At 40.0% G+C, this 136,283-nt stretch overlaps 2 protein-coding genes and 1 long non-coding RNA gene across 5 annotated transcripts in view; 2 read left to right on the forward strand and 1 right to left on the reverse strand.

Moving 5' to 3' along the window:
• LOC124882649 (plexin-C1-like) overlaps window positions 1–8,710 on the forward strand; it is a 21,522-nt gene extending 12,812 nt beyond the window's left edge. The window contains exons 11-17 of the mRNA XM_047389090.1: window positions 368–547; window positions 3,181–3,289; window positions 3,461–3,637; window positions 3,716–3,883; window positions 6,935–7,031; window positions 7,133–7,238; window positions 8,090–8,710. Coding sequence (XP_047245046.1) covers window positions 368–547; window positions 3,181–3,289; window positions 3,461–3,637; window positions 3,716–3,883; window positions 6,935–7,031; window positions 7,133–7,182 — 781 coding nt within the window. The 3' untranslated portion in view covers window positions 7,183–7,238; window positions 8,090–8,710. The remainder of the gene's footprint in view (window positions 1–367; window positions 548–3,180; window positions 3,290–3,460; window positions 3,638–3,715; window positions 3,884–6,934; window positions 7,032–7,132; window positions 7,239–8,089) is intronic.
• A 19,684-nt stretch (window positions 8,711–28,394) lies between these two features.
• Window positions 28,395–29,350, reverse strand: LOC124882846. Its single transcript, XR_007042017.1, has 3 exons — window positions 29,213–29,350; window positions 28,876–28,975; window positions 28,395–28,670 (listed from the first exon to the last, which is right to left on the reverse strand). It is a non-coding gene; the product is annotated as an uncharacterized LOC124882846 (long non-coding RNA).
• Window positions 29,351–50,651: 21,301 nt separating this feature from the next.
• Window positions 50,652–120,271, forward strand: rerg (RAS-like, estrogen-regulated, growth inhibitor). Of its 3 annotated transcripts, XM_047390292.1 has the most exons (6): window positions 51,761–51,896; window positions 56,985–57,076; window positions 62,560–62,713; window positions 96,985–97,041; window positions 109,828–109,901; window positions 118,095–120,271. In XM_047390292.1, exons 3-6 carry the CDS (start codon window positions 62,653–62,655, stop codon window positions 118,503–118,505), a joined length of 603 nt encoding a protein of 200 aa, XP_047246248.1. In that variant the 5' UTR covers window positions 51,761–51,896; window positions 56,985–57,076; window positions 62,560–62,652; the 3' UTR covers window positions 118,506–120,271. The 3 variants fall into 3 exon arrangements, with proteins under 3 accessions (XP_047246247.1, XP_047246249.1, XP_047246248.1); XM_047390293.1 differs by lacking the exon at window positions 56,985–57,076 and having other exon boundaries at window positions 51,758–51,896; XM_047390291.1 differs by lacking the exons at window positions 56,985–57,076; window positions 62,560–62,713 and having other exon boundaries at window positions 50,652–51,896.
• The last annotated feature ends 16,012 nt before the right edge of the window (window positions 120,272–136,283 follow it).

The raw sequence follows: 136,283 nt of genomic DNA on the forward strand, positions 1-136,283 counted from the left end.
TTTTCATTCAAGTCTCATTTGTACATTTTATCCAACTGTATGTAATTGATGTGATTTCTTGGCTTTCTTGTCATCCATCAGTTTGAGTTTCAGTTGTTTAATCTTTTTATGCACAATTGCTTTCCTGTTCATTCTTGTTTTATCTCTTAAAGATGTTCCTTTTAGATGTTCAGTTCCTCATTTAAATGCAAAAATCTCCCTAAATGTTTATAAATGATTGTAAATACATATTTCCAGTTTTATTTGACAGTACTGAGAAACATGATGCTACTTGGTCAGTTTTATGGGTTTTTTGGTTGATGCATGAAATACTTGTTTATGGTATTCACAGTTTTTCTCTCTGTGTTTTCCTGTGTTCTCTGCTCAGATCTCCTGTGTGGAACAACATCGGGACCAGTCTGACGTTCCATATTCCAGATAGACAAACAAAGGGCGTAGTCAAAGTTTGCGTTCTCCTTACAGACGGAAGCTGCCACAGCAACTTTGCAATCATGTATCAGTCATCCCCAATCTGCACTGATATTGTACCAAGCAGCAGCTGGAGAAGGTATTTAAACCTTTTTTTTGCCAGAAATATACATTCACCATTTCCAGTAGCTGCAGAGCACCAGGCCCTGAGATTAGAGATATTGTGAAATGTGATAATAAAATATTAACATTTGCCCAAAACCAAAGGTCGACCTGTCGGCCAATTAAAATGTCACTCATCCTAATATTCTGTTGGACCTCCTTAAACCTGATAAAGCACACATACAGTACCCTCTACCATCACTTTCATTAAACAAATTTATACTTGTTTATTTGTTATTAATGGAGCTTGTGTTGTAGAAATTGAAAGCAGTGTCAGGTCTACTACATCATTTTACACCTGAAAAACCTGATGTGTGTTATATTAATTTCTCAGCTGATCTCATGTTTGGGCAGGAAATGTTACTGACTCTGATCTAACAAACTGAATGAATCCCAGGCCTGCCTCTACAGACATGTACCTGAGGCTCTAGGGGTGGTGCTTCAGTTCATTTACTGTTAGCTGTAGACATTAGCCAGAGACTATTAATTATGCTCTCTGTTTTTTAGGCTGAATATAAATAAGTGGGTTTCTAAAATTGAGTCAGGAGTTTGAAATGTTTTCCTTTTGTGTGGAAATACATTTTATTATGGAAAAATATGGTTGAATTTTGTTAATGTTGACTTTTTATATTTTACCAAACATTTAACTGATCCACAGCCACAAAATGGATTGAAGGTTTTATATATAGAGAGAGAAGCCTGCACACTTGATTGTTTCCAGCCAACATGGATCTTACATTTACCTCATGGTGTGGCTTGTCACATCTGTGCACCTGAAACCTCTCTCTGCACCTATACAGTATATCTATAAATGTGTTTGCCTCATTGCTGTTTAGATGTTTGACCTAATAAACATTAAAGTATTGACATGATGAAAAGATTCTAAGTAATGGCTGTGAAGATCAAGTCTGTGGGCTTCTCTCTATTCATATTGCAAACTCTTCAACCCTGCTTCTTGATCTGAAATTAAATGAGCGTAACTGTTTTCCTTGATTCAGGGTTTTTAGGCCACAGTTTTTCCTTTAAGACAATAGCTCACACCTATCCTGTTTGATTTTATTAACGCATTGTCCACTTCTCAAACCTTTGCTATTTTGCAATCTTACATAATAATGTAATTTTTCATAAAAAATGTAAACCCACTTTTTGGTTGGACCCCAACTAACGGCATAATTATACAAAAATGTGTTCAGGCAAACAGCTCAGTAACCATTACATGTAAAAACAGAGTGATCTGCTGAGGAAGGGCAAACACTTCCTGAACAACCCATTTTCACTGTGACACGACTTCCCTTTTAAATGCAATGACTTTGAATGTTTTACTATTACTGTGCTGTTTCAGGAACATAATGAGGTGCTTTAGTTTAAATACAGACAAAATACTAATACTAGAATCAGCAGTGGTACTTTTCTTCTCAATAGACAAGACAGTTATGACTGTTTCTCTCATCCTGGTTACTGTCATTCAATATCTAGTAATATAATCCACTACAGATTTTATAAACCTGAAAGGTGAAAAACTTTTTCTCAGCTATTTATTGTTTGAAATGTTAATCAAGAAGAGGAAACTTTTTTTTTGCTGAATGTGTGGCACCATTTGCCTTTATTTGACAGTTGTCAGGCAGGAAACAGGGACAAGAGAAGAAGAGGAAGACATGCAATAAATTGCCTAGTCTAATAGGGCTGCTGCATTTAGAACTGGCTATTTGTTGCCTCAGCTCTTCTGTTTCTAAGTAGAAGTTTTACAAGCCACATGCAGAGCTAAATACTGCCTTAGGTGCGGCATTATAAAAAAATAAATAGAACCCATCCGACAACATAAAACTGACTAAAAGAGCTAAACAAAAACAGCACATTGTGTCCTGATCACAGCTTTTCAGTAAAAAAAAAAAAATCATAGATAATCAAACTTGGTGTGATGGTTTGGGGCTTGCCTTGCTGCTTTAGAACCTGGCGAGTTCTGCCTCCTACCAGACAATCCTGAAGGAGAATGCAAGGGCAGTAGGTTATACAACAGGGCAGTGAAGGACACAAGCAAGGCCACACCTGAAGGGCTCAAAAAATGAACCAAAACGTTTCTGTAGTGGCCTATTCAAAGTCTGGACCTAAATCTGACTAAGATACAGTGGTTTGGCTTTAAACATGCTGTTCATGCTCAGAAATCCTCCAATGCAGCTGAATTAAAAAAATTGAGCAAAGAGCCGAAGGGAAGGATTTCTCGCTGGCGATGTGAAAGACTAATTTTTAGTTATAAACGCTTGACTTTAGTTGTTTCTCAACCAGTTATTAGGTTTAGATTGTAGTTACTGGTTCACATATGAACGGGTTGGATTGGATAGTTTTTCTTCCCTTTATAAATAAATTCATTATCCATAAAATGCATTTTGATTTCACTCAGGTCATCTTTGATGTTATGAAAATTAGTTTAAAAACCTTAAAACACTTAGATGTGAAAAAAGCAGGAAGAGAACACATTTGTAAGGGGACAAATACTTTCACAGCACTATAGACTACATTAGGAAGAACCATATTTGGTATGATTTCAAAAAACAAGTTAGGAAAAGTCTCTCTCTTTGTCGTCTCCTCCTACTGCTCCTCTGTGTCCTGTAGTGGGAAGAGGAAGGTCACTCTTATTGGGACACACCTGGATTTGGTGGACAGTGTCACACACATCAACGCCCCACAGGAAGTCATACTTCCCAGGAACCGCAGCTCTCAGGTAACTCTGCAGACAGCAACATATTAGCATACAGTGAACGTCACCATGCTACCTAAAGGACAACAATGTTTGGTGGCGATAGATACAGTGATACAGAAAGCTCATAGAGTGTCACAATAACTGCAGTAAATCTTTGCTGCTTAACATGGCATATGTTTTTATTTGTTGCAGAATCTCATCTATGAAACACCTGCAGCCAAAAACACAGATTTTTCCAGCAGCGTCGTGTTTCTAAAAGTAGCCAATCAAACGTTAACCTGCCGTACAGAAATAGCTTACTATCCTGACCCAGAGTTTACCAGCTTCACAGCCGTGAGGGAAGGAGAGGATGTCCACATCGTTGTTCAAGTAAGGCTGTTTCTGTTGTTCACACAAACATGTAGATATCAGGTTATTAAAAGGTGAAACTGTTTTTTGTTATTTCAGAAAAAGGTAGATAACCTGGAGATGAAAACAGCTGAGTTGAAAGTTGTTGGCATTCAGAATGAAAAGGAATATCCCTGCATCATAAAATCCAAAGAAATCAGCAACAAGACAGAAACGTTTATCTGTGAGATCGAGGGATTGCATAACGCGGACTTTGAAGAAGTTAAGGTACATCCTAAAGTCATACTACACCAAAGTTAACAACCTGAAGTTCAATAATTATGCCCCCACTATCAGTTTTTCACATTACTTGGTTAAGAAGAACCCAAACACATGACTGAACAGGTAGATGGAAGCACATAAAGAAACTAAATTAACTTTTATTTTGTATGAAACAAAACCTACATCAGACAATCAGACAGATAACCTGAGGAAATACAACATGATGTTTTAAAACTGGGTGAAAAAGACCTCTCCCCAACCCCTGTCCATCTTTGTTAAATCATGAATTAAAGGGGATATATCACAGAGTGCAGTTTTACTAACCCCACCCATACTAACTGATCTGTATAATCAAGGATTAGAGATCATAAAAGGCAGCACATCAATCTGTCAGTCAGGAGGTCACAGTAGAACCCAGAACAACATCTAAAGCTCTGCAGACCTCAGCTAAGGTCAGTTTTCATGATTCAAAAATAAGAAGAGACTAGACATCCCAGGGAGGGTTCTAAGTCCAAAGCCACTGCTGACCAAAAAGAACAAGACTAAAAATATTCTGTGGACTGATGCGACAAAAGTTGAACTCGTACTCGTCGTCTTCCGCTTATCCGGGACCGGGTCGCGGGGGCAGCAGACTCAGCAGAGAAACCCAGACGTCCCTCTCTCCAGACACCTCCTCCAGCTCCTCCAGGGGGAGCCCAAGGCGTTCCCAGGCCAGCCGAGAGACATAGTCCCTCCAGCGTGTCCTGGGCCTCCTCTCGGTTGGACGTGCCTGGAACACCTCCCGAGGAAGGCGTCCAGGAGGCATCCGGTATAGATGCCCGAGCCACCTCAACTGGCTCCTCTCGATGTGGAGGAGCAGCGGCTCTACTCCGAGCCCCACCCGGATGGCCGAGCTCCTCAACCTATCTCTAAGGGATTGCCCGGCCACCCCACGGAGGAAGCTCATTTCAACCTCTTGTATCCGTGATCTCGTTCTTTTGGTCATGACCCAAAGTTCATGGCCATAGGTGAAGGTAGGAACGTAGACCGACCGGTAAATTGAGAGCTTTGCTTTTCGGCTCAGCTCTCTCTTCACCACAACGGACCGGCACAGCGCCCCCATTACTGTGGCAGCCGCACCGATCCGTCTGTCGATCTCCCGCTCCATTCTTCCCTCACTCGTTAACAAGACCCCGAGATACTTAAACTCCTCCACTTGAGGCAGGAACTCCCCTCCAACCTGAAGAGGACAAGCCACCCTTTTCCGGTCGAGTACCATGGCCTCGGACCTGGAGGAGCTGATCTTCATCCCAGCCACTTCACACTCGGCTGCGAACCGCCCCAGCGCATGCTGTAGGTCTTGGCTAGAGGGGGCCAGCAGGACCACGTCATCCGCAAAAAGAAGAGACGAAATCCACTGGTCCCCAAACCAGACCACCTCCAGCCCCTGGCTGCGCCTAAAAATCATAAAAGTTATGAACAGGACCGGTGACAAAGGACAGCCCTGCCGGAGTCCAAAATGCACTGGGAACGGGTCCGACTTAGTGCCGGCAATGCGGACCAAACACCTGCTCCGCTCGTACAGGGACCGGATGGCCCCTAATAAAGGGCCCCCAATTCCATACTCCTGGAGCACCCCCCACAGGGCATCACGAGGGACACAGTCAAATGCCTTCTCCAAGTCCACAAAACACATGTGGACCGGTTGGGCAAACTCCCATGAATCCTCGAGTACCCTATAGAGGGTATAGAGCTGGTCCAATGTTCCACGGCCGGGACGAAAACCACACTGCTCCTCCTGAAGCCGAGGTTCGAATATCGGTCGGACTCTCCTCTCCAATACCCTGGCGTAGGCCTTACCAGGGAGGCTGAGGAGTGTGATCCCCCTGTAGTTGGAACACACCTCCAGTCCCCCTTCTTATGTAGGGGGACCACCACTCCAGTCTGCCAGTCCAGAGGCACTGTCCCCGACCGCCACGCAATGTTGAAGAGGTGTGTCAACCATGACAGCCCTACAACATCCAGAGACTTGAGGTACTCAGGGCGGATCTCATCCACCCCCGAAGCCCTGCCACCGTGGAGCTTTTTAACCACCTCGGTGACTTCAGCCTGGGTGATGAAAGAGTCCAACCCCGAGTCCCCAGCCTCTGTTTCCACCACGGAATGCGTGATGGCAGGATTGAGGAGATCCTCGAAGTACTCCTTCCACCGCCCGATAATGTCCTCAGTCGAGGTCAGCAGCTCCCCACCCCCACTGTAAACAGTGTTGGTGAAGCACTGCTTCCCCCTCCTGAGGCGCCGGACGGTTTGCCAGAATTGCTTCGAGGCCAACCGGTAGTCCTTCTCCATGTTGAACTTTTCCAGATATCTACTTCCCATTACATCTGACAAACGAAGCTTTCTAGAAAAAGAACACCCTACCTGGAGTCAAACATGTTGGTTGTAGACTGATGGTCTGGATCAGGTTTGCTACATCAGGACCTGAAAACATGATTGAACTATGAATTTTACTCTCTAGCAGGAAATCCCAAAGGAGAAAGTCTGTCAATCATTTTGTGATAATGAGCTCATGTGCATCTGGGTTACACAGCAGGACAATGATCCAGAGCTCACCAGCACGTCCTCCTCTAATGGTCTCAGAAAAAACAATATGAAAGATTTTGAGTAGCGTAGTCAAAGTTTGCACTTAAAGCTGAATTAAGTATGCTAAGTTGGTCAAGGCAGATGGTTGCTCACATTGAGCCAGATGGTTCTGCTGGAGCTTTCTTCCTGTTAAAGGGGAGCTTTTTTTTCTTGGATAAAATTGTCATTTGAAACCTACAAAAACACCAGATCAGATTCTCCCAGAACCAAACCCAAAACCATTATGTTGTAAGTATATCTCTGTAGTATTCATACAACATGTTTCCCATATCTGTCTTATAGCTCAAGACAGCTCTTTATGTTTTATGTGAAGGATGTTTTAGAAAGAGTTTTGGTTTGATGACATTGTGTTTTAAATTAGTGGCAGCATCAAACCCATCTAAAGATGTAGCACCTTTTTGTCCTACTCACTATTGTGGTTACTGTCTGTTACAGGTCAGTTACGGAGGTACGTCTGTAACACTGAACAAGTCATCTTCACTATCCGTTTTAATTCTACTTGTCATTCTCCTGATTCCCATCATCATTATTGGTAAGTGCACCATGTTGTAGGTCTCTACCTGCACCAATAATAAAAGCAGGACACATTTCTACAAATGGATCGTTTCTGATGATATGTTCATTTCTTTTCAGCGGTGCTTGTTTTCTACAGAAGATGGAAGACAGAAGCAGCTCACTATTAAGATGAACAGGTTAATGGAAGACCTGGAGCTCGACATTAGGAATGACATTAGACAAGGTGGGTCCCACCTTCTCATAATCTATCATTAGGCTGTTCCAAGGATGGATAAAACTAAGAGCAAATCCCCAATAAACTGTGTTATTACAACGTGTACAAATCAGCTTTTTATTCTCTAATACCTGCTGCATACCGCAGGGCTTAATATAAATGAATCTGGTCCTTAATACATCCTAAACCCAGGTACATGAAATTAAAATTATTCATACGCCAGACGGATTTAGGTTGAAAATAATCTTTTGATTTAACCAACATGTTTGAAGAGGCCTTATTAGAGTACTGAATTGTGTCTGATTGAGAATCTGGAGAAGGAGCTGAAGACTGAAGCGTTTGAAGGCTTTAGTTCCACTAAAGATTGTTCCACTGAATGTGGAGAAGGCTTGAACAATTTTTGACACAGTTTGTAATAAAATGTACATGAAAACAGATCAGATTCAGAATTGTTGATTACTTTTGATATCTTTTGAGCAATGCCCATCTCATTTCCTATCAGAAACAAACTTCTTGGTAGCAAGGCTGAATTCCTCAAACTGGAAATGTTTTGTAATTGGCTTAAATCTTCTTTTTCAAAATGGAATTTCAGCTGGATTCTGTAACCTTCCCTCTTCCTTGTGAAAGTCAAGCTGTCATTACAAAGACATTTTAAACAATGTCAACTTTGCATTAAAGTGTCATAATTTACCGAATGACACTTAATAAAACAGTCATAAACGTTCATAAAGATTCCTTCATGTTCATGACAGGTGTTATGTCAGTCTTATGCACACCCCTTTAAATAAAGTGTTACCGTTTTATCTTTTCCTCTGATTACAGCTCAAGTCTTATTAATTAGTTCTGTCATTCCCTTCCAGATCGGTTATGGAAAAGCAACAAAACATCTGCAGACTTTGTCTTTATTACATAAAGTGCTTCTGATTCTATGGCTCTTGCTAATACACTGCGTTATTGCCGGCAAGTATTCTGAATGAGCATGGCTGATGTTGTGATGCACTGGTTGCTTTGCACCAATACTCAATAACTTTTTGTTTGCATTTCTGCAAGGATGGTAACATAATGAAGTCAATATACTTTTCTCCTAGTCATTGTGATAGAAATAATAATTAGTACATTTTTATTTGCTCCATCATATAAATCAAAGTCAATATTTCTACTTGTCCTTAAGTGCTGATGATTGTCTGTGGAAAAAAAGAGACTCAGGACTGAGACCAGCTATGATCATCTGACAGTTTCTGGAAGTAGAATTTCAATCAACAGTGGAATTTTCTTTTTTGTTTAAATGCAGATTTGTGTTTGAAAATGCCTGATGCTGAATGACGTTTCCATGGTTCTGTACCAAATTGAACTTAAATGTCATGATGAACTTCTCAAAACTCTCTCCGACCAGTACATACCTTTATATTAGTGTTTTTTTTTTCATAATGGTGGAATTTCCAAACTGTAAACTGAAAGTATTAAACTAGATTTGTACCTTTGCTGTTTACACCATTTTGTTGTTTTACTTTTTATATGTTCATCATTAACTGTACCAAACAACAATTTGCCAATCCTGGTGTTCTCTGGTAAATGTCAAGCGTCCTGCACGGTGTTGGGCTGTGAGCACCACCCTCATTTGTGAACGTTGGGCCCTCATACCATCCTCATGGAGTCGGTTTCTAACTGTTTGTGCAGACACATGCACATTTGTGGCCTGCTGGAGGTCATTTTGCTGGGCTCTGGCAGTGCTCCTCCTGTTCCTCCTTACACAAAGGCGGAGGTTGTGGTCCTGCTGCTGGGTTGTTGCCCTCCTACGACCTCCTCCACGTCTCCTGGTGTACTGGCCTGTCTCCTGGTAGCGCCTCCAGGTTCTGGACACTACACTGACAGACACAGCAAACCTTCTTGCCACAGCTGGCATTGATGTGCCATCCTGGATGAGCTGCACTACCTGAGCCACTTGTGTGGGTTGTAGAGTCCGTCTCATGCTACCACGAGTGTGAAAGCACCACCAACATTCAAAAGTGACCAAAACATCATCCAGAAAGCATAGGTACTGAGAAGTGGTCTGTGGTCCCCACCTGCAGAACCACTCCTTTATTGAGTGTCTTGATAATCACCAAAGATTTCCTCCTGTTGTCTTTTCCATTTGAACAACAAGATGTGAAATTAATTGTCAATCAGTGTTGCTTCCTAAGTGGACAGTTTGATTTCACAGAAGTTTGATTTACTTGGAGTTATATTGTGTTGTTTAAGTGTTCCCTTTATTTTACTTTGTGTGATATAAACACCATGAAGACTTAATTCTCAGATTCTTCAAGGTAATCCTTTTTGATTGAAATATGTTTGACTTTGAGTTGACTTATTTTTGTTAATAAATTCTTGTATTTTAAGAAATTGTGTGAATTCATTCCATGTGTGTGCAGAGTTTTGCGGTTCAGTAATGTCAGACCTCGATTCACCCTTTTCACAGTTTTTGCTATCCTAATACCACCGCCTTATCGGGCTGGTATTCACAGGACACTAAAACATCTAACAAGGGAAGTAACAAACACCTAAACAACAGAAGGAATCTAATAAACCTGAATGAACTGAATTAAAGCAAAAGAAAAACAGAACAGTGAAGAGAAAGAAAACAGAACTCAAAACACAGGCAGATTGTGACACAGAGAGTTCATTTTGACAGCATCAAGGAGCTGGTGGATACCTTTCTAGGCGGTGAAGAGAAGGACACACTGGAAACTCCCCAGCATACAATCAGGTCAAATATGGGAGGGTTTCAGTTAAAAAATCCAACATTCATGAAGAAGTCTAGGGTGGTGTATGACAACAGTTCCCTGACAGAAGAACAGTCCCATCCAGATGTTAGAACAAAAAGAAAAAAATTTAAAAATGTCATACTCTACAGATCTAGAGAAGGTTGATTTTGACCTGAGACTCAAGACACTCTTTTTTTTTGTTTAATTGAAGGCCCTAGTGGATGTAGAAAATACTTTTTTGTAAAATGTGTCTTGGAAAACTGTTCTCATGTGATGGACTGTGTGCCTGAAAATCTTGTGTTGATTTATACTTGTTTTCATTGTTTGTATGCTCAAGTGCAGAAGAAAAGTAAAAGTATAAAACTTGTAAAAGGATTGCCTTCTTCTTTTGAAGACAAATATTTGTTTCCTCCTGATCAAAGACATCTAGAGATGCAGGAGAACATCCTGATGAAGTCAAAAACCTGAGAGATAAACCACAGCTGAATATACTAGTCTGTCAAACCTTCCAGTCCGAGAAAAGGATCTCCTGCTGGAGAATTTTGAAGAGGCAACCATGGCTACTGAATCCTTGATTTGACACCTACCTGCTCAGACTGATTTAACACTCATTAAATAATTAGATGATCATACCAGAGGAGGCAAAACTGATTCTTTTTTCTTTTATTTGTATTTTGTATTCAAACGTACATTCAAGAAACGTGAATACAAGGAAAAAAGGTTTTTAATAATTCACATTCATACATAAATTAATAAATGCATAAAATGATAAAAACAATACTTGTAAAAACAAAGCAAGTTAATTGTCCTTAAGAGTAAAAAAACTGACATTCAGTAAAAGAAATGATGCGATGATAATAATAATGTTCAAAATCAAATAAATTAAATTGCAAAGAAAATGAAATAAAAAAATCTGTTTAAACGGCACTTTCAAAAAGAAAAGAAAAAATATATGAGAGATCACTTCTCTGTTGGACTGTAGCACTCTAAAACAGAGCAGAGTTGTTTGAGATGATAATTACCCTTCATGCTATATGTGTCTTGAATTGTGGTGTAAATCCTTTTGGCTGATTTCAGTTCATATAAAAGTGTTCCTGCTATAGTTTTCACACAGAGATTCTTTGCTCGTATGTAGTGTTGTGCCTGCAGGTTCTGAATAGCTGGAATGAGGTGCAGATTTGAGTCACTGCATGATGTGATTAAAGTGGAGTTACTTATATTCTTCCTCCAGTACCTCCAGGCAGATGTTGTCGAGGCTGGGGTGCCCTGTTTCAAACCCGTAGCAGATTTCTTTGAAGAATTTTTAACCGGTTATGTTGAATAAATGGAGTATTGCAGTTTTCACTGTATAGATGAGTGTGGATAAAATCCAGCTGTCGCTTTCATCTTCTTCCCATGACATTGGAAAACCTAAAGGAGTTTGTGATGGCTGGGAGTTGCTGCTAGTCTGCTAACCTTTCCGACCTCCTCCTCTGGTGCCTAAGGGATAGACTGAAATGGCCTTTTATCCCTCTATTCTTCAGCCGGGGTAGCTTTCGGAGGTCTCAGGAGAGAAGAGGCTTTTGATGAGCTTCTATCTCGGTACGATGTCAATTTTGTCTGCTCACTCTCTCTTTTCATGCTCAAGGTTTGACGTCCACTTTTCTCTCAAAACAAAAAGAACATTGCATCTGTTAGGGACCCTGCAGCCACTCATTATATTTGTGGTACGGGTTTTAGAGGTGGGACTGAAAATAAAATTTCTTTTTCTACTGACAAAATATAAAGCCAACAGCGACAGCTTAAACATTTGATCCACGATTTCCTCCATTTTCTGAGACCAAGCATCAAAACGGTAGAGCCAGCATTGCCCTGAATACACCAGCATCTAAAGTGAAAGCCTCCAACACAAACAGGTCTGCTGAAGTCCATTGATGTTTGTTGCCCGTAAAGACCAGCAATCATATGCAGCAGTTTTTGATTCCCATGCTGGACTAACGAGAATCTTTTCCTTAGCAATTTCAGCATCGGATGGAAAAGACTGCATTCTGGTATGCTTTGCAGGTTAAGGGGAGGTGTTGGAGGCTGATTCACTCTTATCACTGATAAGAGGAATTGCGAGCCTTAACAAAGCCCAGTTGTTAAAGGTGAGGCTGGATAGAGCTGATGACACTGTGAGTTTCTCATCTTTATTCAACCGGTACAGGATGAGCTCTCCTGTTTTTTGATTGGATTTTCATCTGCCACTTCTCAATCTTGGCTAGCAAATTCTTTATCTCTGGTCTGATCTTTAACTCTCTTCATTCTTGGCGTTGTTATTGTACTGACTGTTGCTGAATAAGCCTTCTTCTATGAATGTTATTCAAATTCAAAAAAAGAAAAAAAAAAACACTATTAATCCCAAAGGGAAATTAATTGTTGTTGTAGCTCATTATGAAGTTTTCTTCTAAGAGCCGTTGTAGATGCTGATGGCTGTGGGCAGGAAGGATCTCCTGTAGCGTCCGTCTTACAGCAGATCTGAAGAAGCCTCTGACTGAAGACACTCTGTTGCTGTAGGACAGTCTCATGAAGAGGATGCTCAGGGTTCTCCATAATGTTCTTCATTTTATGAAGAATCCTTCTTTGCACAATGATCTCCAGAGGTTCCAGAGGAGTCCCCAGAACAGAGCCAGCCTTCTTTATTAGCTTGTTGAGGTTTTGTAAGTCCCTGGCTCTGATGATGCTACCCCAGCAGATGATGGCAGAAGAGATCACACTCTCCACAACAGACTTATACAAGATATGGAGCATCTTGCTGCAAACACTGAATGTCCTTAACTTCCTCAAGAAGTACAGTTTGCTCTCTCTTCTTGTAGACGGCTTCACAGTTGCATCTCCACTCCAGTCTGTTGTCCAGTTGAACACCGAGGTATTTATACTCCTCCACCACCCCACTTCTTCTCCCTTGATGGAAATAGTGTCTGACCTATTCCTGTTTCTCTTAAAATGTACAGTCATCTATTTTGTTTTAAGATGAGATGATTGTTTCTACACCATTTCACAAAGCGATCCACCAGCACCCTGTACTTTGTTACGAGTAGAGTACCAAAGTGCAAACAGGAGCCTGGGAGCTGCAAGATGAGAAGTTCCAGTGAAGAATAATGAAAACCAAACAGCGTACAGAGGTTGGACAACGAAACTGAAACACCTGGTTGTAGACTAAAATAATTTATTAGTATGGTGTAGGGACTCCTTTTGCGGCCAATACAGCGTCAATTCATCTTGGGATTGACATATACAAGTCCTGCACAGTGGTCAGAGGGATTTTATGCCATTCTTGCAGGATAGTGGCCAGGTCACTACGTGATACTGGTGGAGGAAAACGTTTCCTGACTCGCTCCTCCAAAACACCCCAAAGTGGCTCAATAATATTTAGATCTGGTGACTGTGCAGGCCATGGGAGATGTTCAACTTCACTTTCATGTTCATTAAACCAATCTTTCACCAGTCTTGCTGTGTGTATTGGTGCATTGTCATCCTGATACACAGCACCGCCTTCAGGATACAATGTTTGAACCATTGGATGAACATGGTCATCAAGAATGGTTCGGTAGTCCTTGGCAGTGATGCGCCCATCTAGCACAAGTATTGGGCCAAGGGAATGCCATGATATGGCAGCCCAAACCATCACTGATCCACCCCCATGCTTCACTCTGGGCATGCAACAGTCTGGGTGGTACGCTTCTTTGGGGCTTCTCCACACTGTAACTCTCCCGGATGTGGGGAAAACAGTAAAGGTGGACTCATCAGAGAACAATACATGTTTCACATTGTCCACAGCCCAAGATTTGTGCTCCTTGCACCATTAAAACCGATGTTTGGCATTGGCATGAGTGACCAAAGGTTTGGCTATAGCAGCCCGGCCCTGTGTATTGACCCTGTGGAGCTCCCGATGGACAGTTCTGGTGGAAACAGGAGAGTTGAGGTGCACATTTAATTCTGCTGTGATTTGGGCCACCGTGGTTTTATGTTTTTTGGATACAATCCAGGTTAGCACCCGAACATCCCTTTCAGACAGCTTCCTCTTGCGTCCACAGTTAATCCTGTTGGATGTGGTTCGTCCTTCTTGGTGGTATGCTGACATTACCCTGGATACCGTGGCTCTTGATACATCACAAAGACTTGCTGTCTTGGTCACAGATGCGCCAGCAAGATGTGCACCAACAATCTGTCCTCTTTTGAACTCTGCTCTTACTGGTGCAATCAATGAAGACTGGCTACCAGGCTGGTCCAATTTAGCCATGAAACCTCCCACACTAAAATGACAGTTGTGTCAGTTTCATTGTCCAACCCCTGTATATACCAGTGGCGATTGCTCTAAGACTGCAAGGGAAGCTCAGCTTCCCCTGAAATGTAAAAAAATAAGTGATCAAATATATACTGTTGTGTGTTCATGTCATTGACTAAATATGCGCTACAACGCGCTCAACTTTTCTTCAGAATCAGCTTCTTATCACTGGTAAACGACTCGGCTTTCCTGTCACTCATTCCCGCAGCTTCACAGTGCTTTAAACAGTGAGTTCAATAGCGAAGCAAAAATGCTGGGCTTTGTCCCGCCCATCGGCTGCTTGGAGTCTCTGGAGATCTATGTGGCAGTGGGCTGGCCTCGGCTGGCCCGGACGCTCAGCTTCTGCATGATGATTGGAATATCTGTCTGAGGCTGAATCCCTTTTTGATTGACAGAGAAATCAGCGAATCAGCGATCTTGAAATTGAGCTTCCCCTCCTTGAAAGACCAGTATCCGCCACTGGTATATACAGAAGCAGAGTTACAGCTAATTAGATAAAATGTGGAGCAAATGTGGCAGAGAGATTGCAGAGCAACTGCAGGAAGGAGGCTAATTAACACAGATAAGCAGGAACACAAAGAAGTAAATATCTAAACACAAGATTGAACCAAGAAGTTAATCAACAATAAAATAACAGCATCTAGAGAACATAAATAGGGAAGGGAAGAGAAACAGACACGGAGGAATCTCACCTAACACATGTAAATCATGACATTGCCGGCATGTCGTTTATTTATCAACCCTGACACTATTTGATCTGTTTTGTGATAATTCTTTTCTTCTTAAAATAATCAATTTCTTTGTTACCTTTTTAAATGTAAGAAAGACCTCTGAATAGTGCAAAACATATTTTTAACTACACTGTTTGTTGTATTTATATTTTAGCATATCATCTTTACAAAGCCTTGTTATAGTACAGAAATATATGAAGAAGAAACATGCTTTATTCCAAATATAAAAATATAGTAGGTAAAATTATGTAAACTTTGGTTTTACACCTGCTTTTTCTGCTCTCGGTGGAGGAGGACGCTTTTTCTCTGTCTTCCGCAGCCCTCCCATATCTGCCCTGCTTCAGCTCTGTGTCTTGTCTTTTTTGGAGCCTCTTTTTGCATATCTTCCAAATTCTTCCTAAATATGGATTTGTTCAGCTGGTCTCTCAATGCAATTGATAAAATTTTCTCGACGAGAAGACAGGGGTCGGGAGAGCCCACTTGCCCGGACGGGAAATTTTTCTCCGGATACACAATGGACTCCTGGCAGAAGTGGAGGATTGTGTGTTTGTCGATAATCTCAGTCGAGGATGTGGAAGATATGTATATAATTGGATGTTTGATATCAGGATTTCTGCTTTTTGGAGTCAGCGGTTACCTGGCATATCGAGAAATTCGGAGAATGTCAGCAGCTGTTCTGGCCATTGTAAGGCTGCCTGGCATGTGTGATGGGATCTTCAGAGCAATCAACACTCAGACTGAGATGTTACGTGAGCTGAATCGCAGACTGGATGTGATCCTTACACAGGATCGCAGGAAGGTTGCGGTTCCTGGACTCAGGGGTGAAATGGGATAAATCTTGGAGAAAGTTGTTCGCTTGGATCTGGCAGAAAGACCAGGAATTGGCTGTTTGGATTCGCCTTTGAGAAGAACCAGTGAGACTCTCAAGGCTGACGGAAAATTAAGAGTCAGCCTAACCCAAATAATTATTGTTTTTCTGAATCTGGCTCCCCTGCACGGCCTTGATGGCTGGTTATCTTCAACTTCTCCTGGAAGTTATGTAAACATGAAGCTCTGCTCCCTCTGACCCCCTCCCTTCCCTGAGGACATCTGTGGACCTGCTCAGAACTTTGTGGCCAGTTGATGAACATTCCAACGTACCATCAAGGACAATGGCCTCTGGGACAGTGCTTCATGGACTTACTTACACACACACATGCTCAAGATAAACATATGCACCCCTCACACCACCTTCACCGATCCCGACATGATGTTGTTTTGTAAACTTGTTGCTTCTTTGTTCTGAGGTTTTTTGCAATCTCAAACTGTATCCTGCTAAGGATAAAGTGTGAAATATGTTTTTTTCCCTCTACTTACCTAATATGGCCTTTTTTCTCATGTAGCAAGGGCAGCGCCTGTGAGTGGGCAGCAAAGCCTCGGTGACCTGTCCCCCCATTGTCTTGTGTCATGATGTATGTTTGGATGGGTTGTACTGGAATTATAATTTCCCCTCGGGGATCAATAAAGTATCTTTGATTTGATTTGATTGATTTGAAATGCCTCCTATTGATTTAACAGTAAACTGCTGATTCAGTCAGAACATTGAAGTGGCTAAACAACTGGTCACACATAAGTCTGAAAAAGGTCTGGGTCTGTATTGAAACTGTGAGAAGGAGTTGTCAAGTCTAAAAAAAAATTAAAAGACATTTTTGAAAGACCTGTAGGGGATCTGGCGAAATATTGAACAAGACTGTTTCAAAAAATTACAGTTATGTTTAGCTATTTAAAACGAAAATATAAAGAAAAAATAAAAGAATAAAAGCCACTTCACAGTATATTTTGTGCAGATGAAATACACATGCACAATGCATTGTTAACCTGCTCAGTTCAGAGCATTTTATGATTTATTTAAATCTAATTTTACAAAACTTTTGAAGCCTCTAATTTAAACCAACTACTTAAATTTATTAGTAAAACATTTATCTGTTTTCAGCACACTGATAACACAGCCAACTAATACTTGTACTCGTACTCGTCGTCTTCCGCTTATCCGGGACCAGGTCGCGGGGGCAGCACACTCAGCAGAGACGCCCAGACGTCCCTCTCCCCAGACACCTCCTCCAGCTCCTCCGGGGGGAGCCCAAGGCGTTCCCAGGCCAGCCGAGAGACATAGTCCCTCCAGCGTGTCCTGGGCCTCCTCTCGGTGGGACGTGCCTGGAACACCTCCCGAGGAAGGCGTCCAGGAGGCATCCGGTATAGATGCCCGAGCCACCTCAACTGGCTCCTCTCGATGTGGAGGAGCAGCGGCTCTACTCCGAGCCCCTCCCGGATGGCCGAGCTCCTCACCCTATCTCTAAGGGAGTGCCCGGCCACCCTACGGAGGAAGCTCATTTCAGCCGCATGTATCCCTGATCTCGTTCTTTCGGTCATGATCCAAAGTTCATGGCCATAGGTGAGGGTAGGAACGTAGACCGACCGGTAAATCGAGAGCTTCGCTTTTCGGCTCAGCTCTCTCTTCACCACAACGGACCGGCACAGCGCCCCCATTACTGTGGCAGCCGCACCGATCCGTCTGTCGATCTCCCGCTCCATTTTTCCCCCACTCGTTAACAAGACCCCGAGATACTTAAACTCCTCCACTTAAGGCAGGAACTCCCCTCCAACCTGAAGAGGACAAGCCACCCTTTTCTGGTCGAGTACCATGGCCTCGGACTTGGAGGAGCTGATCCTCATCCCAGCCACTTCACACTCGGCTGCGAACCGCCACAGCGCATGCTGTAGGTCTTGGCTAGAGGGGGCCAGCAGGACCACGTCATCTGCAAAAAGAAGAGACAAAATCCACTGGTCCCCAAACCAGACCCCCTCCGGCCCTTGGCTGCGTCTAGAAATCCTGTCCATAAAAGTTATGAACAGGACCGGTGACAAAGGGCAGCCCTGCTGGAGTCCAACAGGCACCAGGAACAGGTTCGACTTAGTGCCGGCAATGTGGACCAAACCTCTGCTCCGCTCGTACAGGGACCGGATGGCCCCTTATAAAGGGCCCTCGATTCCATATTCCTGGAGCACCCCCCATCACGAGGGACAAGTTGAATGCTTTCTCCAGGTTCACAAAACACATGTTTTGTGTAAATCCTTTTGGCTGATGGGTTCATGGGTTCATGAACCCTCGAGTACCCTGCAGAGGGTATATAGATTTCAGGTACTCAGCGCGGATCTCATCCACCCCCGAAGCCTTGCCACCACGGAGCTTTTTAACCACCTCAGTGACAGCATCCCTTACTGCCAGTGTCCACAACCAGGTTCTGGGATTGCCACCATGACAGGCACCGCAGACCTTATGGCCGCAGCTACAGGCAGCAGCATTGACAATAGATGCGGAGAACATGGTCCACTCAGACTCTATGTCTCCAACATCCCCCGGAATCTGGTCAAAGCTCTCCAGGAGGTGGGAGTTTAATACATCCCGGGCCGAGGGCTCCGCCAGGCATTCCCAGCAGACCCTCACTATGCACTAGGGCCTGCCAAGTCTGTCCGGCTTTCTCCTCCTCAAGCGAATCCAACTCACCACCAGGTGGTGATCAGTGGACAGCTCAGCCCCTCTCTTCACCCGAGTGTCCAAAACATGCGGCCGACGGTCTGATGATACGATAACAAAGTCGATCATTGACCTCCTGCCTAGGGTGTCCTGGTGCCAAGTGCACTGATGGACACCCTTATGTTTGAACATGGTGTTCATTATGGACAATCTGTGACTAGCAAAGAAGTCCAATAACAAAATACCACTTGGATTCAGATCAGGGAGGCCATTCTTCCTGATAACGCCTCTCCAGGTGTCACTGTCATTTCTCACGTTGTTGTTGAAGTCCCCCAGCAGAATAATGGAGTCCCTGGGAGGGGCACTATCCAGCACCCCCGACAGGGACACCAAGAAGGCCAGGTACTCCGCATTACTGCTCGGCTCGTAGGCCGAATCCCCAACCCGAAGGCGCAGTGATGCGACCCTCTCATCCACTGGGGTAAACCCCAACACGAGATGGCTGAGCTGGGGGGCAACAAGCAAACCCACACCAGCCCGCCGCCTCTCCCCGTGGGCCACTCCAGAGTAGGAGAGAGACCAACCCCTATCCAGGAGTTTGGTTCCAGAGCCCACACTGTGGGTGGAGGTGAGCCCAACTATATCTAGTTGGTACCTCTCAACCTCCTGCACAAGCTCAGGCTCCTTCCCCCCCAGCGAGGCGACATTCCACGTCCCTAGAGCCAGCCTAAGCATCCGGGGATTGGGCCACTGAGGTCTCCACCTTTGTCCGCCAACCAATCCTCTTTGCACCGGTCCCTCACGGTTCCCCCTGGAGGTAGTGGGCCCACTGGGGATGGCCTTGTGTCTCTCGTCCGGGCTTGGCCTGGCCGGGTCCCGCGTGGAGCAACCTGGCCACCAGGCGTTCTCCGGTGAGTCCCGACCTCAGGCCCGGCTCCAGGATGGGACCGTACTGGGCGACGTCACATGCCTCAATATATTAGTCCTCATGAAGGATCCTTGAACCGCTCTTTCTTTGACCCATCACCTAGAGCCTGTTTGCCATGGGAGAACCTACCAGGGACATTTAAGCCCCAGACAACATAGCCTTTAGGATCATTCCGGCACTCAAACCCCTCCACCACGTTAAGGTGGCGGTTCAAGGAGGGGATTCACTTCAGTCTCTCTTCTCTACTGTTTCCTCAATCATAGGCTCTTCAACCACGCTGTGTGTCCCACTCCTGTTTTACATTCTGGTAGATTATATACTCCCATGCTTCCAATATCTCACTTAGGCTCCTCTCCAAAATCCTGGGGCATCTCATTAATTTGGTTTTAACATCTCCCGAGGTTGACCACTGTGTCGCTTCCCCTGATGGCTTTACTGGTGTGTTTAAATTATCTGATCCCCGCCTTACTAAGAATCTCCCTTTTGGTGAGCTTGCGGCTGCCTTTAAGCATTTCAGACACGTCTTCTGCTCAGTTAACCCGAGCATAGAATAAGCTCAATATCTATCCGTCCGTCATCGACAACCTACATTTCAAACATGGCTTCTTGATTTCTATCAATATCAAAATCCTTCTCCGCCAAAGCTGCATCCACCCTCGCTCAATCAGGAGTCTGCCTAGACTGGTCTATTCTCGCCACTGAAATTTTATCATGACATAAGCCACCTCCTGATTCCTGCGGCTCAGTTGGCCATCAGGGCTCTCTTTGTTCTTCTCTTCCTTTCTTCCAACACTCCTGAATCGCCAAACTAAAACTGCTCGCTCCCCCGTCCAGTCTCCTTACGAACTGGAACGGTATCTCCTTCTTTTACGGCAACGTCGTTTCAGTTTTTATGCCCTGTATGCCCGGTTACAAAGATGGTCTCTCAAACGGATGGTTCACAAGCCTTTGTTGACAGAGCCTTGCATGTGAACACATCATAAGAGCTAAAAAATATATAGAACATAAATACCTTTAGTAACTCAAACAATATGCTGCTTTAAACTTTTTTGCCTTATTATTTACCATAAAATAAATTATTTACCTTAAATTATTACATTCCCTTTTATCCTTGTCGATCTTTCCTTTGAGTGGTTTTGCCCTGTTTTACCACGTACGTTATTAAACCTGGAACCATCACCTTCTTTATATACCCTGTGCCACTAATTAAAAATAAAATGCATAATATTTCAACTGTCTGTGAGTTTATATAGCTTATATATTGAAACTAGTAAACCTTAGTATCGCGCTTAAGTGTGACTAACTTACCAAGGAGTATTAGCACCCTCTACTGTGGAAAAAAAAGACTGCTACATTTAACAGCAACCTGTTTGCTCCATAGATATCTAAATACTCATCTACGCATTCGAACATTTATACCAATCTTGTTCCCTTATCAACCACGTGCTAAGGAACCATTTACTGTTTCAACATACTTCTTAACCATTTCTTTTCCCGTCATATTGTGGAGCACAGTTTCTCTCTGCACACTGGGTCGGCGCTCCTCTGTTCAGTTTGCGACAATAAATTTACAGCACCTTCTCGGACTAAGTGTTTTCAAAATATAAGCATTAACTGCATTACTGCCACGGCATAATAACAAACTCTTATGAGCAATTTATGAACAGTCTATATTAGTAGGATCATTTTCACAGATGTAGCTCCATCCGTGGGTTTTGGGGACTTTTTCAGGGCAAATGGTTCATGTGGCCCTCTCCCCTTCCTTAGTCACAATCTTTAGGATTCTATGAAATCATTCCCATCGCCTTAGCCTGGGGCCTTGAAGTAACAAATGCATGGACTAGTTTTTCAGCGTCACTCCTGGACACGATATTTCTAATTTTGGCAATGTTCTGGAGGTGAAAGAAGGAAATCCTAGAAACCTGTTTAATATGGGATTTAAATGACATGTCCTGGTCAATAATAACACCAAGGTTTTTTACTTTATTACCGGAGGTCAATTCAATGCCATCCAGGTTAAGTGATTGACTAAGCAGTTTCTTTTTTAAAGACTCCGGTCCAAAGACGACAACTTCTGTCTTGTCTGAATTTAGAAGCAAAAACTTTTAAGTCATCCAAGTTTTTATATCTTCAAGATATGCTTGTAGTCTATCTAACTGGTTGGGTTCATCAGGATTTATGGATAGGTAAAGCTGAGTATCATCAGCGTAACAGTGAAAATGTATCCCATGCTGCCTGATAATTTGACCTATTGGAAGCATATATATAGTAAAGAGAATTGGCCCAAGTACTGAACCCTGTGGTACTCCACAATTAACCCTGGAGTTTAAAGATGATTTATCATTTACATGAACAAACTGGAATCTGTCAGACAAATAAGATTTAAACCAGCCTAGCGCTGTTCCCCTGATCCCTACAGCATATTCCAGCCTTTCTAAGAGAATATTATGGTCGACTGGATCAAATGCAGCACTGAGATCTAACAGAACCAGAACAGACACAAGTCCATTATCTGAGGCCATAAGAATATCATTAGTGACTTTCAGCAGAGCTGTTTCAGTGCTATGATGAGCTCTGAAACCTGACTGAAACTCTTCAAAATGGTCATTGCTGTATAAATGTTCACACATTTGATTAGCAACTATTTTCTCAAGAATTTTAGATAAGAATGGAAGATTGGATATAGGTCTGTAATTTATTAACTCATCTCGATCAAGCGAAAGTTTCTTAAGTAAAGGTTTAATTACAGCTACCTTAAAAGCCTGTGGTTCTGATCCATTTACTAAAGATAAATTAATCATATCTAAAATGAGGCTGGTAATCAGAGGGAACACTTCCTTAAATAATTTGGTTGGGATTGGGTCTAACATACAAGTTGAAGGTTTAGATGAAGCTAATATTTCTGATAACTCAGGAAGCTCCACAGGATCAAAACAGTCCAAACACAGGTCAGGTTCTACAGTTATTTCCAATGTTGTCTCACTTGCTGAGGATGAAGTAATCATCTTTGGGAGTATGTCAAAGATTTTATTTTTAATAGAATCAATTTTATTTAAGAAGAATCCCATAAAGTCATGGCTGCTAAGAGCTAAGAGAATGGATGGCTCAACAGAGCTCTGACTCTGTGTAAGTTTAGCAACTGTACTAAAGAGAAACCTAGGATTATTCTTGTTCTCTTCTATTAATGATGAGAAATAAGCTGTTCTAGCTTGACGAAGTGTCTTTTTATACAACAGTAGGCTATTTTTACAGATTAAGTAGGAATCCTCTAGGTGTGTAGAGCGCCATTTTCTCTCCAATTTTGCAGTGAACAATGACAAAAATATCCAGTGGGTCAGAGGGGATTCTTCTGTCGATTTCTTTTATCAAGGATCCAACGTGCCTGCTCTTCATGTCATCAAAGGCTGGTTTTTGAGTGTGACAGTCAAAAACATTGTCTCCTTTAAGGACCCTGAATATGGAAGCAAATCGTTACCGTATTTCAAATGAAAATACATTTTCAGAAATGCTTTTTCATTTTAAGAATGTGGCTGCATTGTTTGACTTGTAAATGAAATTAGTAATCAATCATCCTATTTGCATTTTAATTTTCTTCTTCAAGACTGCTCATTCTTTCATTTAATTAAAATGAAAAAGACATTTGAGATTTATTTTTTAAAAATGTACCCCAGCAAATAGATACCAAAACTCAATTTGACATGTAAAATTTTAAAATGAAAAAGCATGTTCAGAAATGCTTTTTCATTTTAAGAATGTGGCTGCATTATTTGACCCATAAATAAAATTCAAATTGAATTTTGGTATCTATTTGCTGGGGTATATTTTGAAAAATAAATCTCAAATGACTTTTTCTTTTTCATTTTAATTAAGTGAAAGAATGAGCAGTCTTGAAGAAGAAAATTAAAATGCAAATAGGTTTATTGATTACTAATTTCATTTATGAGTCAAACAATGCAGCCACATTCTTAAAATGAAAAAGCATTTCTGAAAATGCTTTTTCATTTGAAATATGGTAACAATTTGCTTCCATACCTGAAGGGCCAGGGTAGACTATTAGTTAGTGCTTCTTTGGTACTTTCAACCATTGGCTGGGCTGTGGAGAAGTCCAGATCCTCTCTTTGAAAATGTTTTGAGGGAAGGACCACATGCATCAGTATTTCCTTTATCATGCGACAGAGGGCCTCAAAATTAAATTGTCTGACAGCTTTCCTTTCAATGATCTGCACACAACTGAAACAGCACTGTGAATTGACAACCACCTCACTGTATGTGACTGAGTGAACTTCAGATGGGGTTCATCAAGCTGTTTCTGCAATTCATGCAGCTTGTTGCTTCTGAAAGCAAAGTTAATGAAGAACACAAAAACTGATCTCAAATCCTGCTGAAACTTCTTCACCTGTGGCACAGAGCTGGCTGCATCAGTAGCAGCAAGTGCAAGACTATGAGCTGTACAGGGCACGCCCACCAAATCTGAGTTATATGATCTTCACCCTGTCATAACAGCTGCTCCATCAGTGCAAACTGCTGGAAGTTGTTTTCCATCCAGATTTTTCTCTGTCAACAGTTGTTTCACATCATCAACAATAGTATCTGCTCTTTTGTCAACTATGTCAAAATTCCTGAACAGTTCTGTTTGAATCTCGTTGTCTTTGATGGACCTGACATAGGTAATTAGTCGTTTTGTATTGCTAATGTCAGTAGATTCATCCTGTACTAATGAGAACACAGGACTTCTTACAGCATTGGCAACATTTTCTCCAAGTGTACTTGTAAAAAATACAAACAGCAAAATATTCATAACCATTGCTGGTTCCCTGAGTTGTTGTACACAAGACGGATTGTGTGAGCCGCTCTTTAACAGGTTGACCTGAGGCCCCCACAGAATACACATAATATTCACTTGAACGGGGGAATGAAGGGAAACTGGAGGACCTAATTACAGATCTTGTAGCTCCGGAGTCTACTAAAACAATAATAACTTCCCCTAAAACATTTAATTTCAGCTTTGGAAATTTCTCTGTTGCATTTTCATACTGAACATATGTGAGAGAAAAAACAAAGTTTCTAACCTATGAATAGACTGATACAAATGTTGACATGTGAAGCCTACACCAATAGGAAGCATTTTTTCTGTGCTATGAGCATGTGTGTGTGTCACCTTCTTCCCTCTGAGCGTCAACCTCCTGCTCTTCTCTGTCACTAGAACTCCAACCCTGTCAGTCATTTTGATGAGAAGGTTCATCAGGATCTCTGGCTTGAATGCAGTCCTTCCTCTAATGTCCATCCTGTGTGGGAAGGCTTTCTGGATTTTCCTAAAATAGTCCCCTGGTGTTCTCACCATGTTAGTGTAGGGATTGTTATCCCCATGGCCCCAATTGACATTTTTCAGTCTGAGTTCAGGTAAAGGTTGGAACTTGTGAAATTTTGTGAGATCAGCTGCCTTGAGTTTCTTGGCTAGGAGACGCCTGATTTAAGCTCCTGTTGGACGAAACTCTTGACAGAAACTGTGAGTGGTTCAGCAAAGCATTCTCCCGACTGAACTGGATCAGGGAGTCCATTCAGCTGCATCTTCCACATCATTCGCAGTCCAGGGGTGATGAAGTAAAATTGGGTCAGTTGGCCCCCTTTCTTCCACGACCAGAAAGTGGTGTGCACTCTGTGGCCTTGTTTTTGTGGCAACCTAACATTCTGGATAGGTGCTGGAGGCCAGTTCACATTGACTGGGTGACGCTGATGCTCAGGATAGTCAAGGTCACAGAAGTCAGCTGGAGCTGCTGTAGAGCCTTCTTGAATTTGGGGTTTTCATTAGTTGTCAGTTATAGTCATCAAAATTAAAAGACATAAACATTTGAAATACACTCACCGACTACTTTATTTATTTGTAGCATATCTATAAATCTACAGTGCTTTGCAAGAGTAATCATAGTTCTTGAAGTTCAGATTTTGTCATTGTACAACACAACCTAGAATGTACTATATTGGCATTGTATTTGATAGATCAACACAAATCTGTGCATAATTGTTAAGTAAAATAAAATGATGCATGTTTTTCATAAATACAAAGTTTTAACATCTGAGGCGTCGCATTAATAAAAAAGCTTCAAAGTTACACAGTACTTAAAAGAATTTAATTGAACAAAGGTATCAGATAGGAAAAAAGCACAAACAAAATTCCACAGCATTTTTTACTTTTTGTTTTCAAATAAAAAAAACACTAATAACGCAAATGGGGGAATTAGACATAGGAGCACTCATTATCCAGAATTCTCAAAAGTTCTTGTAGATGCTGATGGCTGTGGGCAGGAAGGAGCTCCTGCAGTTGTCTGTGTCACACCTGATATGGCAACTATCTGTGGAGCAGAATTCTTTCTTAAAGAAAACATCCAGGCCCAGCTAAGATCTCCCAAATTGTTGTGGACAACAGTTTTTTATTTTATTTCAATGAAATCAGCCTTCTTCGGTTTACTCCACAATTCCAAATATTGGTGCCTTCAGCTGATTCAAAATGCTGCAGCAAGAGTTCTGATGAAAATTAAAAAGATAGATCATATTTCTCCTATTTTAGCTTCCCTTCATTGGCTCCCTGTTAAATCCAGAATAGAATTTAAAATTCTCCTCCTCACATATAAAGCCCTTAATGATCTAGCTCCATCATACATCAGAGATCTGATTGGTCCATATGTTCCTAACAGAGCACTTTGTTCTCAGACTGCAGGTTTACTGGTGGTTCCTAGAGTCTCTAGAAGTAGAATGGGAGGCAGATCCTTTAGTTATCAGGCTCCTCTCCTGTGGAACCAGCTCCCAGTTTTAGTCCGTGAGGCAGACACCCTGTCTACTTTTAAGGCTAGGCTTAAAACTTTCCTTTTTGATAAAGCTTATAGTTAGAGTGGCTTAGTTTATCAGGGAGGGAGCCTTCTTCCCTCCCTGTTGGTTGGAGTAAGGGGGAGTCAGGTTTAGCCTAAATCGGCTCAGTTATGGTTGAGGTGCAAACACACCCTCCATTTCTGCTACCTGTGTGACCCCTTCTCTTTTCCAATTGTTATAATCAGTCTGACAGAGAGAGGTATCCCAATCCTTGTGGTTTTTAGTATAACAATGACCATCAGTGGGACCCTTTGTGAGGTTCCTTGAGACGACATTGTTGTAAATAAGTGCCGTTTAACTACATAATCTGACCTGAAACTATCTCTGTAGTTATGCTGCTATAGGCTTAGGCTGCTGGAGGACATAATGACCACTTTCACCCTCTTCACTACATTCTCACACTACTCTCCAATTTAGCATTATTTGCTGTTATTTCAGCTTTTAAATTTATGTTCTCTCTCTTTTCTCTTCCTAGAAGCTACACCTGGCCTGGCTCTGTGTCTACCTGTGACACCTTTCTGGAGAGGGGCATCGTCCGAGCTTCTGTTGGCAACAACTTAATGCTCACCTTCTACAGATGATCCACATAGCCCTGTCTTTTAGTGTTTAACCCTTTCTCTCTCCTAGACATGGCGATTGACTGAGCTTCCACTGTAACTAACTCTATGTGCTCTTTTTCAGACTCTAACTTTGAAAACTGGCTCAGAGTTTATCTGTTCTTTCTTTCTAGATGAAACGACTAAAGGAGCTACATCCATTAACATTTACTTTTCCTTCCCATAGAAAGGACTCCTGGATCAGTGCTTCTTTGTTCTCTTTGTGTCTCTGTTCTGTTCTCTCAAACCCCCAGTCGGTCGTGGCAGATGGCCGCTCACACTGAGCCTGGTTCTGGTTCTGCTGGAGGTTTCTTCCTGTTAAAAGGGAGTTTTTCCTCTCCACTGTCGCTACATGCATGCTCAGTATGAGGGATTGCTACAAAGTCAACACCAGTGACTGTCCACTGTCTCTACATGCTCATCCAGGAGGAGTGAATGCTGCAAGTCACTGACTGGATGCAATCTGCTGGGTTTCCTTAGATAGAAAAACTTTTTATCCAATTTGAATAAATAACTAACTTTGACTGCACTGTTCAATGATTAGGATTCATTGGAATGTATGATCCTGACTTTTGTGAAGTACCTTGAGACGACATGTGTTGTGAATTGGCGCTATATAAATAAAACTGAATTGAATTGAATTGGTGATTAGCACGAACAACACTGGGCATCACCAAAATAACACTATACCCACAGTGAAACATGGGGGTGGCACCATCGTGTTTTGGGGTAACATTTTTTCAGATGAAACTTGTACGTAAAGGTGCATGAAATTATGAAAAGTTCCAAATACCAATCAACTTACACCCACAGCCTTGAGGAGTGGTTTTGTTTTTCAGCATCACACTGAGTCCAAGCATATAAAGAAATCAATAGAAGAATTGTTTTACAAAAGCAAATTAAAGTTCTGGCCTAAACAGAATATCTGTGAGGGCTGAAGACAAGAGATGCCCTCAAAATCTAGATCTGGAGATTTGGAGAACTTTTAAAAATAAAAGAGCGATTAAATATTAATAAGGCAAGCTGCAGAAGTGTGGCAGCTGACTCTTTCTTGCATTCATTGCACAAACATGGTGTATTTCTGGATAATGTCCACAGGAACTACTGCCCACACATTACAACACCAAGACCTAAACTTACTTGAACGACTTTCCAAATATCGACAATCGAACACAAAATTAGATGCCAGTATAAAACAAAGAGCAACAATGTTTTTCAGAGGATCTAAGAAATACATTTTAATTCAGGAATGTTTTTAGTCAGGTAATGTTGATTGTTTACAAGCAAAATCAATAGGATTAGCATTTATGTCCTTGTTCAAATTTCAGATTTCACAATTCTTTTGTGTAAACTGTACAAACATACACAGGAGCAAGTTGCTAAATGCTGGCATGTTTTATACTGACAGATTGTTTTGCTTCTCAACTACCTGTAATTTGCACCATTATATTTAACACACTCGATACAATAGGACGACTGCTTGTATCATAATGGAAGTCATTTAGATGCTTGTAGATTTTCTATCCCACAAATTGTAAATAATATGCAAAAATGGAAACATGGAAAGGAGAAAAGAAAACAGTTTTCCACTTACAAATTAAAAACTTACAAAAGCATTGTAGCAAGTCATTGCACGAAGCTGTATTATGTCAAATATCGATGATCTGGAAGTTTAACAAATTATGTATTTCCAGGGAGTCTCAGTTGTCAATGATCAGGGCTTCTTTTTCATAACAAGGCACTGACAGATAATCACCAACACTGAAAGACAAGCAGTAATTCATTGGACACATTGATCTTTCTCTATAAAAATAGAACAAATCGGTTTTTCAGTCACTATTTGCATCACATTGACTGCAGACAGAGAGTTTAAACATGAATCGTAAAGCCACAATATATGTAACATGGAATACATGTTTGAATCTATTTGATATTAATCTATTAAGCAAAATAACAGCAGATTTACCGGCAGTAACACAGGGAACCAACAGGAGGCGCCACATCAGAAGGAACTGATCACATAAAGGTGGATTCCACACTTGCACTGTCAATTGTCCATATTTAATCTGAAAAAAAGACAATGCTATGTCAAAAAATATTTTTCAATAAAAGATGGGATATGTACATTATTACTTCAGATCTGGGAGCTATTCAGAGGTAAGAATCACAATTTAACAGAAGCTTAACAGAGATTACATTTTCTCACCTAAACTGTGACACAAACAGCACTGCTGAACACCAGCACTGTTTAATGTATCAGAACAAAAGGCATAAGACTGTATATTTTAGTTTTTAAATATTACCGTTAGCTGATTAAATTTGACATTTGCATTTTGAATGTCACAGATGAAATAGTCAGCCGCAGTAGTTGAGTTATTTTTGCCCTTCATGACGCAGGGATATTGCTTCCCATCCTTAACACCCCAAACAGACAATTCCTCTCTTGTCATCTCAAGGTTCCAGTCTTCATACTGAAAAGGAAACAGAAACCGGTCAGAACATAATTATTTATTACATGTAATTACCAAAAATAAAAATAAAAACCATCACCTGTATCATCACTTGCACTTTGTCTCCTGTCCTTGTTGCTATAAATGTGAAAAACTGGGGGTCTGATTTGTAGTGTATATCTGTGTAGCATTCCAGTGTTTCATTGGCTACTTTCAAATACACATGATTACTATTCCACCAAGGGTTTTCGTCTGCAGGTGTTTCATAGGTGAGAGTCTGTAGAGAATTTAAAAACATTAACTGTGATAAATAATTAAACACCTGAGGATAACAAGGTGAATGTGCTGACCTGAAGTGTTGGTGATTAAAGTGAACCACTATAATACAGATTAACGTAAGAAAATATTAACCGCATAAGCCAACCATCACACTAAGGCATGAATGTAATGTCACAAATTGTTAAATTGTGTTATAATAAGAAGTAAAGCATGCAATCAGAGACAGACATGAGTTTTTTTAATGCTGATACCAATACAGATTTTTTTATTCACAATGGTTGGTAATATTTTAGCCCAATGATTTTATTTTATATTAAAATATAAATACAAATATTATGTTTTATAATTTTGCACCTGTAATCTGAATTTTGCTATTTTCTTTCATATAAAACCCGTGCAGTGTTAGGCTGAGATGAGCGGGTTGAATTTGTCGCTTACCTTTCCTTCTCTAATTTGAATCATCTAGTGGCAAATAAAGGTGGCTTCAATTATTGTTTTTGTTCTTTACTGCTCATCCTTCAAAGACCCACTGTCACAACCAGAGCTCTTGAGCACCCAGACGAAATGTGCTAAATTTTCAGTCAAAGAATATTACATCTAAATTTGACATTTCCTCTGGTATTATTTTTTTTTCCTGTAAAGCTACAGTAAATATCTTGCACATATTTTAGCTCATATTTGCTCTACACAAGCAATAATGAGATAATCATGGAAGATAGGGCATTATCTTCTGAAGTTATGAAGAGTGCTCCTCAGTGCACAGAGCTCAGGTCACCTATTTGGCAACACAACAGCAGTGTGTGTAGGGCAGAGCTCACAGTGGCTGCCTTCCAACACAGGAGTAATGATTCCTGCTTAGTACAGTGCCTTGGAAAAGTATTCTCCCCTACTGCATTCATGTCCGTGAAGTCCACTTGTTATGATTCTGGAACGTCTGCTCTACCCTGTCTCCCTGGCTGCAATCAGCAGATTAGATGCACCTGGTGGCTGCTGCAGTGTAGTGCAATCTGTGGAATGCCAAGCACCTGTGTCTTCCCTGATATATACTGACTCTGACAAGCAGACAGTGCCAGATTTTTAGTGAGTAGATATCCAGCGTTCCTTCCTGTCTGATCATTGTTCTTGACCTTGCCTTGCCTTTTGGATTTATGCCTCTGCCTGCTCCCTGTCAGACTATTTGGATTTTGGTTGTCGACCTTGTTTCCTGCATCTGGTTTATGTCTATGCTTGCCCCTTGCCTGACGCCTCTTGTTCCGATCGTTGACCCTGTTTCTGTCCTTGGATTATTGAGCCACCCTAGCCCTCGGATTATTCAGCCTGGAGTCACTTCTTACCTGTGCTGTGGAGATCACCGCCTGCCGCCCACTGAGGTTTCCCCTCTGGGTTTCAAGTTCCACTCAAGACAAAAGCAGGTTAGTGGCTTTTCTGATTCCTGCAAAATCTGGAGAGACTACAAGTCACTAATCCTTCTTTCTGCCTCAGTGATTCCTGGAAGCTGTGAGGAGTGTTACCTGTGTGACATTTTCCTGTGGCTGAATACATCTTTTAAACTTTCAGTACTGTGTCTGGCTGAATCTTGGGTCCGCCTTTTTCTGATTCATAGCAGAAAAATCTGGCCAAAAATGGACCCATCGCCAGCACAACAGTGGCGTACCCATGTTGATAAGACCCTTTCCTGGTTGGGTTCCGGCAAGGAGGAAATAATTTCCACATTACGTTCTGGCAATCTTGTCTTCGAGCCGCCACCGTCACAAAGAAACCACACCCAAGTAACACGGACAACAGCAGAGGTAAGGGAGCCACGCCTCTCTCCGCCTGAGATGTTCAGGGGAGACTCAGACCAATGTGGAGCTTTTCTAACTCAGTGTGAAATTCCGTTTGAGCTTCAGCCGTCATCCTTTCCCACTGAACTTTCCAAGGTGGCGTTTGTCATATCTCTGCTGGCAGGAAAGGCAAAACAGTGGGGAACTGCTGAATGGCATAACGGGTCTGCATCTTGTGATCTTTATGAAACTTTTTCCAAGGAACTCATTCAAGTTTTTGACCCAGTCATTCCAAGTCGTGAGGCCGCAAGAGGATTATTGTCCTCAAACAGGGTGATCAGTCTGTCTCGTCTTATATAATTGACTTTCATTTGTTGGCTGCAGAGAGCCGTTGGAATGAGGCAGCACAAATGGATGCATTCATGAAAGGATTAAACGAAGACATCAAGGATGAGCTAGCGACCCGTGACTATCATTCTTCCCTGAAACAACTCAAGGATTTGGCTGCTCGAATTGATATTCGGCTGACAGAGAGAAGGAAGGAGAAGCGCCATGAGAAGGTTCGCTCATCATTTACTCAGGTTTTTGCACACCGGTATGAGAGAAGGAGTCGGTCACCTCTCACTGAGGAAAATTATAATTGTGAGCCCATGCAATTGTGCAGAACCAAGATTACCCCTGAGGAGAAAGATCGTCGGAGAAGATTCAAGCTCTGTTTTTATTGTGGAGAGAAAGCACATTTAGCACTCAGGTGTCCACTAAAAGGACAGGCTCAGCAGAGGAAGGGAGGTCTCTACTGAGCCAAAGTCAACTATCTGCCTCCTCCTTCTTGTTTCCTGCACATTTTCAAACCTCTTCTTTGTCTCTCCCGGGGCCCGTGTTTATTGATTCAGGAGCAGATACTGAATTCATGGACGAAACATTCGCAAATAAGAACGGCATAAAACTTATTCCGTCAGCTGACACAAGAAACGTGCTAGCTTTGGATGGTCACAGCATGAACAATTCACATCTCGGGACAGAGGAGATTACATTAACAGTTGGAGGTAATCATCAAGAAAAAGTAACTTTCATGATCATTAATTCACCTGAACTTCCTGTAGTCCTAGGGGCCTCCTGGTTGCAGAAACACAACCTGATTCTGATCATCGATCTCCTGGCCTTTCTCCATATTCTTTGGCACCTTATGGCAGCTGCTTGGGAGGACGGAACATTAGCTTCTCTCTCCAGAACTGAAAACATGGGTGGCTGGAAACCAAACACAACATGAAAAGGGGACAAACCAGTGGCACTTGATTGCATAGAGTTCATGGCGTATTCAACCCAGGGCAATTTTTGTGACCACTTGGCCAGGACAGACTCACATAAGATACGAAGTTTAGTTTCAGCTTCTTGGTTGGCTCTCTCAGTTTGGCCATCAGACTGAGGATGAAACCCTGAGGAAAGACTAACAGAAATTCCCAACAACAAACAAAACTCCTTCCAGAAACGTGACACAAATTGGGGTCCTCTATCGGAAACAATGTCATTAGGGATTCCATGGAGCCTGAAAACTTCTCGGGTCAATATCTCACCCATCTCCTTTGCAGATGGAAGCTTCTCCGAGGGCACCAGATGAACCATCTTAAAAAATCTGTCAATTATGGTTAGTAGTACAGAGTGACCATTAGAAACCGGTAGACCTGTCACAAAATCTATCGCAATGTGCGACCATGGGCGAGGGGGAATGGTCAATGGGTGCAAAAACCCCGCAGGGGGGCGACGAGAAGGCTTGGCTCGACAACATTGAGTGCATTCAGAAACAAAGTCTTTGACATCCGTGACCAGCGATGGCCACCAAAACCGAGTTCGAACTGTCTGAATGGTTCTGCTGATTCCTGGATGAGAAACTAAACGAGAGCAATGACAAGACTCCACTACCTTAGGCACAAGGCATTCAGGGACAAAACAGCGGTCAGGTGGACATGATGGTGGGATAGGTAGATCTCTAATGGCTTCCTGGACCTCCCTTTCCACCTCCACTCGGGACACAGACAACCTGACGGTTTCAGGAAGGATAAACTCCTCTTCACCCGCAGACTGAGATTCTTCAGGCTCTTGAATCCGGGATAGGGCGTCAGGTTTGCCATTTTTACTCCCTGGCCTGTAAGATAGGGAGAAATGAAAACGACCAAAAAACAAAGCCCACCTAGCCTGTCTGGGGTTTAGCCGTTTTGCTGATTTCAGGTACTCCAAGTTAGTCCACACCATAAACAGCTCCTTAGTCCCCTCCAGCCAATGTCTCCACTGTGTCAACGCCAACTTGACAGCCAATAACTCTCTGTCTCCCACGTCGTAATTCCGCTCAGCCTGTGACAGAGTCCTTGAAAAGAAGGCACATGGGTGAATTCAAATTCAATTCAAAAAATACTTTATTAATCCCAAAGGGAAATTAAATGTTGTTGTAGCTCATATTATGAAGGTTTCCTCAAAGAGCCGTTGTAGATGCTGATGGCTGTGAGCAGGAAGGATCTCCTGTAGCACTCCGTCTTACAGCAGATCTGAAGAAGCCTCTGACTGAAGACACTGTTGTTGTAGGACAGTCTCATGAAGAGGATCACGAACACGATCATCCTCACCTCTTTGGCTTAATACAGCTCCGACCCCAGTGCTTGAGGCATCCACCTCCACGATAAACTGTTTCTCTGGGTCAGGAGACCGTAACACTGGAGCTAACGTGAAGAGTTCCTTTAACCTATTGAAGGCCTTCTCTGCATCCTTATTCCACACAAATTTCACCTTGGAAGAGGTAAGAGCGTTTAGGGGAGTAGCAACCAGGCTGTAATTTCTAATAAACCTCCTATAGAAGTTTGCGAAGCCCAGAAACCTTTGAAGCTGCTTGCGATCAGTTGGAACAGGCCATTCCAACATGGCCTTAACCTTGGAGGGGTAGACAAGCACTTGATCTGGGGAAATGATGAAGCCCAAAAAGGAAGTGGTAGTTATGTGGAACTCACATTTCTCTGCCTTGACGAACAACTGGTTTTGGAGAAGACGCAGGAGACCAGCTCTGACATGTTTTCTGTGGGTTTCCAGATCTTGAGAATATTTCAGTATGTCATCAAGATAAACAAATACGAATTGACCCACCATGTCTCTTAGAACGTCATTGACAAATGACTGAAAAACTGCAGGAGCGTTAGTAAGTCCAAATGCCATGACCTTGTATTCATAATGGCCCGTAGGCGTGTTGAAAGCCGTTTTCCACTCATCTCCTTCTCTAATTCAGAGCAGATGATATGCATTCCTTAGATCCAGCTTAGAAAATATCTTGGCTCCCTGGATCTGATCAAAAGTTGTGTTCATGAGTGGTAAGGGATATCTATTTTTAACTGTTATCTCATTAAGGCCTCTATAATCAATGCATGGTCTCAATGAACCATCCTTCTTCCCAATAAAAACGAAACCAGCACCTGCAGGAGAGGAAGAGGGTTGAATGTGCCCTGCCTTTAATGCCTCATCAACATAACTCTTCATGGCCCTGTGCTCTGGACCAGACAATGAATAGGTTCTGCCTTTAGGGGGTGATGTGCCAGGAAGCAAATCAATAGCACAATCATAAGGTCTGTGGGGTGGCAGAGCTGTGGCTTTGATCTTATTAAATACTTCCTTTAAATCATGGTATTCTTGCGGTACCTTGGATAAATCCAGATAAGTCTCCTCAACCTCATTCTCCACACTGACCTCCGTAGCAGCAGACAAAAGACAGTCAGCGGAACATGACTCAGACCAACCCAAAACTTCTTTTTTCTTCCAGTCGATGTGAGGGTTGTGTTTCTGCAACCAGGATGTCCAAAGACATGACTGTTAGGTTAATTGGGCACTCTAAATTGCCCTTAGGAGTGTGTGTGGTTGTTTGTGTGTTGCCCTGCGATGGACTGGCGACCTGTCCAGGGTGTACCCTGCCTCTCGCCCATAGACTGCTGGAGATAGGCACCAGCTCCCCCGTGACCCACTATGGAATAAGCGGTAGAAAATGACTGACTGACTGATGCATAATTTTCCTTCTTTGGCACAATTATTCAGCACTTTCCGATGCCCTGTCACAAAAAATCACAACAACATTTACTGAATGTGGCAAAATTAACAAGGGTTCAAGGGGTATTAATCCTTCTGGAATGCACACTTTAACTGGTGTAAAACCCATGTATACCTTCTCCAGCTTTCTAATGGTGATATCCTGCTACAAGTTGGTGATGACTGGTAGTTGATTTCAGCTTTGCCATGGCAACTCCCATCAGAGAGGACAGCACACACTTTGGCCGCAGCTTCATTGGCTCTTTTGGGAATGTGGAACGTCAGACTCACACCGGTGTTGTTCCATAATGGAGATCTAATCGGAGTGAATTATGGTGACACAGAGGGAGAGAAAAATCTGAACTGAGATCACATCATATAACAAGAATGAAACCCTGGCTGACAAATGCAAGCAAGAAATTCTTCCTCAATCATTTGACTCCTGAGCCCAACAGATCTAAAATATTTTTACTTTCAGCAGATGATATTTAAACCTGACAACTGTGACAAAAACCAGGTAGTACATCACAGGGGAAGCGGTTAAGATAGTTATAAAGGTAGAAAACTGTCTTGGAGAACACAAATTACCAAAGCACAAAGAATCAGAAAATAGAGTAAAACATAGATAATAACTCACAATTTGCAATAATAGGGAAATACCTCAAGTGGAAACAATAAAAATGGTAACTCATGCATTTTACTACTGAGACTTGAGGAATATACAGAATCAACTGGCAAAATATAAAATTGAAGTTGGACTATGCAGAAGCATAATTGTGACAACTGGTTTATACCTACACTATACTATACAATACATGTCCTGTAATTTCACAGTCAATCTTTGGAGAAAATCCAGTTGCTGCTAGGTATGGCACTGTAGTGTGTATTTAGAAGCCTGGTGAAGTGAAACTGCTGTACTGAATTTATTTTGGTTTTAAAAAGAATCCACCTGCCCTGCTGGTTGCAAAAACACATTGTCCATGTGTGCTGTTTCCAATGCACAACACAACACAGAATCTATGACAAGATAAGTTAGAAAAGGCAGGCTTCTGGCATTTTATTACCTGGTATATACTTGCAAAAGTTGAACGTATCATGACATGCCAGATGTCTTTATAGCTTATATTGTGCCAAATGTCTTTAATGTGTATTTGAAATTGTAGACATAGATTGGAGAGTTACTTACTCTTGTAAAGAACAGTCCATTTCTGCCTGGACCTTCACTCCAATTACATCTCTGAGGTTATGGCCTTTCAACAAAGCATGGTTTCTGCCATGGTAAGACACAGTACTGGGAGTGATGGAAGTAATCACAGGCCTCTGTCAGAAAACACCCAAAATAAACTTCTACAGTACAGTAGTTTGTGTTATTCTGAATATGTTTAATGTTGAGAGTCAGAAAAAACTGTGTGGATAACAACTGAGGCTCAGACTAACCACAGTGTTTGGCTGAGAGGTGATCTTCTGGTAAATACTGTCCTGAAAGATGAAACATGGGCATAAATTTAGTTGGTACATGTCAGTCATTTGATCTGTTGTAGCTATGTTACATTCAGCTTCCTAGTTTCTAAGATTTTCTTAGCTGGTATTTGTATTATCCTTCATTACTTACCCTGAGTGTTTTGGCTGGCTAATGTCTTGCTAAACTAAATATTTTAGGGTTGATGTTGGTTTAGATTCACATAATGTAACTGATAAATAAGTCAAAGGTTTACAAAAGCTGCTTTTGGTAAATTGGTAAATTAGGCCTCGTTATGACATCCTGCACTCCTTCACCAGCCCAGGAACAGCTGTTCTGTCTCCATCCACACCCAGCTCTGATACACTGCTGACACCTGCAGATAAAACAACACATGATCTTGAACTCAGTCACAATGATATATAAAATGCACAATAATCCTGCTAGATATAAAATGCTGCAAGGTACAAAACAAATAATTCAGTTATCTGTTATATCTGTTTGAGGAACATTATTTCTGTTCATTTACAGCAATCAGTAGCTAAGAGGCTGGGTACATGTTGAACTGGTCACAAGTCCATCACAGGACAAAACAGAAACACACTGGGCAAAGAACCTTGCAGACACACCACTGGACCTAATGGCAATTTAGAGTGTCCAATTAACCTAATACACATGTTTTGAGATGGTGAGAGGAAGCCAAAGTACCTGGAGAAAAACCTAGTCATCCATTGGGATGTCCTAAACTTTTTGATGCAACAAAACAGTGTAAAAAAGTGCTCCACTGTGCATTTAAACAGTATATTCCGCATAATATGTGCTTCTTCCATTTTTTTGCATCAGACCATAAATAATTGCATCTTTTCAACCAAACTGTTTCCCCTATTGGGGTTTCTACAGGTAAACATAATTAGTGAATGTCTTAAAACATGTATTTTTAAACACAAATGAACTCACGATAGGGAACTGGTAGAACAGTCAATCAGCTTAAGATGCTTTGTGAATGTTGTCTTCCAAAATGTGATTGTGACAGTGACATCAAATTCTATAAATTAGAAATCATCTTGGTTATTTTAATTAAATAATGAACAGTTAAACACAATGCTATCAGGATTCCTGCATTTACTACGGTAAGATCCTATCATACATTTGTAAATATGATAACGGATAAGTGGCCTCTGAGATATTTCAACAATCGTTATGGAGCATTCAAGTTGCATTTAACATGTTTGAACCAGAGTTTGACCCCTGTGATGTATTTGAAGTGTGTGCCCTATAAGTACCCATAGTTGTTAAAATATGGAAATGACAAGAGTGGGGTTGCAGAGCTTGAAGAACAACCTGTTACCTGTCGAAACCTAGCGGAAAATGGGAGAAACTAGAGTCAGTTTGTCAAACTCTTCAGTACTGCTAGTGGCATTGCGGCGAAATCCAAGAAGGTTTAATGTGCAACGTGTTTACATGTTGCAGAAGAAGCGGAAAAAGTATATAATACTTTTGAATTTGGGGACGACGAACTTGATAAAATTTAAGTGCTGAACATGAAGTTTAAGGACTACAAAAACATAACGTACATATGGCACATGTTCCTCACAAGAGAGCTGAAACAGGCAGAAGCAATTGATGCATATGTCAGATTTAAAGCACAAAATCCAAGGACTGCAAGTTTAATGATCTACACAAAAACAACTTGGGACAGTAAAAGTGGAACACAAGAATGTTGCGCTTATGGAGTCTGCAGAGACTGAAAACCTGAAGATAAACAATGAACTTGTGACATGTAAGCTGGACACGGGTAAACTGCAATTTCATGGCTATAAAAGCACTGACTGCATTTGAAGTTTCCGGCAAATTGAAGGCAAGTAAAACAAAACTTGTTTTCTTCTTTGGTCACAAGGTGGCACATTAGTCAAGAAAATCCTGACCTATGAGGCAAAAAGCACAAGATTGACTTTGAATTCACTCCAGAAGATGAACACTAATTGGAGGGGCTGCATGCTTGAAACTAAAATTAGTGCAAAGACTATATGAAGTTGAAGGAGAACAAGACATTCTCAAGGACTGTAATGATCTGTTTGATGGTCTTGGTTGTTTGCCAGGTCAGCACCACATCCAAACAGACCACACAGTCACACCAGTTTTACATGTCCCCAGGAGGATTGCTGTAGCCCTAAGAGACAGAGTAGTAAAGAACTACAGCAAATGAAAAATAAAATGGAGTCATTACAAGGCAGACAGAGCCAATAGAATGGGTTAATAGTAGATTTACTGTAGTTACACAAAAGAAAATGTGCATCTGCATGGACTCAAAAGACCTAAATAAAGCAATAAGAAGGAACAACTATCCATTGCTCACAGTGGAAAAAGTTTGATCTTCATGCCAAATGCTAAATATTTATCTGTGTTAGATGCTAATCAGTGATTTTGGCAGATCAAACTTATTGTGAAAAGCTCAAAGCTTCATTATTTTAATACACCCATTGGACAACATTTCCCACATTTACCCTTTGGCATTTGGTCAGCCCCCAAGGTGTTCCAGAGATCCATTGCACAAATGATCAAGGATCTGGATGGTGTCGTGAACACATTGCTGGGATGAGGAGACTAAAGTGGAGCATGGCCACAGGCTGAGAAAGCTGGACAGAGTATGGCAATAAAATCTGAAACTGAATTAAAAAAAGTACTTCATCAGGACAAAAGAGATCAAATACATTGGACACCAAGTCACGGACAGTGGTTTGAAACCAGATGAGGGAAAAGCAGAGCAGTGACACAGCTACCCGTACCTCAGGACAAACACGAGCTGCTGAGATTCTTAGGAATGATTCAGTATCTTGCAAAATTCATACCGAAGCTGTTAGACACAAGTGGACTGTTAAGGAAGCTGCCTGAAGGAGACGTACAGTGGCCCTGGGAGGACGCTCCGAAAATAAGATTTAAAAAACCTCAAACAACTTGTCACTTGGCAAGGAGCTTCATACTGCAAATACTCTGAGCCAAGCATTCTTACGAGAGAAAAGACGCTCCGCTTGAAAAAGAGCTGGAGATAAACATGGTTACACCTCAACTGCCCATGTCATAAGAAAAGTTCAAAAAAGCTACAGCAAAGGACACTGAACTGCAGCTACTGAAAGAAATAGCGCAAAGAGGATGGCCTGAATGTGCTGTTCCAAAAGACTATCAGCCCTATAGGACCTTAAGGGACGAGATAATCTACACATCTGAACTGTTGTTCAAGAGAGCAAACCTCAGAGTTCCACAACAGTCGAGACAAGAATGGGTCCATGAATCACACCCAGGACTGGTTAGGTGCAAAGAAAGAGCCAGGGACATTTTATACTGGCCAAACATTTCAACACACATTGAAGAAACAACATCAAAGTGTGCAGTTTGTAATACGAACAGGACAAAGACAGAGAAATAATGGACAGCAATCACAAGACTCAAGAAAACAAGAAACTACTTCATACTGTCGTTTACCATACATGGTAAAGCTGAAGCAAAAAGCAACAATGACCATGACTTTCTTCAGAATTTTAACTGGAATAAATTTAAGATTTGTTTAAGGATTTTTTCAGATTATTGGTTTCTGTGGATATTTGCCGCTCATGAAATGAGGAAATGCACCCAAAAAGAACAGAGATCCTTCTTTTAGGGAAACTGCAGAGGGCTACGCAATTATGGTTGTCATGTTCATACCAAGCAAATATGTTAATAAATGTTATTAAAAATCAGGGTTTGCTTTCACTTTGTTGCCAGTTCTTCATACTGTTTTGAATAATCTTCCTTAATGCAATATTTCTCAAACAATTGTTACATTCTGACTAGTGGCAAGAATTCGTGTATAGGGAAAATATATGAATATTAAAGTCAGCAACCTATTTTTGTTATTTGCTTTGATATTTTACATTTTTAAACTAGATCATAATTAACACATGTCCAGGAGTCTTGTAGTGATCTGGGGTCAATAATTACAAATGATTTCTTTTACTGGATAATTTACCAAACATTACTGACCAGTAGTAGTAAGAGCGTCAGCAAGAATGCAGGTGCATTGTGGGTACTGCGGTTGTGGCCTATTTGGCCTACAAAGCTGGCCAAAGGTTGTAGTAATCTGACAGCTGAAGTTAGACTGAACCTTCTGTGTCACAGTCAGGTGTACTTGGACAACTACTTTGACCTGGGAAAGTAGCAAACATAAGAATTAAATAACTGGTAGTTCCAACTGAATAAAGTACATTTATTCAGTTGGAGCATGGTATTATATGTTATTGCCCCACCTTTCCTGTATTATCATTCACAGATCTGTGGGAAACCACTTCCTGATGGGATTCATCAGGGATGGACAACCACTCTGTGCCTTTGCAGTCGTCTTTAAAGGTACATCTTAAAAAATTAAGGCATGTCATCATAAATTTCACAACTGTCAGAAGAATTCAGCTGCATATGTTATAAATTTGTCTCACCTTCGTTCAGAATAACACCAGACAGAGTATGGATCCTGTGCAGTGCAACAGTCCTTCACATTTTTATATACATTGCACTTTGACACTGGTATATGAATAATCTGTAACAAAACCCAAAGATTTAGAGACCATGTGACATGCAGCCTTGTACATATAACATGAAAAAAAGAAAAAGGTTACCTGGTTTTTAGACTGCAGATACACGTATTTACAATCCACTGGGTCCAGATGGATTTTTGGTAACTCTTTCTGACTACGACTGGCCCTATAGAGCTCTTCTGGACATGCTGGAACATTGTTCTTATCCACAGCAAGCTGAGAACAGTATAGATGGTTACTACATGTAATATATTTAAAAACACTTTGCTCGCCCTTTTCACTTGAACAGTTCCACTTCAAGCTCAAGATCTGTGAGCTAAAGGGACTGCACTCTTCTGGACAGAGATCTCAGAGGTATAATTGTGGTCCTTAAACTGGGTACCATAATCAAAACTGCTCTGATTACCATTGGCACCACTGAGGTCTTGACTTTCCTTAACTGCTCTTTTTCTTCTATAAGCCCTTGATAATTCTTGTCTGTTAGTCTTGCCTAGATTAGTACCTCTGTACTTTTCTTCAGTTTCAGCCTTTTCTAGCTATGGATATAACTTCTCCTTATTGGCACCTGTTTGTACAGGAGGTTCTACATATGAAGTGTGGGCTTTTTTATTTATGTTCCTGATTACTGGATGAGTAGAAATTTTCTTATCTTGAACCTTTGCTGGTTCTTTCAAACATGCCTTACTCTCCATAGTCGCGTGCTGGTTACACAAGGCCAGCTTGGCTTATTTAAGTTGCATCATCATAGGTGAAAACCTTAAATATTGTGTTGGTTGGAGAGGGGCCTATAGGTTTATCACATAACCATGTTCTGAAAGGGGCTTGTGTCTCCTCGTGCTACATAAGTAAGCATCTCTGTTTCTATGGTTGGCACCAACTTCCTGATCTTAGTGACAGATTTTGTACACAGTGCTGAATTTGCATCTAGTAGAAGACATTTAGAATGTACTTAACTCTTAAGGACTGTAGCACCAAATTGCACAACCCCATTTGGGATGATCTTCAGTGTGCTTATCGTAAGCTCATTAAATGGGGCTTGGAAGGAATTTAAAGCAATTTTGGTCATGTCAGTACAAAGTATGCTTATAGCTGGCAGCAGGCTGGTTCTTCTTTTCACCTCATCTTTAACATGTACACACCAGCTTAATAATGAACCAAAACAGTTCCAGTTGAGATATAATATCTGTTTCTGAAACCCAACCACTCACCTTAATGAGCACCCCATTGGTTGTTCCAATGAAGAAAACCATCCAGCTGTCCTGCCTCACCACCAACACAGAGCTCATGTATTTCTTCTTGAAAAGAACCTCCTTTGGTTTCAGGATCTCAGGTTCTGACTCAAAAACAGAGACATGTTATTTGATCTGATGACTATTAAATATATATTTTTTTAAAACATATTTTTTGTTGAGATAATATACAAATATAAAATACCCTCATTAGGCTTAATTTGTTGATCATGTTAAATGTAGGTTAAGTAATTAAGTTTAATCGGTTGCTATTTATGTTGTTCAGAAACAAATTGAAACATTTATGACCTTGTTGAACACACATGTCTGCACTTAATGAACAATATATATAAAAATAGGATTCGAAGGAAAAAGAGCAAAACAATTCACACATTAGCCTGAGGTTTTTGCTGTATGAATTGAAACAAAGTGTTTGATCAATAAAAAAGAGTAACGATTCAAACTAGACTGGTATTATCTCACTAAATTTACTGTAAAGTTCTATTAATAATTACTAATTAATGTCATTTAACACTTATGTCATTTTGTCATCCAGGGATGGTTGTTTTATTCAAAAATGGCGCTGAGCTTCCTGCAATGTCAGTGGTTTGACCACATTTAAGTCATGTTAAATAACAGGAAAAGATAATTTACTTGGAACTACATCATATACTCCCTGAAATATAATAAAATATCTTCTCCAAAACCCCAGTTAAACTTCCAAATTTTTATAAATATTTCCTGGCACATAGGTTACAATATATTTTAAAATAGAATTGAAACCATCAATTTATCAGCCCTTTAACAAAGCAGCAGAGCTGTGTTAAAAGCATCAATATCAGCACATCTCTGACAGCCTAGTGAGAATATCTCAAAATGAATCTGTTATTAATTCTCCCATGCAGATAAACACCATTTTGAAACAACCCAGACATCCGGCAACATAAAATGGCTCTTAACCTTTCAACATGGGACAGTGAATGAATTAATCATAATTTATTCAAATGAAATCTTTTCCATCAAATAAATCATATTTAATGGAAAGAATTTACATTTCAGAGTGGACTTTTGCTGTGGCCAGCCTAAGGCACTTCTGTGCAATAATCATGCTGTCTAATCAGCATCTTGATATGCCACACCTGGGAGGTGGGATGGATTATACAGGGGTTGGACAATGAAACTGAAACTCCTGTCATTTTAGTGTGGGAGGTTTCATGGCTAAATTGGACCAGCCTGGTAGCCAGTCTTCATTGATTGCACATTGCACCAGTAAGAGCAGAGTGTGAAGGTTCAATTAGCAGGGTAAGAGCACAGTTTTGCTCAAAATATTGAAATGCACACAACATTATGGGTGACATACCAGAGTTCAAAAGAGGACAAATTGTTGGTGCACGTCTTGCTGGCGCATCTGTGACCAAGACAGCAAGTCTTTGTGATGTATCAAGAGCCACGATATCCAGGGTAATGTCAGCATACCACCAAGAAGGACCAACCACATCCAACAGGATTAACTGTGGACACAAGAGGAAGCTGTCTGAAAGGGATGTTCGGGTGCTAACCCGAATTATATCCAAAAAACATAAAACCACGGCTGCCCAAATTACAGCAGAATTAAATGTGCACCTCAACTCTCCTGTTTCCACCAGAACTGTCCGTCGGGAGCTCCACAGGGTCAATATACACGGCCGGGCTGCTATAGCCAAACCTTTGGTCACTCATGCCAATGCCAAACGTCGGTTTCAATGGTGCACGGAGCACAAATCTTGGGCTGTGGACAATGTGAAACATGTATTGTTCTCTGATGAGTCCACCTTTACTGTTTTCCCCACATTCGGGAGAGTTACGGTGTGGAGAAGCCCCAAAGAAGCGTACCACCCAGACTGTTGCATGCCCAGAGTGAAGCATGGGGGTGGATCAGTGATGGTTTGGGCTGCCATATCATGGCATTCCCTTGGCCCAATACTTGTGCTAGATGGGCGCGTCACTGCCAAGGACTACCGAACCATTCTTGAGGACCATGTGCATCCAATGGTTCAAACATTGTATTGTAAACACCAGTATCACGTAGTGACCTGGCCACTATCCTGCAAGAAGAATGGCTTAAAATCCCTCTGACCACTGTGCAGGACTTGTAAATGTCATTCCCAAGACGAATTGACGCTGTATTGGCCGCAAAAGGAGGCCCTACACCATACTAATAAATTATTGTGGTCTAAAACCAGGTGTTTCAGTTTCATTGTCCAACCCCTGTATGTGTGGTTGTGTGTACCCACCTAAGACAGTAAGAAGAATTGGAACATTACACCCCCTCAACAGCAGGTGGCACTGTGCCTCACAGAGTAGGAGTGTGGAGAGAAAGTGTGGAGATATGAGCTGTATGTTCATGCTACTAGTGTGTATTTAACTGTAACTACTCGGTTCTTCCTTGACATCACTACACAACCTGTTGCAGCTCCCCTAGAAGAAACATTAGTTAAAAATTGTCTCAATGCTTAGTACTTAGAATCTGTTTGTGGGGTGCACATTTTCTCTGAAAGAAAAGAAAAACTCTTAATTTAATTAAAAACAACTTTTAAAATAATAAATCCGTAACAATACAATTCTTGGGCCATCAGAAATGATAATTGACATCTCATTATATGCTAGTTACCACAGGTTTATGTGGGGTTATTGCCAATAATAATAATAAACTGTTTACTTAATCATTTAATAAATAGCAAAAATGCATTTTTATTCAGCACTTTTTATTTCTGTCCTGCAGTTTTTCCTTCTCTCTTGCACATATGCACCACTACCATTCAAACACAGAAAGGCAGCAAGGCAGCCTTGAAGTTCAGAGATACTTTACCGATCTTCAGAAAAGTAATCAGAACAAGCTTGTCCAAAAAGTCACCAGAGAAAAAAATCATTGCCTTTCAGTTCCTGAAAAGGATCCATTCACTGTTGAGCATGATGCGTCCACAAAAAGCCCCACCAGCTTTCAATCGGCTGATTGTGATGGCTGGATCCAGAAATAAAGCAATTACTGGCTGGGCGATCAGCACCCTATCATAGAAATATCTGCATTTCGAACATCGTGACATTTTCAGTTCCAAAATCAGCGTGGATCAGGGCTGTTGTCCCCATGTTTAACGCGATAATATGGGGATATTATCGCGTTTGTACCATATACTTATTATGTTATAACTTGATAGTGTTCAAATTCATTATTTTCTTTTTGTTACAGCAATACGCTTCCGTACGAATCAAATCTTACCTGACTCTTACCTGTGAAATAATTTTCACAATGCTACTGCTTTGAGTTGGCATAGAAAAATAATACATTATGAAAACCCTAATGAAAATCTGCAAACAAAAGAAGTACAACCAGTTAAAAGCTAAATTAGAAAATCATGTCAGCTCTCAAATCTATGTTGTTTTACTGGGCAATGAGCTGTTATGATTCTTTCCTGACATGTGTCTGATTTCAAACAGTTCTGGGCTCATATTCTCAAATATTCTCAGAGTCATCTCAGAGAGCTCCTAACTTAACCTAAAAATTATTGGGTAAGAGTCCTTGCTTAAGACTGCTTCACTTCGCTGCTGAGCACGACTCTAAGCAAGGAAGCGAGAGAAATTTCCATCTAACTGAGGAGGTGTGGTTGACCCCGTTGCTAGGTGTGATGCTGTCTTCTAAGAGCTGTGATTGTTTGTTGCAAAAAAATAAAAAATAAATTCAGAAATGTGTAAATCATGATGGTGAAACACAGCATCACATTGTTTATTTACATGCTCATCATTATTTTGATATGCTCATTAGGGCACTTTGTTCTCAGACTGCAGGTTTACTGGTGGTTCCTAGAGTCTCTAGAAGTAGAATGGGAGGCAGATTCTTTAGTTATCAGGCTCCTCTCCTGTGGAACCAGCTCCCAGTTTTAGTCCGTGAGGCAGACACCCTGTCTACTTTTAAGGCTAGGCTTAAAACTTTCCTTTTTGATAAAGCTTATAGTTGGAGTGGCTTAGTTTATCCTGAGCTATCTTCCTTATTTTTTTACCTCCGTCTTCTTCCCTCCCTGTTGGTTGGAGTAAGGGGGAGTCAGGTTTAGCCTAAACCGGCTCAGTTATGGTTGAGGTGCAAACACACCCTCCATTTCTGCTACCTGTGTGACCCCTTCTCTTTTCCAATGGTTATAATCAGTCTGACAGAGGGAGGTATCCCAATCCTTGTGGTTTTTAGTATAACAATGACCATCAGTCGGACCCTTTGTGAGGTTCCTTGAGACGACATTGTTGTAAATAAGCGCCGTTTAACTAAATAATCTGAACTGAAACTATCTGTGTAGTTATGCTGCTATAGGCTTAGGCTGCTGGAGGACATAACAACCACTTTCACCCTCTTCACTACATTCTCACACTATTCTCCAATTTTACATTATTTGCTGTTATTTCAGCTTTTAACTTTGTTCTCTCTATTCTCTTCCTAGAAGCTACACCTGGCCTGGCTCTGTGTCTGCCTGGGACACCTTTCTGGAGAGGGGAATTACCTGAGCTTTTGCTGGCAATAACTTAATGCTCACCCTCTACCGATTATCCACATAGCCCTGTCTTTTAGTGTTTAACCCTTTCTCTCTCCTAGACATGGCGATTGACTGAGCTTCTATTGTAACTAATTATATGTGCTCTTTTTCAGACTCTAACCTTGAAAACTGGATCAGAGTTTATCTGTTCTTTCTTTCTAGGTGAAACGACTAAAGGAGCTACATCCATTAACATTTACTTTTCCTTCCCATAGAAAGTACTCCTGGATCAGTGCTTCTTTGTTCTCTTTGTGTCTCTGCTCTGTTCTCTCAAACCCCCAGTCGGTCGTGGCAGATGGCCGCTCACACTGAGCCTGGTTCTGGTTCTGCTGGAGGTTTCTTCCTGTTAAAAGGGAGTTTTTCCTCTCCACTGTCGCTACATGCATGCTCAGTATGAGGGATTGCTGCAAAGTCAACGCCAGTGACTGTCCACTGTCTCTACATGCTCATCCAGGAGGAGTGAATGCTGCAAGTCACTGACTGGATGCAATCTGCTGGGTTTCCTTAGATGGAAAAACTTTTTATCCAATTTGAATAAATAACTAACTCTGACTGCACTGATCAATGGTTAGGATGAATTGGAATGTATGAAGCTGACTGTTGTGAAGAGCCTTGAAACGACATGTGTTGTGAATTGGCGCTATATAAATAAAACTGAATTGAATTGTGTTGGACCACTTGTTTGCTGAATATTGGACCATTTGCACGTTGCTGGACGCCACTATGCCTTTCCAATGTCATCGGTCATTTTGTACCGCAGGATAGTCTGTCCTACAAAACCCAGCAGCCACTGCGACTGATATGATGGGGCCGTCCTAGGTCTGACGTCACAGGAGGCAACATAGGAAGGCGAACATTTGAAAGAAGCTGCCTTCAGCTGGAGACCTTGACACAGTTACCACGCAACTGAAGCATCTCTCTCTGGAGAAGAAGAGGTCTTCATTTATTCTCCTTCGTTGGCCAACGAAAAATTCATGAAAGAAGTTTCTGGAATGAGAAGGCCAGAAATTTCACTTTGCCGATCGAAGACGTGAGTTTAACATGTAGCCAAAACCACGGAGGTTCAAGGAGACGCAACTTTCCCTCCTTGCTTGGTTCTAGTCGACTGCTGATGGACGAAGATGGACCGCTCTTCCCGAAGTTAACTGTGGACGCACATTAACTTCCAACTTTCCCCTTCCTCCTCTCTCCCTCTGCTCAGAAAGAAGACTTCAACAAAGTAAAACCCATCCTTTAATTTTATTTCTCTCTTAGAAATAATCTGGGCAGGGTAGAGGAAATTTTAGTGCGATTAGATTCGCCATTTAATCTAATGTGTTCTGAATTATATGTGCATGCAACCTTTTATTGAAACTTTGATGTGCTGTGTTGGATGTCTTGAAGCCGCTGTGCTACCCATCTTTGTGTGTGTTTTGCGGGGTTGTTAACACCTGAGAGCAAGCGCAGGCGCGCTGTGGAACTGAACTGTTATAATAACCTCATGGGGAAATTCACCGTTTTCTGTGGTTTCAACTTTACTGCCAACTAGCTTGCCGCCAAAAGTGTTATAACTCTTTGTGTGCTCACCCCCGCCCAGAGTTGGGGGATGTTTTATGACTTAGTATAACTGAGTTACAGTTTGAGCTTTGCTCCCAACCTCCGCTCACCACCACACCCCTTTTGTCATATTATCCCTTTTTGCCATAACTGCTGGTTTGATTCCACTGCTGTTTGCTTTATTTTGTTTAGTTAGATATTTTACTCCTTTTATGTAGAACTTTGCATGTTTGAGTTGGTGAAGATTATTAAATCGGAAGAGCGGATTGTATCAGGCTGTGATTTAATAAATATTCACGTAGATAAATAGAAGTCGTTTGTGTTTATTTTGTGCAAGAGTGATTCGTCAGTCAAGATAAGGTTAAAAGTTCCACACGTTTTGGCAGAAACAGTCGATTAAACAGTGACATCTCTGGTAATAGTTATCAATTATTACTGAGTATTTAACGGTTGTAATCATCAGAGGCGTTGAGCCACAATTATAACACCAGAAGACATCTCTGGTCTGGATTCATAAATGAGGATTTTTGGTTAAGAAATGAATGTTCTCAAATTATGATTTTTAATTATAATTATTGATAAATATTAATTAATCAATAATCATAATTCCAACAATTGAATTGAATTGAATATTATTATGTTTCTTTGCCATACAGGTCGTTTTCATACAGCATCTACTGTATTTTGTATTAATTAATTTAATATTAACATTAAATTTCAGCATTTTACTGTGATCTGCTTTTTGTATAAAGAGGTTTAGTTTGGTAAAATGTCCAAAACAAAATGGAGAAAACCAAACTGAACAGAGGAGCAGTGCCTGCTGGTGAGGGAGAAGAGAGGAGTGTTGAAAGGTAGATTTGGTCCTGGGATCACAGTGAGGACAAACAGCCATTCCCAAGCAGAGCAAGATATTTCTCTCTGCTTTCAAACTTCTCTATCCCTCCCCCATCAGCTCTCCATCAGTGCTGTGCACTTGTTCCTCTGGTACATGCAGCCTGCTGATTTGTTTGAGCACTGCTTCTACCTAGTGACTGGAGGCTTGTTTAGTGTGAATAGTATGAATAAAGACAGTTGAATCCACCTTGCCTCTCACGGCCCCCGGTCTGATAATCCTGATCTTTTAAAAAGGAGTGTATGAAGTATATTGCAATGCAAAAGTATTAATACTTTACATACTTTTTCACATTCTATCATGATTCAATCTGAAAACATTCCTGCCCACTGTCAGACTTGCAAAATTTACTGTGCAACTTTTCGATGAAAAGACTTTAATCAGGAAAACAATAATAATAACAATACAATAATACAGTGAGTTTATCTTCATTCACCGTTTAGAGCCTGAGTTGGATCTAAACATACCAAATGTTCATTTACTCTGCCAAACAAGCACTGGCATATCTTTCAGTGGCGGATGCTGGTCTTTCAAGGAGGGGAAGCTCAATTTCAAGATCGCTGATTCGCTCATTTCACTGTCAATCAAAAAGGGATTCAGCCTTCATGCAGAAACTGAGCGTCCGGGCCAGCCGAGTTCATCCCACTGCCACATAGACCCCCAGAGACGCTGAGCGTCCGATGGGCGGGACAAAGCCCAGCATTTTTACTTCACTATTGAACTCAGTGTTTAAAGCACTGTGAAGCTGCAGGAATGAGTGAGAGGAAAGCTGCGCTGTTACCAGTGATAAGAAGCTGATTCTGAACAAAAGTTCAGCGCGTTGTAGTGCATATTTAGTCAATGACATGAACACACAACAGTATATATTTAATTACTTATTTTTTGACATTTTAGGGGAAGCTGAGCTTCCCTTGCAGTCTTAGAGCAATCGCCACTGCTTAAAATTTGATTCAGGACTATCATTTATTCATTAATAGAAAAGAAAAAGCATCAAAGATAATTTTGTGTGAGCAAATTTTCTATGTAAAATGAAATCCAAAATACACGCTTGTCTGCGTGTAACAATATCAAGGAAAAATGTCTTCCATTTTCATACAGGCTTTAAAAGTGTTATCACTTGTACGTCGAAACATTTATTATGAATTATTTCCCCAGTTTGATGTGGTGTCTCTTTTTCAGCGTCTCCATACAGCTAGTCAGCAGAAGAAAGCATGAAGTGCTCTAAAATTTCCTGGTTAATGGCTGCGTTGACTGTAGACCTCAGAAAACACAGTGGACCAACACCAGCAGATGACATGGTATCCCAAATCATCACTGACTGTGGAAACGTCATACTGGACCTCAAGCAACGTCGACTCTGTGCCTCTCCACTCTTCCTCCAGACTTTGAGACCTTGATCTCCAAATTAATTGGAATATTTGCTCTCATTTGAGAAGTGAACATTTTTGATCACTGGTCCAGGAGTGTCAGATTTTGATGCTCTGACTCCCCCCACAGTCCACGCTTTGCGAATCTCCTCTAAATTCCTGAATGGACTTTACTTCACAATCCTCCAAAGGCTCCGAAGTCTCCATACTTTGTCCTTCAACCCAGCGTGGACACAGCAGTCGATGTACAGCCCTCTTCTTACCAATTATTTTGTGGATGTCCAGTTACAGTCTGGTAGACAACTATCAATTCTTCCCTATGATTGTGTCGTCCATAGCTTAATATTACTGTATTTGATGTTTTTTTTTTATCTGTCTCATGCAATTTTCAGATTGATCAAATTAAGAGAAACACATGTTTGCATATCCGATATTAAAATGTGTGGAAATTCCCCTTTTCAGCCAGGAGCTTGTGTTATCACGTCCTGCCACTAGATGTCACTGTCCTCCCTCATTGCCTACATGCGGCGGCATGCAGAAGCCGCCCGGTCAGGGACTCCTGCGGCTCTCCCTCTGTATATTTGCGCCGATCCGGTGTTTCCAAGATTCATTCATCTCTGCCAGAGCTGCAGCTCGGTCTGCTCTGACAGCATCTTACCATTCATTAACCCAGCTGTATTCATCCCTCCCTCTAATCTAGTTGCGCGTCGTATTTGTATCTCCGTCTCAGAAGGTCAAACATCCTTTTCATCCACGGACCGAACTTTTTCTTCCCGTTCCACCACACCTGATCCATTTTCCCGTCGGGGATTATATCTCCAATCAGCGGGAGCTGGTGAGTCTTCCTGTCGCTGTTATTTCGGTAAGGTGCATAGAGATATGTATAGGTGACAGCACCGCATTATTAAGGTGTGGAACAGAGCAGACCTGAGGAGGTTTAACATCTTCAGGGATCCCCCTTCAGGAAGGTCACGACATGTTCTCTGTGTCCTTTGAGATCAAACATTGCCTCAAAGCAAGACGGAATACATCTGTTTCTATGGCGAAGCTTAATATTTAATGATAAAAGGCTCAAAACGGGCTACAATGTCAATAAGAATATTGTCATTTTCTTAAAACCAGAAGACTGCGAAAGAAAGTCATAACTTTGCTTAAATAAAATTAAAGGAGAAAATAAACTGCATTGAGAACAGAGAAATAAATTGTTATAGAGAAAAACTGAGTTATATTCCAACTCAAAATTGTGCAGCAAGTTACCTTTTCTGGCAAAAAAAAGCTTTAGAAGACAAATGTATTAAAATACATCTGAAGGCAATTAGTGGTGGGCTACTGGATTTTATTTAGATGTAACAGAGTAAGAGGGACTGTGCCACACTATTCAGATTTTCATTTGCAAAGATCTATCCTTTTCCTTGCATGCAGTTGTACACATTTTTAAGTTGGCCTATTAATGAAAACAGATTGCTGCAAAAAACAAATATACAAAAGTCACTAGTTGGTCATGTTGAGAAGTGAATCATTTTTTATTGGCTACAAATCTTTGTTTTTTTTATTTCACTCTCTGGGCTCATGCTGCTCAGTTTAAACTTGATTTCATGCCTATTTTGTTGCTCCCACTTCAGGATCCAGGGTGTACTCAATGGGATTCAGGAGCATCCCCTACTGTTACATAACAGGCCAGATCTTAATAGGATTAGAGGTCAGCCTTACTGCACAGGTGTCTGCCAACCAGGGGACAGGGGAACTCTGACAAGTCCTAAGGAAGGATTTTGATTTGGATTCAGAAAGGATATGGTTTGATCTGAATTGGGTTTACTGGTTGATCTTGTGAGTCACAACAAGAAAAAAAAAAAAAAAAAAAAAATTAAGGAAAAAGAAAACAATAGGAATTTTAAAGGCTATAACTGCTTTAAAAAAATGAATTAGCATTAGGGATGAGTACCTTTCACATTTGAACCAATACGGTACCGTTGTCCTGTACCTGGGAATCTGTATCAGGTACTCAGCGGAACCAGTTTTCGGTACTTTTGTTTGTGTTTTTGTGGTAATAATTGTTAATTTGTTTATGAATAAAATCTAAATTCTTTTCAGTTTAACATATGCATTTCTCAATGTATAAACCTTAATGAATATATCAAATCAACATCCAGCTGTTTGTATTGTAACATCTCCGTTGTTTCAAACATCCCTTCAACATGAAAACCGTTAACTGACTACTACGACGAGTTCAAAAGGCAAAAATGCGTATGGTGATTTATAGTCAGGAGAAATCTGCGAGCAGTAACTTGGAAACCAAACAAACTGTCACCCTACCCAGGCATTTAAAAGAGCCTCATCGAGAGCCCAGGTTGCCTGTAATTAACCCCAGCAGTAAACAAATTTCTTTTGTTGCTTTGATTTTTGAAACATGCACCAAATCAGAATATAAAATAAACCACTGCTACATTTATTGGGAGTTTTCAAGCATTAATTGTGCAGAATATTATACTTTTTGCTGTTCTCCCCTTTATGGAGACAAGAAGTTTATCTGAGCTCATAAATTAGTCAGACAATCTACTAAGATAGCAAGCCTGTTGTTGGGCACAAGCTCCATACACAGCCCTGCTCAGAGCACCCCTGCTGCATCCTGCCCCCCACCACACAGCACGTCACGATGGCAAATCAAGGACCCCACGCAATACCACCCCAGTCTCCACCCACAGGTGCAATGGGGCAGTGGGGCAATTCTATGTTAGGCTCTATCCCTCTAAATAACTTGGCGTTTTCAGGCACTTTGTCTGACTTCTTTTTAAAGCGACATTTAATTATAGCAACAGTATTTTGGCAGTTTTGAAGCAATAACTTTTTAGACCTTGTTTTATACTGACACTAGGTTTAGGCCCTCAGCAAAGACTAAATGTAATATTTTTTTTCAACTTACAATAAGTAGTAACTCATTTCTCAAAATTTCACAAAAAACTTTTAAATACTTAAACTTTTTTAAGATGTAGAAAGGCTATCTCTACTCACTTTCCTCCCGCTATAGTGCATTTGCCTGTGTGTATTTTGGTGACAAGCGTGTGGTTTGCCGTCTTTCTTTAGCTAGTGGTGCAGGAGATCTCCTCCCATGGTTTGGAGCTCTACAGTCTGTAATCTCTGAAAGCCACTGCACCACCACCCAGTTTCATTTCTCAAAGTAAAAATTAGCCAGAACCCAGCTGGGCAAACAGTGGAAAAAAAAAAGAAAACACACACAAACGTGTGTCCTATTTGCCAGTTTCGATGGAGTGTGTGTGGTGTTCATTGTAGAGCAAAAACAAGCAAACTTGTACATCCTTGATAAAGTATTATGGTTTATATATTTCTAAAGTCATAGTTTTAAAGTTTTCTCTCTCCCAAAGTGTTTGGGAATATTTTTAGTCAAATGACTCTGACTACGCTGGCTATGAAGATGATTTTAAAGCAGATGATTATAACATAAAATCTAATGATTTGATTTAAATTTCATTAGCTTGATACTAAAACCATTAAATTTGATTAATCTCACAGTATGCTCCTTTTAACTGAACATATTTGATAGAAACCGTTAGGTAAACCATGTTTTTTCCAAACAGATACGTTTAACTTAATAAGAAAAGTTTGCCTCTACTTTATTAACATGTTTTTGCTCTGATTTAAGTAAACTAGGTCCACTACATTAGCTCACGATAGCTTAAGAAAAAAGGTTAAAAGAGTGGCAAAGCATAACTAGCTAACTGCATAGACTTCAAATGAAAAAAACATGCAGAAAGACTGTTTTATTTTGTTGTTATTGGCTGTGAGAAAAGAAATTTAGGATAATAAAATTACATGTGACATCTTGTTTTCCCACGCTATAAAACCACTACAAGAATATTTTAGCATATAGGCTGAAAGTAAAAACAGCCTAGCATGACTAAATGCTTTAAACAAAAAGTTACGTTAAGTCTGTTTTTTTACAACCAGAAAACCTTAGCTTATCAAAACCACTCGGAGTAAAAACAGAGGCCTAGCATAACTAAAAAAACTGCAGAGACTTGAAAAAGAAATGGATAACTTGCTGGTTCTTTCTTGTCTAAACTTTTTCAACTGGACCTAACTGTCTGGACAACATCTATTGGTTTAGGATAGTAGGCCTTTGCAATTAATTAACTTTATGATCTAATTTAAATTTTGTCTCACAAATATCACAAAAACATTATAATTGCAAAGTATGTATTTTTACCTTTTTTGAACATATTCTTCTTTGCAAGCATTCTCTTGCTTTTTGCTGCTACTGAAGGCATTTAGAGACCCATAAATGCATATTTAGTTCTTCGACAGCAAAAGATAACCCCCAGAGCTTGTGTCGCTGCTTATGGCCATGGCTGTACGCAATATTTATGTGTTGTTTTGTGAAAAACAAACAAATGGATTCACATGCTGTGTCATGTTGGCCTGATACCCTACACCTTTGATTCCACTGTCCCAACAGTTTTCTCCTGATTCCATGTGTAGAGCTAAGTTCAACAAAGCCTGTCCTGGCGTGCCCATCTCTGGTCTGGATAGAGCTGTGATAAAGTGCATAATGATCACCCTGTTTGACACATAGAGAGAGGCAAACAAGCACAACATTCTTTCTGAAGAAATGCTTCTTCAAGGACATGGTTGTTTTTGTCTCTATTTTGATTTTATAACACTATATTTAAACCAGTCTGAAACAATGTCCCTTTTACATTTTGTTCTTCTCAGCAGAAATTGGACTCTACGCCTAAAGTCGAAAGATCCTGGCGTATATTTGCGTGTGTGTCTTTGTGTGTGTGTGAGAGAGAGAGAGAGAGAGAGAGAGAGAGAGATGGAGTGGGTGGAGGCCATAAATGGCAGCCAAGGAAGAATGATGGAATAGGGAGACACTGCTGTGTGTTCCTCTTGTTTTCCTCAAAGGTGATTCCTTGCTGCAGAATGGGAGAACCAACAATCACAGTGGTGGTTTCACTTCCTCTGTCACGTTGCAGCCATGTGCAGGAGATCTAATGCAGAAAGAAAGCAAAGATAACAGTGTAACAGGATATTAGAACAAAATATTAAAATGGTTTTGGTTACATTCTTACTTGGCTCTGGTCCACAGGGTGATCATTTAAAGATCTCAGTTGCTGCCGTGATAAACCCTGTTGAGACATACATGCAGGCATGCAAAAAAGTTAGGACACAGCATTAAATACAGTATTCAGTTCTCAACAGAAAAGTTCTCAGATTGATGTCTTTTTTTTTGGTATATATCTCTAAAGAAGAAAGTAATTAAATTGCATGTATACAGCAAAAATTAACCTCGCTTTACAGAAAACACACTGTATCAACAAAATGTATTTTCTGTCTGAGAAAAATGTGAGGATGCCCTACCCCCTAGTGTTACCCCCCAAAGGGTAACACTGGAGGGTAGTCTTTGACATTGGTCTGAGTTTCTGATAAAAGCTACCTTCAGCTGTTCAAGTTATCCCACGGCATCTCTATGAGATCCAGATCTAGGTGACTAGGCCAGGACTTTCCATTTCTTGCCAGCCAGTCCTTGGTGGATTTTACTGGTACGTTGTGGATCAATGTCATGTTACAGGGTCTAATTCAACTTTCATTTTTTTTTACATGTGATCTCACATTTTCCTCAAACACTCTCTAATAATGTATTGACGGTGGTGGAATTCAGGGTGGATTCTATGATGGTGAATTGGCCAGGTCCTGCTGCCCCAAACCATGACACATATTCCTGCATGCCTCACAGATGGTTAAAGGTTCTCTTCCTGGAATAATGTTTTGGTTTTTTGCCACACATGTCCTCTGTTTTGGTTTCAAAACAATTCCATTTTAGATTAATTTGTCTGAAGAATATTCATTCCATAGTCCTGGTCATTATGTCTGGCAAACTTCAGTCTGGGTTTAATTTTTTTTTCAGAGCACAGAGGTTTCCTCCTACCTCACCTTTTGAGAAAGTTCAACTTTACAGTCTCTTTGACTTCCTTCAGCATCTTGCTGCCTGCTCTCAAGGTAAACTTGCTTGGATGGCTAGACCTTGACATGTTGCCAGTTGTTTTGAATGTCCTCCACTTGTAGACTGTTTCATGTATTCATGTACAGTGAATGGCTGATTGCTGATTGAATGGTACATTAATTTGAGACCTCTTTAAATCGTTCACCAGACTCTTAAGCTGCTACAATGTTTTTTCAAAGGCCCCAGACAGCTCTTTTGGATCTCACCATGGTGCTCACTCTCATATCAACAGTCAGGAGCAGCAACCTAAATGTCGGAGGTTTATAAAGGACGTACCTCTTGCAAAATGCTGAGTAACAATGTTCTAATCTGTGTTTGATTTTAGCCATTTTAACTGTGAATAAATGTGGGGGGTGTCCTAATTTAGTCCTCACCAGAAACTGTATTTTTATTAGATTAAAAAAATGTTTTTAAAGATCTTTAGCTTTTATTGTTTATTGATATTGCTTGAATTTCTCAATATTGGTTAAAATTATGTAACATATTCACATGTCTGAATATGTGAAAAAAAATTAGTTTAACAGGATGTCCTAACTTTTTCACATATTTGTATATAGAATATAGTGGGTAGTTTGAGATGTCACATCCACGTTCAGCTGCTTTCATATGGTCTCGTCATGTTTTCACACAACTGTAAATGATAGACCTTCACCTGGGCTACAACAAATGACACACCATATCAAGAAATATGGAGGCTGATGTTCTGTGTGTGTTTGTGTGTAAGGATTGAGGCAGCAGAAAACTGGAAGCTTGCCACTTCATAACTTCAGCCAGTTTGAAGAACAGATTTCTGGCACTGACATTTACCCAGACATATTTCAAAGGTTTTATTTTCCTGGGCAGAGATGCTGAGATTTGTTTGAAGTTTTCTCTCATTAATTTACTCCATCTCCTTCAGCCAAGACTATAATGAGTAAAAACATGTTTTTCTTTTCTCAACAGCAACTGACATGATGAGATTTTTGTTAGTTGGAAAATCCTTTGCCTCCATGCTTATCATGTTTTACTGTTGCATGCAACAACTCTATTACACTTCAAACTGCTCACACGTTGATGCCTAGTGTCAATATTTGATTCAGAATCAGAATTCAAAATTACGCATTTTGCTGCTTGAGTTATGCTTTGATGTGTAGAAACCAAAAGCAACACAGAGATGTATGGTTGACTGTTCAAAAATGCTTTTTTATTTAGGTCTGTATGATTTGGTTAGACTGTGCCTTGCAAAATAATTTTTGCCCTATGAAGAAGTTTCATAGTCTTTGGATACACTGGTAATCAGCCTGTGATCTAAATAGTTCAGTTTTCCCTTAATTGGCTCTGATACTAAACTCAAATACTAAAATATCTTTTTTCCAATCCATTAAAATTATTAAATCTTAGAACTTCCGCTATTTTCGGTCTATAAACACAGCAGGTCCTTTTTAAATTTTTGAGTTTAATAAATAGCAGATAAAGGTTAGGCACACATGCATTGATTCATAAATAAAGATAATATTGGATTCCTTCATTTTCTGTGGAGTCCAAACTACCACCTCTAGCATAAAATTTGTCATAAGCTACTGTCACACCCTCTCCTATCTTGGCAAGTACAGTACAGACCAAAAGTTTGGACACACCTTCTCATTCAAAGAGTTTTCTCTCACCCCAAACCATCTCAATTGGGTTCAGGTCCGGTGACTGTGGAGGCCAGATCATCTGGCGCAGCACCCCATCACTCTCCTTCTTGGTCAAATAGCCCTTACACAGCCTGGAGGTGTGTTTGGGGTCATTGTCCTGTTGAAAAATAAATGATGGTCCAACTAAACGTAAACCGGATGGAATAGCATGCCGCTGCAAGATGCTGTGGTAGCCATGCTGGTTCAGTATGCCTTCAATTCTGAATAAATCCCCAACAGTGTCACCAGCAAAGCACCCCCACACCATCACACCTCCTCCTCCATGCTTCATGGTGGGAACCAGGCATGTAGAGTCCATCCGTTCACCTCTTCTGCGCCTCACAAAGACACGGTGGTTGGAACCAAAAATCTAAACTTTGATTCATCAGACCAAAGCACAGATTTCCACTGGTCTAATGTCCATTCCTTGTGTTCTTTAGCCCAAACAAGTCTCTTCTGCTTGTTGCCTGTCCTCAGCAGTGGTTTCCTAGCAGCTATTTTACCATGAAGGCCTGATTCACAGAGTCTCCTCTTAACAGTTGTTCTAGAGATGTGTCTGCTGCTAGAACTCTGTGTGGCATTGACCTGTTCTCTAATCTGAGCTGCTGTTAACCTGCGATTTCTGAGGCTGGTGACTCGGATGAACTTATCGTCCGCAGCAGAGGTGACTCTTGGTCTTCCTTTCCTGGGGCGGTCCTCATGTGAGCCAGTTTCTTTGTAGTGCTTGATGGTTTTTGCGACTGCACTTGGGGACACTTTCAAAGTTTTCCCAAATGTTCGGACTGACTGACCTTCAAGTAATGATGGCCACTCGTTTTTCTTTACTTAGCTGCTTTTTTCTTGCCATAATACAAATTCTAACAGTCTATTCAGTAGGACTATAAGCTGTGAACTGTATTCACCTCCTTCATAACACAACTGATGATCCCAACCCCATTTATAGGGCTTGAAATCCCACTTATTAAACCTTACAGGGCACACCTGTGAAGTGAAAACCATTTCAGGTGACTACCTCTTGAAGCTCATCAACAGAATGCCAAGAGTGTGTGGAGCAGTAATCAAAGCAAAAGGTGGCTACTTTGAAGAACCTAGAATATAAGACATATTTTCAGTTGTTTCACACTTTTTTGTTCAGTATATAATTACACATGTGTTAATTCATAGTTTTGATGCCTTCAGTGTGAAGCTACAATATTCATAGTCATGAAAATAAAGAAAACTCTTTGAATGAGAAGGTGTGTCCAAACTTTTGGTCTGTACTGTATGTTATCATTTTAAAAATGTTATATGGGTCTAACTGTAAGAATTTGAAAGTAACAGGATTTTGTGTACCAATCAAGTCCTTTAGCATCTTTGATCATCATTTGTCATGCTCTCCTTTTCTGAATAATGCATGTGTATTGGGATCAAGGCTGTGGAATTCAAAGTGATGAACTGTATAATGACACGCTGCATTACCATCTTTTCACTGTGTATTGTTATTCATATTAATGAATCAACGAACAATCTAGGAAATACATTTCAGTGCTCTATGCCCACAAGTGGTTGGATAATTATTTGCCAAATTATTCAGAAAGAAGGACATGCCATCAGTGTTGTTTTAAGCATCCAGTGTGCCAAGGTGAGTGAATTGTCTATACTAGATACATAATAGTGTCAGGGGGGCAAATGAAATTATGTAATAATTGGCAAGTCAGACCTTAAAGTTAACCAAAGATTGGTATGGGCCCAGCTTGATTGAATCATCTCTAATTCATTACCATTACTCATTGAAGTTTGTTTGTGATGTGACAGTGGAAAAGTTCAAGAGATTTGAACACATTTGCAAGATACTGCATTTACAGTAGTCACATTCTTTAGGAATTTAGCTCAACTGTGTGTTTAATAAAAATGTAAAGTGCCAGTGTTTATACTGTATGTTATGGTACCAATACCAGAGAATATCTTGTCTGTATGTCAGAGAACAGCAGGGATACTCTTGGTTTGTGGTTTTTATGTGAGAGCCATGTGTATTTAGCAGTGACTGATGTCACTGGTTTAATGTTTTTTGAAAAAGCACAGAGTATATAGGTCTGTTTTGAAATGGAACCAGGTCAGTGTCTCAGTGTGACGTGGTTAGTTTTAACAGAGAAATCAGTGTTCTGCAAATGTTACACTATTTATAGAGTTAAACAAATGTTCTAGTCTGCAACAACAGATGAAATGAAATTTGCTTGTTTCATTTCCCAGTTGCAGACATTTAAAGGTTGTCTCCATCTGCAAACAGCTATTTAATATGAAAATTGTCAATCTGTGTTTCTTTTATTCCTCCCATATTCACTTAGCAATCAAAAACGCAAACAATGAAACATTATTATTTATTTTATTGTTTGTTTTTTAATCTGATACCAAAAAGCCATGTTTTGGCAACTGAAGATGATGAGAATGAATGTTGAACATATTTTAGTTTACCTTTGTTACCAATGGGATTCACTTCATTTTAAACTACAACAGCAACTCCTAAACTTGTCTTATATTGTGTGTTAGAGTGACCTTTAACTGGAAGGTTGTGTTTTTCAGGATGACAAGTTTTGCTCTGGAGTCATCTCTATATCGAGTTTTAATCAGACTGCCATCAGTTTTTGTTTTCTTGTAAAAAGCTGAAGAAGAACAGCTTAAGTTCAGGATAGAGGTTCTGATTTAATCATCTGGTGAGCAAACTTCACAGCAGCTTGTTTTTTCACCAAACAGACTTGTGCTTAGCTGTCTGATTCAATATGGACGTCCCTAAAAAGAAACTTGATGAATATAGTTATAAAATAGTTGTCTGTGTGTGTGGAAATTAAAGTTTTATACAACATACAGTTTTGATTATTGATAAAAAATGGGCAAGGTTTTAGGTAGTGACCAGGAAAAAAAAACAAAAAAAAAGGGAAGTAATTACTAGCAATCGCAAGATAAAAGACACCAAAACTGAGATGGTGGACAATCTTTGCAGGGTCTTGGTGTATGAAGGATACAGTGGGCTCCCCATTATACTCAATAGAGCACAGCAGTTCGTCAACTCTTTCAAGCAGGCCCACAAAAAGCATGCTTGAAAAAAAGCATACCCAAAACCTCTGTTGCAAGGTTGTCGTAGTTCCTTATTTGTCTGCATAAATATGGAAAAGAATAAAATATTTGTATTTTTCCTAAAGCACCATTATAAACGGCATATCCAGTTGGGCTTTATGCTGGTTTAGAATAAAAGCTGACCTAAAAATGCAGACTCCATCCATTTAAGTTGATTTGCAGATGTCCACATTAGTTCCCCCAATAAAAGAGAACATGATTTACTCAACTGGCTGTGATAGAAGCTTGCTTCACTCTGCTCATTGTTCAGCTTACTCTTTACCACACATAGTGGGTCAGGACTGAAACTTTTTATTACCTAAATGACAAAAAGTGATTTCACCCTAATGTTTTTGCCTAGCATCAGAATAAAACGGAACAATCATCTCCTAGCTGGAACGTCGCTTTGTTCAGACAGCTCAAAGTTGGCTTGAATGATCAAGGATTTGGTCAAAAATGAACAAAGCATGATGTACATTATCCTTTCTAACCTAATTACAAAATACTATGTTTATATGTTGACTTCGGTTTAATCAGGCATCCTATAATTTAAGTCTGCTCACAAATATTGCTAAAAGTTAAATCTAAATTATTTTCCAGGTTAAAATGTGAGGGGGAAAGTAAACAGTAAATTTCTTGCTGAAAGGAGTTGTTGGTATTACAATTGAACTGGTCAGTTCTGCTGTGTCCGAGAATTAAAATTGCACTTCTATTTCATCGACTTGTCTCCTCAGTCACTGTTTCCTCCTGCACGGATTAGAGGATGGCTGGCTGAACTTTGAGCTCACTGTTTGGCTGGCTGAGCTCTGCTGGTCACAGCTGCTGTCATGGCCAAAAGCTCCGAGGTGAAGCTGGCTGTCTTCGGTAAAGCGGGGGTTGGCAAGTCAGGTAAGCTCCTGTCTGTGTTTGTCAGTGTAGGCTGATGGCTTGTGGGAAAACATTCCTGTTGCATTTTCTCTACATTTATAGATGTAAACATGCAGGTTTTAAGCATTTTAATGCTTTAGAGAGACATATTAAGCTCCCTGTTTATAAGCTGACATAATGTGGACACGATAAAGGATATGTTTGATATGTTTTGCACAAAACAGCTTCATGTCAATTAGTGCCTTTGGCAATTTTTAATCTACATGTTGCTGTTTCATAGCAGAAAGCAAACTCCGGCCTTTCGTAGCCTATTGTTTAAAAATACTAAAGCCTCAAATAAATTAAAATGTTTTTCCAAAAACCTTGTACTTCACCCCATTTTCATTTATTTTGGTTCTGATCCTCATTTGGGTCAGTTGATTGTAATAAAATAGGAATGACTATAAACTCTTAGCGAACCATAATTGTGGCACATATTTTTATTGCCGTCATATAACCACATTTAGAAATGACTTAAAATCATCAAAATGGGTATTAAGGGGCCCCTGGCAGGTATAAACTGATGTATGGACCCTTCATTATATACAGCATTAATGCCTTCTTATACTCACTGATTTTGGCGTCTGTAGCCATAAATTTGGCTTCACTCATGCCTGATCTTCTATTGTTGTAAATCTTTTAAGACGGTTAAATGAATACTATTGTTAAACTAAAAACAATCAAGCATATTATTATTAGATGACTGAATAGCTTCCATGGAGGGAGCAATAAATGACATGGTATTAATGTATACCAAGATTCTACGAAATGTTCTGGTTTAAGAAAGACAAAACCTTTTCATTGTACCGTTCCTATGGTTTCGATTCTTTTTGTTCAGATAGAAGACAAAGTGCAGGGGCAAAATGACTTTTCTATATCTCTATGGAACAGCACTCCCCTTTCCCCGACCTGTTGCTATGCACTGCCAGTTGGGTCAACGGCGGCGACAGTGGTAGGGGTTCATCCTGTAACCGGTGGGTTGCCGGTTCAAACGTCTACTCTGCCTAAGTCATTGTGGCCCTGGCGCAAGACATTTCACCTGCCTTGCCTGCTGATGGTGGACAGAGAACTCGGTGGCGCCGATTGTATGGGAGCCTCTCTTGTGGTAGACACGATGTTGTCTACCGCTGTCAGTGTGTGAATGGGTGTACGAATGGGTGGACGACTGATTGTAGGGTAAAGCGCTTTGGGGTCTCTGGGGACTTAATAAATCGCTATATAAGTGCAGGCCATTTATCATTTATATAAAATTAAAACTATAAAAATAATATATAAAAAACATAATATTTCCAAAAGGGTCACTTATCCAATCTTTGCTGATACCCAGAACATTCAATGTATTATGTTTTGAGCTTCAGGTTGGTGGTAGGTAAAGATCCAAAACATAATTTTTTTCTTGCTTTGGACTAGAAAACTGATATCCTTTTCTCTTGCAAATTTGGATCACTTACATAAAAAATAAGAGTCCAGTAAAACGTTTCAGGACTGAGGGTTGATTAAGAACTCATTATGTATTTTTGTCTGCCTCATTTATGTTACCAATGTTGTTGTACCTTTACCATCAGCTCAGCTATGGTTCCGTCATACCCACTCTGTTTATGTAGACATTATTACAGTAGGTGGTTGTTTACAGTACCCCTGTAAATGCTTTCACTCCCACAGGTCACTTTAGCATTCCTCCATAAGTTGAGGCAGCTCAGCCTCAGCTGGCGTTCTGTACATTTTGTGTTATTCCTGGCAGCTACAAAAACAGATTGCTTCTGCTTAGAAATTGGATGACACAAAACATGCATCTGAATTCCCCGCATGTTGAAGGAGGCTATTAAAATTGCAGAGGAGGTAAATTCAAGTGCGGTAATAAAAAATAAGCTTATTGAGCAGAGAGACTGTAACACACTGCCATTGTAGCTGACACAGTCAAATATTAAAGGCAGAATTCTCCAAGATCTCCAAGAACAGCTTATTTTCCTTCAAAAGAGAACACCCCAGTGAACATTATTGAATTTGACACCCTGGTAAATCATTCTAATTTCTTATCTAATTTCACAACTCAAACATAGAAAGAAAAAGAAAAACACACTACTGTTTGTTTTCATGGGCTGAAATATCCCCTTCTTTCCTTCACCATCTATTATCCCAGAGGTATTTCATGATCTACCAGTAATCAATCAAATGAAGAAGAAAGAAATATAGCAGATGCATCAAATCCATTAGATCTGCAGTCAGTCTGACTGGACCAGATCACAAATATCTGTCATTAAGGAAATGTCCCTTGTAGTCATGTGTCAAAAGCTGTAATACAGTGGTGCCGAAAAACAACATCATGCTAACATGTTAATTAGTACCATGTTCCTTCTCTTATTTATTAGTGCAAATAGCCATCTACATGTTTTCATTTTGACTTGCGATCAGTGATAAGCTCTAAACCTGGGGGGGTTGAATTCGACCCTCCAATATTGCGCCGTTGACCATCCTGGGAACTAGTCATAAAGCTGTAACCACTGTGAACTGTAAAGCCTCCTTTATGTCTTCACTTAGCAGTTGATGCGAGAAAATCCGGCCACACCAAATGTCCTCTTAGCATTTGCACCTTTGTTTGAGGTGCATTTGAAGTGCTGAAGTTCTTTTTTTGAAGACTAGACAGCACTGTAGAAAATCTCTGCCTGTATTTAACAAGTGATAGCAAAAGCTGAGTCCAACGAGAAAGTCCATTCCCAATACAATTATAAAGCTTGGCCTCATAATTGTAACTTTTTAACAGTTTTATAAGTCAATCAAAAATCTAGCTGGAATTATTCCTTCTGTGTTTAATTTGAACCATGCATATGCTTGTAAAAACGGACGTGCTTTTTTTTTTTGCTCATGTCCCGTCCGGCAGAGTAGCACTCAGAATTGTTGTCTGAGTGCCAAGTGGAGCATTACGGCTTTCGCTGTAATGCTCCACTTGATATATATAAAAACATTATTAGAAATAGCTTCGGAATTATTTCAAATGCAATGGACATAGATGGAAACGAAAGGGATAAAAAGAAGAAAGAAAGGGATAGGTGGGGCAAAAAGTTAAAAAGGAGAGGATAAAAGAATAGAGAAAAATAGGAGGATAAAGAGAATCAGAGATAACACCATAGCAGTCTGCTTTTACACCTGCAGAAAGAGAGAAACAAAGAAGATATACTGCATCTGTGTATCTGAAAAATCCTGGGCCCACATTCACAAGGAATCCTAAGACTAAAAGTAGCTCCTAGTGATGTCATTTTTCCCTCGGTAAGATAAAAGTGAAGAATATCTTAAGCAGAGAAGAAGGCAGAAAGACAGAGAGAAAGGAGAGATATTCTCCTGACAATGAATAACAGTGAATTAATAAAACGCTACCTCACAGGGATCCACCCCCTAAACAGTTGAATTAATGAGCACATAAACTTCTATAGCAATCAAACAGTTATTAATATAGAGATGAGATTAACTTTATCATCCCCCTAGGGGGAAATTAAATAGTGTCAGCTCCAGGACAGATTAAAGGTGCAACTAAAGTAAGGTAATATTAGGAAGGACAAATAAATAATAGAAACAATAATAAATACCCATGGAAAAAAGTCAACAAAATTACGAACAATATAGTACAAAATTATTTACATATTTACTGTTTGTTTTCACTGTGATCTTTCAACACTCCTCTCTTCTCCTCCACCAGCAGCCTCTGCTCCTCTGTTCAGTTCAGCATTCTCCACCTTTTTTTTTCCCGTTTTGTTTTGGTCATTTTACCAAACTAAACCTCATTACACAAGAAGGCAATGACAGTAAAATGCTAAATTTTAATATTAAAATGAAATTAATTAATATGAAATAGATACAGTATGAAAATGGCCAACATGACGAGTAAACATAATAATAAGCAAATTTAAAATAATGATGAGCATACAAATAGGCTACATAAGATTTTGATGCTGCGTGACAATTCATTTAATTTTGCTACGCCATCATCATGATTTACACATTTCTGAATCCAGTCTAAATTCTATCATCGGTTAATTTCTGTCCATTTATTACTAGAAGCGCATTTGTTAGTATTTTTTGTTGTTGTTTCTTTTAACAACCAACAGCTTTTAAAAAACAGCTTCACACCTAGCAACGGGGTCAACCACTTCTCACTAAGATAGGAAAATCTGTTCTAGTTCAGAGTCGCTCTCAGCGGCGAAGTGAATCACTCTTAAGCTAGTAGTCCTTTTCAATAATTTTTAGGCTAAGATAGGAGCTCTCTGAGAGGACCCTGAGAATCTTTGTGAATATGAGCCCTGAATCCAAACAACTGTGGATGTATGTGAGCGTGCTTGTACATAAGGTTTCTCCATAAGAATATACAATAGCGGGTTTGAGGAGCCACAGATCTGCCCTCCAGGACCCAAGACAGACATGAGGGAGATTGGAGCCACAGAATTACAAAGGCCTCCTAGAGCCCAGTAGTCCCAGGAGGACCACTCTTTAAAGAACAGGAGAGGAGAGCCTCCAGGAAACCACCCAGCAGCCACATTGCAGAAGTTTGGAATTTGTGTTTTTGCCGCGAAGAAAACGCCATGATATCAGAGCAGCAACACCTATTTCTCTTTAAAGCTAATGCTGTTTTGAAACAAACACCAACACTCCACTGTAGTACATATTCTGTGGATAAAGAAAAGTATTTAAGCAGCACATGCAGCTCTGCTGTCGCCTAATCCTTTTCTATCCCTCACATTGCCTTTTCTCTTTTTCACGTAGAAAGCGAAACCCAGCAGAATGATAGCAACAGTTTCTCACATTTGATGCTACATGTAGCCCAGGTGGTCCCTTCAACAAAAAGCTGCTCTCTTCTATCTTTGATGGAACCCATCGATTTTGTCCTTAGTCTGCAAACATGTGGATTCAGGCAGTAAATTACACTCCCATTTCATGAACAATGTAGCAGGGAGGAAAAACAAAACCCTCATATTAGACAGAATTAAATGTTGTTTGCTCTTATGTTGGAGGGAGAACATTGTTTTCTAGTTTATTAAACTTTAGTAACCACAGTGTTATTTTAATTAATTATGTAAACAAACAGTAGGGTTTGCTCTGCTTTACTGGAAGGTTATTATACTGTTTAGTATTAAACAGCCCTCATGAATTAACCCTTTACCATACAGACTTTGGACAGTGATACCACTGTGGCGCCAGTGGTTCCGGTTTTATTTGGACTCAGAGGTGTTCGTACTTTCACAAGATCATCCCTAATCATCAGCTTCATACCTGCAGGGCTTTTTAGTCTTGCTGGGGGTTTTACAGGCCAACTGTGATGATCTGACCTGGACTCTTGCCGAGCTCCAGTGCACTAATAGTGAGCAGAGTGCATTAGCTCTGGCTTGGCTGTGCTGGCACTTTGCTGATTTTCAGCTTATTGACTCAGCAGTGGAAACTGAGCAAAAGAAAGTAGAAACATTTAACCAATTAGGATCCTTCCAACTGAGAAGAGTGTCATGAAGACGTTTCTGCCCTCTTACAGATTCCTTCTGTCTTTGCTTTTATTTTGTCACACTTAAATGTTTCAGAGTATTAAACAAATTTCAATATTAGACAGCAATATTTTTGAATAAAAAATTATTGTATTAAGGGGAAACAAGCTGAACAAACCAACCTGGCCTGATGTGAAAGTGTAATTAGCCCTGAACCTAATAACTAGTAAAACCTTAACTGGCAGTGAGCCCTTTATGTTGCTGTGGATGAATTTTGGCCCACTCATCATTACAAGTCATTTTCACGGCAGCCACATTAGAGAAGTTTTAAGCAAAAATTGCATGTTTAAGTTCACGACACAGCATTTCAGATGCATTTAGACTTACACTAAGCCAGTCCAACACCTTCATTTTGTGTTTTGAGCCAAAGCTTAACCTTAAGCTGTCGGTCAGTTTAAGCGTAAGGTCACAAACGTATGGCCGGACATTCCGCTTATTCAGGTCCAGAAGCAGCAAAACAGCCCCAAACTATCACACTACCACCATCATGTTTGACTGTTGACTGGTATTTTTTGTGAGATGCTGTTGTCCTGGGACGCACACTTTCCAAAAAGGTCAACTTTTGTCTTGTCAGTCCACAGAATATTTTTTCAAATGTCTTGGAGATCATACGAATGTTTTTGGATACCATTTTTGTCCAGTCTTTTTGTTATGGCAAAATCATGAACACTGAACTTAACTGAGCCAAGTTAGTCCAGCAGTGCTTTAGATGTTGTTCTGAGTTCTTTTGGAACCTCCTGGATGAGTGGTTAATGTGCTCTCTGAGTAACTTTGGTAGGCCTGGCACTTCTGGGAAGGTTTAACAATGTTCCATATCTTGTAGTACATTGTGTAGAATGCCTCTTATATTTTTATGGGATTTGATACATTGCTTAATTAGATCTTTTAACGTATTCCATGTTGTCAGACAAGTTCTGTTTAATAAATTTCTTTATTCTACAGGTCTGGAAATAATCCAGCCTGGTGCTACTGAGACTGAAAGTGGCCTTCTAAAAGTTTAACCCAGTTACTGATTTAACAAAGAGGCAAATATATTTTCCAAAGAGCTATGATGATTTGGATATCATTCTTCCACTCATAAATAAAATTATCATTTGGAAACTGCTTTTTATTTTTGTTGTGGTTATCGTTGTCTGATATTCAAATTCATGTAATAATCTAAAACATTTAAATGCAGCAACATTAGTGAAAAATATAAGTGTTTGGAGGCAAATGCTTTTATGGATTAAAATGTGTTCTTTCGATAGTATCTTACAGGATGACTGCAGCTTCTTTTACAAAATCAGCTAATTAATTTACAAAATACCTGCTCATTAAAAAAATTATCTTACACATGTTACCTCCCCTCATTCCGTTAATGGATATGAAAGCCAAAAAAGAGAACAATAACAATGGAATAACAATGGAATAAGCCAGCATGTGTCTGCCCATGAAATACCAGTGTTTGTCTCCTCCAGTGCCAGGAGAGAACTATGAATCAGCTGGATATACAATGTAAACTGTAATTATAGGGCAGACAAGGGAAACAAAGCAACAAAAACAAGTCGCGACAGATGGCTTTTGGGTTATTTTTGTAACCATTTTTACATTTAAAGTAAGACAAAAAATATCCCAAATAAGACACAAGGTATATTACAAATCGAATATGCAGCACTGGCTTATACGCCTCAAATTGAGATAAAAGACAGTGTTTGTGCCATTACATTCTGAAACCATCTCAGCAGGTCTGAAACTGGCCTCCTGCTCAAAGCTGCCACTGCCAAGCCAATCCTCTCAGATCACTGTTGAAGTGATCTGTCAATTTTCACAATCGTATAAATTAAGAAACGCTTTGAATTCACATCCATTAGTGGTTTTGAGTGGGGCTTCTTGCTTGGTATTGTCAAGCAATCAAATTGTTTCTGGGCAGATCTGGCAGTCATTTTGAGTAAGGGAGTACCTGGGAATTAGGCCAACTCTTGAAATCCAGGTTAGGGTTAGGGTTGGCAACTTGTATGTTGTTGACTGTGACTTTCTTAACAAATGCGTCACTATGTTAAATTTAATCTAGAGAAACCTGTTCTAACAGTAGCATTTGGACATAGTCATGATATCTCAGGATAACAGCGCTGTGGTTTCAATTTAATGTCAATAAAACTGAATTCCTTCTATATTTTTTTTACCCATCCTCCCACACTTTCTTTTCTTCTACTTACTGATCTGCTGCCTGCTGCTTCCCTTTCTCCTCAGAAAAACAGTGCCTCTGACATCATGTTTCTGTTTATCTGGCATACACACAGAGTGTGCTAAAACTGGGTTCTGCCAGATATAAGATGTACACCCTGGAGTGAAGGCTAACCAGGGCGTCTTGCCGCAACCATGTCCAAATAGCACCTTAATAATCAGTCTTCCCTTGACACATAGTTAAATGTGAGCCCATCAATGGAAGAGATTGCATCACAAGTAGGCGGCTGTCGTGTGGTTGTACATCTTTCATCCACTGAACTATTTTTAGAGTCCACTTCTGACTCTCCTCAAATACAGCTTATTGTCCATTTTTCATTCATGCACTCTGAAGGCTGCCTGTTCCTGGCCGATGTGTGAATCATTACAGGTTATTTTTTTTCTACTTAAAAAACTAATAATTTGAACATAATCACAGCTTTTCAAATGTCAAAATAGCCTTATTAAGTATATGTTTTTGGCTCAAAAAGGATGTAATCGAAGGTTACAATAAATGCTTAACATCAAGGAGCACTTTTGGTAATAGCTTATTCATGACTGATTCCTGTTACCTTTTTTATAAAACAACTTAAAAAACAATTAATTGATAGTTATTAATTAAGAATAAAACCCAGAATGTCTTCTCCCAAGTGACACAAATAGGAAGCCCCTACAATGGAGTTCTGGGTCGGCCCTGGAAGACGACTGTGGAGCAGACTGAAAAACCTCCTTGGAGAAACAACATTAACTAGCTTGTACTCGGAGCTTCCTGGCTGACACAGCTCTATGTCCCTTGCCTACTGATAAACCTGACAACCAGACAAAGGAAAGCAGTTTCAGTTGCTTGTTTCTTTTAGTCATAATTCATATCTCATGGTAACAAGTGAGAGGTGGAACATAGATGGGCTAGCCAATTGAGAGCTTTACTGTTTGGCTATTTCCCCTCTTGAACAGAACTGGATTGTCATTGTCATGCCAGCAGAAGAACGTTGTCTGCAGAAAGATCTTTTTGTGGTCATACAATCCCTTTGGGATTTGAAGACTTAAGCTTTTAGAAATGTGATATCTTTGTAATTTGTGAAATCATTCCTTAAGGCACATGTAGAGCAACGCAGCGACTACCTTCACTGAAAGGTTTCTGCCATTAAAACAAAAAATAATGCGGTATTGGAAGGTATCTTGGACAAAGGGGAGGGAAACTCCAATGAACTTCTTAGCAGCTCTAGCTATCCTCTGCAGGGCCGTTTCATCTGACATACTGCATCTGGAATCCAACATGATAAACAGTGTGTTATAATGCTCTTAACCATCCCTCTGTAGAAAGTTCTAAAGATGTTGGTGGAGATAGAGCCTGGTTTAGTACGTCAAACTGGACACTGCAGTACTAACAACAAACTTTTTTTTGACCTTTAGTAAACTCATTCGGGCATAAATTATGTGGCTGGAATGTCTGGAGTTGGTATTACTCATACAACTTTTACTCTCGCTTGTCCATGGAAGGGCAGCTGTGTCCATGGCAGTGGAATTACTGAAGTTCTCAGAATACTGAAAGGACATCCAGAAGTTTGAAGAATTTAAAGACTGGAAGAATGGGTCAAAATCACACCTGAGCAATGCATATAATTAGTTTTTCCATCCTGGAGACGTTTTGAAATCGCGGTTACCTAAAAACACTTTCTATGAAGTATTTAATACATTTCTCTAAGTGTGTTCAATACTTATTCACTGTCATTCCAGTTTTCTATTACCCATAATTTAATTTGTGGACTAATTTACTTAAATTTTATTGCGTCTGTGGGTTAATTGGGCTGTTGTCAACATCAGGTTTAAATTTAATATCAATAGAAACACAGAAAACATATTTACTGAGGAAAACATTGAAATGTTTAATACTTTTTTTACCTGCTCTACACTCGTTGCAGCAAGTTCTGGTTCTGCCTTGGGTCTTAGTCCAGTGGAACACACCAGGACAACCTCCAAACTGAGTTGCCCAGGAGTCTTCCTGATCAGATTCCAACATCATCTCAGCTGACATATTTTGATGTGGAGGAACAACAGTTCTACTCCGAATTCGTCCTTGATGAGGGGGCTCCTTACCCTATCTGTAAGGCTCAACCCAGCCACCCTACAGAGGAATCTCATTTCAGCCGCTTGTATCCAGACTGTTGTTGTTTCAGTCATGATCCGTATCTCATAGTGAGGGTCGGAACGTAGGCTAAGTCGAGAGCTTCGGTTTTCAGTTCAGAGCTTTGATTATCAGTTCAGCATAAAAGACCGGAGCAACTTTGTTGCTGAACTGGAGATGAGGCTGCATCATACCATCACCTGTGAACAAGATACCAAGATACTTAAATTCCTCTGTTTGAGGCAGAGAATGCTCCCTAGCTGAAGGGAACACTCTATCTCTTGTTGCGCCTCTCGCTTAAAATGTATTAACAGTACTGCTAATTAAGTGATAATTTAGATACACAGAAGCCAACTATTCTATTTATCTATATCTATGTTTGCTTTCCCTATAAATAGCCTGTTTCTAAATCTTAAAAAGCATAAATTAAACAGATTCACTCAATCTTAATGCAGTTGGATTCTTTTAGGACCTACATCTGCTATTTCCTTCATAACTGTATAGTTTTTCTTACCTTATATTTTTATCACAACGGAAATTTTTTTTTTCCCTTGGTTTTTATTATTGTTGCTGATTTATAGTGTGTATATTTGTGCTTTCGTCAGTTTGCTGCTGATACACTGGAATTCCCCACCTAGGTACATATAAAGGATTATTCTATTCTATTCTATTCTATTCTATTCTATTCTATACTGTTCTATTCTATTCAGTAGGGTTCTATTTAGTTTTGCTCAAATGGACATTACATAAACCCTATAGTATTACAAAAGATCTTGCCCAGCTCATTTGAACTTTTAAGCAGTCATGCTATGACTTTCTGTTTAGGTTCTGCAGTGCCGGAGATTTCTGCAGTTGGAAAAGTGTAATGAATGTTTATCCTTAGTGACAGCACCTTTGCTCATAAAAGGTCCTTATTCTGAGCTGCTCGTTGTACAGAAAACCCCACCTCTATGTCTGTAATCAGAGAAAAGATCATTCTCCAAGGTGTGGTTTCAACATTTCAGCCCTAATCTAGCCCTGTCTTTATGAATAGCTCTGTGGTGCTTTTGTTGGAGACTAAATTAAAGGGATGAAAAGGTTGTTTGGATCCTCACACCCTTCCTGCTAAAACCCCAAGAGTGTCAGCTTTTGTCCTTTTGCATATCCAGAGATGGGATCCAAAAACCTCCATGGTGTTCCATTTTATAAAGCCGCAGGGCCCCGAGTAGAATTAGTCCTACCCTTGCCGCCTTTGTGAGTTTATGAGCTCACCCAAAGTGAACCTCGGGGGAGTTTATTTGACCTTTACTGTCATTCAAAATGAACTTGATATCTACCATTGTGTTTACACAAAGACATTTCAACCTTCAAAGTGTTTCCAAACAAAAGGTTTTAAAAGGTGAGGCATTATGTTTGTTGGGTTTTTGTTACCTTTGATATATCTCAATCTCCTAAAAGCAGTAAAAAAGTATCAGACATACGGCATGTTTTTTTTTAGCTGACCTTTTAGAACCTTTTTGTTTTCTAGTTACCTGAGAAACTTAGAAATTTAAAGAATGAAAATTACTCAAGCAATTTTTGAATTGTCAAAATGTATTTGGACTTTGTTCTACTTTAAAAAAAGTATGTTGAGAAAGGGAATTTCTTCTAGCTACCAGAAGGGCTTATTATCACTGCACAATCGTCATGTAAGATACAACAGGAAGGACGATGCTCACTCTGAGCATGGTAAGATGCTATATTTTGACTTTCTTTGAAATTAGAGTGACCAACTTGAACTGATATGTCAAATAGAAACTAGTAAATTAGGAATTAGGAGGAAAGCACCCAAACTTAATCAGCAGCTTTACTAAACCATGTTTTTAACCAACTATCTACAAAATAAAGGACTCGATTCCATTTCTTATCTATACTATAAACAATAAACTGTATGAAGTAGAAAGAAAAGACAGCTGGTTCTCAATAGAGCATTTTCACTGATTACACCTCCCGTCTCATTAGATGAAATTGTGTGTCTCCAACCTACTAACAAGTTTAGGGGCAGAGGCAAGAAAATGATGACTCATGCACTGATAATCAGCCAGCTGTAATTGGATCAGGAGACCAGGAGAAATGATGAGATTTCTTCAGTTACTACTGGTTTGATATTTTGGAAATTCTACACAATGTATGTTACTTTCATTTACTATATTTATGTCTGTTCTTTGTCATGTTGATATTAGAATATGTTTTTGTGGAAGTTTGTGCACAGAAACATAGAAATTTGACCTTGACTCCGCTTGTTTTCAATGAAGACATTGAAAATATAAATATAGTATGTATAAAAAAGGGGGAAAATATAAGAAAAAGTTTTTTTCTTTCCTATAAATATGTATACATACGGTGTTTTAAAATGAAGACAAGGTTGAATCAGTGCAAATATGCCTGGTATCTATCTGGACACTGTGAAGTGTTCATCACAGAAACAGCTTGGGAAAAGTAACTGTCTCTGTGGCGGCTGCTTTTTTTTCAAAAAGGACTCTGTAGCGGCAACATGAAGGTAAATGTCTAAACAGTTTGTGTCCAGGATGTGTGGGATCTGCAGAGATGTTAGCTGCTCTTTTCCTGAAGGTCAGCTATGATGATCCTCTCTGCAGACCTAATTTTTCCTATTTTTTGGACGAGCCAAGCAACACAGTGATATAAGGGCTAAATAAAATTTAATTGGGTACAATGTAAAAAGTCGGAACATGAATGAGCATTTTGAAAATAAAAAAACAATTTAAACATCAATTAACCACCCTCCACTCCACTGTACACATGCTAAATCTACACATAGAAAATGATCAGGTGACAGTAATTCATAAATTTAACTACATCTCTTTTTTTCTCTTTACTGATCAGTAAAACCACAGTAAAACAATACAATAAAAGTAATGGTCATCTTTTTTTTCTCCGCACCTGAGGTAAGATTAATGTTTCAGAATTGCCATGGTAGAGTACCGACTTGAAGGGAGGGAGCTAAAGATTAGGGTGATGGAAGATTTTGACTCCCAATAAATAATTTTTTTAGCTATGTATAAATAAAACATATAATTATTTTCAAAATCAGTGCTTCGTTTACAGCAGAAACAGGTGGGTGTAGGTGGAGCACTTGTATATAGCTTCCATGGTGGGGCTATGACATCATCAAGCCCAAAATGTTAGGTATTATTCATCTGCATAAAAAATGCAGGGTTGCGTTCTCTGTTAATCCAAAGCCAACAGAAAAAAATGTTTGCATATTGACATAATACTTTTACCATTTGGACTGGTCCTAACAAAAGGCTGTATTGATATTTACATTTATAAAACTTGGGCTAATATAAGCAGCTGTTAAGGAAGGGCAGGTTGGACTGTTTCTGTTTGTGACCTGACCCAATCGCAAAGTCTCCTAACCCATATGGACGTGCCATACCGGCCATGCTAACAACAACACTTTTAAGTGTGGATGCTCTTAATGAGGGAAGATGATCAAAATTAAAGTCAGAGAACCACTAAGGGTGTCAAAAACATTTAGAAAGGAACTTTATTTTCCACAGGCACATGCTTGGCCTTTACTTTTTAATGTGGAGTACAGTTTCAGTAGAGAACAGGATGGTTGAATGTATTTCAGGAAACTTGCTCCATTTCATTTTTGAGGTGTCTATATCTATATCTTAGGGACCATGCTGGATTTGAACATTTCGGCAGCCTTTTGAAAATCCAAAAATTCACTTTGGGATCTATATTGTCTTGGTAATAAACACTGATATTTTAGTTACTAATGGTTACCATGCTAAGGGCTAATGTAACATGGTTAACAGATCTTAAAATGTCAACTCCAATCATTTGTTGCTTAAAAATAATAGTAAAACTATTTATTACCAGTGAGTTCTCTTTCTCTCTCTCTCACACACAGGATGATTTTGTCTCTGCTGCACAGCGCATGGCAGCTTTCAGAATATTTTTCAATGCTCTTAGGCAATTAGTTTGCCTAATCAAATAACTGTGGAGACTTGAAGAGGCACTGGAACATTTTCAATGCCTTTAGAGAAACGACAGGCTGTTGGTAAATCTGGCTGGGCTTTGATTGGACTAACGAGGTGCAGCGGATCAGACGAATTGATACAGCTGGGAGTCTATGTCAGCATAACTGGAGCGTAGTAAGATGGAGGTTACTTGGCTGAGAAAACAGTCTTTTGGACAATGCAGAGGTGTAATATCCTGTAGTATATTTACATTATATTTAGATTAGATTTTATCAGACGAATGTGATCATTTTCAGTTTGAATTGTTTGAACTTGCTAAAATCAGCCAAAACATGGAGTCTGTGTGACTAGATGTTGGCATTCTAGCTTTTTACTTTCTACAAACTCACAGCAATATGACACTGTTCTATTACAGGTACGTTGCACATCTTCATTTAAAGAGAAAAATCTGAACTATTCCTTTAATTAAGCTTCTTGAAGAGAAATCTAAATTGGCTAAACTATGTACCAGCAGACCAAAATCAAACTACAGACTGGAAATCAAACAAAAAACTTTTTTTAGCAGCAAAGATATAATTGATGATAATTGACAAGCACGTATTTTCCTTATTTTTTCCAGCAGAAAGCAGCTTCAAGCAGCTGCAGCTGTTAATCCTCTGTAGCAAAACAGCAGATTAACCTTATTGCACCAAATACAATACCAACTAGAAACCTGCAAGCAGCTTTGAAGGCCCTCTCACCCATCAGCGCAACTCGGGCTGTTGAGCGACCGCAGGAGCCTGGCATCACCTCATACACGCCACCGACGATGACACTGCTTCACTTCAACACGTCGCCAGTAGATGGCACTTTGAGCAACATTTCATATGATCTTCGGTCATGCAGAGTTTCAGTCTGGCAAAAAGCATTCAAAATTTGGAGTAAATTGGACCTTCCAGATGGAAGCTGCACTCACTTGTTTGTTTGTGGGTGGGGCTAAAACAACATCATCAATTGACTGTGTCAACATGTCCATCATTAAGTCATGATCATGTATACTACATTTGAAATAGATCCGAGGATGTATGAGGGAGATATAGCCCTTGAAGTGTCCTTGGGGGCGCTGTTGATCCAACTTTAAATGTAATCCAATAGAGCTGTTTGGGGGCTGACAAAGATCAAGCATATTCAGTTTTGAGTGAATCGGACCATGCATGTGTAATTTAGAGCCAAAGGTATGGCCGTGGCGTGACATCAGAATTCGCCACGCCATCATATTCACACCCTCCAGCTAAAGCAGTAAGTACTGTCGACTGTCTAAGAGCATCATGTTATCTGTTACTTGGGACAGTTTCACATCGATTAGGTGAAGAACATCAAACATTGAGTCTGTAAAGGAAAACGTGATACTTCCTGTTCTGAGGGGGCGGGGCATCAATGATGTCAGCATCTGATCAGTGAATATTGTTCAGGCCTAGAGGCAGATCAATACCAGAAGGTTTCATGTGTCTGTGACCTTCCTTGTAGGAGCTATGTCAATTTAGTCTTTTATGGCGAGAAGTCATATTTTGAGGCGTGGCCACGCCCACACGCTTTCATGTATCAAAAAGCTTTTGATAACTTTTGATCCCCAATCCCTTAAGAGTAAACTGAGTGATTTTGATGTCTGTAAATCAAAAGCTGTAGGAGGAGTTCGCTCAGATATGCGTGCTAGAAACGGTCAAAACTGGGTCAAAATGGCAACTTCAATCCAAAATGGCCGACTTCCTGTGGGGTTTAGACCAATGCTCCAAGAGACATTTTTGTAGGTCCAGAGAAGATACATAAGTGAACCAAATTTCAGATTCCTTGGTCAAAGCATGGCTTGGGGCTGTTTTTTTTAAATTGTCTAGGGGGCGCTGTGGACGAATTAGGCCACGCCCACCGAATATGTCATCAGATCTTTGTGGGGGACTGGACACGGATCAATCACATTTAATTTGGTGCAGATCAGATGATCTATGTGGAAATTAGAGCCAAACGTATGGCCATGGCGTGACGTCTAACTTCACCGCGCCACCACGGCCATGCCCTTCTCTGAAAAGTTACTGTGCTTCAAACGAAGTTAGACCCACTAGTTGTCTGTCTTCTGACACACTTTCAAGTTGATTGGGTCAAGAGGGTCAGAGAGGCACCTTTCCAAGTGAAAAACGTGACTTCCGGTTTTTAGTGGGCGTGGCTTTGATGATGTCAGAATATGACCCCATAGGATCATCGGGAACCCAAAGGTCCTCCTTCATGCCAACTTTGGTTTGATTTGTCGTTTCTTTGGGAAAGTTATTGCATCTTTTCACTTTGAGCGCGAACGGCAAGTTCGTGCCCCGGCCACGCCCCCTAAACATGGCCGAAAACTCAAAATTTTGATAACTTTTAATCCCCCATGCCTTAACTGCATATTGACCAAATATGAAGCCGATAGCTCAAAATCCCTAGGAGGAGTTTGTTAAAGTTCGAGGTGAGTAAAAGTAAAAAATGGGCAAAAATCGTCCTTTGACCCAAAATGGCCGACTTCCTGTGCATTTTAGGACATACCCCCAAGAGACTTTTTTTCTTGGTTTGAGGAGTTCTAGCATTGTGCCAAATTTCAGATCTGTACGACTTACGGTTTGGCCTATCTCACGTTTGGGGGCGTGGTTAAGTGGTTTGGCCACGCCCACTGACGACGACATTAAAGAACAAAAATTTCACGCGGGGGACAATTTTGGGTAAAATTTGGTGAGTTTTGAGATATGGCAAAGTCCCCATATTGCCCTGCCAAAAGTTCCCGGAAAAATAATAAGAAGAATTCGAGCGATTACAATAGGCCTTCGCAGCTACTTTGCTGCTCGGGCCTAATAATTACTGTTGTAAAGAATAAAACTCTAAGGTCTGGTGTTTGCAAATGTTGCCCTTGCAAAGTCATTGTTCATTCAATTTTTCAATTTTATTCTGCTTCTGTCTTTTATCCAGTTAATATTGTAAAATTTTTACTAACTAAGCAAAACATACTGAGGGTTTTGTAAAAGAACAGAAAAGAACACCAATATTTAAAGAAGAAAGACTAGCTGTATTTTTTTAAGTAGCTTAACAGGGTTACTAACTGTTTGTGTTCTGCTGAGGAATATGTTTTCCTTTGTCATGTATTTGATTCCAAGCCAGTGTTTGGCCATAAATTCTTCTGATCCTCAGCTGACACAAAGTGAACTATTTGTCCTCGTCTGGCCTAGACGGTAACACCATTAATCGTGGGAGATGACATGTTTACTGTTGCCTTGTGTGTTATTGTTACACGGCTCGCCTTTGACTTCCCACATCCGTTGTTCGAGAGTAGGTTTCCTTGGAGGAAAAAAAGACTGAAAGCAGGCTGATTAGTGAGCTGTGATATGATGTGGAATGAGAATGAGAGATGTATGGCTTGATTTCTATCTTATGTCTGGAAGCAAAAATAGGTCACATTTTTTCCCTGGCTACACAGAGACTCCCACCTACCCCTACGACAGATATACACGCTTTCCTTATTGAGAAGAAGGCCTTATATCTATCAGGCAGGTCTAACGAGGCTCCATGCTTGTGGGTTGGCGTTGAGATCTTCCCCAGAGAGGGAGTGTTGGTGACAGGAACTCTGGGAAAGGTCTGGGACTGGGAATGATGGCCTGATCCACTGTTCAGGAAGTGGTGTGTGTGATTTTGTTGCTTTTGTGAAGAAGATGGAAAACTATTTACCTCCTTTTTCACTGTTATTGCTTCAAATCTCTAAGTGAATTTTGAAATGTGACAAACATAACTTAAGTACAACATGTTGTTTTCAAATTATTGTTTCATTTATTAAAAGGAGAAAACTATCCAACCCAACCTTTGGAAAAAGTAATTGCCCCCTAAACCTAAGATAACTGGTTGTGCCACACGGTGGGGGTCCTTGCACTGTGGAGAAACTGTTACCCACTTTTCTTTGCAGAATTGTTTTAATTCTCAATCAGATTTAAGTCCAGACTTTAATTAGGCCACCTCGGTATCAAGGGCCAAAAGGGGTAAAATGAAATAAATAAATATGTCATGAAATAAATAAACGTGATTGTCCTATGAAATAAATAATGTCCCATAAAATAATCAAATGTACCATTTAATTGTTTGATGGCTCAAGTTGACAGTTTTAATTCTTTCATGAAAACACCACTTCATGTTAGTCATGAAATAAATAAAAATAGAGTGAAATAATAATAGTCGGTCAGTCATTTTCTACCGCTTATTCCATAGTGGGTCGCGGGGAAGCTGGTGCCTATCTCCAGCAGTCTATGGGCAAGAGGCAGGGTACACCCTGGACAGATCGCCAGTCCATCGCAGGGCAACACACATACAACCATGCACACACTCATTCATACACCTAAGGGCAATTCAGAGAGACCAATTAACCTAACAGGCATGTCTTTGGACTGTGGGAGGAAGCCAGAGTACCCAGTGAAAACCCACGCATGCACAGGGAGAACATGCAAACTCCATGCAGAAAGACCCCTGGCCAGGAATTGAACGCAGGACCTTCTTGCTGCAAAGCAACAGTGCTACCAACTGCGCCACCGTGCAGCCCAAAATAATAATAGATTTTTTTTAATTAATAATTAAATTAAATAAAATTAATAATAATTTCATAGTTTATTGGTATATTTAATCATTTAATGAGACATTTAATGCTAAATTTATTTATTTCATAGGACATTCACTTTTATTTTATTAAATTTTGTCCCTGCAACTCTCCACTCTTCAGAACCTTATTTTGTAGTTTTTAAGCACGTGTGCTTTCAGATCTTGAGCTCAAATTCTCAAACTGATGGTTGGACATCCTACTTCTGGACTTACTGGTAGAGAGCAGAAATCATGCCCCAATCAAATACAGCAAGTTGGCAACCATAACATACCACCGCCATGTTTGATGGTTGGGAAGATGTGGTTTTTCTGAAATGCTGTGCAAAAATGTTTTTCCAAAAGTCCAAGATATTCTTTTTGTCTTTCGTTTTGTTGAGACTGGCCTTTCTGTTCTTTCTCCTCTGCTTTGATCACAGAATTCCCATCAATGCCATGTTTGCCCAGTTCTCTTTCTTATAGTGGAATCATGATCACTGATCTTAACTAAGGCATGTGAGGCCTGGAGTGCTATAAACATTGTTCTGGGTTCTTTTGTGTCATCTGGGATCAGTTGTTTATGTGCTCTTGGAATAATTTTGGTAGGCTGGCCACTCCTGGGAAGGTTACCCACTGATTCATATTTTTTCTATTTGTGAATAATTCAATTCAATTCAAAACTACATTTTTAATCCCAAAGGGAAATTAAATGTTGTTGTAGCTCATATTATGCAGGTTTCTTCAAAGAGCCGTTGTAGATGTTGATGGCTTTGGGCAGGAAAAATCTCCTGTAGCGGTCTGTCTTACAGCAGATCTTGTTGTAGGACAGTCTCATGATGAGGATGCACAGGGTTCTCCATAATGTTCTTCATTTTATGAAGAATCCTTCTTTGCACAATGATCTCCAGAGGTTCCAGAGGAGTCCCCAGAACAGAGCCGGCCTTCTTTATCAGCTTGCTGAGCTTTTTTAAGTCCCTGGCTCTGATGCTGCTACCCCAGCAGATGATGGCAGAAGAGTTCACACTCTCCACAACAGACTTATAGAAGATATACAGCATCTTGCTCCAAACATTGAAGGACCTAAGCTTCCTCAAGAAGTACAGTCTGCTCAGTCGCTTCTTGAAGATGGTTTCATTGTTGCATCTCCACTCCAGTCTGTTGTCCAGTTGAACACCAAGGTATTTACAGGTCCTTCTCAAAATATTAGCATATTGTGATAAAGTTCATTATTTTCCATAATGCCATAATGAAAATTTAACATTCATATATTTTAGATTCATTGCACACTAACTGAAATATTTCAGGTCTTTTATTGTCTTAATACGGATGATTGTGGCATACAGCTCATGAAAACCCAAAATTCCTATCTCACAAAATTAGCATATTTCATCCGACCAATAAAAGAAAAGTGTTTTTAATACAAAAAACGTCAACCTTCAAATAATCATGTACAGTTATGCACTCAATACTTGGTCGGGAATCCTTTTGCAGAAATGACTGCTTCAATGCGGCGTGGCATGGAGGCAATCAGCCTGTGGCACTGCTGAGGTCTTATGGAGGCCCAGGATGCTTCGATAGCAGCCTTTAGCTCATCCAGAGTGTTGGGTCTTGAGTCTCTCAACGTTCTCTTCACAATATCCCACAGATTCTCTATGGGGTTCAGGTCAGGAGAGTTGGCAGGCCAATTGAGCACAGTGATACCATGGTCAGTAAACCATTTACCAGTGGTTTTGGCACTGTGAGCAGGTGCCAGGTTGTGCTGAAAAATGAAATCTTCATCTCCATAAAGCTTTTCAGCAGATGGAAGCATGAAGTGCTCCAAAATCTCCTGATAGCTAGCTGCATTGACCCTGCCCTTGATAAAACACAGTGGACCAACACCAGCAGCTGACACGGCACCCCAGACCATCACTGACTGTGGGTACTTGACACTGGACCTCTGGCATTTTGGCATTTCCTTCTCCCCAGTCTTCCTCCAGACTCTGGCACCTTGATTTCCGAATGACATGCAGAATTTGCTTTCATCCAAAAAAAGTACTTTGGACCACTGAGCAACAGTCCAGTGCTGCTTCTCTGTAGCCCAGGTCAGGTGCTCCTGCTGCTGTTTCTGGTTCAAAAGTGGCTTGACCTGGGGAATGCGGCACCTGTAGCCCATTTCCTGCACACGCCTGTGCACGGTGGCTCTGGATGTTTCTACTCCAGACTCAGTCCACTGCTTCCGCAGGTCCCCCAAGGTCTGGAATCGGCCCTTCTCCACAATCTTTCTCAGGGTCCGGTCACCTCTTCTCGTTGTGCAGCGTTTTCTGCCACACTTTTTCCTTCCCACAGACTTCCCACTGAGGTGCCTTGATACAGCACTCTGGGAACAGCTTATTCGTTCAGAAATTTCTTTCTGTGTCTTACCCTCTTGCTTGAGGGTGTCAATAGTGGCCTTCTGGACAGCAGTCAGGTCGGCAGTCTTACCCATGATTGGGGTTTTGAGTGATGAACCAGGCTGGGAGTTTTAAAGGCCTCAGGAATCTTTTGCAGGTGTTTAGAATTAACTGGTTAGACTCACAACCCTTCAGTCTCACAAACTGTGGTCTGTTTGTCAGGTAGTCTTTGATCCAGGAGATTGTTGAGGCCTCCACCTGAGTCTTCTGGAGTTTCTGACAAAGCAAATCAGGTTGGATTGTGTTAAATGTTCTGGAGAAATCAAAGAACACGATCCTCACAGTGCTGCTGGCATTGTCCAGATGACAGTTGGTTTGTTGAAGCAGGTGTATGATGGCATCTTCAACTCCACAGCGATAAGCAAACTGAAGGGGGTCCTGATAGTTTATTTTTTGCTTACTCAGGTGGGCCAACAGGAGTCTCTCTAGAACCTTCATGATGAGGGATGTCAGGGCAACACGTCTATAGTCATTGAGGACTGATGGGTGAGTTTTCTTTGGACCAGAACAAGACAGGAGGTCCTCCACAACACTGGAACATTCTTCTTGGCTAGGCTAAGGTTGAAGAGGTGCTGCAGAATCCCACAGAGCTGCTCTGCACAGGCCTTGAAGACTCTAGGGCTGACATGATCTGGACCTGCAGCCTTTTTCCGGTCCAGTCTCTCCAGTTGCCTTTTCACCTGACTTCTTGAGACACACAGGTGGAAGGGGAGGCAAAGGGGGGCTGGAGGCAAACATGTTGAAGCAGAAGGGTCCATGGCTGAGGTGGAAGCTAAAACATACAGTATTAGGTGTGACAGGAAAGCTGTGGGTCAAAGGAGGGTCGGGTGTCTGACTTTGGACAGGAGAGAAGGATGCTGAGTTTGTTTCTGAACTGAATCTGTTAAAGAATGTGTTCATTTTATTGGCTCTGTCCAGACCTCCATTGGTCTGATCTTCTTCATCCCTGACCACACATCTCTGATATTGTTTTGCTGGAGCTTGCTCTCCAGGTTCTACTTGAACACCTCCTTGCTGTCTCTTATCTTTACTTTAAGTTGCTTCAGTATAATCCTGAATAATTCCCTGTCTCCCTCTCTGAAAGCTCTTTTTTTCTTATTAAGAAGGTTTTTTAGGTCACTGGTGATCCAGGGTTTGTAATGGGGGAGGCATCACACACAGAAGTTTATACAATTGGTTACACATTCAGTCATGGCATTGATGTCCTCTCCATATGGCTGGCACTGTGCATTCCAGTGTGTAGCCTCAAAGCAACCTCGCAGAGTTACTGGCTCTCAATGTTGTTTTCTGAAGTCCCAAAGATTTAGACCTGCCTTTGGAACCCATTGCAGACTGATGGATGTTACAAAATGTGTTTCTCTTCTGTTCTTCAATTTCTTTAAATAATATGTTACTTTTTGTGATTTTTCAGCCTATTTCATGTCTGACAGACATGGCTCGTGAAATTTAACTTGGTTTCCTAAATATAAGTACAGGATATTTTTGGACAGATTTTTTTTTTCTCTCGAAGAAAATAATCATTGAAAACATTATGTTGTATTTTCTCAGGTTATCCTTGTCTGATATAAATAGTTTTGATGGTCAGAAATATTTGTCTTAGACAATAAATGCAAAAACAGCAGAACATTGTAAGGGGGAAAATACCTTTTCTTCGCATCATACTCCAAGAGTAATGTTTTCCACCATATTAATAAAAAGCTAAAACAAAATAAATCTGCAATCATGCTTTCTAACTTCTCTTCCTGTTTGCTGCTTCAGTCCTTTCTCTTGTGGCTGTCCATTACTTCGCATCGACTCTCATTATGTTGCTCCCTGAGTGTTTATCCTTGAAGTTCAACAAAGCTGTCTCCATGACTAAAAGATCTCGTAATCTTGTTTTCTTTAACTGCTGATAGGATTTGCTGAAAAGCGTTAAATCAATAATTAGAACAAGAGGAAATGCAATCTATAATCCTTCTGTCAACATCTCTGATAAGACGTGGAGGGGATATTGATTAGAGGAAATAGTTTGATAAATTTTTTCCCCTCTAATGGTCTTCTGACCCAGTGAAACTGTTTGACAGAGGTGGAAAACATTTATAAGTTTTTTTTATAAGTTAGTTCATTCACATCAACTCAGCCTCAAAATTTGTACACTTTTAGAAAACTGCCTTGTCGTCTCAGGTTTCACAATATTTTTTGCTACAAGTGGTCGATGGTTAGAATTGAAATACTTTTCTAGTCATACCAACTACTTAATGTGCTTAACACTGGAGACACATTCACCTAACCACAGTCACAATCGTACACACATTCATAGACCTATACACAGAACGGAAGGCAGCTTGGGGTCATGTGCCTTGCCCTGGACCACATTGACATGTGGCAGGAGGAAGTTGCAATCCAGCCCACAACTTTCAGTGACAGAGTTACAGTCACCCTGTGATTGTAAGAGTCTGACTTCCATCTGGGCATCAGATGGATGGAGACCCTGCTCTTTTGTCAAAAATCATTCAAAACATAGATTGTCTTTGCAGGGTTCTGGTAAGGTGTTCTAGGCACGTTAAGAAACAGAACATTTTGAGTTACAAAGGGGTGTTCCCCAAGGTTTTTTGACAAGGCACAGAACTTTCTCATCGATGTTGTGGGGGTTTACTATAGTTGGCAGTAAATGTCTTATCTTGGGTTGAAAGTAAGGTGAATGTAAGAGCAGCCTATCGATGACCTGGAAAAATAGGACCAGAACTGTTAAGGTTCTTTTTTGACCTCTGGAAGAGTCGTTGGAATAATTGTGATTGCCCTGTGACTCTTGGAAAGGTTCACCACTGTTCAGTGGACTCCCATGAACCACACTGTGGTTCATGGGAGTCCATAAGCTGAAATGGCACTTAGCCCTTTCCAGACTAATGGATAATGGATGTGACTCTCTTTCTGATCTGTTCTTGAGTTTGGTTAGATCAGGCCATGATATGTTGCTTTTTAAAAAGGTTTTAGCTACAGGTCTGACAGTAATTAGGCCTAGGTGTTGCTATTGTTGACACTGAACCAAAAATGTGGTAAATCACAGTTTAAGGTGAGGTTTAACAAGGGGGCATATGTAGTTTCACATAGGGCCGGGTTGGTTAGGACAGATTTTTCCAATCATATTCCTGAATCATTAATTGAAAACTGCCTTTTGGTTTTACTTGGGTGACATTTTTTTGATAATCTGAAGCTTTAAAGCGTTATAAGCGTTACAAAAAGTTAAACCAGAAGAAATCTGACTTTGTCATACAAAAGCAGTAACATAACTACAGCTATTGTGCACTCACTGCAATTAGGTTTTTATAGCTAATTACTTATTTGTAGTACATATAATTTATCTTTTAAAACGATTTTCTTATCATTGTCCCATAAAAACCTTCTGTACTTGCTTTCAAACTTTTCAGGCATTCCTTTGGTCCAACCAGTTCTCCCTTGGTCTTATCAGCACAACTCCTTGTATGACATGACCCAACATGACATTAACACAATAAGTACAGAACCTGACTGTGGCAGCCTTGCTCTGGGAGATCCTCTAAATTGGTATTTTTCTGATGAGGGAACCAAAGAGCTGTGGGTGTCCGTCTGATGCCCTTAGAAAATCAATGGAGACCGTTCAATGAGTAACACAGCACCAGCCCAGAACAGAGCCATAGGCGCCACTAATTGCTCCGGCTTTGTTTCCAATTAGTCCAGTGCTCTGCTGCTAATGTGATTAGGTCATTTTTATAAAGGAGGTTTTAGGAAAAACATGTCCTCTGGATGATGTGTTTGATGGAAAACTGTAAATCGGATTATCTTGCATTCATCCACTCACCGCAGTGAGGTTTGACCTACAGAATGTGTCCAAATCAGACCAGTCTTTGCACAAGTAATCAAACTGAAAGCCAGCTCAAAGCTGAGGAAAATCACTGGAAGTTGGCTTTAAAAGGAAACCTTGTATAGATTTTACACCCACTGGAAGGGAGTTGTTTCAGCCATGCAATTTGTGCTCAAGAAATCATGTATGTATATATATATATATATATATATATATATACACAGTGCCTTGCAAAACTATTCGGCCCCCTTGAACTGGTCAACCTCTTGCCACATTTCAGGCTTCAAACATAAAGATATAAAATTCAAATATTTTGTGAAGAATTAACAACAAGTGGGACACAATCGTAAAGTAGAATGAAATTTATTGGATGTGTCAAACTTTTTTAACAAATAGCTGAAAAGTGGGGCGTGCAATATTATTCAGCCCCCTTGCGTTAATACTTTGTAGCGCCACCCTTTGCTGCAATTACAGCTGCAAGTCGCTTGGGGTTTGTCTCTATCAGTTTTCACATCGAGAGACTGAAATTCTTCCCATTCTTCCTTGCAAAACAGCTGGAGTTCAGTGAGGTTGGATGGAGAGCGTTTGTGAACCGCAGTCTTCAGCTCTTTCCACAGGATTCAGGTCTGGACTTTGACTTGGTCATTCCAACACATGGATATGTTTATTTGTGAACCATTCCATTGTAGATTTGGCTTTATGTTTTGGATCATTGTCTTGTTGGAAGATAAATCTCCGTCCCAGTCTCAGGTCTCTTGCAGACTCCAACAGGTTTTCTTCCAGAATGGTCCTGTATTTGGCGCCATCCATCTTCCCATCAATTTTGACCATCTTCTCTGTCCCTGCTGACGAAAAGCAGGCCCAAACCATGATGCTGCCACCACCATGTTTGACAGTGGGGATGGTGTGTTCAGGGTGATGAGCTGTGTTGCTTTTACACCAAACATATCGTTTTGCATTGTGGCCAAACAGTTTGATTTTGGTTTCATCTGACCAGAGCACCTTCTTCCACATGTTTGGTGTGTCTCCCAGGTGGCTTGTGGCAAACTTTAAATGAGACTTTTTATGGATATCTTTGAGAAATGGCTTTCTTCTTGCCACTCTTCCATTAAGGCCAGATTTATGCAGTGTACGACTGATTGTTGTCCTATGGACAGACTCTCCCACCTCAGCTGTAGATCTCTGCAGTTCATCCAGAGTGATCATGGACCTCTTGGCTGCATCTCTGATCAGTCTTCTCCTTGTTCGAGATGAGAGTTTAGAAGGACGGCCGGGTCTTGGTAGATTTGCAGTGGTCTGATACTCCTTCAATTTCAATATGATTGCTTGCACAGAGCTCCTTGGGATGTTTGAAGCTTGGGAAATCTTTTTGTATCCAAATCTGGCTTTAAACGTCTCCACAACAGTATCTCGGACCTCCTTGGTTTTCATGATGCTCTCTGCGCTTTGAACAGAACCCTGAGACTATCACAGAGCAGGTGCATTTATACGGAGACTTGATTACACACAGGTGGATCCTATGTATTATCATCAGTCATTTGGGACAACATTGGATCATTCAGAGATCCTCACTGAACTTCTGGAGTGAGTTTGCTGCACTGAAAGTAAAGGGGCTGAATAATATTACACGCCCCACTTTTCAGTTTTTTTTTTGTTAAAAAAGTTTGACACATCCAATAAATTTCATTCCACTTCACGATTGTGTCCCACTTGTTGTTGATTCTTCACAAAAAATTTGAATTTTATATCTTTATGTTTGAAGCCTGAAATGTGGCAAGAGGTTGACCAGTTCAAGGGGGCCGAGTACTTTCGCAAGGCACTGTAAATGTATATATATATATTTAGTCTTTAGTTTAGTAGTTTAGTGCAGCTTATTCAATATTAGCACTTTATGAAGGACATTTAATCTATAAACAGGTGTGTTGTGGATACCACAATGGATTTAAGAATTATATCTTGACAGTACTGTGTAGTGTCTGTCACTTAAGCAGTAAGCCATCAACTAAAAGAAATAAATGCCATGCATTAATATTACTCTACAGACTAAATACCTGAATCATAAAGTTTGAATCTGCTATATTTTAATAATGCTTCACTTTAAGTTCTTGAATGCCTAAATATGCCAAAGATTGCATTCCTGCCAGAGGCCTAAACTAGCTCCAGCTAGTATCTTTTTCATCCAACATAAAGCTAGAACTAAATACAAAAAAGAAATGCAATGACAAATCCTTACTCGACCAAAAAATCATAGCCTATAAGTATGATTTTCATAGTATAATTACTACTATACTCTACTTATTGTAATACATTCACACAATTATTTACCTTGATTTGTAACCGATACTAGAGGATCTGAATGCATTTGTGATATGAAAACCCTTCCATTCTTCCATTGTCTTCCAGACTGATTGTGGGTGTAATGGTCAGAATGGAAACCAAGATATTGATCTTCCCTGTGACACTTTCCAGCTTGGGAATTCCAAGCCATTTTCTTCCTATTTACTATGCATTTACATCATCATGCACAATAAACCTGATTATTATTGAGTAGCTCATCTTTCAAAAACTAACAGCACACAATAAAAGTAGGACGAGTCACCATTAATAAGTCTGCTTATGCTGCCACATTGTACAGCAACTGCTGAGCAGATGTTACATGAAATCCTAAAGCAGTTGCAGCCAAGTTCAAGGCCAGACATATCTAACCACAGAAGGAGCACAATACCAAAAGTTACTTTGTGATTCCAAAACTCATTTCATTGACCAACATATTGTACAGTTAAATTAAAGGGACATGTCACATGTAAACTGGAGCTGTTGGAACCGTTCACTATTCAGGATGCTTTAGATTTGGGAGAGTGTGGGCCCCTGGGCCAGAGCCAGTTTGGGTGCCCTAACCACCATAGTTTCTTTTTTATATATGCAAAGTAGACTAAAATGATAGTTTGGTAAAGATCAACTCCCAGCTTTTCATGCCTTCTTGTCTTCATGAAATTTGTATTTGTCCTTTCTAAAAAGTTCATTTTAAATATACCATCTTTTGTAGAAATGGCTTCATCTGTACCAAAAAGTGATCCAGAACATGTATGTGGCGATGTAACAAAATCATTGAAATACTCCAAAAACAAGAAGGCAGGGAAATTACATAATCGATTTTAGATAGTTGTGTTTTGACTGTGTACATGAAAACATACAAATTTAAAGCACCTCACAGGAAGGAAGGACAGACCACCAAGAGGCAAGGCGGGTGAAGTGTCTTGCCCTTGGACACTAAGCACCAAGGCAGGAGAACAGCTGCGATCCAACAGCTTGCTTTAAATGCTGGAACACAACTGGACATTGACATATGACACAAATCAAATCAGATCTAGAAATGGATCAATCAGACAAGAAGTAACCTTTTATAAATAGTTTTCAGATGTCTGGGATCAATCCAATCAAAGATAAACACAAGCAAATATACAATATACAAATTAGAATTATTTCATTATACATTGCAAGAAGCAGAACCTCAATCTGTATAAACATGCATTTTCTTTTTGTTTTGTCTCTGTTTTTCTATGTTTATGTCGAGCTTCAACAGTATGCACACAGGCAGGGGAGTTTTTTACCTGAATATGGGCCACAGCGTCCAAAGTGATGCACTGAAAGAAAGGCTTCTTGCTGCCTTTTTTTCAGTCTTTTCAAGTGGTAATGAAAAGCAGGAGATACCGTTACCGCTAATGAGGAGAGGACTTCACAGCCCATTGGTTGCTCCATCTACCTGGATTTCAGGACAGTGCTGCAGAAATTCCGGCCCAAACAACAAGGCTTTCTCAACAGCTTGACAAATTATGTGCTGCTCCTCTGCTTTCAGTGCCTAAAAACACTACGAGTTAAAGGAGAAAGGTGGATGAGATTTACTGAGGAACAAAATCAACAAGAACGGTAAGGAATGACACGGCTGAGTACCAAACCTGTTTGGATAACGAGACAGACCTTTTCTCGTGACTTTGGCACATCCAAATCAGTCGACAATCCCCCCCCTCCCCCTCAAGTTAACTTCTTTAAGAGCAAAATGAATCGTGACACGGACACTCATGCTTACACAATAGTTTTTCTTCCGTGTCCATTTTGCAGATAATTGGAAAACAGGCCCGGCTAAGATGGATCTTTGTTCACACTTCAAAGGGAGCTTTTAGAAGTAGTGCTGTCTCTCATCGTTCCCCTCGAAATGGGACGAGTGTATATGAGGACACAGATACTCTTTTGGACCACCCAGTCCATCATAAAACACTTTGGAACATGGCAGCTCTCACAGGGAACTGAAACTCTGCCAATCTGTAGCATGGAGTTCTGCAGTGGGATTCTGTTCGGTGATTTTGGATCTTTTGCCTAGAAATGAGTTACAGATGAGGACAAGAAGTGTTTTTCAGCCTTATCTGCTGTTTATGCAAATGGTAAATTGTGCAAAAATTGTTTTCTGAAACGCAGTTCATTCTGAACAAGAACTCCAGTAACCCAGCCCTCACCAATCATGGACTGGTGTCAACTTATAGTTTGGTGGTAAAATGTAGCACTTTGAAAACCACCAGAAACCTTTCCACTCATTGAAAAATAAATCAACTTAGCTGCGTAGCACTTGTTGCACTTTTGTATCAAGGTGCACCAGAGCATGGTCTCTAAATTGTCAAAAAGAAATCTGTCATATTGTTCTTGCGGTATTAAAGCAATTATAATGACCTGTCAGAGGAAATGCTAGAGTGAGTTTTTCCCTAACTGTGTGAAGCATAGAGTAACACAGAGCCACTGCCACCACCTGTTGCTGCACACTGCTGATCAGCTGGTTGAAAGAAGGCTTAGTGCCCTATTCTCAAAAGACAAATACTGCTGTTTGGGAATATTTCCAATTGTGGGAAAACTCCATTATCAGAGCTTATAGATATCAGTGTTCTAATTGTAACCAGTATGATATATTATTATAGCAGTGGTTACAAAAACTGAAATTAGGTTCTTTGAGACATTATGAGTAGTCAGTATCTTTATGCTCTATGTGCTACAGTTTAATTTTTCCACATGACCAAAGCTAATGGCTAGTCCAAACCAGAGCAAGACAAAATGGAATTTCTGGTATTCTCTGGTTATTCTCTTTTATAATGCCTTACTTTGTCATCACATGGTTATTCTGCTTTGGTCTGGGCCCTCGTCATCAGCTGTGAAACATATCTGTTTTTTAAATATACAAAGGGCGGGGCACTGCTTGGTGTAGAGGTGGACTGGGCACTCCACCTACAGAGGCTGTTGGTCCTCGATGCAGCTGTCTGGGATTCAGTTCCTGACCTTGAAGCCTTTGCTGCATGTCCCCCTCCCCCCCCCCCATTCTTTCTCTTCCCAGTTCCAGTCTGATTGCTGTCAATTAAGGCTAAAAGTGCCACAAAACAATCTTTAAATAAAATAAACAGAAGTGTGTTCTCTACTAAGATAATACCTACTCATAAACTCTCAACAGAATTCATTTAATTTGTACCAATTAGTGCTTTTGTGCTTTATAAATAACTTGGGTTTAAGTTTGCAAACATAACTCCATGCATTCGCTTAGTGGGAGTTCTTGCATTAATGGCACCAAGGGGCTAGCTCCTCCTGCTGTAGCCCCCCACACAGCGAACCACAGGTCCATAAACCTCAAAGTGTGTTTTAAGCAGTCTCTTATCATTACACGGTACTTAAGTGCAGGCCCAAAGTGTCTAAATATGTGTGTATGTATGACTTTGAACTACAAATGGTTAAGGCAGTCTAGTCTTTAAAAACTCCAACATAGCCCTTAACATTATAAACTGCAACTTCAGCATGATCCGACACCCAAGGTGCAAAGTAATATTTTCTTACAGTGTTTGTATCGCAGGGGGGATCCATTCTCATTAACTGGACCCGCAAATAAGCAATATTTTCCATTGCACATTGACAGCATAAGATTGATGCAGAATGTCTGTTGTGAGGTCTACTAATATCAACCGTTGGTGGTGATCATGTCAGGCCAGCTGTTCCTGCTTTCTCATATTTTGCTAATACAACACTCTTGCATTCAACTCTTATGTCTTTTATCTCACCTTTACCAAAAATGTGTTAAGTGAACAGTTCGTTTGGCCAGTGTACTGCAGGTATAATTTTACCACATTTTTTGTAAACCTATGTAATAATGGAGATGCAGTCATATGAATTGTGTTTGCAGCACCTTAATATAATGTATTAAGTCTTTTCCAATTTTTTCTCTCTAAAGCCACCCATTACTTGAACCAAAGGCTGAAGTCTTGTCCCTCTTAGATAAAACTGCACATTTAACATCTGCTTCTGCAGCCTCCCTCCCTCTCTCATAGAACTATTTGGTCCGAGTGATAAACAGATAATGACAGACAAATCTGGTTCGAGTAAAGGGGCTCAACATTTCACTTGTTGATGGTAAACTATTAAGGCAGTGAGTCACAGGCTCTTTGAGGATGTTCAATTTACTTTTAAGGCCAGTTGCTTTAAAGGACAGATTTACTACCTTGTCAATAAGAAGCTCAGGATGAAGTCTGGGAACTGATGTGTCATCCTGAAGGCTGTTTGATCTCAGCTTTAATCAAGTTAAGCTACTCAAACAGGTAGAAGCATTTAAATGAAAAAATACGTGATGTAAATATTAATATGAATATATTATTTAATATTTAATATGAATACTTTCATATTTTATTAAATAATATTCCGGTCTGTTAAGGGTTGTACTGTGAATACCTGCCCAATAAGGCGGTGGTATTAGGACAAAATTGAAAGGGATGTGCCAAGTTCTGGCATTATTGAACAGCACAGTACACACAAAGTATGACTTCACACAATGTCTTAAAATGCAAGAATTTATTAAGAAAAAGAAGTCAACCCAAAGTCAAACATATTTCAATCAACAAACTCTTTACTATGCTAAAACAACCCAACTAAACTACCAAGCAAAATGATAGACTAAGGAAGACTAATGGGCTATGTACAATATAGACAAGTGGATCGAAGATGGTTGAAAACCATGACCTAATGAGTGAGGCGACCCAACCATGCAATATTTATGTTTGAGAACCAAGGATTATCTTGAAGAATCTGGAAATGAAGTTAAGTTAGTCTTGGAACTAACTGAGGTAATAATTAGTATACCTTCAAACAACCATTCACAATGCAAGATCAGATACAACATTATTTTAATAAAATAAAATTTTAAAGAATGATTTGCTGAATAAAACCGACCTTCTAATTAAACACCCCTGGTGTTTAATTAGCTGCCTTTATTTATTAAAATAATATTTAAGGAAATATTATTAATAAGAACCAAACCTTTCTGGATAACTGCGTCTTAATGGTGTTTAATTAGTTATCACATTCAGTAAAATAATATTTAAAGAAATATTATTAACTAACAACGTTCCTGGATAAATGATCTTCAGCTGACTCATAAGGTGGGCGAGCACGTGTTCTTAGCCGTTAGCGGTTGGAGCTAACAAAAGAAGCTTATAACTTGTCATCAGAATCAAACACAACTTTTATATACCACTAACAAAAGGATTGAAATCCATAAGCGTGGATGGCGCGATTTGGCAGATCTTCTGGGTTTTAAACACCACCCTTTAAATAAAGTTTGTCTTAACTTTTAAAACACAACACAGAACACATCCTTAGCTGAGTGCTAGGCTGCTAGCACTTACTGTAGCTGAGTTTCTCAACACAAACAAAAACAAACGTCATTAAACAAACATTATTTCGATTATTTACCTCTAAACTAATCTTCTCTGCATAACACTACCTCTTATATGAACCGTGCTGAGGAGGAGTTGTCCTGGGCATTGAGGAAAACTTCCATGTGTGGGTAATCAAAGGCTTATCCTGCAGCTAACCTCCGTAGCTGTGGGGTGGGGCGGCGGGTTCTGCCTGCCCGGCCGAACCGTACGACAAAGGCATGTTCAGCTCCTTGAGTGGCCGTGATGTGGCGGGGTAGCTCTCGCTACCTGGACGTGCACGCAGGAAGATGTGCGAGCACATGTGTCTCATTACACCCTTTAGTCAAGTCAAGTTTATTTATATAGCGTTTTTCAGCAACAAGGCACTCAAGGCGCTGTACATGAGGAAAAACATTACAATGTTACAGGAAATCAAACAACAGAGGTAATTTAAAAAAATAAAGAGAATAGAATGATAGATAAGAAAATGAAAGGAAAATTGGACTGAAAACTTAACTAATAATGTTTAGATAACACATTCAAAGGCCACTCTAAACAAATAGGTTTTTAATCTTGATTTAAAGCAACTTAGGGTTTACAGTTTTCTGGGAGTTTATTCCAGATTAGTGGAGCATAAGAACTAAAAGCTGATTCTCCATGTTTGGTTCTGGTTCTGCAGAGCAGATTTGAGCCAGAAGACCTGAGAGGTCTGGGTGGTTGATACACTGACAACAAGTCTGTAATGTATTTTGGTGCTAAGCCATTCAGTGATTTATAGACTAACAGAAGTATTTTAAAGTCTATTCTCTGAGCTACAGGGAGCCAGGGAGCTCTAAGATGGACCCTTGGGAAACGCCACATGTGATTTTTGTGCTCTCTGATGTAAAGTTACCTACTGACACAAAAAAAGTCCCTGTCCTTCAAGTAGGATTTAAACCAGTTGAGTGCTGTACTAGAAAGGCCGACCCAGTTTTCCAGGCGCTCTAATAAAATGGAGTGATCAACAGTGTCAAATGCTGCACTAAGGCCCAATAATACCAGCACTGTCGTTCTTCCACAGTCTGCATTTATACGGATGTCATTGAGCACCTTGACAAGAGCAGTCTCTATGGTGAACAGGAAGCCTGACTGGAAGACATCGAAGCGGTTGGTCGTTGTTAGGAAGTTGTTTAACTGTTGAAACACAGGTTTTTTTTAATAATCTTGCTGATGAAGGGGAGGTTTGATATAGGCCTGTAGTTCTGCAGTAGCAGCTTGTCCAAGTTGCTCTTTTTCAATAGAGGTTTGATAATTGCTGTTTTATATGAATGAATGCTGGATACTCGAACAGCAAATTATTACTTAACTTCGTTGCATCTGATCATAGTTACTTTTGGATCCAAGTTAAAGAGTCATGTCTGCTTGCCAGCAAGGAGACATACGTGCATTTGGTGCCTCTCCTGTCCAGTTCCCATCTGGAATCCACATGGAAAGAGATCTGTTTTTTGGAATGCGAAGTTTTTATTCAAACTGTGATGTCACGGGAAGTCCGCTCTCTTTCTGTTCCTGGCTGTGCTAGAAGTAGATTAATGCGATTTATTTTGAAAGTTCCAGAAAAGTTTTTACTGGCCTTTTATTGTTGTAATTCATGGCTTGGTCCCAACAATTGAAGTAGAGTTAGGGTTGAGTTTTGATCTAATAGCCTCCTGGATGAGGTACTGAGGTAGTGCTTATTAACGCAGCAGCCTGATACGGTTAGTGATATTATGATCAAATGGTTGAAAACATAACATTAATTTTAAAAAAGCACTGCCAGCTGCTCGGTTTCACCTGTCTCATTTCCATATGTCAAACTTGATTTTTCTTCTTGACTTTGCAGCATTGGTGGTGAGGTTTCTGACAAGACGCTTCATCTGGGAGTACGATCCAACACTGGGTAAGACTTCCATTTATAGCAGTTTTTCACATAGTCAGTCAGTCATTTTCAACCGCTTATTCCATAGTGGGTCACAGGGAAGCTGGTGCCTATCTCCAGCAGTCTATGGGCGAGAGGCAGGGTACACCCTGGACAGGTTGCCAGCAACACACAAACAACCAAGCACACACTCATTCATACACCTAAGGGCAATTTAGAGTGACCAATTAACCTAACAGGTTAATTTGGACTGTGGGAGAAAGTCGGAGTACCCGCTGAGAACCCACGCATGCACGGAGAGAACATGCAAACTCCATGCAGAAAGACCCCCGGCCGGGAATCGAACCCAGAACCTTCTTGCTGCAAGGCAACAGTGCTATGTGTGTCACCACTACTTCAACGAGGTGCATTGGTCCTACAATTTCTCCTGTTTTGCAGAATACTGGGGATTTTTAGCTTTATTGTTAGAAAGAATAACATGAATATATTATTTAATATATGTGGGGGATGGTGTTTATGCATTTCTAACCCCTGTTCAGAACATCCTGGAAGTGCTTCCATTTGGCTTCAAAGCACTTCAGAGCTCTAAAACAGAACCTTTAAATAAATAAAAAAAATTAATTGCTAAGTGTGATTTCGCTTTATGACCTCACAGCTGGTTTTGACACAGTAAATCCCAATGTTTTGATTTCCTATGAATATGTCTGCATTAAAGATTGTACACTGGTCTGGTTAATATCTTATAAACTGCCCCACCTTGGTGAGGGTGTTTTCTCTTCTGTCCCCATTTCTTGTGGAATACCTCAAGGTTGTATTCTTGGCCCTATACTGTTCTCACTCAACATGCTTCCTCTTGACTCTATTTCAAGAAAACATCTTTCTCTTCAGAGTTAGACAGATGATACTCAGATACATACAGTCATATTCAATACATTATAATATGCATGTTGGTAATGCTCGTTTGTCAAATTAAAAGAACCTTTTAAAAATAACAGTCTTAAAGCAGGTATTAATAATACTTTTCATTAAGCTCATATTTCTGTACTAAAATGATTTTTTTAATTGGTCTACTGAAATATTGCAATCCTAAATGTTTTCATTAGCTGTAAATGGAAAATCATTATAAATAAAACAAATAAAAGCTTGAAAACATCAGTCTGTGTGTAATTAATCTCAATAATGTTTCACCATAGCTGCAAAAGTTACACAGATAACTTTTCTATCATATTCTAATTTATTGAATGTGATTGTATACAGTTACAGCATAACAATTAAGTTTTGTAAAACACTGCTTGCTGTGTTGTAGAAATAGACTTCTGGATGGCACTTAACTTCAATAACTTTAATAAGACCTAACAGAAATAATCACGTTTCCTTCTTGAGGTTCTTGCAGAACTGTTACATTAGATTTGAACTATGGAACTAACTGCCCTTGGGCAGGGTAATAGGTTTACTATTGAAATCCAACCAAAAAACTCATTATTCACTGGCTTTTGAATCTGTTTGAATTGGATTTTTATTCTGTTGCCTTTCTTTCAAATATTGTATTGTTTTAATCAGCTTTAGGGGCTATTTTTTCTGTTGATTGCTGATGTTTTTAAACATTTCTTTTTACGTAAGTTTGATTTGATTCTTGATGCCATTACTGTTTTCAACCCAATAAAGACTTGTTACTGTATCTTAATGACTGACAAGAAAACATTATTTTAAAATAGTCCAAAACTTTGCCAAAGAAAAATAGCACAGACAAAATCCAATTTCTATAAAATGCATTGGATTGCATTGCTGATTCAGAGCGATGTGCTTTTCTCAGTCTCAACATGAGAAAGTCTGCATTAATGCAGTCGAGACTGGCCCTTTCACTTTACAATCCTGGTCAAACCACTTCTCTCCACTGTAATTATATGGTGCAAAGACAAAGTGTCTCATCTGTAAGCCCCTTTTTATTTCCTGGCTTTACAGAGCAGATGAGAGGCACTAAATGCTTCCCTTGGTGCTCTTTTCAGCCGTATGTCAGTTTATTTGGTGACAGAAAGAGCATCAGAGAGCAATCAACTGCAAAAACAGCCCGCACTCAGGAAATTATTGCATTATTCTGGAACCACATAATGATCAAAACTTATTGCCATCATAAACTCCATCATATGTCAAAAATATGGCTTACATATTACTACCTTGTTTTAAGTATTATAAGTTATAAATTCACCTCAGGTGATATTTCTTTAGCAAGAAGTTTATTTTTCCATTATGATATCATAAGTTCAGTGTAATATATTGTTGTCCTGGATGCCAGCCTTACTCCGTGCGTGTACTGTGTAAATACCCAGCAGTGAAATCAAGAAAAGAATAATAACTGCCTGCTCCTTGGTTACCACAAGAGTTGGCGTCATGACCAAGAAAGCCCAGCATGAGGTCCATAATGGGAATAACAGCACTGCTGGTGGGTGTCTGTTACCAATCAGACTCTCTGGCTGAAATTACCCACGAAGTGGTCGAAACATTATTAAAACGCTATTATGAGCACATCATTCAGGCAGGGGGCATGCATGCAGACTGCCGGTCTTAGAAAGTGGAGATTACTGCCAGAACGTGGGCTCCACTTCATCCATCTCAGTGTGCCTGCCAGTGGCAACGGCTCATTGTCCTTCACTGTTTATTGTCTACCTATTTGTTTTAGGGTTATAGATGAGCTCTGAGGTTCTTTCCTACAGAGAATAACCTTGTATGTTCCCATGCCTGCTAGCAGAGAGGGTCCTTCAAGCACAAAGACAGAAAATCACTTCATCTGTTATATCTAATATCTACTGTTGAGAACCAGCTGGGAGGTTTTTGCTGAAATAAAATGGCTGCAAGCAAAAGAGAGCCTTTATTTGGTTAAATATTACTTTTATTTGATGGAATTTGTTACAGCCAGTTTAGATTTTGAAGTACAAAATCAGCAAGATCATAGTAATATCAAAAATATATTGGCACCAACTAACCCAGGTCGTATTTGTCCCCTGCTTAAAGGGTGAAGTGACTCAAATATTGGTGTTTCCTGCAGCAAGCGAATACCATACAACATATACAGCTGAAACCAGATATTTACATACACTGTAAACGTTTTCTTATCATTATCACATAAACATGGATGTATTTAAAGGCAAAACCTTAAATGCACTTTTTCTTTGTGTGACATCATGGGAAAATCTAAGGAAATCATCCCAGATATCAGGAAGAGAATTTTGGACCTCTGCAAGTCTTGTTCATCCTACAGTACAATTTCAGCCACATTCATCTGTTCAACCAATATAAACAAGTATAAACAGCATGATAATGGTTAGTCATCATACAAGAACAAAATCCTTAAACCTTGTAAAGATGCTGTTTGAGGCTGTCCATGTGCTGTGAGGACATAAGCTGGAAGGCCAATCAGAGAGGAAGAAGGAACATTAGAAAGCCATGTAGCAGTTTGCAAATGAACACGCAAGGCTTTACTTTTTGAAAACCTGTCTTGTGTTGTGATGAATCTAATATTGCGATGTGTGGCCACAATTACGACTGTTACGTTATTTGGGGTATTTTTTTAGTAAAGTTGTTCCTGAAATCGAAAAGTACTGAATAGATGAGACCACTAAGTATCCTGTGACTACAGGATTTTGGCCAACTGCAAGCAGGACATCTTATGAATAGTTATTATTAAACAATGATTTTTTTCTTGGTGCTGTTCAGTGCATGACTAATATTTGTCCTGATGACAGATTATCCCACCTGAGCTGTGTATCTCTGCAGCTCCTCCAGAGTTACCATGTTGAAAACCTTTTCTTACATTGCACGAGTATGCACTACTTTGTGTTGCTGTGTCACATGAAACCCCAGTAAGATATTGAAGTCTGTGGGTGTAACATGAAAAAAACTTGTGAATACTTTTGCAAATCACTCTTATTGCAGTGATTAATATGGGTTAGCTGGTCATAAAACAATGATGTTAATACCCTTCTTTATTTACACAGCTTCTACAAACTGTAAAAAGACAACAAAAGAACTGGGAAGATTGCTGAAACTACTAAAACTATTCAAGGAATTGTTTTTACTCCCCTGATGGAATTTTTTGAAGTTTTTACTAGCATAAAACTTCTAAATGATCTAAGTTTGTTAAATTAGGCAAGTTCTCACAGAGGGTAAAGCTGGTGGCTAATTAGCTTACCAGCTAGTCTGTTCCTCAGCAGATTTTAGGCATTTTAAGCAACGTTAAAAACTTCATAGAGGTTTCACTAAGCATTATTTTCCTGACTTGTTTTTTTAGCGTTATATTTTACCAGAGATTTGTTTCAGGCTGAGTTCACGAACATTTGTCAAATGGACCAATGCAGCATTCATTGAAAACCATTAAAAACCATTCATCTATTCATGAATGGAAAAATGGATGGGTGAACTGGGATAAGCATCAGTCTGACTGGTAATTGTTACTATGCAAAACTAAAGGTGTTTTTCCCCTGGAGGAGCCTTTTCAGGAACCAGGGTAGTTTTCTGTGGTACTGTGGTGTGTAATTACTTTTCTAAAGAGACACATCTTGCTGGCTTTAATTATGAACAATCTTTGGATTATTACAATGTTGATTTTAATTCAATTTAAGAGTTTAACTGCTGTGAAATTGTAATAAATCATGTGTTTAGACAGTCGAATTTTATCCCAATCGCAGCTCTGCTTTTGCTCCCTTTCTTTCTGGGAGCCAGGATCAGCACAGTTGATTCTAAATCCATTCTACTTATATGTTTTCACACAGTTTGGTATGGCAGTCCGTGGCTTTTAAATCATAATCCTAACTGTTAATGCTATATTAGCCTGATTTAACTGTTTTTATTTGCACTCTGGACTCCACTGTTGTGGTGGATGCAGATCAGTGTCCCCAAATAGCATCATCAGTCCTGTAGGTGAAGGACCCACTCAGCATCAGAGAAAGTAACATTAAATGATCTGGGTTTCAGACTCCTAGTTGATAGTATGTAAACCGAAAAAACATCCTGGGGGATAAAAAGGTTCTAAGAAGTTGAGTTCAGGAGAAAAAAATGTCTAAATGTTCCTTCAGATATCTCTAATTGTTGTCTAATGGAGCCACATTGAATAGTACTGATAACGCCAGAGAACGCCCCTTCAGAAGAAAATCCCAAGTATCCTTTTGAGACATTTCAATATACTGTTGTGAAAAAACACCTTATGAAATATTTAGATTTCTAATGTTCTCAGGTAAATACCAAAATAAATGTTGTTACAAATTAAACTGAAGACATGTACTTAAATGTCAATTCTACCTGATGTAACCCCACATAGCTAGTATTACTCAATCTAGATTAGGGTAACACTACTGCAGCAAAGCATGACACTTTCAGCTCTTTGCTTCACAGTTGATAAACGTTGTTTTCCTGGATTTGGTTTATGCCAAACATATCCTATGTTCTGATGTCCAAATAATGCAATTTTAGACTGTCCAAAGAACATTATTCCATTCTGCTTTGCCTTTAATAAAATTATTGGATTATAGGCTATTGCGCAGGAGGGCAGAGCTGTGTGCCATCGGTGCGCACATGGGGCAGCTGCTCAGCGCTGCGTCTGCACCATAGGAGCGTGCACTGCTTACTTACGATGTTGCTCGATGTAACTCGTAACTGTTGCAGCTTACAAATTGGCCAGTCATTATTAACAATAAAAATGACAAACATGTCTGTACCTTAATTTATTAGAGGTTTGCCTCCCTTGATCTTTTAATTCTTTTCGGAGACTCACCGTGTTCTTTTTGTTTTGAGAGTGTTTAAAGAGTTCGAAGTTTATCACAAACAGCCACTATATTTAAGCCTGATTAGCAACATGAAAATAGTTTGTTGTAGGAGTTGGCTAACTGTATATTAAAGCTTGGCTAATTTTAAAACATAACATCACACAATTGTCTGTTAAAATCGAACATTTATGTACATAAAATAAAATTATTTTCCAAAGATTTTACTGAATAAATTTTTTTTTTTTGCTTTGCCAATATTTTAACAACATACACCATGTTTGATTGTTTAATGTGGTTTTTGGTGACAGTGTATAAACCATCCCTTGGCTTACGTTCACTTTCAAATAATGTAATCAAACTGATCCAGCTCCAAATGCTCTGCAATCTTTGCCTCCTTCTCGCCATGGTGACAGCAGACATTTTTGCGTCCCAGTTAGTACCTGCATTTCAAACGTGCTAAATCTAAATGCCAAAACAGCACCGCATGTGGTTTGATAAATCGCATTGCGGGTTGTAAAGGGATTACACTTGCATACCCCCCTCCCACAAATTTGCGCGTTTGAGTCATTATCGTGTGTTATGCATGTTCATCAAGGCAAACATGCTAAAAACGTTGCGCCTGCTGTTGATTTTACACACGCTATCCGATTAGCACCTCGCTGATAGATCAGTTTTGCGAACGCAAACAGGTTTCTGTGTGGGTTTCTACACGCAAACCTTTTGAAGATCAGGCCCTAAATGTCTGAGGTTTAAACAGGGAAAATCGTCAACATGTTTAGTAATGATGCTCTTAACTTCTGCACCTGGTAATAAATGTTGGGATGCCTCGATTTATTCCCCATGAGGAATTACATTTTATTAGATTTTACAGAAAAGTCTAAAAATTCTGTTCTTCTGACCTAAATATGTCAACAAACAATAAAACGAAAATTGCTGACTTCCTTCTCAGAAAATTGCTTTTGCTAAGGTGAATTAATTTCAGTTTGTGAGGGACCATAAAATTAGGCTACAAGCAAAAGGGTATAGTTGTCACAGTCTGAGGTTGTTTTGGACCAAGATGCAAACAGTCGCTTGGGCTCAGCATATTGAAAACAGATCTTCTTTAATTAAGGCTCGGAGATCAACACTTACAAGGTCGTAGGGGATTCACAGAAGAGAATTCACAAGAAGCATAATCCAAAGAGCTTGGGGAAAGACATGACAAACATGGTATACATGAAATGAGGAACCAGCAAAGAATAATTAGAGGAACCGGGTATATTAGTAGGGAGAGAAGAAGAGTGGACCAATGAGGGAGAAGCTAGGTTAATCAGAAGAGAAGTGGAGGCTGGTGCGGGAACTGGCTGTGGAGACTGAGGGAATGACTTGTTACTATGGGACAAGAGCTAGGAAACTCAGGGACACGAGGGAACTAAACTAAACCAAAGGGAAACGAGAATAGGGAAATGGATAACATCTGATAAGGAAGAGCAGGGAAGCGAAGACCTAGAATTACTATAAACTAAAATGTAAACAATAACCTGAACTAAGCCTAGTGAGGAAACTATAAACTGTTGGAAGGAACCTAAACAGTAGAGACTAATACGGAGAACTATACTAGAAATAAGGCTGGGGAGAATTACTAATATAAAAGGGAAATGAACACTGAGTAAATAATAACTGAAGGGGATCTAAGGACAAGAGGAGGAACTACTAGGGGAACAGCAAAGAGGAAAGGCAGAACAAAGTAAACAGAAGGAATCAATAAACATAGCTATTAAACCAATAGAAACATTAAACATAAACTAAACATAAATAGTAAATCTAGAGAGAACTAAATCTGAGGACATGTAAACAAGCACAATAATAACTAAACCAAGTAAACTATTAATCAGAGGAACAGGGAAAACCTTTAACGGCTAAGTAAACAAAAACAAAGAACAAAATGGTAGATCCTGACATCACCCCCAACAACCCCCCCTTTGCAGCAATCCCTCATACTGAGCATGCATGTAGTGACAGTGGAGAGGAAAAACTCCCTTTTAACACGAAGAAACCTCCAGCAGAACCAGGCTCAGTGTGAGCGGCCATCTGCCACGACCGACTGGGGGTTTGATTGAACAGAGCAGAGACACAAAGAGAACAAAGAAGCACTGATCCTGGATCAGTGCTTCTTTGTGCTGTCTATGGGAGCCTTGATCCAAAGTCCAAACTAAAAGTCCAGGAGGCCGGCGACGAAGGAGCAGGTGATCAGGAAGCCGGCGACGAAGGAGCCGACGGTCCAGAGGTGTGCGGCGGAGGAGCCGGCGACAAAGGGGCAAACAATCTGGAGGTCTACCACGGAGCGTAAAGGAGCCTCGGAGCTGTAGGTTGGCCGTGCCGAGCAGAGGACACTCAGAACAGGAGGTCGGCCGCGGAGCGTAGAAGATCCTTGGGGCGGAAGTTGTGGTGCCCGGCAATGGCTGAGCAGAAGTCTGGGAGGTCGGCCTTGCCGGGTAGAGGATCCTTGGGGCGGAGGTTGGGGTTCCCGGCGGCGGCTGAGCAGACGTCTGGGAGGCGGGCGCCTAGACCAGTAGTACCCATGAAAATGTTTATTAGGAAACCAGCGTCTGGGAGGTCGGCCGAGCGGAGTAGGGGACCCTCGGTTCGGGGGTTTCAGGTCAAGCAGGAACTCAGGAGGCTTGGAGTCAGGCCTGGAATCAGGCTCGGAGTCTGGCCTGGAGTCTGGACTGAAGTCGGGCTGAGAGTCCGGAAACTTGAAGCCAGGGTTACTCCCTGAAGACTGTGAGTCCGAACACTGGGAGTCTGGTCTGTTGTCGGTCGTAAAGTCTTGGGGTTTTAAGTCAATCTTTAAATCAAAAGACATAAGGTCTGGGTCAAAGTGAGTTTTAGCTGCAGGCTGCGGCTGAGGAAGCTTAGCTGCGGGCTGTGGCTCTGGAGGCTTGGCTAGAGGCGGTTCTTCCTTGAACCCCTCATGGAAATCTGGAACTCGGGACGGAGGCGGTTCATCCTTGAAGCCCTCTCGGAACTCTGGAGCTTGGATAGGAGGCTTATCGGCTAGCTGGGAAACAGTCTTTTGGGCAGTCAGCCTGGGGTCTGGAAGCTTAACAGCCAGCTGAGGCACAGGTGCATTAGCAGCCGACTGAGGCACAGAAAACGTGGCTGCCGGATGAGGCCCAGAATACTAACAAATACACAGAATAACAAAATGGCAGATCCTGACAATAGTGTCGGATAAATTCATTTTTAATGTGTTTCAATTCATCTGGGTAATAACGTGGGTCCAATGTGCGGGCCTCAAATTAACAGATGAAAAACAAAGAAAAATTATACTGGTACTGACATTTTCATAACTGATATTTTGCAGAGCCCATCCCTTGATCTGTGTTTATGGTGTTCTTGGCCAGCACCCGCACAAATGCTACAAGGTGTCCAACTGGGTCTCATTTGAAGTATCAGAGTGGGTAACTGCTGCCATCATGAATGCAGATGGCCACAATGTTGAAATGGTTATTGCTGTGTGCACGTCCTCTGGCAGAGTTTAATCTCCTGGCACACACAAGTGAATCTGTGCTGCTTCTGCTCTGTTTTGACATCACTAAGGCAGCTGTGTCCTGCATTATGCTGCATCTCAACATTCAAGGGAATTTTTAGATGAGCTATTTGGAAATGGAAGCAATGTGAAGCTTGTGCGAGCCTAGGCTAATTTGAAGCATCAGAGAGGAAGTGTCAGCGTCTTCATCAACAACTTGGACTGTGTGCAGTTCTGTTAAATGGAGCCTAGTGACCCTTTTTTGTCTTCTACATATCCCACATTTAGGAGACATTTTACTTAGTTCAAAGACTCACAAGTCATTCTAAGATGGTTTTAGCATGAATAGCACTGAAAAGAGCGACATAAACAGCGGGCAGTGGACAGGCTGCTGTTCCACCACTCTCAGTGTGATGCTCATGCTCGCAGCTAAACAGCTGCAAACACTACTTCCCCTGTTTCTCAGTGGCATTTCATTTACGTCACAGGGACACAGTTTATGCCCAGAAGAGGCGATTTCACTTAGGAAGCACCAGGGGGAGTGTGCACAACCAGGCATTTAAAACATCTTATCACTGAGTATCTAATGGGTCATTTGTGAACTTGACTTTTTAAATTTGTTAATAAAGTGCACAGCAGAGTGCAGCTTTAAATTGGTATACCTGTACAATTGCATGTTAACACACAAATCACATTGCGGCAACAAGATATTTTGACATCTAGGTGTGGTGAAGACCACTTGCTGTAGTTCAAACTGAGAATTTTGGAGATTTTAAAGGTCCCATGGTTGTTGGTGCCCTTTGGACTGCTTTGAATATTTCAGAAACTGCTGATCTACTCAGATTTTCATACAACCACCTCTCAGGTTTGCAGAACATGGTCCGAAAAAGAGAAAATATCCAGTGAGTGGAAGTTGATGTCTGAGATTAGAAGAGATTCGACATACTGGTTCAAGATATCAGAATGGCAAATATAACTCAAATAACTACTCATTACAACCAATGAATGCAGAGTACTCTGTCTAAACACAAAATACATTAAATCCTGAAGCGGAGGTGCTACAGCAGCAGAAGGCCACACCAATTTCTGCTCCTGTTAGCTAAGTACATGAAACTAAGACTACAATTAACACAGCCAAACCAAATTTTCCAACAATGTCTGTTGCCTGCTCCAGTGAGTCTTGAATTCAGCTGCAAAATCCACATGAAAGGGTCTGAATTTGACCTAAACTACATGAGAATGTCCATCCAGTATTCTGCCATCTATCAATGATTCAGGCTGGTGGTGGTGGTGTCATGGTGTGGGGAATATTTTCTTCTCACACTTTGTATAATGTTTAAATACCACAGCCTATTTTTGGTTTACATGTTGCCACAGGTTTTTTATTACCATGTCCATCCCATTATGACCAGTATACCTGTGTTGAGATAATTATCCAGTGAGATGATGCACCATGTCACATTTCATTGGCTGAAAATGTTTCTACATTATTACACGGTCTTATTGGTTTAGTTTACAGCTGATATTTTCTGTTAACCTTAAATGCAACTCTTTGAATCCCCAACATCTGTTTGCAGCTGTCTGTGGTGAAAGAGAAGCCAACTACTTTATTCAAAAAAATATTTGATGTCATTGTTTATCTGCAGATTTGTAAGAAACAATGCGCTACTTCTGCCTTGTGTGTGTTGTTTTTGCTCCTTTGGGACACATCTTCTGGACTTTATTTTACAAGTATCTGTGAATAAGTCCAAGACTTAACTGAATTATAATCCCTTGACTATGAAGGGATTATAATTGAGTTTCACAGTGTAAACGCTGTGAACACGGAAGTCTGGTGAATTCTACGGTGGTCCAGAGGTGTCAGGTCAAATACAAAATCCACAACACAAATACAAAAGCCACAACGGAAATATAAAACCACAACGGAAGTGATTCAACAGCAGTATTATTTAGTGTCCTTATTTTCTTGTTATACACTGTATACTCTGCCATTTTACCAACGATGAGGAAGCAGAAAGTGGGATGAGGGAAACGTTGTAAATCTTAAGCATAAGATTAGGGAAACTGGATTTTCTGTTTCAAAAACTGAGAACAGATGGCGTTAACCAATAGATGTGTTACTGCACTGCGGTCAAGTGAGCCGACAGTCAGAAATATGCACTGACGCCAGCCGACACCAGCTCTCTCTTAAAGATTAGCTTTGTGCATACAAGGTGCATTACGGTAATGGAGCAGAAAGGAACGGAAATGTACAGTAAAATTATTAAATATTTATTTTTTTACATAAAACATTTATGTGAAAGTTGTAAAAATGTCATTAATATAAATGTTCTGTAGGTTCCTTTTCTGTTTTCCTCTTATTTTCTCAACCGTTGCCAGGATCGGGTCCTTTCTGCTCCATTACCGTAATGCACCTTGTATGGGCGAATCTAATCTTTAAGAGAGAGCTGGTGTCGGCTGGCGGGACCGCAAATGTCTGACTGTCAGCTCACTTGACCGCAGTTGTAACTGCGTAAGTTAACTTACGCAACAAAGTCAAAGGTCACTGTAGACTCATAGTTCCAGTCAGTGTGACTGATTATCCAAAAAAAAAAGCGTTTCACTTATCAAACGGGCAAGATTTGTCTGCTGTTAGCATGCAAAGCTTCTCTTCCCGTTGTTTCATTCAACAGGCACTGTTACTTCTGTTGCAGGATGTGTGACTTCCGTTGTGCTTTTGTGTTTGTGTTGCGGCTTTTGTATTTGACCTGTCACCTCTGGGCCACCGTAGGAATCCTTTCAAATGTTGTTACAGTTACTACTTCTCGTGAACTTTGTTGAGACTCAAAATAATTTTAAACACTATGGCAAAGTCCTAGTTTATATTTTTCTTGATGAAAAAAATGACTTTTAAATACAAAAGCCTCTGGCTCCCACTGTCAGCACCCAGCGAGACCTTTATCAGCACTGGTATTCACAAAGTGGAATCACTCATTAAAAACAACAACCAGCATAAATTAAATTCCTGCAAAAAAAAAAAAAAAAAAAACGTTATGGGAAAAATATACAGGTCTGGAAGTAATTGGGCCTTTATGTGTCTAGTAATAATGTGCTCCAGTTTCACCGGTTTCTGGCTTCATTGTTTTACTGTTGTGGGGGGTTACTTATTCACATAGGGCCATGTTGGCTTGGATAGCTGTTTTCCTTTATAAATGAAGTCATTTGAAAACGACTTTTTGTATTTATTCAGGCTATATTTGTCTTATTTTTAAATTTATGCTGTGATGTGAAACAAAAAAGCAGCAACTGTAGAAATCTGTAAAGGGGCCAAATGTGTCATTGTAAGTACAAGTACATGTGAAAGAATGTTTCCATCCACTTCAGTACTGATCATGAATTCCTGATGCTCACCGCATTTATCAGCTTAAGAATTCAAATGCAAGTTTTCCTCCCACGTTAGGATTCATCACCGTCATCTTTTGATGAGTCACAACGGAACAGAATTTAAAAAGATCTGAAAATAAAATCTACCTTTTCTTGTTTCTTTTTTGTGGCCTCCAGAATCAACGTATCGTCATCAAGCCAACATTGACGATGAAGTTGTCACCATGGAGATCCTGGACACTGCAGGCCAGGTGGGATAAATGATCAACTGAATACAAAAATACAGCACAGGGTGATGTAACTCGAGGATTATTTTCACTCTGCATGTTTTGTAAGCCTACAGAGGCAAATGTTACAATTTTATTCAACCGCATTTATTTGAAAAACAATCCTCTTGTCTAATACTACAGAGCATCTGACCCATGCCTATTTTATTTGAGTAGCTCTCAGAATTGTTGTCTGAGTGCCTAGAAGAAGCCCAACAGATTTAGTTTCACAAGCGGAGCCTTACACCTAACTCTATAATGTTTGATATGTATATATAAAACTTTATTATAAATTGCTTTAGGGTTATTTCAAATCCAATGGACACAAAAGGGAAAAAGAAAAGAAGGAAAGAGAAAGGTAGGGCAAAAAGCTAAAGTAGAGAAGGAGATAACAATGGAGGAGAGAAAGAAGGATAAAGAGAATACAAGATGGCACCCTAAAAGTCTGTTTCTACACCTGCAGAAAGACAGAGAAAAAACTAAACAACCACAGGGACAAGCAACTAATGCATATATAACAACAAAACGTTACTGAAAAGTATATGGTACTAATTAATTCAAGATGAATTTAGTGGAAATATAGAGTATATTTGTATATCTGTAAACACCTGAATCTAAACACCTTTGGGTGTATGTGTGAGTGTGCTTGTGTATATAAGGTTAACCCATAAAAATATTCAATAGTGGGCGTGACAAGCCACAGACCTGCCCCCCAGGACCCGAGGCAGACAAAGAGGAGATTGAAGCCACAAGACATGAAAATCTTCCCTACATCCAGGAGTCTGGGAGGATCATCGCTGGGACATTCCAGTACCTCCATACCAATTACCCAACCCACTTCCACCAAAGAAGAGCAAGATGGTCCCCTTGTCCCTACCTTATTTTATTAACTTTGGCTGTAATAATGGCTGATTGGATAATTGCTCCAGCATCCTCTCCAATCAAATCCATTCACTTGCACGATTGAAACTAATTGAAACCGCTTGATCAGGATGATGCAGATTAGCTCAACATGACACAGTTCAGATGTTTATATGCAGACATCATGGGCATAACTGTCATGTTCATTTTGGGCTGTTATAAATTTATTTGACAAATTCTATTCCTGTGGTTAACTAATTACACACCATCTAAACACAATGACTCATCTATAAGAATTAGGTGCATACGTTTCAATTTGTTGAGCGGTTTTCCTAATACATGCAGGGTGAATATTATTCATACAGGCTACAATTTATATATACACTCCCACTTTTATTTTGATATATGCCCCTTAGCAATAAATTCTAGCTGGGTGCGTGCTGGAATTATGCCAGATATGTTGAGGTGCAAGTTGTTAAGGAACTTTTAACCCAGTATTAGTGAAGGTACAGTATATGTAGATATTACCTGTATGTATATGTGTATCAAACATTTGCACCAATTCCCAGAATTTAAACTTGAAAAGTTTGAAATTATAATTTCAAGACAAATTTCTTTTCTAAAACGGCTTCACTGAAAGATGTCATGGTAAAGATATCTGATTTTTATTTACAAAAACCTTTTGAGTCAATATGTCATTTTGCTTTCAAAGCACATTTCTGCTCTACTTTGTGTTGGTCTGTCACATAAGATCTTACTGGCATATTTTGAAATTTGTGGCTGTAACGTCACAAAATGTAAAAAGGTGTAAAGTTAGAGTAAAAATACTTTTTTGAGGCACGACATGGAAGTAATGCTTGGAGAGCTATTTCACTGACATCTAGGACCATATCTCATTTAAAGATCAACATTTAGATTCAGTCTAACTGTATATACTTCATGTTTGTCTAATATGAGTATAAGTGTCCTGAAGTGCTCTGTAGGGCTTACTTGGAGAGAACCAACAGTTATTAGTGAAGTGTTGGTTGGATGTGAAAGTAAAGGATTCTTCAGGATGGTAATTTCCTGCAGCCCAGCAGGAGTGTTGCCACGCTCCCGCCATGAGGGAGAGCTTGCGTAAGTCCTCAGGCCGAAGATAAATATGCTGCAGTGCTGCGTAGGTGTTCGGCTCGAGGCTGATTCCCCTTGCGACGCTTCAGCCCAGTCATCTCTTTCTCATTACACTGAGGACTATTTTCAGCCCGCATTAGGATGAGGCCTGAATGTTTGCAGACTAGATCACACTGGACGTCATGTCTCTCCCCGCTATGATTGCATCAAAGCACCGTGCAGGTGGATTCCTCCTGAAACACCATAAATTCCAGGTTCAAAGTGGGTCAGGTACACAAACTTTAAAGGAATTGACACAGATACTTGACTTTTTACATTCCTAAAATGACAGAATTTAATTTATGAGATAAGACAGTTTAAAACCATAGGTTATACAGTTCTGTCAACAACAACAACAGATTTCTTTTGTTTTTTGTGTCATTTAAATGTTTCAGATCATCACGTAAATTTTCTGTATCAGGACAAAGGTACCCTGAGAAAATAGAAAAAGCATAATTCATTACATTTTTTAGTTCACTTTCACTGAACAACAAGCAGGCCTGATTACCACCAGACATGTACAATTTTGAAATTATTTGAATAGGATTTGTCTGACAACATAAATTAGGCAAAAAATCGAAAAAAGCAACACATCATTACATGATCTAAAGACATTTAAGAATAAATAAGAAAAAAATCAAAAATCCATCACTCAGGAAAGGCTTAAAAAAGGATTTCTAAGGTTTTGTGACTTCAGTTACTAACAATAAAAACCATTATCTACAAATGGAACATTGGTGAACCTTAACAGGAGTGGCCAGCCTACCAAATTTACTCCAAAGAATGCATCATCAATTCATCCAGGAGATCCCAAAAGAACCCTGTTAAGGTCAAAATAGGTCAAAAATAGCAAATACCGCAGCTTGCCACAGAGGCAAGTCACATGTGTCTCTACAGTAAAAACATCTTGAATACCCAGCACTTTTGAGAATGTTTTCTGCTGACAGATGTAATGTGTGTCCCGTTACATTTAGCATAAATCTAACATAGCATTACAGAAAACGAACATAATACACCTGCAGTCAAACACGGTTGTTGTAGTGCAGTGGTCATTGGCTGCTTTGCTTCTTCAGGACCTGGTCAATTTGACCTAATTGGTGAAATGACCAGTTTATGACCTTAACATCAAGCACATTTAAAAATGCAGTAGTGCACAACAATACTCCAGCTCTGAAAATATAAATAAAATAACACATTAAAGGTTATGGAGGGGCTTAGTTAGAGTTCAGATTTACATTCAATTGAGATGCAGTGGTGTGACGTCAAAAATACTTTTTATGTTGGAAAACCCTCCAATCTGTCTGAATTATTATAATTGAACAAATAGGAGTGGGCCAAAATCCTCCACAGCAAAAACATCATTAGAAAGATTTGTAAATACTTCATGGTACTTGTGCCAAGGTTTCAAAATCAGCTACCAGGTTTATTGGGCAATTACTTTTACACATAGGGCCAGGTCGGTTTGGATATGGTTTGTTAAATGAAACCACATTTTTTCTGATTTTTGTTTTTACTCAAGTTATCGTTTAGTGATATTAAAATTTGTTTTGTGATCTGAAACATTGAGGTGTAAATGTAGGTCAAAATAACATCATCAAAACATAATTTAGATGTTCAAAAAAGTCTCAGGTTTGTGTTCCAGGTAATTCGGCTTCATTTAAAAAGGCTTGAATTCCGCTGTTGGGAACCACAGCCATGGATTGCAACATGAAAACGCCGGTGCAAACTTTTCTGGAACTTTCAAAATAAATTTCATTTAACCGACTTCCAGCACAACTTCAGAAGGGGAAGGGGGGTAACAGCGGACTTCCCATGATGCCACTGGCCGTATAAAACCCCCACCTTTCCAATGGTCCGATCTCTTCTACGCGGGTCACACAGGGACCTGGACAGAGAGACCCAGCGCGCTAATGTTTCTTTGCTGGCAAACAGACATAACTCTTCAACTGGATCTGAGAGTGTCATACGATCACGCGGTCATGTACACAAGTTAAGTACGAATGAATCACTGTTTGTGTACCTGGTATTCATTCATAAAAAGGGGTAATTAAGGTATAAGCATTGCTTGACTTTCTCTCTGAGGCCTGCAGAAGCAAACAGTGTTCCAGAGAGTTCCCTGCCGAGACGCTGTCTCTACGAAGCCGAGCGGAGCAGTTTCCCAGTCTGAAAGGAGGACAACAGGAGCCGCATCACCGTGGTAACATGCAGCTTGGTCCGCCCAACAGCAAGCCCCCCAGCAGCTGAAGTTTGACTTGTGTGAAACTCAGCTATCTTAGTGCTAGCAGGCTATCTGCAGCACACGCATTCACTTTTGTGTTCTGTGTTTGTGTGTTTTTAAAGTTAAGACAAACTTTATTTAAAGGGGTGATTTTAACACAGAAGATCGGCCATAACGCACCGTCCGCGCTTATGCATTTTAACCATTTGTTTGACGGTATTTTTAAAGGCGTGTGTTTGATTCTGGTGCTGAGCTATCAGGTTCTTTGTTAGCTTTCACTGCTAACAGCTAAGAACACGTGCTTGCTGCTAAATAATATTTACCCAGAAAGGTTGTTAGTTTTCAATCCAGTAAATAATATTTTAAGTAAACACCATTAAGCCCGATTACTCCAGAAAGATTTGTCTCTTTTCTAAAATGTTCCCTTAAATATTTTACCATTTCCTTGGTAATATTTCTTTAAATATTATTTTAATAAACAATGGCAGCTAAGGAGACACCGTTGAGAATTGATCATCCAGAAGGTTGGTTTTATTCAGCAGATCATTCTTTAAAACATTATTTTAATAAAATAATATTTTATCTGATCTTGCATTGTGAATGGTTGTCTAAATGTTGCTGATCATTTTCTAAGTTGGGTCCAAGACTAACTTAACTTCACTTCCAGATTCTTCAAGATAATCCTTGGTTCTCAAACATAAATATTGCATGGTTAGGTCGCCTCACTCTTTCGGTCATGGTTTTCAACCATTTTTGATTCACTTGTTTATATTGTACATAGCCATTAGTCTTTATTCTTTAATTCTGCTTGGTAGTTTAGTTGGATTGTTTTAGCATAGTAAAGAATTTGTTGATTGAAATATGTTTGACTTTGAGTTGACTTATTTTTGTTAATAAATTCTTGTATTTTAAGAAATTGTGTGAATTCATTCCATGTGTGCAGAGTTTATGCTGTTCAATAATGTCAGAGCTCATCTCACACCTTTCTATTTTGTCCTAATACCATCGCCTTACTGGGCTGGTATTCACAGGACAACCCTTAACAGACCAAAATATTATTTAATAAAATGTTAATATTAAATATTAAATAATATTTTCAGATTCAAGGTCACAACATCACAAACAACAAATAGAAAGCAAACTGTGAAATGCCACTATATTTTTGTGCCTTTTATACATTTCACATTTGAACAACATGCAACTTACCATCCATGTGATCTTACCATCACATGGATGGTAAGATCTGTGTGAAAAACACGTTTACATGTAAATGACAACATCAGGCAGGATAAAATGCATGCTGTAAAATGTGAGGATGTAAATGGACGGAATGAAAAATTGCTAAGTGGTTGGAAAGATCAGTTAGTCAGAGGATTTTATGTAACAACATCACTGGTTAGAAAATATCACACACTGGATTTTCCCTGCATATCCAATTTCCTCTTTTTCTCTGACAGTCTCGTGAAACATTACAGATGCGCCTCAGCTGGCTATGCAGCAATGCTAATACTAATGTAGCATTGAGCACAAATTATAGTTTTATTATCTGTTGCTTGAGCAAGAAATTATTTTATTAAATAATTAAATAAATAAAAATATCTGGGAATTGGAATTGGCGTTTATAATGTTCTAGTTTCTCTAACTCAAGTTGGAGTAGCTGTTACTTTACAACTTTTATATTATATTCTTGAATTATAAGCTTTAATTCCTCCTTTTGTGGATAAAAATCACTCAAAGTATTTTGGTACTTGTTGTAGATAACTAGCCTTGCTGAGAGTTAGCATATTTAGCTACCACATTAGTAGGACAAGGTGATGCCTACCCACACTTTTGGGTTTTTATTCATAAAATCTTGACCATAAAAAAGCAAGCCACTTCTCTAACTTTATGCAGCAATACTGGTATGTCTGTAAACAAAAACCTGTGAGATACGTTATCATTTTTGTTTTCCTCGCTTACTAATGTGACAACTTTTTGTGACCATACAACTGTGCTAACAGCTAATAGCATTATTTTAGCATCCCTAGTTTTGGAAAATATATTTATATATTTGGTGCAGGTTGGGAGGTTACCATTATCATTTAGAATTATTACATTGAAGGGAATGAAAAGAAAACCACACAGAAACCTTAAAACTTTGATATTGTTGTGAAATTTTAAGTCTGGTTGTTGGTTGGCCTAGCTGTAGCTTAGATTCACTAGCTGGCATTTTAGCAGGAGCAGCTAGTTCCTCTCTCTTGCTGTACACTAGCCAGATGTCTTTCTTATTTATGAAATTAGGCAAGTGTTGGACCACTTGTTGCTGAGTATTGGACTATCTGCACATTGTTGGACGTCACTGTGCCTCTCCAATGGCATTGGCCATTTTGTATCCAGGACAGCCCGCTCCTACATATCCCATCGAGCATTGCGACTGATATGACTGGGCGTCCCAAGTCTGACGTCACAGGACGCTATATAGGAAGGCACCGTTTTGAAAACCCCGCCTTCAGCTGGAAATCTTGACACGGTTACCATGCAACTGAAGCATCCTCTGGAGAAGAAGAGATCCCACGTGGAGTCTTCATTTATTCTCTCTCGTTGGCCAACGAACAATTCATAACTGAGGTTTCTGGACTAAGAAGGCCAGAAATTTCACTTTGCCAATCGAAGACGTGAGTTTAACACGTAACTAAAAACACGGAGTTCGAGGAAATGAACCGCCACCGTGTTTCATCCCTAGTCGACTGCTGATGGTCAGATCCTATTTTTTCTTTTTGTCAAGAAGGCCAAAGGACGGGACTGACCGCTCTCTTGGAGTGTAACTGCAGACGCGCAACAACGCTTCAAAACCCCCCTTTTTCCCTCTCACTCGCTGCCCCAGAAGGAGCTTCACCAAGTAAAACCCATCTTTTATTTAATCTTTTATTTCTTTATTAGAAGGCCTGGGCAGGGTCAGAGGTTGTAGAGCGGTCAGAATCGCTAGTTAGGATCTCATGTGTTCTGAATGATATGTGCATGTAACCTTGCTTATTGGAACTTTGATGTGTTGTGTTGATGTCTGAAGCCGCGTCCCCAGCTCTGTGCGTGTTTTACCACATGAGAGTCAACGCAGGTGCATTGTAAGACTGGACTGTTAAAATAACCTTATGGTAAAATTCTCCATTTTCCTTTGTCTCCAATATCACTGCTCGCTAGCTTGCCGCCAAAAGCTTTATAACCCTTTGTCTGCTCAGGAGTTTGGGGAATTTTTATGACTCAGAATAACTGAGTTACAGTGGAGTTGCGCCCCCACTCTCCACTCACCACCACACCTCTTCGTCATATTCTCAATTTTGCCATGTGGTTGATTCAATACACCCCCCAGTGCTATTTTCTTTATTTTTGCTTAGTTAGATGTGTTACCCTTGTTATGTAGAATTTTGCATGTTGAGTAGGTGAAAATTAATAAATATCCACATAGATAAAGAGAGAGCGTTTTGTGTTCATTGTGTGCGAAAGTGATTTGTCAGTCAAGATAAGGTAAAGTTCCACACGTTTCGGCAGAAACCGTCGATTAAACAGTGACATCTCCGCAATAGTTATTAATTATTACGGAGTATTTAACAGTTGTAATTGTCAAAGGCGTTGAGCCACAATTACAACACCAGAAACATCTCTGGTCTCGATTCATAAATGAGGATTTTGGTTAAGAAATTGATTTAGTCAAATTATGATTTTTAATTATAATTATCGATCAAGATTAATCAATCAAAAATCATAACCCCCAACACAAGCTACTTTTCTAGCTTTCTGCATCAGTCAGCTGTGCTGCAGTGCTAATATTATCTTGTCTGTAAACAAAACCAGTAAGAGAAGATTCATCCTCAGTTGTGACAATTTTTGTTTCCATCATTTACAAGTGTGACTAGCAGGCAATGTGCACATTTTCTGTAATCAGCATGACAGCATCTTTCCTTTCTTCCACACAGGAGGACATCCAGCAGAAGGAAGGTCACATGCGTTGGGGTGACGGATTCTTCATTGTTTATGACATCACAGATCGGGGAAGCTTCGAGGAGGTAGCTCCTCTTCGAACTCTCCTAGAGGAGGTGAAGAAACCGAAGAACGTCCCTTTAGTGCTGGTAGGCAACAAGTCGGACCTGGACCACATCCGTCAGGTCACCACAGAGGAAGGGGAAAGGTTGGCGGCTGAAATGGCATGCGCCTTCTATGAGTGTTCGGCCTGTGTTGACGAGGGTGGCGTCGTAGCCGAGGCTTTCCACGAGCTATGCAGGGAGGTGAGACGTCGCAAAGCCGTCCAGGGCAAGGCCCGGCGTCGCAGCTCCACCACACACGTCAAACAAGCCATCAACAAGATGTTGACCAAGATAAGCAGCTAGGGAACAGCCCTGCTGACGTCCAGTGATGTATTGAAAATATGTATATTGTTCTCATGGAAATAACTAGGACAATTTCTGGTTGCAAAACGATTGACATATGACTGATTTATAGTGGAATGTTCATGTACTTCAATTAATTTCCACTGAAAAAGCCAACAGTGCTATGAGTCCACTCCTTGGAGGAGCCAGAAGATCCCTATGCTGAGAAGTTCTTGATGTTTCCCTATTTAAACCTTTATGCTACTTCACATTAAAATAATTCAGTGCACGGAGTTATATTGTTAGGGTGGGGATAGGGTTAGGGTTATTATATGTCGAGGCTAGGCATGGGATGGCATCAGATATTTCCGGTATGAGAATATTACAGCATTCACAGAATAATTCAATACCAAAAGTGTATTACATGAACAAATATCTTTTACATTCTATTTATTTATACAGATTAGCCAGTTTTTACAACTTTAAACAGTGTTAACTTAATAAGATTGAGAAGTGGCACTATTTTAGATTGCATACCACGACTGTCTGTAAAAGCTGAATTCGTACATGTTGGAGCTGAGAGAAAAGAGTACCACCTGACTGGCAGTGCACAGCTTCATTTGGGGAAGTGTCCGCTCCATCCAGCCAAAACTAATTCTGGAACTTTTGTGGAATCTCATTAAAATTACTTTGAACTGTAACAATGGTCTGATGGCAACCTTAGTGGTTTAAAACTCTAAGATACATTGATATTGGTAACAGGCACATGCCTAGTTGAGATTTTTAGCTTTTATCTGTCATTATTCCCTCTTTAACCCCCTTTAAATTATTTCATAAGCTGAGGGATTTCTTAAACTGATGCAGGTGGGATATCCTATGTGACATGCATGGAATCTAGGAATCCATGGTTAAAAGTTGCTTTAGTATAACCTGTCTCTAGGGGATAAATATGATCTGCTTCAACAAAAGTGTGAGAACACTTCTGAAGCATGGGTAAAAAAAGACTTTAAGTTTAGAGGAGTTTAGCTTGGTGAGAATGGACCCAGTGTTCTTCAGCCATCTCTTTCCTAGACGAAGAGGTAGAATGTTTCCGTCCCCACCCTGGAAATCAGCTTTCTAGTGAATATAGCTAAGTTGTATTAAAATCAGCTGTTCTGAAGTGGATTCTCAGGCCATCTGTTTTTCTGGGACACCCCAAAGAAGAGCTCCAGATCATGCCAGAGCTCACAACTCTATGTTATTGCTGTGTTCTGTAAATATACAAATGGAAACTACACCACATTCTAAGGATAAATTTCTGTTTATACTGTAAACAGCAGCATCTATGATATAGTACACAACCTTAAGCACCGCTACAGTGAACCTAAAAGCGTCTACAGTGGAAGATCCTGTAACTGTTTAAATGTAACGTTTGCTGCCTGAATAAAAACAATCAGCTGTGCACTTGGAATTAAATGCTGATATATCCAACCTGTTAATTGCAAAATGAGTATGCATTTTTGGTCACCATAATGTCGATATATGACTGCATGCATGGCCTTTAACATCATTTCCAGGCATAACCAGAAATGCACAGAAAAAAATTTTGTTGCCGATTTCAAAACTCCAACCCTTTGACTTTCCGATAAAAAAGTTTTCTGATCGATTCTCTTCATGAGCATTATTTAAACAGCATTCAAACACTTTTTAGCCTATCTGCCGTGAGTGGTCATTATTACCTATGCTAGGATCAGATGTAACGTCACACTGTGTGAGAGCAATCACAATTAAACTTTTATTATATTTTATAGTTTCTTACCATTTTTGTACTTCCTCTAACATTGGTTTTAAACAACTCACTGATGCTGAAAAAGCTAACAGTCTTCTCCCTTCAGTAACAATTTCCACACCAAAAAGTATTGTTGTTAGCTAGACCTGTTTGGCTCATAGGTATGCTGCATTCATAGACCAGTACAAAGTGTGGATTTTTGAGTTTCTGACTGGCAGATCACCCATCAGGGCTTATCAAGATAAAAAAGAAGAATAAAATGGATTGCCTTTATTAACTGTTGTCACTGAAGAACTAAGCAATGCCAAAGAAATGCAATTATGTTAAAACTTGGTAGGTACACTTGTGTTGGGACCCACAGCCATGAGTTACAACAGGAAATGCGGTATGGACTTTTCCGGAACTTTCAAAATAAATTGCATTAACCTACTTCCGGCACAACTTAGGAATTGGGGGTAACAGCAAACTTCCCATAATGCCACTGTCCGCATAAATCCCCCACTTCCCCCACAAGTCTTTCTCTTCCACATAGCCTCCAGAGGGACCGGATAGGGGGGACAGCGCGCTAATGTCTCTTTGCTGGCAAAAAGACAAACTCTTCAAACTGGATCCAAGGGTGTCATAAGATCACGCGATCCTGTGCATAAGTTAAGTACTCATTCATCATTCATCCCCGGTCTGAAAGGACGACAACAGGAGCCGCATCCCGTGGTAACGTGCAGTGTGGTCAGCGGACAGAATGGGCCGCCCAGCCACTGCTCCGGACGTTAGCTGGAAGCTAACCCTTTGTTCACAGAGCTTTCTTCAAACTTCGTTGTCGCCCGGACAACTCCCCAACATGTTCATACGAGGTTTTGTGTGTGGGCAGAGTAATAGAGAAAGATTTAGATTGAAATGATCTAAATGTTTTTCATTTTATTCAGTCGGTCGTGGCAGATGGCCGCTCACACTGAGCCTGGTTCTGCTGGAGGTTTCTTCCTGTTAAAATGGAGTTTTTCCTCTCCACTGTCACTATATGCTCATCTGGGAGGAGTGAATGCTTCAAGTCACTGACTGGATGCAATCTGCTGGGTTTCGTTAGACAGAAAAACTTTTTATCCAATTTGAATAAATAACTGAATCTGACTGAACTGTTCAATGGTTACGATTAATTGGAATGTATGAACCTGACATGTGAAGTGCCGTGAGATGACATGTGTTGTGAATTGGCGCTATATAAATAAACTGAATTGAATTAAATTGAATTTTATGAAGTTTGGTTTTGTTTGTGTGAAACTCAGCTATTTTAGTGCTAGCAGGCTGTCTGCAGCACACGTGCTCAGGTTGTGTTCTGTGTTTGTATGTTTTTAATGTTAAGACAAACTTTATTTAAAGGGTGATTTTAAACACAGAAGATCTACTATAACGCGCCGTCCATGCTCATGCATTTAACCCTTTTATTAACGGTATTTTAAAGGTGTGTTTTTGATTCTGGTGCTAAGCTATCAGCTTCCTTTGTTAGCTTTAACTGCTAACAGCTAAGAACACGTACTTGTTGCTAAAGAATATTTACCCAGAAAGGTTGTTAGTTTTCAAGGTAATAAATAATAGTCTCTAAACATTATTTTACTAAATCTGATAACTAAGTAAACACCATTAAGCCCCATTTCTCCAGAAAGATTTAGCTCTTTTCCAAAATATTCCCTTAATAATAGTTCTTTAAATATTATTTTAATAAACAAAGGCAGCTAGTGAGACACTGTTGAGAATTAGTCATCCAGAAGGTTGGTTTTATTCAGCAGATCATTCTTTAAAATATTATTTTAATAAAATAATATTTTATCTGATCTTGCATTGTGAATGGTTGTCTAAACGTTTGCTGATTATTTCCTAAGTTGGTTCCAAGACTAACTTAACTTCATTTCCAGATTCTTCAAGATAATCCTTGGTTCTCAAACATAAACATTGCATGGTAATGTTGCATCACTCTTTTGGTCATGATTGTAGTCATCTTTGATTTTCAATCATCTTTAATCAACTTGTTTATATTGTACATAGTCCATTAGTCTTTCTTATTCTTTAATTCTGCTTGGTAGTTTAGTTGGATTGTTTTAGCATAGCAAAGAGTTTGTTGATTGAAATATGTTTGACTTTGAGTTGACTTATTTTTGTTAAATTCTTGTATTTTAAGAGATTGTGTGAATTCATTACATGTGTGCAGAGTTTATGCTGTTCAATAATGTCAGAGCTCGTCTCACACCTTTCTATTTTGTCCTAATGCCATCGCCTCACTGGGCTGGTATTCACAGGACAACCCTTAACAGACTGAAATATTATTTGATAAAATATTAATATTAAATATTAATATTTTCAGATTAATAATCACAACACTTGTTTTTCTGATGTTGGCTAATCTTTTGCTTTTGTGTCTGTAGATACATAGATTGTAGAGAAATATTGTAGAGTGCAAGACTTACACCGTCTCGACAAGACACCTTCTCCCACTTGAGCTTGGATCCCTGCAGCTCCTCCATGTTTTAGTGATGCATTGAACAGAGCTCTGTGAGATGTTCAAAGCTTATGATGTTTTACAGCCTAACGCCGCTTTAAACGTCTCCACAACTTTCTCCCTGATCTGTCTGCTGTGTTCCTGTCTTTTCTGATGTTCTTTACAGTAGAGCTAAACCCCAAATCAACATGCATAAACTGTATAAATTGGGCCTTAAGAGTGCTATTTAAACTCCTTTAATTCTGCAATATTTGTCCTAAAACTGTCTTAGTGCTGCCCTCTTTTGTTTAAGCGGTGGCTACTGCAGTTGAGATTTCCTATTCTTTCAAACGGTACAACTTGGTACATGTCTACGTCACAGCTCCACGTTCGGGTATAAAACCATCTCACTCAGACAGGCCCCTGTAGCAAGTCAGGAGTTGGAATTGCGAGCATTGATCATAGCATTTTATGCACTATAACCTTCGATCATATGCTTTGATAATATACGGCATAATGTACGGCAGCTTCGGGCATCACTGAGTCAGCACCTTGAGCCAGCGGCTCGAACTGAACAGGCTCCGTTGAGGAGGTGGGGTTAAAAATCTGCTCTGCTCACTCTGATTATTCTTCATGTTTCAAAATATCAGATTAAGCTAGCTGCCACTTTCCCTCATCCTGACCACACCCTGCTTAACCCCCTTCGCTCATCCCCACACTTGGCCGTGCCCCTCAATGTCTTTTGGCACTGCCCGCTCTTTTGAAATTTGTCTGGGGTTATGCTTTTACATGGGGTTTAGTTCCACCTTAACAAACCTCTGAGGCCCTGACAGAGTAGCTGTATGCTGAAAATAATAACCAAAAAGTGGCCCTTACATCAATAATGCCTTTTTTCCATTCACGGTTCCAGCACCGCATGGCTCCACTCTGCTCTACCTCACTCTACTCACCACAAAACCTGTTGTGTTTCCATTGATGGCTGTAGGTGGGGTCAGCATCATGTGCTGTGAAAGGTCAAATAAACACTCGCTGTCACACATCATGTCCTTTTAAAATCGTGAAGCCCTGACTACCCTCCTGTCAATGGCCATAAATAGCGTCCACAGCTTTCAGTTTGACTGACTCCAGCCATTGTGGTCCTTAATATTTTTGTAGCCGCTCTAGAGGTTTTTGAGCTTTTCCTGGCACTGCGGTGTGTCGTAGGATCACTGACTTGTCATTCCATCCGCTACCTCTGTGAACACTTTCTCATGCTGCTGACCACGCTTATGACCAGTCAGTGAACAGCACTGTTCTTGCTCCTTGCTCAGCTCCGATGGGACCTGCTGTTGAGCAGGTACCCAGAACGCCAGAAAAGCCAATAATGGAAACAGTCTCAAAACAGGCTGGCTGAAGTGGAGTCGGCCAAAGTAGAGCCCATGGAAAAGGGGCATAAGTGTCAACTAAAGTATCACAACTACAAAATCATTTTCTTTGTTACTGAATGAACATTTCCTTACAAGTGCCCATCATCATGTCACAGGCATTTAAAAACTTCATCTAGATTGGGAATAAAAGTAAGTCCTACATTTGTTTTCAATTTTTATTTCTTGTTCCTTTAAGGACTAGATTAAAGATCTATGAGCTTGTCCTCCTCAATCATATTGTAGCCAAAACTAGCAAAGCTGAGCGTCCCCCAGTTCTGGTTGGATTGTTTTAAGAAAGGAAACCTCCTAAAGTACACTGTGTGACTTCAGATGAATAACCAGCCCAGGAAGAGAGCACAAAAACAAAAAATGGTTATTTCTTTAGTCTGGGAGGAGCAGAAAGGAGTAGCCTTCTATCTACCAGATAATTACTAGTAAAAACCTTCACCGCAGCCATGGGGCTCCTCCTCCTCCAGGCCAGCTGGGAAAAAGAACAATAACTGGTTCTCCCTTTAATGCATGTTTAAACCTGTATACACAAATCTAATTGCAAAAACAAAATCTTGTATTAAATTTAGCCTCCACCACTCTATAGTGCTTTGAACACTGCCTGTACACAAAATCCTCTCTAAAGTTCAGAGCCAACCCAGGAGCAGAGTTTGCTGACAGCACCCACACAACAGGCTGTTGTCAGACTAACTGTCTTCCTGCATGTGAAGGTGAAATGTGTGTTTTTTCCTCCCGCCACACTATACAACTTTCATTGTAGTGTATTCTCCTGGACTAGTGGTTTATGCATCCAGTTTCTTTTGTGTGTTTAACCAACAGGTTTTCCCAGCCAGTGAAGAATTTAGTGAAGCATCACTGTTGGTGATGTGCAAAAATTAATATGGCTTTATCAAGATTTTTCAATAGATCTAACATGGATAAAACGGTGATTCCACGAGGATATGCTTGGCTTGTGTTTCCATATTTAAACAAATGAAATCAGACTAAAATTAGTTTTTTTTAGGTCAGTCAGGATAAACACAATTATTAATATTTGCTAAATTCCAGAATAAATGAATGAACGTCTTTATTGTCATTGCACAAATACAACGAAATTGAAAGTGTAGAACTCAAGGTGCTTGAACAGTAAAACACAGATAATTAGAAATGTCAGAATGGATAGAGAGTTATTAAATTCAGATACATTTACATAGTATTTGGTGAAATTTTAAACATTTTTTGATAAATAAAACAGATATTTCAGTTTAATAGATACATAGTTAGAAGTTTGTTTTCCAGTGGCCTTAAAATGGTATTAAACCTTAACTTCTTTAAAACTTACAATCAAAATTATGCCTGCATTATTGACACAGATTTGTTTCTTCACATGGTAGTTAATTATTGCATTATTTAGCATTATAAGGCTCCCACGTGCAGGAATACACTCAGCCTCGAGAGCATATTTAGTAAACACTTTTATGAAGCACATGAGTTTCTCTTTCTGAAGGGAAACAAACATCTCTGGAGTGAAAATAATTCCCAAGACTGTCGTCGTATATGCCGATGTCTCCATGCATCCTGTTTTGACATGCAATCATGGGGAAAAGTGGGCAGTGCAGGGATTTTAGTCTATTTTTAATTTGACTGACTGACTAAAGTACAACCCAGCAGATGATAAATCATCGCAGAGATGATTCATTTAGACACAAAAAAGAAGGCACTGTATGAGCTTGTATATGTTTGTTCACTTTTAAGAATGTATTAGGTGGCAGACGTGTTCTCGACAAGCACCATTAGATTTTCCTTCAGAAAAAGGACAATCAATCAGAGAAGAATGAGAGCTTCATAGCAGAGGAAATGAAACGTGAGCAGAGGAATAACATTTCCTCTGTAAACAGACCAACTCTCTAGAGCTCTGCTCTCTACCAGTCCAGTCTCTTACAAATAACACATACTTCTACTGGAAGTGAGCCGGTTACACACTAATACCCGGTGTTAGTGAGGGAGTTTTTTTCTGAAGCAGTGCCAGCCTCTCTGCTTTGGAGAAAAGCTTTCTCACCTCAGGTTTATCATTCAGGATACTTTTTAAGTCTTTTAGCATAAAGGTGATATTGTTACTATTCCAATGGAAAATGGCCATAACTAAGAAAATAAAATTCAATTTTGATCTCCCAAGTGTTCTTGTTAACAAAATATTGCTGGTCAGTTGTCCTTCTTAAAGAGAACTCTGACACCCAGTACCTAAATTCAGATGGCCAAGCCAGGCTGTATTGGTTTATTTAATCACATAAGTTTATTTTTTTAAGATTTCCGTGGCACTGGGATTTATTCACCAGTAGCTGGACAGTAAACAGGGCAGTGAGAAAGAAAAGTCATGCAGCAAATAGCCCAGGGCTGGGTATCAAACCAGGGACAACTGCGTTGAGGACTGTAGCCTCTGCATTTGGTGTTCCTGCTGTACCAATAAGCCACAGGCGCCCTATGAATTTCTTTTTGCACATTACAGGAACGAGTAAGACATAAATATATGGCGTAAATGAAGAGTCACCAACACATATATTGCACAGCTATTCAACTGTGGGAAATTTACAATGTGCTACTGCTTAAGAACAGTGCAAATGCTGTTAGCATAGTGGCACCTCTGATGTGATTTTTGGTTTTTGCATTTGAACAACACTTGTGCATTGCCCCAAAATTATACTGGCACAAAGAGAAATCTGTGGATGTCTAGCATTGCTGAAGATCACACTTCCTATGCTATTCTATGATTACCAGATACAAAAGAGACAATATTCTTATTTTCTTACAGCCTATTATCTTCAGACTCTTGTAATTCAGTACACTGTCTTGTGGTTGTGTCACATTACATTAAATCCTTCCCATTTTAATCTGTGAACTCGTGTATGACACAGTTTAGACATGATAGATAAGATGTCTTGATGTGAATCTTTTGTTTAATAAGGAATACTTCTTTAAAAGATCGTGAATATTTAACTCTGTATGTGTGTTAATGTGTGCATAAGGGTTAATGCTGAGCTGTGTTTGACCCAACATCCTTTTGAAACAGGAACTTCATCACATTAAATGTGCACTGAGTGAGATGGGGGGGGGGGGGTCATTTTATCATTTTGTGTACAGAGTTGAATGTGACATTCCCATTAGATAAAAGGGTGAAACCATGCAGTCTGGGATCTTTCATCTTGCACAGTGACAGGAGTACTATTATGATTTATTATTATGGTACTCATACATTGGGATATCTTCAAGTCTTGTTTTGATTTCACATACAGTAAGTCCTGGACTTAACACATTCCTCCACTCATAATGCCAGCACTCTGGTACCAGTTTTGGGAATGTTGCTTCCCTAAATCTAGGCATTTTTACATAAAGTTGAAACCAGATATATACATGCAAAGTATAACAAGAAACATTTTTTATTCGAATTGTCTGATATTAAACCAGACTAAACGTTTCCTATTTTACATATGTTAGGATAACTAAAAACATTTTTATTAGCTGAATGACATATTTATAAAATGTGATTGTTTTTACATTGTGTAAATTTTGAAGTCAGTCAGTTATTTTCTATACAGTTTATTCCATAGTGGGTCGCGGGGAAGCTGGTGCCTATCTCCAGCAGTCTACGGGCGAGAGGCGGGGTACACCCTGGACAGGTTGCCAGTCCATCACAGGCCAACCATGCACGCACTCATTCATACACCTAAAGGCAAGAGAGACCAATTAACCTAACAGGCATGTCTTTAGACCGTGGGAGGGAGCACCCAGTGAGAACCCACGCATGCATGGGGAGAACATGCAAACTCCATGCAGAAAGTCCCCCCGGATGGGAATCAAGCCCAGGACTTTCTTGCTGCAAGGCAACAGTGCTACCAACTGCGCCACCATGCAGTCGTCTGAATTCTGAAGTTTAAAGACATTTCCTTAGCATTTGGAAGAATTTACTTGTAAACTTTATTACTTGTGTCAAACATTTTCGGTAACATTCCACAAGCCTCTCGCAATATTTTGCTTGAGGTTTGGCCCATTCCTCCAAGCAGAACTGGTGGAACTGAGATAGGTTGGATGTCTGCCTTGCTCACACACATCTTTTCTGAACTTTGTGATAGTAACTCCCAAACACTGACTTTGTTGTCCTTTAGCCACATTATATCAAATCTGTTGGTAGGCTTCATTGTCCATTGGAAGCCCCAACTGTAGCCATGTTTAACTTCCTGATGTGTTGAGATGTTGCCTAAATGTTTACACATAATGTTGCGTCCTCATGATACCGTCTCTTTTGAAAAGTGCACCAGTCCCACCTGCAGCAAAACACACTCACAACACGGTGCTGCTACCCCTGTAATTCACGATTGGGTGGGTGTTCCTCCATGAATTGAGCCCCAACCTCAGTTTCATCAGACCTTACCTGTTCCACTGTGGTTAATCTCTTACCAGCTTCAGCCAGCATCTTCACAAGGTCTGTTGCTTTTGTTCTAAAGTTAAAATTTAACAACTCAACACACTGAATAGATGAATGTAGCACATTCAAGCATCCTTTTACTCAAGTATGAACCACACTTTCGGAGGTCCACAATCCTCCTCTTTAAATCTTAACTTCTTTATTATGATTTTTTTCAACAATGTTGCTCAAATAAGAAGCTTGTTTGGGATGTGGCCTCAAAATACACCTACATGTGTATCTTGACGTTTTGGAGGACCAATCTTGCCATAATTAAAAATAAATACAGAAATAAATAAATGGCTCAAAAGTAGCTAGAAATATAAATTACTGTGCTAATAAATCCATCAAAAATAATAAAAAGAAGAAATTTATTCAACAATTTATCAATTTATCAGATATAAATAAATACATTTCTGTTGGTATCCACTATTTTTATTTAAATCACAAATTTTCAAATATTTTTTTTCTTCAACTCTGCATGATATTTATAAAAGAAACTTTATTATAAACTGCTTTGGAATAATTGTTTAGGGCCACTGCAACGATAGCCTAGGGAGAAACATTATCCCGCTCAGCCAATCCAAATGGCGGTGACCCTATATCCAAGAAGAGGACACAACCCCCCATCCCACATGCTGCAGGCCCTCAACGACACCCTGTAGCCCACCGGCCCGATCCCCACTGGATCAAAGGCTAGGGACAGGCACTGGGCCCAGAGGACCGACCGAAAACCAGGACCAACACCATCAGCAACGTCATTGCCTCAGCTTCTCTCCTATTGGCTGAGGTCAAGCCTCTAGGAAGTAAATGCTGAGCCTAATTATGGCTGCCTGGTTCTAAAAAGGAACTAGCAGAAACGGCTAACTTCTGTCATGTTGCTAAAGTAGTCAGGAGGCTTGTGGATTTGGTGGTAGACAGCACTGTTAGTCGGGATAGTTTACTGTATCCTGATGACTCTGAGAGTATGCTTCAATTTGCCAAAGTACTAAGAGGAATTCACGCTTACGGACATGCTTTCAAAATAAAAATATGAATCAGTGACAGACTGTTTTCACAATCTAACCAGGATAAACATTTATTTCACCCTGGTTAGATTTCTCCATTTATTCTTAATTATGGCAGGATTGGTCCTCCACTTAAATAGGTCGAATTCAGTGAATTATAAAGCAAATTCTTGCTTGTAAATTTCAAAATTTCAAAAAAGTAAAAACAAATCTGTCATTATTTTGGTATTCAGCAAACATAAGTAATTCTGGTCATCTTAACTGATCTAAAACAAGAAAAGTTTTGTCTGTGAAAAACAGCATGTATTTTTGTTCAACTGTACGAATCACTGATCTGGATGATTTTCAAATTATGTCCAAATTAGAACTTTACTTCGGGGTGTTGGTTTTTAATAGATAACTGTATCTCCACTGACATTAAGTTACATATTTCAGGTTCTTGCTCTTTCAGGTAGTTCTTATCCTGTTAAAGGACACTGGATGAACTTTCTAACTTTCTGTTGCAACTAGCTGTGGTATACTTTAAACACTTTTCAGCGCTTTTATGTAATCAGAAAGAAGTGGAGATTTGGTTTTAGCTGTGTTCTTTTTTTCATTCTTCCTCCAAAACATTGCTATTGTCAATAAAACGTACTTGGCATCTTTGTAAAACATGCATTCCTTGCTGCTGTTTTATCTTTTCCTAGTAACAGTTAATGAAATTGCTATATGTCTGCTGATGCTACCCTAGTGCATTCAGTTGAATGATAGATCGAGTTCATGTAGTTTAACATTTAATACATGATATTTTACGAGTTTTTCTGTTTACAAACAGCAAAAAAAGAGTAACAGCAGTTCTTCGGAACACATAGTTGGGGAGTTGTATCTTTATCTGCCCATTGGTGGCATTATAGTCCCCATGACAACCAAGGCCTTTTCTTCTTTTAAAGACACTCTCTCTTTGATGGTGGAGGTTTTCCTGTACACTCACACACAGAGACACACAACTGATGCTCCCAGGTAAACATGCAAAGAGTTACCCACCCAAGCAGACAGCATGCATTAACTGTTGCAATGAAACCATATGCTTCATGCTGAGACCTTCAGGCTCTGACAAATAAATTGAACGTAATATTACACCTTAAAGGTTAAATATAACAGCCCCACTACAGCCTTTCAAATGAATACACTCATTGCTGCAGGCAGTGAAATTATGCTCTTATGCTAGCAATATGGAGATGAAACACCAGCATCAGAGGGACCTACAAAAATAACAAACACCAGAGTAGATTAGATTTACCTTCCAGCATTAATTTCACTTTTGGGTAACGATTAAATGTAACCTTGAAAGAAAATGTTGCCTTGGACCTGAGCACAGTGAGAATCTCAGACTGAAGAATATCAGAGCACAAACCCGAAATAAACAGCTCAATTTGGATCCATTATAGTGGCTGATTTTATACTGTGAATAATGGAGAGATTTTAGAACATGTAACTCTACATTAGAGATTTTTCACCTTCGGGTAGCAACTATTTTACCTGCATCACTACAACAGTGCAACGAGGCTTTAAGGATCAAACTGTGTCAGTAGATCGTTAATAAAGAAAAATAAATCATGGATAGAGTTAGAGCTACATTTATAATGAAATAGATTTATCCATACATACATCCATCCATCGCCTCTAGCCGTTTATCCATGCAGGGTTGCTGCAGCTATATTTTTTGGGGAGTGTTTAGTTGGTTGCAGTCTGCAGGTTGGGACACTAGATTTCACACAAACTTACACAATGGACCTTTTATTAATGATCTGCTAGGTAATGCGGTACTGCTGAACAGATGCTGACAAATTTCTTGATACTCCTAGAGGTGGTGTTTGAAAAACAATATAATAAATGAATCTTTGATTGCAGTAGCATGATCTCATACCGGAAATTTGAAAGCATAATAATGTTTCATTTGAGTACATTTATTCAAAGGAGAAAACACCTTAGTAAATAAACAAAACCAAAGAAAACAATGGTTGTTACAACCAATGCCTCTAAAAGCAGATGTAACATAAATACATTTTATATTAATTAGAATTTTAGGATTCTAAAATCTTCTAATTAGTGTATAATCCATGATGTTCTGTTTTCCTGGTGCATAAATGTCACAGGGGACCACTTCTTTTTGGTACTGGCCAGTATGCTGGATTTAGACCATATGGTAGAACCTCTGAATACTAATTTAATTCTTTTCAACAGGCAGGTTGTATCTTGAAAGGTTGTATTTGGAAACATATTTGCCCATTGAAAATAATGGGAATTAAAATAATTAGTTCCACTGGGAGGAGGCACAGGGGACGGCCCAGGACACGCTGGAGGGACTATGTCTCTCGGCTGGCCTGGGAATGTCTTGGGCTCCACCCGGAGGAGCTGGAGGAGGTGTCTGGGGAGAGGGACGTCTGGGCGTCTCTGCTGAGTCTGCTGCCCCCGCGACCCGGTCCCGGATAAAGCGGAAGACGACGAGTACGAGTTTGAGTAGTTCCAATTCCCCACCCTCTCTGCTCTCTCCTAAAACATTCTTAGCACACAAAGTCCTAGTCATTTTCAACACAATGTTGTATTAACTGCTTAAAAGCATTATTTGGTGAACTAACGATGAAACCATAATTTATGAGGACTTTTTTTTACTTTAATTTTATTGCTGCTTTTATTGCTGCTTCACAGTTAGTGAGATGATCACTCTTTTAATGAGGTGAGCCAACTTACAAATTCCGGTCCAGGTAAAAAAGTTCATGAATAACTGTCCTGGTTTCTGTATCACAGCACAAACTTCCATGTAGCAAGAACAAAACAGACTAAATAAGACTAACGACACCGCATAGAACAAAGGACAAAGATGAACTTAAATACAGACGAAGGTGGACATGAAACAATAGGGCAGGTAATCAAGGAAAACAGACACGGGGCAGGTGAACCTTATTAGGGAGGGACGAGAACATGAGGAGCCAGACAAGACAAACTGTAAACAAACCCAAGGAAACCAGAACACAGATCTGAGAATAAAACTTATAGAACAGAACCTAGAACAACTAACAAATAAGGTACCAGAAACAAGGACTGAAGAAATAAGTCACACTAGTAACAGAAAACACCTGACTAAACATAAACCAATACCAAACCAAAAACACACACTGTGACAGTGTTATTGATGTGAATATTGTCAGTTTTTCTCATTTGTCCTGGCATTATTCTTCCTGCGTCCTTAGTCTGTGTCAAGATCTCAAATATTGCATTTATTGTCTGTATCCATTCCTTAATCGTAAGGCGTAAGGCCAATAATTCCACAATTCAGACTGACATCATTTCCTGGTGATGACATTTATTACAGCCACCAGCAAGATTTTAAACAAATAGCTGTCACTTTTAAATACAGCATTTCCCATACGTTCCCAAATATAAAATCAAACAGGTCTTAGATATAGATTAACCCAACAGCCATCTTTTAGAACAACACACACATCTGTTAACTGTTTAAAATGTGAATCCTGAATTTAGTGTCTACAGGCTTCCCACTGTAGTTCCCACAGTTCTCTCTCAAATTTATTTTTCCAGACTATATATAACCATTTTTCCAGTAAAGCAAGTTAGAAAGTTAACATGTTTAGGTATGGTCTCAATAGTTTTTATATCTCCAATAATACTCCGCAGGTCCACCCCATGCACTTGTCGTTCTATTTTTCCACTTTGGTTCATAGTTTTTAGCACTTGAGCTCATATGGGAGTTATTTGAGTCATATGATGGTATTCTTTAAAATCGGTTAATTCTCTTTTTCTATTTCTAAATTCTCACATTTTATTCTGGGTTTTTAAGTGTTCCCTATATCTTGATGTTACATGGTTCCATGCCTTAAACTGTTTGTCTGGCATTCCTATAGGTAATACTTAAAAGAGGTAAAGCAGTCCTGGCATTATGCACATTTTTATGGCTTTAATTCTAGAGTCAGGGCCTCCCAACTTCCAATATCTCTTCTAATTTCCTGGTCCACACTAATAAATTTAGCCATGTAAAGACTCAGTATTTTTTGTTAATGTTTGTCTTATCCTTTAATTCATGAATGGTTCTAACTGCCTGGTGCTTTTCACGTTTTTGACAAATGTTTTGGTTGCTTTCGGCCCTGTATAAGCAGACCAGGAACAAACTGACCAAGAAGATCAAAGCAGCACACAGAAGCTACAGTAAGAAGGTAAAGAAAAGCTTCTCGCATGGAGAAGCTTCTGCTGTTTGGAATGGTTTGAAAAACCTGACTGCCTACAGGGGACCTTCCCCCAACCCTGAGCAGAATCCTTATCTGGCAAAGCAGTAGAATGGCTTCTACTGCAGGTACAAAAAGCAGCAGTTCACACCTCAACCCAACTCCTCTACATCCCATGCAGACACAAATTCTTGCCATAAATCAACCACCCCCCTACCTTCAGAACCCCTACCTGCACTAAGGATCTCAGAGGAAGATGTAAATAGGATCTTTCAGTGCCTGAAAACCAAAAGGGCCTCAGGACCTGATAATGTTTCCCCATTATGCCTGAGAGCCTGTGCCGACCAACTGACACCATCTTCACTGAGATCTTCAACAGGTCACTAGAGCTGTGTGAGGTTCCCTCCTGCTTCAAACGCTCCACCATCATTGCAGTACCCAAGAAACCCACCATCACAGGATTACATGACTACAGGCCTGTCGTCCTGATGTCTGTTGTCATGAAACCGTTTGAGCGACTGGTGTTGAAGCACCTGAAAGACATCACAGGCCCCCTGCTGGAGCCCCTGCAGTTTGCCTACCGGGCAAACAGGTCGGCAGATGATGCTGTTAACTTAGAACTACACTTCATCCTGCAACACCTCGACCACCCAGGGATGTACGCCAGGATCCTGTTTATGGACTTCAGCTAGGCCTTCAACACCATCAACCCAGACATCCTCCACCAGAAGCTCACCCAGTCCCAGCCTCCACCTGTCAGTGGATCACCAGCTTTCTGAAGGACCGGCAGCAGCAGTTGAGGCTGGGAAGCATCTTCTCCCGCACAAGAACCATCAGCATTAGCACCCCGCGGGGTGTGTTCGCTCCGCACTCCTTCTCTCCCTCTACACAAATGACTGCACCTCAGTGGACCCGTCTGTCAAACTCCTGAAGTTTGCAGATGACACCACTGTTACTGAACTGATCCAGGACAGTGATGAGTCTGCATACAGACAGGAGGTGGACCAGCTGGTACACTTGTGTGGTCAGAACTTCCTGGAACTTAACCCTCTCAAGACTGTGGAGATGATGGTGGACCTTCGGAGAACACTATCCCCAAACACCCCCCTCACCATCCTCAACAACACTGTGTCTGCTGTGGACCACTTCCGGCAGAGACTGTACTTCCTGAGGCAACTGAAGAAGTCCAACCTTCCACAGGAGCTGCTGGTCATCTTCTAAACTGCCATAATTCAGTCTGTCCTGTCTTCATCCATCTCAGTGTGATTTGGCTCATCCACAAAACAGGACAGGTCCAGACTGCAACAAATAATCAGGTCTGCAGAGAGAATCATCAGGGCTGACCGGATTTATGCAGGACTTATACAGGTCTAGGGTCAGGAAAAGAGCTGCTAAAATCTCTGGAGACCCCACACACCCTGCACACAAACTGTTCAGACTTTTACCTTCTGGTCAGCACTACAGAGCGCTGCCTGCTAAAACCAGCAGCCACTGAGACAGTTTCTTCTCCCAGGCTGTTTCTGTGATGAACACTTGACAGTCCAGAACAACACCATGCATACTTGGACTGATCTCACATTGTACTCTATTATAAAGTCAACTGTAAATTATGTACATTTAAAAGGACATTCTTTATTATTGAGAGCAAAGTGTACCGGAACCAAATTTCTTGTTTGTCTGTACAAACTTGGCAATAAAGCTGATTCTGATTATTAATTTTGATTATTAGATTTTTTTGTTTCTAGTAACAGTTTTGGGTTTTTAGTTATGATTCTTATTCTGCTCATTAACCCCTTTTTATGAGCCTTGACTTTAGTATTTTTAGTGCTAAAGTTTTGGATATCAGTTTTCCTATTACAACTGCTTTAGGTGCATCCCATAACAATCGCAGGTTTTATATACCTTTTTATATCGTGTGTAATCTTGTCTTCGTCTGTTTTATAGTTCAGCAGGCCTACATTTCATCTCCATAAGAAGTCTAGAAGTTAAGTTTTGCTTTACTAGTAGAGAGGAGTGGTCTGATATGCTTGCTTCTTCTGCTTTGCATTCCTTTACTTTGTATATATCTGTTTTCACAAAAAAATAGCCAATGATGGTTTTTACTTCTTGTGGATCAAGTTTAGTGTTCATAAGAATATTGAAATCCCCTCCATATAAGAATTTCTTCTATTTGCATAACTACTGTTGTTTTGTTGAGGTGACTTCCAAAGAAATGTTTGTTAATATATGAAGAGGAATAGACATAGACCAGGAATATTTTCAGGTTTTCAAGAGCTACCTTAAATATTGCATATCTTCCTTCTTTATCTGACAGCTCTTGACAACATTCAAATTTTACTGAGTTATGAATTAGGACTGAACCCCCCTTTTGCTTCCATGTCTAAAAGAGCTGTAGGATATGTTGGAATAACCAAAGCCCCTGAGCTTTTCATATTCGTGTTTAGATAAATGTGTTTCTTGTAAATAACACAGCTGTGGTTTTTATTT

This window comes from Girardinichthys multiradiatus, chromosome 17, assembly GCF_021462225.1.
Source record: "Girardinichthys multiradiatus isolate DD_20200921_A chromosome 17, DD_fGirMul_XY1, whole genome shotgun sequence".
Lineage (NCBI taxonomy): Eukaryota > Metazoa > Chordata > Actinopteri > Cyprinodontiformes > Goodeidae > Girardinichthys > Girardinichthys multiradiatus.

Excerpts from the sequence above, each read along its gene's own strand:
- rerg (XM_047390291.1), top strand. The coding sequence starts at position 51,557 with ATGTCACTGTCCTCCCTCATTGCCTACATGCGGCGGCATGCAGAAGCC. Across the intron at positions 97,042-109,827 it reads GGAGTACGATCCAACACTGG|AATCAACGTATCGTCATCAA; the intron begins GTAAGACTTCCA and ends TGTGGCCTCCAG. Across the intron at positions 109,902-118,094 it reads TCCTGGACACTGCAGGCCAG|GAGGACATCCAGCAGAAGGA; the intron begins GTGGGATAAATG and ends TCTTCCACACAG.